This window comes from Tyto alba, unplaced genomic scaffold (genome assembly GCF_018691265.1).
Source record: "Tyto alba isolate M040663 unplaced genomic scaffold, T.alba_DEE_v4.0 Super-Scaffold_1, whole genome shotgun sequence".
NCBI classification, from domain to species: Eukaryota; Metazoa; Chordata; class Aves; order Strigiformes; family Tytonidae; genus Tyto; species Tyto alba.
This window is the reverse complement of record NW_024881261.1, coordinates 19,218,699-19,346,974: the sequence shown is the minus strand read 5'-3', so window position 1 is coordinate 19,346,974 and position 128,276 is coordinate 19,218,699. Positions and strand designations below refer to the sequence as shown.

At 38.8% G+C, this 128,276-nt stretch overlaps 2 protein-coding genes across 5 annotated transcripts; one reads left to right on the top strand and one right to left on the bottom strand.

Annotated features, from left to right (window-relative positions):
• The first annotated feature begins 15,161 nt into the window (after positions 1 to 15,161).
• On the top strand, positions 15,162 to 56,505 carry HECTD2 (HECT domain E3 ubiquitin protein ligase 2). Of its 4 annotated transcripts, none has more exons than XM_042790379.1 (21): positions 15,162 to 15,777; positions 20,988 to 21,117; positions 27,326 to 27,464; positions 29,868 to 29,970; positions 30,900 to 30,989; positions 31,580 to 31,644; positions 32,714 to 32,759; positions 33,858 to 33,967; positions 35,370 to 35,518; positions 37,061 to 37,184; positions 39,475 to 39,571; positions 40,478 to 40,585; positions 42,445 to 42,577; positions 46,118 to 46,206; positions 47,310 to 47,468; positions 47,930 to 48,004; positions 48,979 to 49,066; positions 49,322 to 49,428; positions 49,791 to 49,927; positions 50,625 to 50,740; positions 51,367 to 51,495. In XM_042790379.1, the coding sequence occupies exons 1-21, from the start codon at positions 15,562 to 15,564 to the stop codon at positions 51,381 to 51,383; spliced, it is 2,298 nt and encodes a 765-aa protein (XP_042646313.1). In that variant the 5' UTR covers positions 15,162 to 15,561; the 3' UTR covers positions 51,384 to 51,495. The 4 variants fall into 4 exon arrangements, with proteins under 4 accessions (XP_042646313.1, XP_042646319.1, XP_042646298.1 ...); XM_042790364.1 differs by lacking the exon at positions 49,791 to 49,927 and adding an exon at positions 53,937 to 56,505 and having other exon boundaries at positions 15,163 to 15,777; positions 51,367 to 51,510; XM_042790385.1 differs by lacking the exon at positions 51,367 to 51,495 and having other exon boundaries at positions 49,791 to 49,956; positions 50,625 to 50,724.
• Positions 56,506 to 99,554: 43,049 nt separating this feature from the next.
• PPP1R3C (protein phosphatase 1 regulatory subunit 3C) lies at positions 99,555 to 103,913 on the bottom strand. The gene is made up of 2 exons (XM_032984164.2): positions 103,753 to 103,913; positions 99,555 to 102,097 (listed from the first exon to the last, which is right to left on the bottom strand). Exons 1-2 carry the CDS (start codon positions 103,764 to 103,766, stop codon positions 101,155 to 101,157), a joined length of 957 nt encoding a protein of 318 aa, XP_032840055.1. The 5' UTR covers positions 103,767 to 103,913; the 3' UTR covers positions 99,555 to 101,154.
• Positions 103,914 to 128,276: the final 24,363 nt, after the last annotated feature.

Below are 128,276 nucleotides of genomic sequence, written 5' to 3'. Positions count from 1 at the left end.
CCTGTAGCCCCCTTTCAGTACTGGAAGGCCACTATAAGGTCTACCTGGAGCCTTCTCCAGGCTGAACAACCCCAACTCTCTCAGCCTGTCCTCATAGGAGAGGTGTTCCAGCTCCTTGATCATTTCTGTGGCCCTCCTCTGAACCCTCTCCAACAGGTCCATGTCCTTATGTTGAGGGCCCCAGAGCTGAGCCCAGTACTCCAGGTGGGGTCTCACGAGAGGGGAGTAGAGGCAGAGAATCACATCCCTCAACCTGCTGGCCATGCTTCTCTTGATGCAGCCCAGGATACCGTTGGTACTATAACTCCATCGTAAAAGGCCACCAAATTCGTCAGGCACGATTTGCCCTTAGTGAAGCCGTGTTGGCTGTCACCAATCACATCCTTATTCTCCGTGTGCCCTAGCATAGTTTCCATGAGGATCTGCTTTGTGATCTTGCTGGGCACAGAGGTGAGACTGACTGGCCTGTAGTTCCCTGGGTCTTCCTTTTTTCCCTTTTTAAAAATGGGGGCTATGTTTCCCCTCTTCCAGTCAGCAGGAACTTCACTGGACAGCCACAACTTCTCAAGTATAATGGATAGTGGCTTAGCTACTTCATCTGCCAGTTCCCTCAGGACCCGCAGATACATCTCATCAGGTCCCATGGACTTGTACACCTTCAGGTTCCTTAGATGGTCTCGAACATGATCTTGTCCTACAGTGGACGGTTCTTCCTTCTCCCAGTCCCTGCCTTTGCCTTCTGTGACTTGTGCGGTGTGGCTGGAGCACTTGCTGGTGAAGACTGAGGCAAAAAAGCCCCTGAATACTTCAGCCTTCTCCATATCCCAGATAACCAGGTCTCCCATTTCTTTCTAGAGAGGGACCACATTTTCCCTAGTCTTCCTTTTATCACCACCATACCTATAGAAGCTTTGATGTACTTATAGATACATTTGCCTTGACCAATGGACACTAGCATCAGCCTGGTCTCTGGCTTATTCTCTTGATAAATCTACACCAGAGCCAGAGTTGCTAGATTTCTGGCTGCAGAGCACCAACACTGTGTACAATGATGAACTCTGGTGGGACCAGATTCAGCCTTAGGACAGACCCCTAAAGTTTAGGGGTCCCTCCTTAAACCAGAGATCACAACTTTGTGGCCACCCAAGAAAGATCCACAACAGATCATCAAATATGCATGAAGTTTAAGATAAAACTCTTCAAACTCAGTAAATACCCATCAGTGTCAAGAGGAATTTCCAACTAGACCGTAAAAAGGTACTGAGCAAAATCCTTTTATTTAGAAACAGCCTTTTTGCTAGAAAACAGGAAGTTTTTAACCACCTCACCTTCCCTGCATACCAATTATTCAGATCACTGAGCAGCCTATAACAGAATTATTTCCTTATTTCCATCCATTAGCAGTCATTTATCGTCTGTTGTATCACACACAGATTGCCAGTTTTCTTTGGGCCTGCCTTTTTATTCCAGTTCTGAACAACATTCAGCACAACAGATTTAGGGATTCCAGAAACAGGGATGAAAAATGCCTGTACACAACTCTGCTAGCTTTTCAAGTGTGACTCTTGGAAGTGTGGATAAAAATCCAAATTAATATCATTTTACCTCACTTCTGCCTTTCATAGGGGCAGTAAAGTGAAATCTCTCCCTCCAGAGCTGTTGCACCACTGAGCCAGTCTCCCTCTCAGTGATGCTCCTGAGAAGAATGGGCACAAAGGGAGTCTTCTGGAGTGTCACTTCTCATGGGCAGAATAAAAAACTGACAGCTACTTCCTAAATGTACCATTGCTGAGGAAAGAGATGTTACCTACAACTTCATACAAAATTCTGCCAACACATTTTCACAGAATAAGTATTGTACACACGCATATTAAAGATCATGATTTTTTAGATATCTCTTCTCCTAAATAGGCTGAAGTACTTCGTAAATAGTAGAAAAGAAAATACACAAGCAACTCTTTTAAAGAAAGCTTGCTGCTCTAAGCCAATACATGCACAGTCATATCCTTGTAGAATCAGTATAAACATAAAATATAGAGTATAGAGTATAAATATATATAGTATAGAGTCAGTATAAACATAAAAATGGAAAAAAATAGAAAATATTTTTTAAAAACTTCATAGATGTCACTCAGTATGTTATTAAAATTGTTATTTACAGTGTAAGAAAACGGAGAGTAGCTTTACCAAATTAATTATTAAAGTTACAAATCCTTTATCTTCATACAGGTTTCGGATTGTTAATTTTGAGAGCACACATTTTAGATGCAATTATAAGGCACATCTCTTTTTATAGCAAATAAATGATTACTGTGTGCAAATCTAACCCCACTGGTGTTTGCATGGTATTATGATGTTCAGCAAGACACGCAGTTCTGTGTGCTCAGCATCCCTCTTGCGCATATCAGATGCTGTCAATGTTTTGGCATGGAGTTCACTCAGTCCCACTTTCTGGATCCACACTCATGGCCTCGAGGTGCCGTGTGGCTCCTGTGGGCAGCAGGAGCAGACGGTTGCGTCATCCCACTCATGCACCTGTTCTGGATGTATTTACTTTTCCTCTACCTCTTCTGTGCATGCTATATTGATACTCAGACAGAAAGGGGAGATTGAGCAGTTGAACAGTAATGTGAAGAGTATTTTGCAACATGGGAGTATAAAAGCAGAAGTTTTAATGGTTATGACTAGAATTATTAAAATGCATAACAATAGAGAAGCAAAAGAACAAGTTTAATTGTTTGTATTATAACTAGCAATTTGCTAAGAAGCAGATTGTTGTTAATGAAACTACTCACATGGGTAAAATGGGCAGGAGTTGGCTCTGCAGCTCACTAAGGCTGAAATCTAATCACTTTGGTTAATTTGTTATTTATCCAGAACATTTTGTTTATTACCTTATTGTCCTTCACAAGTAACTCTGTGTATAAATTTCTCCATTCCCTCTCCTCTGATCATATGATTGTAGAGCCTGAATGTATCAATTTAAATAATTCAGCAGATGCTCTTGTCTGTAACTACAATTTCAAACAGGGTCATGGGTACTTTTTCTAAAAAGATTGTCAGAACAACTCTTCTCTTCCGGCTGCTCTATTAAATCGCTGTCATTGTGTGCCACCCAGAGTTGGGATAGCAGAGCCAGGGCACAGAGCTGGCTTGGAGGGGAGGATGAGTCACCATGGTCCTTGCATATCAAGCATCCCCCTCCCATGCTTCCCTAGAGATAAGTGACTTTAAATACAGCTAAAAAATAAATGTATCTCCCCATGACAAAATACAGGGAGGAAAACAACATCTTCAGTAGCTACATAGATATGATGTGTGGTAGAAAACTGATACTTAATATGGTGCAAATGCTTACCTATATATGTTTTATTTACCTATGACTCACTTCTGAAGAGATCATTTCTCATCCTGCAAGGGACAGAAGGGAGTGAGGGATAAAGATGTCAACCCAGTCCCAGCTTATCTTGCTGGCAAAACAAAAAGGCTTACCGTAAAATGTTTAATGCTATGTTTTCCTACTTCTCTGGTGACTTCTACTGGGACTGACATTCCATCTCCTACTCTGCATGCGATAACAGTCTGCATTTCTATGTGCCCAACAGTATTTTTAGAACATGTTGCAATTCCCTAGATGGGAAACAAAACCACAACGTTGTATCTCAGTCCAATGGTATCACTTCAGACCGCTGCCATGAGCTGGTACTTAAGTCATACATCCTTAATTATATCAGATACATACTAGGATCACATTCTTTTCCCTGGAAGGTTACTGTGGTATGTCATGTGTCAAATCACACTACAAGCAAAAAATATTCACTGTACCTTTTTTGGGCAGTTCTTGCAAAATATAACCTATGTGCACATTCCCCTTCCGTGCTGTAGGCAGCTGGGCACCAGAAGTGAATTTGGGCTCTGAATCCCAAGGGTGACCTGTTTGAGTTACCCCCCAGAGGCTGATTTAGTCACCCTTTCCCGTATAGCACCTACATCAGTATGGTGAGTTCCAGCCTTGGAGGTGGTTGCCTGACCTTCAGGCGCTGCATTGAGCCACTGCTGAGCCCAGGCCCTGCTCCAGGCCCTCACCTTCTTTTCATGAAGGATTTACCAACCTTTCTTGGTTTTTCCCTGGTTTAAGCGTAACCAGCTCTCCATGTGACCACCCAAAATGCTCCTGAAAACACCAGGGCAGGGCAGTGGTAGGATAACAGCAAGTAACAAGAGGGTGGGGAAGGGTGGGCAGCTTCCTTCAACACCAGAACTGGTTTGTGCTATCTGAAAGCCACTGCTGACTATCAACAGCCTGAGTAACCTACCAAAAAAATACAGCTTCTATTTGTCTCACTTGGAGAGAGGTACAGAAGAAACTCTTGGGATCTAGAAAGCTCTGGCATCAACCATGATGTTTCCTGAGGGGAAATGTTACAATGTGACCTGGGGTTCGCTGAGGCTGAGAAGACACAAAAAGCTTCTGGCCAAGGTGTGCTCCTCCAGCCCATTCTCTCTGACAGCTTGTCTCCAGAGAGGCGTGGAGCTGCTGCGGCTGCACACCACCTGCAGCACACGCCGCGAGCACAGACGACACACTCAGAGCTCTGGACTGAACCAAGTGACCCCGAGAGAGCCACGCCAACCTCTGAGAACGTGGGTGCTGGGCACCATAGTCATTCTGTTCTCCTCCCTAACCTGTGCCTAGCCTTCCTGAAACCTCCTTCAAAGGACAGTACAGTGCTAAAGAAACACCAGTTTAGCAACAGCAGATGATGTATGATGTAAAGATCCCCACATTCATGCAGCTCCAAGAGGTGGTCTAGGCAGACACTGACACAAACACGGATTCTTCTGCCTGTATCTTTCTGGACTGTCTCATTTTTATGCACATGAGGAAAAAATGTAATCTCTAAATTTTCATAGGTCTTTTCAAAAGCAAAAGTTTGTTAAAGAAGAATCCCTTTGTGTGTTTGGGTTTTAAATTTTTTTATTAGTAGAATTAATTTAACATTTTGAATTTGTTAAAAAATATTCAGATTTGTGTGATGCTAAGTGTTCTTTTTTTAACAAACATGATTTGGTTCAACCTTCAGGTTTGCAGAGTTAAGAAAACGGATCCCTGAGTTTTCTAAATATAAGCTTTTAGAGAAATAATTCACAGAGCACACAATGACCAGAAAACATGTTTGCTATTTTGCAAGGACAGCTGTAGCAGGAGGGGAAGAGACTTCTGACCAGGTTCCCATCAAATGATGATGTGAGATATGTGACCTTCCGAATACCATACTGGAGCATCTGTTTGAAGAGCAAGCTCCTGCTGGCATTATTTCAAAACCTGACCATAAATTAGTTCTCATCCACAGCTGTCTGAAACCCAAGGAAATTAGCTCAGGTTCTTCACATTCCTTCATTCTGACTGTTACAAACAGAAACTTGTGCTGGAGACAGATCTCTGACTATGCAGCACCTCCCTAGCTTTGTTATCTCTCCCATCCTGTCTTTCAGGGTACTTACAAAAGAAAGAAGGGGGTGTATGTCATGTTTACATTGATCTGTCCTCTCCTGCAGCTGTTGGCAGGACATTCTGCAAGAAAGGTCCTGTGTTCTATAATGTCCTGGTTTTATTTTCTAGTCTACCAGAACTCAGGTTTATTAACTTCAGGATATGAAAGAGGGCATTTCTTTGTGCAAAATGGAGCAAATGGATTCACCTTTGGATATATATTTGGGTTGGTTTATTCTATGAGGGGCAGCTTTTACCATTCAAACAGTGCTGTAGATCGCTGCACATGTGACCTATACTATTACAAGTTTTCTGAATTGTGATGCCTCAGACTTTAACACACGTACTCAATACCACGGTGGATGCAGAGCTGTCCTCTGTAATCACTGCAGAGGAGAAGGAGATTGCAGTAATCCATGGGAGGAGGTTCTTCCTTGTCTAAATGGGAGTGTTAGGGAACCTCCACAGTGCTGAAGATTTTGTCTTTCACTGTGCTGTCAAGCAATAGGTCATCATTTTGGGTAACATGTTCACTTCAGGTATCTTCTCAATTTTTTTTCTTTATGGTGATTCCATGAGGATAGTTCTGTTTCATCAAAAATGACTGCTACTTATGCCTGTTTCCAGTGCATACCGTCCTTGGATTATTACTCCAGTGTGATTACTTGTCTTCTTATTCCTCACTGTTCAGGACTGTAATGTTGGAGAATGGAGGAGGGAGAGAGGTGATACAGTAAGCTTTTGTATAGTTGAAACAGCCAGAAAACTAAAGCATCTGCAACCACTGCATAAATAAGCCATTTGACACCTTTAAAAGCTTTAACATACTCTATTTTTGGAATAAAACTAGCATCTGTGCTGACAGCTTACATGCCAAGTTTCAGCCTGATGAAAATTTGAAGAGTCCTGAATAAAAACTGCTAAAACTCAGGAGCATATAAACACTACCTGATCCTAACTGACATTCAGAATAGACAGTAGTTAAGCTGCAGTATTTATATAGTACACTACTTCATACCATGGAAAGATAGAAAGCAATCTCCTTCTTTAGAAGTGCTTTACCAAGTATGTGATTGGGTCACCTGAAATGTTATTATAAATAGAACTAATTGGCTGAATACAAATGACATTATAACTTGGTACCACTGTTTTGGGAAGGAGCTTGTACTCCTGCAATGCTCTCCAGCAAATCAGACACCTCTATAATCAGTAACAGTAAATTCTGCAATATCAGCTGAAAATGTGGGAGCCTGTGCTATAAGCACAGCCAGTTCTCTTGCTCTCCCGCTGCCAGCTCAGCCCCTTGGAGGAAGCAGGGTCATCCTCACCCAGCTGCCGGAGCGGGCATCCCTGCTCTTCCCCATCCAGGCTTTGTGGCACAGGGAGGATCTACTCACATCTCCTTATCGCCTCTTCTGCTGGACAGAGCGTTCACAGGAAGCTCTGCAAGAGATTTCCTCTGCCTCTTTTATTTTTCCAGAGAGGTCAGTTGGAGCGGTGCGGGTTGAAGACTGGGATAAGCCTATTTCATCACTTAGATTGAAAAGGAAAGAGGAAAGTGATGTTCTACTCACTCCACCAGCACTGGCCAACAAATCTAGGAGCTGAAGCCAGTCACAAGAAAAATGCTTCCAGATTTATTTTCAGCTCCTCAGAATGGTTATAATTTATAAAGAGACCTGGTACAGCTGTTTGTTTTAACATCTTTTATTTATGTATGAAAAGTGTTTTGTAACTACAGGATTCTCTTCTGCCTTACTATGTGTCTCAGGGACTCCAGTGAATGTAACCCTATTAGAGATTACATAGAAGTAAAGATGTTTGTGAAAAATATCAGAATATTTCTTTTTTAAGGAGTATAAGTGTAGGAAAAGTACAAAGGGAAACATTTCTTAAAAGATAATTATTCAGGAAGAAGTCAGATATATCAATCCTAATATCTAGACCAATGTTTTGCTTTTATAAAGTTTCTACCATTGGAGTCAAACACTGTGGGTGGGCTTTTTTTTATACAGGGATTCTGTGTGGGGCAAGGGCAGAAAATATGCTTATTAACCACTTGGTGAACCTTTCCTCTGAAGATGACAGAAGCAAAACAGCATTATTTGTTCATTTATTAAGTAAATTCAGTCACCATTACATTAGTTGTGTTTGCATCACTCCTTTTGTTCCACACACACCGAGTTTTTTATGCTTTATGTTGGACAAGGAGTTTTTACTAGAATAGAGACTGTTTAGGAAGGAACAAGTTTTGAGTGAATATGAGCATTTATATAAAAGAAGCTAGCCAGTACCCATAAAACACGTCTAGAACTTATCTAGTAACATTTACACATTCTTTTTCGAAGGCCCCTGGGGAGTATGCTAGCATGCCTTGCACTGGAGTGCCCTGTCTGCAGCCACATGCCAGCCATTCAGGGGGTTCGAATGGTACCCACACTGCACGGCACAGGGATGCCCTTGGCACTTGTGGTGCTCCTGGAAAATTATGAATCATGTCCCTTGGTGCCTCTTGCTAGCATGAAGGGAGTTTCTGATGTCAGAGTCCATGCTGTCTGAGGAGATATCCTGAAGCTGTTGTCTTCCCTGACAGCTGTTGTGAAACCTCAGGTATGCTCCTCAGAGGTATGGTGAACATTTCAGTACGTATGTGTGATGGGCCAACACTGACACTTCAGCACAGTTTAAGGTCTTGTTGGGAGTTTTTCTCTCCCTTCTGTGGTTTTGATCTGTAGCTGCATAGCACAGCACAGTGTTCCTTATCGCCACTCCCTCTCACAGCTACTCCAGGCAAGCTGATGAAAGGCAGACAGCGGGTCTATAGCAGTGTCCAAGGGGAAAATTGCAACTGGTAGCAGTGTGGGAATGTTAAGACAATCTTGTAAAAGGGGAAAAGTTGGGTCTGGAACTGATGGTGTTTATAGGAGGTAGGGGAGAAAGCCCTGGGTCATATTTTGAAACAACTGGCTTTCTCAAATGATTTACCCTGAGCAGGGAAGAAGGGGGAATAAAGCAGCCCTGGAAGGGGAAAGGCTGACCCTAGGAAAGCCAGGTACCTGCCTATTTGGCACAGCACCCAACAGCTACCACTTGGCCAGGTGCTGAGCTGGGGCACATCAGTGCCGCCTGTGCTACAGCTCCACACCCAGCTGCAGGTGAGGAACAGGCTTTGGGGAGAATTGTCCTCAGGGCTTGCTCTGCTGCAGGAGCAGCCCCACTGGTACTGTGGGAGAGGCTCTCCCTCCACTTTAGGTTCCCACAGGCTTGTAGCAACAGATTAAAAGCAGAACTGCTTTATCTTACAGACACAGCCTGAAAAGTGTGGTGGGAAAGGAGGAGACTCATTAGCAAGAACAGCACCATTCAGTGGGTGTGGGCAGTAACTGTCCCAGTTCTCTGATTTCAGTTACTGTTGTATGTCTGCCAGACGCCTTTCCTCCCTGTGAGAGACCTGTAAGTTGTTCAGACATCTCTCCAATTTATAAAAGTTAGCCGTAAATAGGAAACACTATGAGAGTTAGCTAACCAAGGTTTTGGAAGGGGCAGGGACTGCACCCCTCCCATTTAGACATTAGAAAGGGAACACCACATATTGCATTAAAGATGTGAAATTCGCAACAGGCTTAAAGCTTCCAGCTCTTCATCCTGCCAAACTAACATATGAGATTTATTTTGCCTATGTCATTTGCCCTATCAGTTTCCAGGGTACTCATGCAAATTATGGGTATACATGATCTGATCCCACGTTTATTATCTTTAAAGCTCAAAATCTAGGTATTTCTACCATGTCAAACGTGTGTGAGCTAGGAAGAGATTTCCAGAGGCTAGGCTCCGGGAGGGCAGCCGTGTGCGATGCTGTTTGAGCCGAGGCCGGCTCCTTTCCTTTCCTCTTCCCTTCCCTTCCTTTCCCTCCCCTCCCCTCCCCTTCCCGGCGCGACGCCGCGGCTGGAACCGCCGCCGTGCCGGCGCTGGAGGGAGCTGCAGCCCCGGTTACCGCCGCCTTCACCGCCCCGCTCCCCTCGGCGGAGTCCCCTGCAGCGAGGAGGATGAGCATATTGAAAGTATTTGAGTTTTATCTCTCGCTGTCACTTCAGTTCAAGAATGTTCCCTTTTTAAAGAAGTGAGGCTAGTTTGTTAACCTGTAAGCAAAGATTTGCAAAGCCATGCTAAACAGAAATCTCAATTCTAACAGTATTTTACAATTTTCTAGGTCATATGATGACAAATGTACAGAAGCATCTTTCTGAATTAAACATTATATACTGCCTCCTCATTTGAACCTTCTTTAGCATGTCACACTTGTTTCTTACTTCCTGTTTGAATAGTAATTTTATAAAATTCTGTGTCTAATATCTGCCTCTGTATAATTTTAAAATATTTTCCAGATTAGATATGAAAAAGATAGAGGGTTATCTCCTAGCCTTAAATTTTGTCCCTTGTTATACCTTGGGAAAGATGGTGCTACGGTTATATCTTGTAAGAGTTTAACTGAAGTTAACTGAAGTTTAAAGATTGAATAACCAATGGAAATCTTAGTAAAAGCTGTGTGGTCACTAAGTTCATTCTCTTCACTTGGTGAATTTTTCTCTTGCTGTGTGTCTCTTCTAGTGTTTGCATACACTGCATTATCACAGATAACCTCACTCTGGACACCACTAAAATAGCCATAGTGTTTTGAAAACAGAGGCTGATGTTTTCTTTCAACCCAAAGGTCGGATTCCATGCCAAGGGCTAATATAATATTCAGCTTATTCAGGCAGACAAAAAAGAGTTAATCACTAACCTAAAAAATCAGCTGTTTCCTAGGCACCAGCATTCATGAGTTTTTTACAGTTAGCTGATATAGATGTTTTATTATACCAGTCAGTGATGGCAAGGAACCCAAAATGCAAATGTAATGATGCTGACAAGACAGATCTGCTGATTACCTGTTCCTTCTCTGTACTAGGAATGCCCAAGCAGGAAGCACCCCGTCTGATGATATGCCTTCAATCACAAGTTTACCATTTGCCAAAGAGAAAGATATAACTGAGTATCAGCCAAGACAAAACAACAGCTGGGTAACCTGCATGTAAGTGCCTCAGATGAATTAGCTGAGGAGTTCTTTGCACCATTTTCCAAATGTTTATGAACTCTTTTTAAAATGGGGCTTTCTAAGTACTGGAGGACAGCCAAAGGGTAAGTGAGAGCTATAGATTAGTTCATCTAATGTTAGTGATACGGAAAATAATGTGGATTTAGCTAAGCAGAATTTGAGTGCACCTCTCACATGTGCTCCTGGAAAAGTGGGAGCTTTTCTCTCTCACAGATGAAGGCATATGATCCAGGGACTGACAGAGTAAGACAAGCTCAAGTTTTACACAGTTCCCTGCAAGAATAAACATAATTGGACTAGCTTGTCAGCAATGGCAGCTGGATTCCAATCATTTTGATTCTTTAGGACAAAATTCCCCAGATTCATACCTCAGCCCAACTTTAAGGGAAACGGATGACTGCCAAAAGTGGAGGTTGGACAAGACTGGGGTCATACCTCACAAGCTCTGAGGCTGTGCAGTCTCAGAACAGTCATGACTTGTGGGCAGACCTGACCTTCCACCTTCCCTGGTGGGTGACGTGGTCAGGTGGCTCAGAAGGGTAGAGCAGCTCAGGAGTTAGCTGGCTGGCGAGTCCAGAAGTCATGCAGTCTCTGATTTTGATGATTCACATGGCAAGTGTGGTGAGCTCTCCAACTGAGTCGGCAGAGTAACAGGTGGATTTTGGTGGCTTCTTGCCTGAGTTCTGCTAAAAGGTCACTGAAAAAGATGCTTCTTTGTAAAACATTTCTATTTCAATGAATCAGGTCTTTCTGTTGAAACTGAAATGTTTTGCTGAAAACCTGTTGTGTTGGAACACTCCCAACCATTTATGTCTCTCCTTCTCCCATAGAGAGGAAATGGCTTGTCTCCAGCCTTTGCTTCCCCTTTCGATGTTTCACCCATCCTGTGCTTCCCCTTGTGCCCACTCAGGGTCCATCTCACAAAGCACACATCTGTTAAATGGTCCAAATATTTCGTACTGGGAAGTGTATGAGATCTTCAGACAGTATGAAGAGAAAGAAACAGTACTACTCAATAAAAGAGAGAGAGACAGTATAGCTGTGTGGTGAGAGTATATCACCAACCAAATGGGAAATTCAGGCTACGTTTTCTGAAGGACACAGGTCACTTCATTTCCTGAAATCATAGTTTGAGCCAGCAATCTTTGATACTCTTTGACTGCAAACACTAGTAAAGCATCTGAGGGCCAGGGAAAAACCCACAATGGGCCAAACCTGCCCCTGATGTTACTGAATTAAACCAGGGCTGATTCTGGATATGGCTGCATTTTGACTTCTGACTGCAGAGGAACATGTGAGGTACACTCAATTATTTGTCATGAAAATACTAGCCAGGCAATTTAGCCCTTTTTATTTTTTTTTTCATCTGTGCATCACTCCTAAATGCCAGTCTCTGTGAGTGTATCTATTACTTCTAAGCGTTTACTAATCATTTGTGAACAAATGTTAGCATTTGGTTTGTTTCCATCTGTCATTCCCAGCGGCGGTCTGTGCCTGGCCACGTCATTGCACAGAATTGTCCCATTGACTTTTTCCCCTTTCCTGACAGCTCAAACTCTTTGGATAGAAGAAATATATTTGTGAACCATTTTAAAATAAGTTGTCAAGAAGGTCTTCTGGTTGAAAGGATCAACACCCTGCTAAGGCTGGACTGCTCTCCCGTAAGTACAAGAAAATATGTTCAGGGTCACATACTGCCTGTGTCCCCCCCTGTAGTCATTCCGGGGTGTTACCGGGGTGTACGTATGCTTATCTGAGCCAGCAGCGTGGCATGCCAGCATGGGGTCCAGCACAGGCTACAAACTCATCCAGGAACCAGGGTGGTTGTGTAGGCCCAAGCAGCACGTACTCGGCATGAGCAACAGGTTTTGATTGAACTTTACCTTTCCCCCACTCACCAAAAAATAGTGTGAAGTTGCTGGCACCATGCGATCTAAGATTTTTAGGCAGCTCAGAAGAGATTAAAAAAATCAAGGAAAGGGTCCTTGGAGGGATAAAAGAGGAAATATAATAACAGTTGAGGGTGGAAAAGCAACCACTGGGGCAAGCAAAAGCACTATCAGCCACAAAGAACTGGAAATATTATGAAAGGTGATGCAAATAAAAAGCCTGCAAACACTTGCAAAATAAAGGCATTGAGTGCGTGTGGCCCTTTGTCAAGGTTCCCAGGCAATCTGGCCAACAAATTCGTGAAATCTTGTAAAATGGCAGTTGCATACCTCTGTTTATTTTTGCAAAATCTTGTATATTGTATATCCCACAAATCTTGTCTGTTAGAAGACAGACTGTCTTTATCCTGTTTTCTGACTGCTCCATTGCCCGCTACCCTGGTTTATCACTTTGGCAACAACTGATTACAGGTTTTACATGCATTGCATCATTACATGCAGCACTGATGCACACAGCTAGCATCCATCCATGCTAGCAAATTGAGAGCTGGTTTAGACATGCCTTTCCCAGATGTGGTTACATCTTTGACTGCCTTGTAGATCTATGAATTATACTGAAATACTTTTAATTACAAGCCCTAGGCACTAGATGTATGATACCTTTATTAGAAATAGGAAAATGTGTTTGCTTCTTCAGCATGTGGTCCTTTTACTCTGTTATAAAAATAGGAATAGAATATTTTAACAGTACTTTTGGGCCTATTTTCATAATTGTCACGGGTCAAAATATTCACCTGAATTACTTTAGTTCAACAGAACACTTCAGCTTCAGATAGCACAGGACAGTATGGACAGTGAAAATGGATGTCTTTGATATTGCATTAGCTTTTTGTGAAATAACCCTGGTAGAAGGTTATTTCAGTGGGTTTGAAGCTATCAAAAATCAGTCCTTTATAGCTCAATGGAATTGAAAAAAAAAAAAAGCATTGTGAATTCATTTGTATACATGCCTTCCTACGTTTCATCTCTCTGCAGGAATAATGGAGCAGATCCTTCCATGTTTCAAGATGGCACAGCTCCACAAAACAGCTGTGCCAATTACTTCCAGTTGGGGACTGCCACTGGGTGTATAGCCGCTTGTACTGAAGTTGTTGTGATTACTATCATTATGTTATTTCTTGGCATGTAGATGAAAAAGATGAGTGTTCGGGGGGCTTTGTTTAAGTGCAGCAGGTGATTTATTCATGCAAACCACTGAGAGCAACTGGGAAGTAAGCACAGTGAGGAGCGAGCTTCCTGGAAAACCAGCTCTTATATGTAACTTGGTGAAAGCAATTTCTTAATGAAACCTAATAAACTCCAGGTCTGCCAGTTCCTTCGAAAAGGGAAAGCATTTTTCAATGTGTTAGATTAACACTGCATTACCTATTATGCCCTTGAATTTATGCAGTTTATAGATATCTTTACCACAGCTCCAACCTGCAGGAGCTACACGTGTAATGCCAATACTGAGAAAAACTATCACGTGGCTTACCTCCATCTGAAAGACAATTCTGAAGGTTTGTTTCAAGTGGTCTGTAATGCTATTCACACTCCTTTGATCCTGAAGCTGGGAGGGGAACTCTCCTCCAAACTCAAAATTAGAGTGGTCTGAAAGCAACTTGTTTCGTCTGGGAGCTAATGGCTTGAAGGGCTTAAATTTTATGTAGCTTAGTGTACACATACTCAGCACCCCTCACACGCAGGACTCCCATACCTATGGATACCAAGCCGAGTGGCAGGTCAATACCCCACAAATGCTGTATTATACCTAGTCTAGACATTGTATTGCAACCAGTTCAAAATAGCACATCTTCTGAGGATGATTTTTAAAATATAGTATTACAGCAAAGCTTCTGCAAGCCCAGGCTACTGCACAGAGGCTCTGACAGCAGGTATTACCTCAGGCTTTGCAAGATCTGTCCAAACAAAGGGCCAGGACCTGCCATCACCCAGGCCCCAGCACCACACTGCCTTTGACAGTGAAAGACAGAGGGGACTAAGCTTTTACACGTCATTTCTGTATTTTCCTCGTTAGAGCCTGACTTGGGGCTGTGATGAAGGTACCGTGAGGTGACCGGGCGGTGTGAGAGGTGCCACGAACAGCGCAGTCCCTGCCAGCGGTGCAACGCACAGCACCGGCACGGTGTGAAGGAGGAGCGGGAGTGCCGTGCCGCTACCCGCTCCGAGGTCCCTGCACCGCAGTTTTGTATCTATTACTCGTGTGTTTCCTCGCTGCCATGCCCGGCCCGGGCTGCCGCCGCGGCCCCGCAGGAGGCCGTTCCCCGCTCGCGGGGGATGCGGGTGGTACGACTTCGCTAGGAGGCGGGAGAGCCCGGCCGGCGGCAGCATCACTTCACGGGGGCGCTGCCGGTGGGCGCTGCCGGTGGGCGCTGCCGGGCATCCCCGCCACCCCGGGGCCCGGCGGCGCCCCCCCCCCGCAGCGAGCGAAGCCCCTCGCCCGCGCGGCTGCGCAGAGCGCGGGGGACAGCCCAGATTCCCGTACGCCCGGCGCCGCCTGGCCGGCAGCGCGGCTCTCCCGGCGCTACGGCGTTTCCGTAGCCGTGTCCTCCGCTGCCCCCGCGCGGCGCCCCCGGTCGCCAAGCGCGTTTCTATGAGCCGCCTATAAACAACATGGCGGCGGCGGCGGCGGCCCCCCGTCCTGCCCGTGGGCTGTAGGTGGCGCGGTGGCTGAGGGGGCGCAAGGGTAGCGGAGTCCGGCGGCGGCAGCCGCCTCCGCTCCGCCGCGTCCCTCGCTCCCCCTCCTCGCCGGGGCCGCGGCGGGGGCGGCAGGCCTGCGCCCCGCCCCGCCCCGCCGTGCGGGGGTGTCTGAGCGCCCGGGAGCAGCCCGGCTGCTGCTGCATTGCCGCGGCGGCCCCGCGCGGAGCGGAGCGGCGGCACCGGGGGTGCCCGCAGGGGCTCCTTGGGGGCAGGCGGGAGGAGGAGGAGGAGGAGGAGAAGAAAAAAAAGAAGAAGAAGAAGAAGCCGCGGGGGCTGAGGGGCTGCCGTTGGGAGAGAGGCGCGGGGCGGCCGGGAGCGGGGCCATGTCGCTGCAGAGCCCGCCGGCGGCCACGGCTGCCGCCGACCTCCGCCGCGGCGCGGGGATCCCGCCGGGCGCGGAGCTGAGCCAGGGCAGCGCGGCGCCCCCGTCAGCCGAGGAGGGCGGCGAGGATGGGGAAGAAGAGGAGGAAGGAGGAGAGAAAGAAAAGGAGCGAGAGAAACTGCCGCCCATCCCGTCGGCGTCCAGCGCCGCTGCCGGGGTAGGTCTCCTGCGGCCGCCGGCGGGGCCGGGAGACCCCAGCGCCCGGGTGCTGACCGTCCGTGCGGTCCCCGATGTCATTTGCGATGTTTGCTGCTTTCTTCATGGTGGTGGTGGTGGGGGGAGCATCATGTTCATTTTCTTTCATGTTCTTTTCCGTTGAGAGGCTTTCATTCAAGTTTCTTAAAAATAACAAGTGCATCTGTAAGCAGTGACATAATGAAGCTATAAATTCTCTGTCTACTTATAGTTCTTTAACATTTTACAACGGTCTGCTCTTTTGGGTTAGTCATGACTGAAGGTTTGCAGCACTGTGAATGTTCATTAACGGTTTTCGGGGGTGGAGGATTTCAGCTCTTAATACACTTAATAGCAAGAGAGCTAGCTATATTTTTAACTTCCTAAAAGGTCTTTTCCGGTTTTTAGTTTGAGTTGAAGCAAAGATGACAAAACATTTCAATAACTGATGAATGAGTTAACATGGGTAAAAAATTGAGAAGGATATTTGCCAAAATAAAATTTCAGAAACTTCACTTAAGATTTTTAATTTTATTGGAGTTATGGATTTTTTCTGCTGTCCATACAATATTACGAAACATAAAATTTTCCTGGCATGAGTTGAATGTCTTACGTAGCTCAGTGTTAAATCTTGTTGTAAGTTACTTCAGTCCAACAACAGAGCAAAAATTTTACCAATCCTGTAGTAAGTGACACAGTTACAAGATTTAATTCAACAGTTCTGATAAGTATCTGACTTACTAGAAATTATCGTTTTACATAATTTGAGTTTAAAAGATTGAGCATCTAATGTTTATGACTGTCATGAAATAGTTGTAATGTTAAACGAAGTAATCGTAGACAAACTGCAAACTCCTTTGAGCAATTCTGCCAATTTTGTGTTTTGCCTACAACGTTCCAATCTTCTGAAAGGCTTTCAGCTTTGCAAATCTGTCTGAATGTGGAAGAATGTGTTTGTTCTTGTGATTCACATACAGATTTTGTGGGACAAGTCTGTAATGGACAAGTGCCCAGGAGTTATTTTTACCTTTGAAAATCTCCACTTCAGACTTTGAATGGCAAATGCTAGTCCTGTAGAATAAAGATACAAATGCCAGTCTAAAATGTGTCAGGGTTAGCTCAGCTAATGAAAAACGTGTACAGCTGGACAGCCATGTAGAATTTCCACTGTCTTAAGAATCAGTAGAACTTGTTTGTAGCCGACCATCCTTCACGTAGCTCTGAACTGTTGCCCACTGGCATAAATTGTCTAAATTCATCTGCTACAGAGGAGCTGAGATCTGGCTAGGTGTGATTGCTTGTCAAATGCATGTGGGATTTTGATTTTACAAAGAGCTGAATATGGGTTTTAATAGTGTGTTACAGAGGGAGAGTTTTGGGGACAGTTGTAATAGATATTTGCATAGCCCTGGATTTCTCTGTTTGTAGCAGCAGAATGCAGTTTTTGATCCAAATGTACCAAATAGGGAATGTAGGTCTGTTTTTGCAAGACCCTTACGAGTTTCTGTAAAGAAACTATTGGACTGTTGGTCTGCTAAGCCCTAGTTGTGTCCAACCTACACATCTGATTCTAGGGCTTTGTGAAGTATGTCAAGATTTATCAGATATAGCATGATTTTAATACAAGTTCTGATTGAACATCAAAAAAATGAGCGTTACTTAATCAAATCCTCTCAAACACTTTTAAAGAGAGAAATATGTTCTCAGCTTCCCCCTCGTTGAAGTGGGGAAAAGTTTGTAATATGCAGACAAAAGGGGGAAATTACTGTCTCTTAAAAAAAAAAAAATCTTTGCTTATTCATGTTTCTTTCCCATTAAAATTCCCTTCCTTTAAAAATACATGCCTGATACAAATACAGTGATACTCCAGATGACCTTAATTTTCATATTCTGTCTGCCTGTTATTTCTAAATTTATAGCCCTCATGATGACTGTGGTGATATAGATACTATACATTGTTTCTATATGAAGATATTCTTGTCTCAGAACATCTCCCCAGATTTTGTGTAATTGACATTTTCTTCGGTGTGCTAAAGACCCACCATGGATTTGTGCAACTGATGTGGCATGACTAGAGCTTCCTCGAAGGCAGCATGAAGGTGTGACACATCCTTTAAACAGTTTCCATTTTCCAGAATAGCTATGGAAAAGGTCAGAATTTTAGTAAGTCAACAGATAACCGTGATATCCTTTTTCTCCTAAGAGCATGCATGTGAAGGATGTCTCATCTGGAATTTAAGCTAGCTGTAAATTGGAATAAAGGCATTATGTGACTATTGCTATTGTCATTTATATCATAGCTTTTCCTAGCCAAGGGCCATGTGGAGTTATGGAAGAATGGTTAATCTTTTTTTTTTTTTTTTTTTTTTTATTATTATTTTATTTCTGAGAAAAGTTGTGGAGGTTAAATTAGTCTATGAATAAATTCACCTTATCCTTAAAGGAGTTCAGGCTTTTCTTATGGGCCAAAAGGTGATTGGAAATAATGCATAAGGAGTGATGGTTTGGAGGTCTGTATTCACATTCTGAAAAGAAACTTGTGGGAAGCTAAATAACCTGCCACATTGTAAGCAGGAACAAGTAGAAGCATCTGTAAAGCAAAACCAGTCCTGCATTACACATTTCATGATATTAATGGAAGGGGAAAATCCTAATCCTTGTGTAGGCTGCTGCATAGACAGCTGCCTTTAGGTAATCTGAGTGTCCTCCATGTGTTCTTGCACAGGGAAGAAAACCTTTCACTCCTTACTGACCTTTCCTTGCCATGTATGTAAGGGTCTTGAGTGAGTTATGTTAGGGCTAAAGAGTAGGATTTTCAAGAAACTTTTCTAGACGATCTTTTGTCTCTTCGCAGAAAGCACTCTGTATGTGGTCTTTGCAAACAGTTTGACTTATTTTCACCATCTAATTTAACTTAAATAATGAAAAACATAGATCTATAAAGTATAGTGCTAGTACCACTCCAGTCTTATGGAGGGCTTAATGCCTTGGAAAACTTCCACTAAGAAGCCAACAGAGTTGTGGGTTATTAATATGCTCTTTTAAAAAGAGGATTAAAGATTACTTTGATCAACTTACTCCCTCTAAACATACTCATTCTTTATTTGGGGGTTCAGTTTTTTGATGGCAGTATGTGTGTAGAGTCTTAGTCTCTAGAGGCTCACTGACCTCCTACAAAATTTTGTATTACATGGTGCTATACACTTGTCCTAGATTACTCTCCCAGGAGATGTCAGAGATGGGCATGCAGTTTCCAAGTATTCCTCCAGAGCTTTCCAGTAAAGGCTTTGTCCATACATTTGTTTAATATTGTGTTAACTGCACTTGGAGCAGGATGACTGAGTTAAATAGCACGTGCAATTTTTGTTCTTTCTGATTATTGCTGAGGAAGCTGGAATTAAGAAGGTTTTTCAATAACTGTTCAACTATACCATTTCAGTGGTATGACTGGACTAAAACCCAGAAAGCTGAGTCAGTCAAAAAGTCTGCTTCGTAAAAGCTCCTCTTATCAATAATCTATGATAGCTATTCACTATTAATCATAATTAGACTAGTCCAAGCTCCAGAGGTTTTGTACCTAAAGCATAGATTTTGTGACACAGCGGATTAACCTCATATCTGGATTTGTTTAAAAGTCCTTTTTCAGACAATCATGTCTTGTCGTGTTTGTTCAGGGTCTGTTTTTTACCAGTCATGTGCTGGATGATTTTTAAGAAGCATCTTAATGGTATTTCAAAGGTTATAAAATAGAAGAAAAAGTTAATGTGAAAATTATAGTGGTAATTACATTTTATTTTTGAATGTTTGTTACGTACAAGGAATTTGGAGCTAAACATTGAAACTGGGTGTTTTTAAAGCCAAAAGTCCTGCTGATCATTCAGATTTATAATTTGTGGAGTTCTAAGCCATGGTAAAATAGCTGTTTGTGCCACAGTTATTTAATATTCATGACAATGTACCAGCTCACGTATTCTGCAGCATGGCAGGTTTATGGGCTGTGTTATTACCCTCCTGGTGGTATTTCAGGGTGTTGTGGTAGAAGGGAAATGCTTTCCTTGGAACTCTGGCTGTGTGTTTTAGTCCAAATTTACTACTCTTAAGGGGAAAGGGATATGTATGGGTTTAAAAAAATTGATAGGATATTATGTTAATTATTCTAGAATTTTTATTCTCATTTGGGGAATTACAGATTTGATTTGCATGAAAACATTTTTTTTTTCCTGAGATATTAACCTAAACATTCATCTGCTTGATATGAGGCTTAAAATCATGATGTGCAGCAAGAGTGTATATAATTTTTTTGAGCTGATCTACCTTTGCTTGATATCAACTGATGACTTGGAACTGAGGTGGAAATTAAAATCTCCCTTGTGTGACTTCTGTCATCTTGGACAAGCCCCTTAACCCACCTATGCTTTGCAAATCCTTCAGAGTAAATAACTATATCTAATAGCACTTAGTGTTAAAGAGACCAATTGGCACAATCCTTTGGAAGTCTGTTGTGTGATTTCACTTCTGTTCAGTGTTAAAACACTTCTTAGCAAAGGCTTGTGTAGACTCTTTGGTGGCAGCACATACAGGTGCTCAAGCAGGTATTTTTTTAACACTGCATTAACAAATGTTTGTTGGCTAGACTTTCTTCAGTGGCAGCGGGTGCTGATGATTTTGAATCATTAGGGGTTTTTACCCAGGTAGCCAGTATTTAAATTTTGTTAGCAGGTTAGCTCACATAGAATTTTTGACCCCACATTTCAAGTCTTGGGAAATTTGTCTAAACTACTTCAGCATATTAGGGTTATTTGGAAAAGGTAATATGTGATACTTTGATCTGTTTAAACTGAGCTGGATGTAGTGAGGAATATTGAATTAATTAGAACTTAAGATACAGAAAGTTAGGATATTGTTGAAAACATTTTAATCGTATTGTGTTTTCCTCACAGTAATCCAAGGATATCTTCATATCCTGCAAAAGAATACTTGAGTTTTTTAATATAATGAAAGGAATTCCTATGGTATCTCTTCTGATTCAATTTGAAATAAACTTGCAGAATCGTCATTTATGTCTTATTTAGGTATTTCCACTTTGATTTCAAGATAAAAGGTATTTGAATATTCTGTGTAATGCCTCGTGAGTAAAATTACTCTTGCAGTAATGTATTAGCCCTTTATAGCATGCTGTCATCTTAATTACAGGGATTGGAGAGAGGAGCCAAAAATCAGTTTTCCACTTTCAGCAATTTCATCACAACTATCAACCAAAAGAAAGAAGGCATCGGAAACAGAAATTCGCCCACTCAACTTGTTATACCCAACATCAAAAATGGTAAGAGAATAAAAGCCCCGTGTTACTTAGTTACCAATTTAAGAAGGTGCTCAGTGTTCTGCCAATAGTTGTATTGTGGTAGTGCCAGAAAATCTAGAAATCCAGATTTCATTAAATTATTCTGTGCTGTACATTGTACAGGTAGGGATTTGTATGATAGTCTACCCTCTGTAGATGTTATGTCATAGAGACAAGTTAGATAAGAAAAACAAATAGACTTGGAGGATGAAATAATCATCTGAAGTTTTAAAGAAAGTTACAGATTCAGTAGTCCATCTGCAGCTACTATCTGTTTAACTGCAGTCATATGGTAGTTTCACTAGAAATTGTCAGAACTTTATGGAGAAGATTTTCCTATTGCCATCTGAAGGGTGGCAGGGATGAGGCAAGCATAGGGCTCTTAAGGGAGACAGTTGCTGGGAGTTCCTGTTTTTCAGTGAAGATGAAGGCCAGCGATAACACAAAATAAAATGCACAGGCAAAGATCGGTAAGTTCTGAAGATCTTTAAAGGGAAAAAGGAAGGTATTTGTGGTACAATGAGGTAATGATAATTGTTGAGAAGATAGAAAGTGGAGCTGTGTATTCAGTATGATAAGCTAGAATCATGAAGACTGGTGAGATGACATTGCAGTTAGACCTTAAGTTTTTATTAGATTTTGGGGCTAGGAGATGGAATTTCAGTAATTTGGGACTTTTGATAAAACATGGTACAAACATTTGTCAGGTTTGTATTGATCTTGCCCCTGAGCCAGGTCCCTTGGCCTTATTGTTCTGTGGTTCTACAAGTCTTTATAGCACTTGATGAATTTGAGGCAAGAAAGAAAGACTTCATTAGTTAAAAGAACTCAGTAGTGTGAGTTTGACACAAAACTGTGGACAGGTATTATCAGTTTCAAAGTTTCTCAGAAAAAGATGGTTTCTGCCTTGCAGGATTGGATCCTCACTAAAATAATCGTTGTATACTTGCTAGCTATACTGCAAAAGTAAAAGGCAATTGAAGACTTTTTTTTTCAGCAATTTTTGTTACACAGCAAGGAAGTATTTCCTACTTTTTTAAAGAAAAAAAATAAGGGAGGGGGGGCGAGTCACTGACCCACAAAAGGCAATTATATTTAAATGACAGCTTGCACAGGACTTTGTACTTTGCTCAAGTCACTTTGTACTACACAAAGGATACCAAGGTGGCTAGAGATGGCCAGTGAAGAATTCTCCCACTGCTGCATAACTTACTGGAGTTAAGGTAGAAGTGTTGTTCTTGATGGCAATACTTGGGGTGAGGCAAAAAGAAGATGCCGCAAAGCAGGTCAGAGATCTGCTGATTCTTATGATGCATGCTGTAGGGATGAGCCAACAAAACTGGAAAAACAACCTTCAGGTGGCCATTGCTCTCACCTATATATTTTAAAGAATGAATTGCATGTAAACAATTGCAATATTGTTGCAATCAAAAAGTTGGCAGAGAAATAAAACGTTTTGCCTTTCTCAGATAGCATTCTTTTCCTCAGAAGCTAAAAGTGACCTCTTGTCGATATTATCTACTCAGCCGCTAGCCTTTTTAACAGAAACATGCATGCAGTTGATTCATAGACCCCAAGTTACTGTCTTTCATTGTGGAAGGCTCACTTGTTTCCTGTCCAGCTTCTGTCTGAATAGCTGCTTAATACAGTCTTATGTTATGAAAGCCTACTGCTTAATAAAATGTAGGACAAAGTAAAATTAAATCTGGTATTGGGCCAAGCAATGTGACAAATACAGAAATACAGTACCCTTTTGCAGAATTCCTTTCACTAAACAGAAGAAATATGTTGGCGCCCCTCCCCCCCCCCTTTTTTTTTTTTTGTACCTGACAAGAATGGTAAATTCTAAACACCTCTCTCTTCAAGAGCCCTCAGGTTTTGCTGCACATGATACTGTCACAGTTGTATTTACTGCCTCATAAGTACTTAGCTATTAATTTCCACTGCACTAATGCATGGCAATATTTATTATAGTCAAGGACATATTCTTGAAATAGAGCTCAATGTGTAAAATTGAACAGGTATTCTGGTAGTTGCAGCATGCTTATATAAAACCGGATTGTTTTTATGAACAGTCCAAGGTGGACTGAAAATTTTTTGAGGAGGTATGTGTATTCTATGGAAAAAATAACCATCAAAACAAACTTCTCAGTTAAAAATGCTTCTTTTGCTCTTTTGGAATTCAGGAATGATGCGTGGTTGGTGGGGTTTTTTCAGTTTATTTATACACATGCTATCTCTCTGAATGTGTGTGTATATATATGTGCATATACTGGTAGTAATTTAGGCTTAAGTTCAAAGAATGTTATCTTCATTGAAAAACAAAAGTGTGGAAGAGGTAATGCTGGTAAATACAACATGAAAGCTGAGATGATATTTGTTTTCTGTGCAGCTGCCACAGAGATTGAATTTATATAACAAGTCTTCTAATGCAACAATGATCTAGTATGAAATCTATATATGAACTTGATGATTCTACTTCTTTTATATGTTACAAATATAAGTAAGATTTGTTTGCTTTGCCTACTTAGAAAATTTTCATCTGCCAGGAACTGTGTTGGTCACTGAAAATAACTGCTGTTCTAAATTCATTCACCCTAAATTTCTTTGTACTAGTCAATTCTGCTTTCTATCAATGAGATTTTCTTCCTCAAAGTTTTTCATCATTCCCTAGGCCGTCACTCATTGCTGAGTCTTTTTACTTGATGTAACTGGGCAAACAGCCAGAAATTATTGCTTTTTCTTGTCTTGTAATACCGTGTTATTGCTGCTTATCAACTCAATACATAAAGTTTCAAGTTTCTCCTCAATGGAACTCAAGTGACAGATCTTAATTAATATTTTTGAATGTCAGGCAAGCAAAATCTTTTTACAAATAAACTTGAATTATGGCAAAGCATATTGAAGTTGACATTATTTATTAAACATATTATTAAAACTCAGGTTTAGTATATATAATTTAAGCTGCATATATTTGAAAAAAAAATTACATCACTGACAGGGCACAAGTTACTAGCTTAGCACCTGCAGCCTCAATTTAATGAAATGAGAAACGGCTTCTGACAGCAGCTGTCTCTTCTACTGATGTGGAGAGAATATCTTCCTCTTTTCGGTGTATTCAGTTGGTTATAATTCAGTGCTTAATCCATTTAAAGTTGAGAAGACAGAATGAGACCTAAATAAAAATGACTTATCTTCCTTAGATTATAAAAAGAAGACATAGTCTTAGTTTCTTATAAGTCAGTCCCTCCTGCTTTCAGAGAATGATGTGCAATAGCAGAGCATTTGCATGATGGGATTGTTTGGTGCCTTGTCGTAAATTAATTTAGTATCTATGTGTCCACTTTGATTTTTAAATTACTACTCTTCTCTTTAAATAGCTTTAAATTCCAGCTGTGAGCATGGGCAAGGTTCCATATCTATAATCAATGCCATACTCCGGGGATTGAGGGCAGCTCAGATCTATTATCATCTGATGAATGGTGGCCAACTTAAGTCACAATGACAGTGTCTCTGTCATTAGCATGAGTGAAAAGAATCTGCCTCTGGGTTTAGGGGATTTTGTTAGCATCTATTTCCCTGCTGTGATAAATGGAGTAGGCAGCAGAGTAGTGATACTGCTTTGATGTTTAGTTAATTTTAAAAAACAACTCTTGGAAAGGGCTTAGAGGGCTCAGACAATTCATAGAGGATTTTGGTTTAATTTGTTTGACATTTGAGGACACTTTTATCTTATATAGTATCTTTTATCCCAAACGTATGTCATAATTCATATAAATGCTTTTAAAAATGTGCAGTATAAATCAGACTGAAAAAGTATTTTAAGTATATTTGAAAAGACACTGTCAGTAAAATGGGTATTTGTGTATACTGCATTGGAATATTTTTTTCATGTTTTTGGTGGGTTTACTCTGTTGGCTACCAGATGCCCACCAAGCTGCTCTATCACTCCCCCTTCCTCAACAGGATTTGGGGAGAAAATAAAATGAAAAACCTCATGGGTTGAGATTATAAACAAGGAATCCACTTTCCAGTTACCATCACAGGCAAAACAGACTTGACTTGAGGATATTAATTTATTGCCAGCTAAACAAAACAAAAACAAAACTCCAAACACCTTCACCCTGCCCCTCCTTCTTCCCAGGCTCAACTTGATTCCTTTGTTCCCAGTCTTCTACCTCCTTTCCCTGAAGCAGCATGAGGGGTGAGGAATGAGGGGTTGCAGTCAGCTCATAAAACTTCATCTCTCTTCATGCTGATCCCCTGCTCCAGCATGGGGTCTCTCCCACAGGTTACAGTCTTTCACAAACTTGTCCAACATAGATACTTCCTATGAGTTGCAGGACTTCAAGAACTGCTCCAAATGTAGGCCCTTTCCACAGGGTACAGTCCTTTAGGAATGGTCTGCTCCAGCGTGGGTCCCCCATGGGCCACAGTTTCTGCCAGCAGCCTGCCCAGGTGTGGGCTCGCCACAGGCTGCAGGTGGATATCTGCTCCACCACTGTCCTTCGTGGGCTGCAGGGGGACAACCTGCTTCACCATGGTCTTCGTCTTCTCCATGGGCTGCAGGGGAATCTGCTCCAGTGCCTGGAGCACTTCCTCCCTCTGCTTCTCCACTGACCTGGGTGTCTGTAGGGTGGTTTTGCTCTCTTTCTCTCTCTCTTTTTTTTTTTTTTTTTTTGTTAATATATAATCCCTCCCGTGTCTCAGCTGCTGTGCAGTGCTTTTTACCCTTTCTTAAATATATTATCACAGAGGCGCTACCAGCATAACCAATGGGTTCAGCTTTGGCTAGTGGTGGGTCTGTTTTGGAGCCATCTGTGTCTGAGATAGAGGCAGCCCCATCTCTCCTCTCACAGAGGCCACCCCTGCAGCTGCCCTGCTGCCAAAACCTTGCCACATAAACCAAATATAATGTTCTTAGATCAAATAGAAAGTAAGGAGTAGAATAGAAAATCCTTGTTAAAACACTGCTATTTGTACTTGGAATAGGCAGTCAAATTTACTGGGAAGAAATGTTTAAAGATGCTACTGTTTCAGCAATAATTCTCTACAAGACAGAAAACTTGCACTTCTCATTTAATTTATTGGAGAGATTCTTCTAAGAGGCTGTAGGTGATCCACAGTCAGTGCTAGCTAAAATTATGTGTGACAGTGTAGAAAAACTGACTGAAGGCTTGTCCTCATATGTCAGTTGGACTTTGTTGTGGTCATGCTTGAGATTTTTCTTATGTGTAGGGAACAGTAGTGTTACAGTTTGTATATTACAGTATTTTTAATATATATTGTAAATACAATAATGGACAACACTACTATTTGTGACTGTTACCAGTCATGGACTGCTAGATCTGTCTTTCAAACAGCAAATATGACAGGATCACTGAAATTCTATATCATTTGACTTTTTTTTTTTTTTTTTGTAATTATGTTCTAACTTGCTCAGTTTCAGTTCCTCACAGGTTCAGATAGATGTGTTGTTCAGAATAGGTGCTTTCTTTATGCATCTGACTTTAGAAGGCACTTGGCTTAATGTTCAGAAGGTTGAGCATCTACAAATGGATTTAATGAAAATTCTGCAGCACTCATTTCTAAAAATGAAACTATGTATGAATTTGGGGTTTTCTTGTGTGGTATGAATACTGCTGTATGTATATCAGTGTGTGTTACTGATGTCTTATGTAAGTGTAGTATTTTGCTATTCTGTTTTCTCTAGTGACTTGGAACACAGGTCATCAGCATGTCAGCAATTCAGTTGTGAAAATCCGGCATGGTTTTCTTTCTTTGTTTTTGTAATAGGCAAATCATTTGTTTGCAGCTTGGTTCAGGAGTTCATTTATAAAACAGTAGAGACTCCCTTCTTTCAGAAGACCTTCGATAAGAGACAGACTGGCCAATTTTCTCCCTCCATTGGCAGGAGGAAGCACTTTGTTCACAAAGACATAGTTACGAATTCAGGAAACAGTTTTTGCTTCTAGGGTTTTATTTCCCTTCAATTAGTTGAAGTTTCCATCATGTCTGGGATGAGCACGTGGTAAGAAAAGTACTTGGATGAGTTGGGGTTTAAAGATGTAGAATCAATCAATGTGAGTTTTCTTTTTTTTTTCTCCTAGTTCCTATATATCCTATATATATGTTTCTATATACGATTGCATTGTATATTATTATATTTATTGTTCTTTACTTTTCTAAGTGAGAGATCTACCACCCATTTGCCTCGATGTACGACAAAAGCAGCGCATCTCTATAGAGACCCTACCCCAAGAACAGAAAGCACCAATTCCTCCTGAACCTTCCCTTCCTATCCAAACCAAAACTGTGAAAGATTTTCAGTAAGTTACACTGATGTTTCTAAAAATGTGCTTTCTTTCTTTGGACTTTCTTCATTTTTTCCTAGTTCATACATTTGATTTTGTTAATCTCAAATGAGGAACCCGATCCATAAAACTGACAAGTAGTTAGTCTGGTTGTGATGGTGGGATTGATAACTCTGCTACTGTTGAAATTATCAAAATAATTTCTCTACCTTGAAGTGGTGTTCTGTTCAAGAAATGGCAAAGCTTGTATTTCAGAGTTAGAAATTCAGTTTCTGACATTCAGTGGATGTTTAGTTTTGGAAAAAAAAAAAATGTGTGACATTGTAGGCTAGAAAATCCCTTTCAGTCTTAGGTATTTTGTTTGTACAGCCAATTATGGTGTGTCCTGTCCATCAAGGTACGGGGCATTCTCAGTCTGGTGTGAAACATTGCACATCAGACATTTAAAAGTATAACATCATATCTGAGGACCTCGAGTGGCAATTATGTTGACTGCACTACTTCTACCTTTGGCTAAAACTGCAAATGACCTTTCTTCATGCATTATGTTAAAAAGTGTTAATTTTCAATATTAGTTTTCTGGCAAAAACTTATTTATTTTTTTATGTATCCTTGCTGCTTATGTGACTACAATTTTAAGCAGTTTAAGTGTAAGCTATTCTAGCACTTCTTTATGAGAGGCACTATGCTTTAAGTTTGTCTAAGTAAAAAAAGTTTTAAGATTAAAGAGTCTGTGCACAGACGTATTTATGCTGCTGCTCCATAGCACTGATTTAAGTAGAAGTAGAATTGATGTGAAATAGTGTCTTGTGTTACACTTCTATTTTTCCAGATCAGTACAGACCCTCAATCAAAACTGTGTCTGCATTAGACTTCTTCCAGCACTATTACGATACTTGGCACACAATGCTTGATCGGTTTAGCTACACTATCAGAAGTCCCCAGGGAAACCACCTGAATTGTTTTTAACTAGGATAGCCTGTTTTCCTCATGTCAGGTCTACACCACAAAATTTTACTGGCTTTTCTTGGTTCTCTGTGGGCACAAAGCAATAGGCAGAGTTTTTTCTCTACTTAACATAGCTATTTTCCAAAAACTGTGATGTTGACACTGTCATTTGAGGAAATGGCATAACTTTGTTGAAAGACTAATGGCATAAGGTGTATCTACACTAGGCGATTCTGCCTGTAATACATGAACATATATTGGCAGAGTGTTTCTTTAGTGTGGATATGTTTTTAGAGGGGTATTTACTAATTCAATTTTTTTCTTAGCCTTAGCACCCACAGCGCAGCATTATGCTGCTGTAATACCCTTGAGCATTTTACAGTAGGATAATCTTGGTCAGGAAATGGGGAGAAGTATTCCTAGGAAGAAGCCTGATTCTTCTATTTTTCAAACAGATGTAAAAATGAATAAATCACGGTTGCTCCAAGAGACGTATAAGCATATACTCTTCATTGCTCTTTTCCATGTTTGAAATTTTGTGCATTCAGTGAGGAAAATGAATGCTTTTTGATTAGTCAGTGTGTGCATTTGGTGGAAAAGTAAACAGGTGTAAAAGAGAATTTGACAAGAAGTGATCCTTTGTTGGTATTCAGGTGATTTGAAGAGCTGAAATTTTTTCCATATTCAGATTTTTGTATCTATTGACTACTGTCTAACTATGTAATTATCAATAATTTTATACATTCAAGTATAGTATTAAAAAGTCATTAGAATTTTTTGTATGTCCTGCTGATAACTTTTTTTTAAATATCTAGTAAAAAGATATTATCTGTGGAGAGGCAAACTGGGTTTTGTATCCCCAGCACTGTAGACAGTTAAAATAAAACTCTACTTCAAAGGTTGGTTGGTGTTTTTTTGTTTGTTTTAAATGTATGATAGCATACAAAATTTCATATACAGATACTTGCTTTGAGGTCTAATACTTAAAAGGGCTTTAGAATAAATCCATAGATTTTCTTATCCTCTCAGCGAATGTGTACAGTCACATACAAAGTTTATTTGAGAAATTTGAAGAGAAGTAAAATTTTGTACAAATGATAATGAATTTGACTAGTTTAGGAGCCTGCATACTTAAATAAATTAGTCTCAGAAATTTTGTCTTGTCAGTGTATCTTCAGTGTAATTCTGTTCTGCTAATTGTCTTAACATACTGAACTGTGACACCATGAATTAACATTTTGAATAAGAGACATAGCTCAGGTGTATCAAATACAAAATATGCTTTTGTTCTCTTGTAATACCATGATCTTAAAATGACAATGAAGATGTTAGAAAGATACTGGTATTATACTTATCTGTCTTCTAAGTGTGCTTAGTGGGGAAAGCTTAGAGTTACAGTGCAGTCTAAAGTATAAGTGGTTGGAAAGATTGAATCCTTATATTATCAATATCTTAATATATTCTTTCTAGGGATGATGTGGAAAAGGCTAAGTCATCAGGAGATTGGAAAGCTGTACATGATTTTTATTCTACAGCATTTGATTCTTTCCTGGAGATAAATGCTGCATTTAAGGTAGAAAATAATTCATAATACTGTTTAGTACTTTCAGTCCTTTGTATCTTCAAAGTGTTTACAAAAACCCCAGTTAAAGGCTTGCAGCTAGTTACTCAAAGCCACCAAGATCGTATTGTCATGGTTTTACCTGCCTTTGGTACATAATTGGTTATTGCATAGATTTATTAATTCCCATTTAATCAACTATATTTCAAGTGTAGCGGAGCTCTAAAATTCCAGTATGTAGTTCATTTTGTGATGCTATGATGGTGTAGATACTTTCTACACAAACTACAGTTTAAAAATATGCAAGCTAATGCAGCTAGTATGAAGGCCCATGTAAATCTGGAAACAGAAATTCCCTGTCCCTAAAAAAACATGTGATATGTGCTCAAGTAGTATAGCTGTTCTTGTGTTGTGATGGCATACTCAGTTCTCCTTGGGAAAGGTCATATTCATGTGTGAAAACATTCAGAATTCATGCTAAATTAATATTTCCTGCCTATTGCAGAGCAAAATGTGCTTATGACATTTAATATGGACCATAAGGCCTGAACCTTAGACAAAATAACCTGTGAGTTTTAGTTGCTTCACAAACATTGAATGCTTATGATTTTGTTGCTCTTGTCTGATGATAAATCGACAACAAAGATGAAAGATGAAAATTCAATGTAATTCATCATTTGAAACCGTCTTACATTTTTAACATAGAGCAACAAGATAATGGAGTTACATGAATATTGCCAATGTATATATTAGTATTATTTAGCTTCATTTTTCACATATTAATAAAATCAACTTAGATTATTATTTTGAGAAGGAAAATAAACCATTATATCTGTGTGTGTTTTGTTTAAACTTGCTGTTAAACTTTTATTTTTCAAAGATAGCTAAAATATTCAAACCATTTCAAAACTAAAAAGTTTCATGTACTATCTGACTTACAGAAAGATACCAGTTCTCCATTTAATACCATTGAGGACTCTGGAATCAATGCAAAATTTGTGAATATTGTCTATGATGCCTTACTAAACACTGTAAGTAGAAGAAAAGAATTAATGTTTTAAAACATTGTAATGATTATTTCAGCAAAGAAATATGTTAAGAAGCAATTTATACAAAAAGTTTTTCTCAGATAGGCACAATTTCTGGAGAATCTCTCAAAACATACTTAAAATGGTCCCATGAGAATTGTCATAGAATCTAGTAAAAGAGGAGGAAATTTTTGCTACTGGTAATGCACAGTTTATACTGTGAGAGATCTCAAAAACTGCTTGCAAGATATGACATAACTGCAATGGAACACTACATGGTGGGAAAAAAAGGAAAATATGAGGGTGGGGTAGAAAAAAGTAGGTACTGTGCTTAGTAAAGGACAGGAGTAATTTCGAAATTATATTTACAGTTATTAAGTTGTTTAAAGCATTGAACGCCACTGTTGGCACAACTCCAGGCCTCAGCTCAGCTCAGTCTGTGAGGAAATATACTTAGGAGCTCAGCATCGTAGCACAAAGATTTCTTAGCTGGCTTGAATCACAAGCAAAACAAATTTGCTTGTACATACAATATCTTGTATAGAATATGTATGATTACATCAGATATGATTTTTCCTCTCCTTTTTCCATAGCCTCAAGATGTTCAGAAGTCAGTCCTAAAAGGAATAATTAATGGTCTGCTACAAGAATGGAAAGGGTAATTATAACAAATGTTTGCATTAGTGCTGTTCCAGCACTTAGAACTGATACATGTTTTGTCGTTATTGTTTTAGCCAAAGAAAGAAAATGTTCTGATACAACTTATTTGACTCATAAGAACTTGTCTCCTTTTGTCAGGCAAATCTGCTGAAATGTATCTTGAACTCTGTAAGTTGACATTGAACCTCTGAGAGGCAGGCCCATACCCAGCCATATATTCCTCCACAGAATCTCAGCTGCTTGTTGTCAGGACAATCTTTTGGGCATCTGAACTGATATAAATTAAGGAATTTATCTAGAGTAAAACATATTCTCCCTGCCCACCCCCCAACCTCAACTAGGATGTTTTAACCTAGATAATTCCATGATCCAAAGTTTACTTCACAATACGGTCATGTGTGACAACAGCATAGAAAGGGCAGCAGGGGATGCAGAAAGGGGTAGCCCAAAGGCAGGAGATTGGGAGATGACAACATTTTAGCAAGAGGAAATAGAAGTGAAAATACATAGTTTGATTCACAAAAAAGATATAGCAAGAGATAGTGCCTTGTTGTGACTTACCTGTGACCCCACCCTTGGCTATTCCATTCTCCACTTTATACTAACTTCTCCGTGCTGTTGCTGCATGTGTATGTGTGGTATGTAAAAGCTTGAAGTATATAAACAGCAGGAAATGCAGAGGCTGCAGTGGTAGATTTGTATGAAGAATTCTGGCAGGAAATATTAAAGATGGGTCAAATAGACTCTTCTGTGGTATCACCTGAGATAGACAACAGCATGGACTTCCCTCTTTGGAACACTTCTTATTCTTCAATTCTGACTTTTTTTTGCCTTCTCTCTCGTATTATGCCACAAAAGACAGATGCTAAAATAGCCTACTGCCTTTAGAGAGTAGACAAAATCTTTAAGTCTCCTTTTCAATTTCTGAGAGCAGTGAAGATCATTAAATATGGTTTTCTACACATATTAGCAAAGGAAAGTTAAATTGTAAAGTGCATGACTTCGTGACTCTTAATATGTGTAATATGATGTAATATATATGGTTCTGCTTATTATTTCATTCATAGGCCACGAACAAAAGATGATCTTAGAGCATACTGTATACTTCTACAGGTAAGAAAAATACAGTATTTTTATTTAAGTATATGTCTGCTTAATTTATAATCTATAAACCAGTATACCGTGCAAATGATACTTTGTATAGCTGAGATACTTCACATTTAATTTCCTGTTATAAGTATGTATTAAAATATGAAAGAAGTATAGGGTATGCATGATGGGAATGGGAGCTTAATGGAAGATAGTTGATGGGGAAAGGTTGCATATACTAAAACTATGAACTAACAGACATGTAATTGTTTCCTATCATTTTGTGGGTTGAAAGAACAAATGCTTTAACAGGCTCCTTGTTCGTAGTTCTTCCTTATTCCCAGATTTGCTTTACTGGTATGCTGTAACTGATCTTTCCAGAAAGTTTCAGTATATGCACTGTTTGATATTGCTGTAACTTTCTCCAGTGTTGCATTTTATCCAGCAGACTCTCCTCAGTCTACCTGACTGGTTACATTGTCTTGTTTCTGTTTGTGTTAACCTATCACCTTTGCTACTATAGTGGATTTGCATTTGTAGCAAGTTTCCCCTTTAAATTTTGCCAGTGTAGGTAACACCTCTCCACACAACAAGAGGTTTCTGCTGTTATTTGAGAAGATCAGATGGTGATTTAATTTTTTGAGACAATAGTTTTCTTCTCTGGGGTGGTATACCTGTGAATTACAAGGAATATATCCTGCTGAAAAGTGGGAATGTGTGAACTCATACGTAAGAGGGGAAATAAGTTTGTATTGATGTGCAGGAAGACAGGAGCTGTGAAAATCCTTATTACTGAGATGGAAAGCACATGACTCAGAGGAGTGTAATTTATGTGCTACACAGTAAATGCTAACCCAGAAAAATAGTTTGAGTGTTGCCTTTATTACCTGTGGGCTTTTGAAACAAACAAACAAAAATCATACTTTTACAGTACAGAAGTTATGTATTATTTGACTAGAAGTTGCATATTTTTTTTTCATAGTTTTACTACTGTCACAGCAATTTTGTGAATTCCTTTCCTGTGTAATTGTATTGGCAACAACAAACATAAGAAAACATCCTAATGACTTTTCTCCCTTTATGCAGTTTATTAACCTAACACATCTTTTTAATCTTTTTCAGAATCCTCAATTTAGTAACACTTCTACTTATGTCATCTATGCTCACTTGCTAAGACAGATAGCAGCCTTAACAGAAGCTGACCATCATTTCCTAGTGCACTGGTCTAAAAAGTAAAAAAAAATAAAAAATAAAATTAAAAATTCCATTTTTAGGATTACAATTGTTACTGTATTTCCATTGATGTTGACTGTTTTATAAATTATATGAAAGCTAATTTAATTGACTAAAGAGATTGTTTTTGTTGTTTTCAAAGTTACATTTGGACGTAGTCCACTAAGTGATACTGATTTATAGATGCAAACTGTATATAATGTATAAAAATGAACAACTTTATGCAAGAAAGCCTTAATTGCAAAATAACTTCTGTAAGTTATTTTTCTGTAACACATTCAAAATAAATTATGAATGCAAATTTTTAGATACATGTTTAAACAGTATTATTAATAAAAACATCTTTATAATCTTTGTTTAAATAAAGGTTTATCTTGCATAATTTACAAAAGATACTGTAACTTTACTGCATCTTATGAAAACCACAAATGAAATTGAGTCCCTGCAATGTAGTGTAATAGAAGTGGTGAGAGACTGTAGTTAGGGCATTAGATTTTTAATTAATTGAAATAACTCTAATAGTACCTCACTAATAAAGTCATATGGGGGTCACTGCCCAAAGAGTGGCTTTTAAGTTGGTATGCAGGTTGCTTTACTTGTAACAACTGTGCAAAAAGTTCAGTTTGGGGTAAAAAAAAAAAAAAAGTTTTAATGGCCATATTCATAATTCCCTTATCTCCTAGGGAATCTGTTAATAAAGGATTTTCTTCTCTGCAAGGATGGAAATTATATTTCCCTCCACCCATTCTGTAATATGTTTAGATTTGCTTAAAATTGTGGTAATATATGATTTGATTTGAATTGTTTTTTACAAATAAGGTTTACCCTCTTGGTTAAGGATGCAATAGGCATATTGATGTTTTTATTCTTAAAGCATATTGGATATCTAAACCATTAAAATAGGAGAGTTCTTATTTAGAAAAAGATGCTTTAATATATCTACACATATATGTGTATTATGATCTTATGGAAGTGGTGCAGCACATAATTTAAAATGTGCAGTTTTCACAATCACATGAAGTACTTCCTACTCTATTCAATAGGACCAAGTATCTCAAAATAAAAAGATCAGAATTCCTCGATATTCCGACTGTGGAATGAAATGGCTAAGGATTTTTTGTCTACTTTTTGTTTACTAAAAGCCAAGAACAAGTAATGATTCTATTGCCTTTTTTTTTTTTTTTTTTTTTTTCTATAAATCACAGACATTATAAAGCATAGTTAGGTGAACACTGAAGATCCAGTATTTAAAAGCATGCTTCTTCAAACTTTATATTTAGAATTTTGGTTTTATGTATAGGACAAAAGCATGTTTTTTAAAAAATAACATTGAAATCTAATAATATAAACCCTAGTGTGGACAGTGGTCATGTGAGAGTAACTGCATCATGTTTGTTTTAGGATTTCACAGAGGAGGTTCAAGCAGCTGGTGGACAGGTTATTGCAATTTATTTCTTTACGCCTGTTTCCTGCAAAACCCGAAGAGTTTCCACCTATGGTGAAATGTACCTGGTGGATTCCATCAGCAACCAAAGTCCTGGCTCTATTCAGTAGGTATTTTTCTTGAACTGTGTATGCATATGTCTGTATGTGTACATACACATGTTTGTACACATATATACGCATATCTGGACAGGGTAGAGGGGATAGTTTATACCTCTTCTCTTCTGGGGGAGACTGACAATGGTGGTGACACAGTATAAACAACAATAAAATTCCAAAAAGCAGTAAGCAACAAAAACCATCTTCTATTGGCAAGTATTTATACTTGCTTTCCAATAGAGGATAATTGCTATGCATCATTTTCCTGTAACAACTGAAGATCATTCAAACAAAAATCCACAGAATTAACCAGTAGTTCAGGTTTCCCTTGGTTTTATAAAAGAAACTGTTTAAAATGTGTAATTACCACAATTTCTTCTGTAACTGGTTTACCCCCACAGAAGCATTTAGCATCTAAGAGGTTAGGCAGTGCATACACCTCTGAAGTCCAAAACGACAGCTTAAGAAAAGTAGATCCCTGTCCAGCTCAACATAGAGCACAGCAAACTTGGCCAGTGCAAATGCAAACCTTCTCCTCCACTCATCCCCAGTACCTTAGTGATTAGAGCATTCATTATGGAAATGGGAGGCTCGAGTCATTCCCCTTTTCTCAAGGGGTAAAAAACCCTTTCTCCTTTCTAGAAGAAAATGAAACCACCAAGTGACAAGATTGGAATGAGGATGTTTTCATTTCACTGTCAACTTAAAACTTTTACTTAAAAGCATTCTGCACAGTCCTGCTTGTCCAAAGCAACAGTTTAGACACATTAAGTCAACCATATCTAAAAATCTAAAAAAAGCTGTGTTTTGTCTGTGATCTATGAAAGAGTTGCTAATTCCTTAATTCTGGGAAAAGAGATATTTAGTAATTCAAAATACACTACTTTGTCTGACTGATCAACATTAAATTATGTTTAAGTGGAAACAGAGAAAACTTATTAGCTATTTGACATTATATGAATGTTACATAATAAGATAGGCAACTTAAATGTGAATTGGTTTTCTTCATTTGTTGAAGTACTTAATTTTTGGACTGCTGAGTCTAGATGGTGTAGTAGTTATCTGAAGAAATAAGCGTATCCTTGCATACTATGTTTTGTGCCCCTCCCTTTCCATTTCTTTTGGAAACAGACTTCAAACTCAAACACATCATTGTTAACTGGAAAGCATGTATCCATAGCTGTGTTTGAAATTAAATGAAGGTGTTTAAGAAATCCATCTATCGAAGTGCTTTTTCACTGATTTCAGCAGAAAATAGTATTCTTTATCCATGAAACCTTAACTTAGTATATGTCATTAAGTGAGCTAGAGTCAAATGAAGGTTCTTTTATCATAAATGGGCTGAACTGGGGATTTACTATTTTCTACAGCAGTTAATGTGATGTCATATAGTGTTATGTTCTAGTTGTAATTCTGTAGCTAAAGCTGAGACAAAGTTATTAGTAGGTGATTTGGTTTAAAGTTTCTGAGGTTGCTGGTGCTCAGGATGCCTAGAAAACAGATGTGCCAGATCCAGGCAGTGTTTTAAGACTTTTGTGTTTTCTTTGTAGATGCTGCGAATAGTCTGATTAGTCCTCCTATTATTTCATATACGGATTTCTATAATTCTACACTTGATCATATTGATCTTATGGAAGAATATCATAACTGGCAGTGTTATGGAAATTCTCACAGGTAAGAGGAATTAACTGGGTGTTTCTTTTTAAGTAGTATTTCCAAGCACTGTATCTACACTATGTATAGCTATCTTATATACAGTGCATATATACTGTGTATACATACCTTTTATGTGTATATAGCCAGAGTAAAAACTGTATCTTAATGGAAAAACATATTTACATAGTTATAGCTACTACCTCCTACACTTACTACTGTATGGATGTGAGGTTGACTATAATAAATCTCATTCTTCATTTGCAAACTGGAGAAAATATGTAAAATATAGATGATAATATGAATTTATTATTTATTGGCATAGACTTCTGATGTGTCTTACTACAAACATACTTTAACCTCCAATACATTCATAGAAAGTGATGTTGTGCACATACTTACCACTTAGTGATGAAAGTGTGTCTAATTACCTGTATATATATGGCTCCAATCATATTTGTTCCAGTGAAATCAATTGTTCTATTTCTGTTACATGAAAATAAACACACAAGTGAAATCCTTACAGACTCAAAGCTTGCAAAAGTATTTTCTTCTTGTAAGAGGCAGCCAGCAGTATGATTTAGAAACATCTAGCGAAACAGGCATTTAATCTTTCTGCTACAGTCTAAAATCTTAATAATGTTTTCTTAATAAAAACTGTTATTTTGTATAGCTGTATTTTTCAGCATATCATTATGTATCAGTCTTTACAGCTTGAATAACAGGATCAATTAAAATTTCCCCATATTTAAAGACTTTTCAGTAAGCTAATTTAAGACATCAGCTATCCAAATGTAGCTTTTTGTTTATTGCATGTGCAAATTTCCTTGACTTTAGCAACAATTCAGGAAAACTTGAAGAGCATCATTTGCTCCACCAAACGAGGTATTTTAAGCTAGGTTTCTGTCTGATACCTGATATTCTGCTTAGGAAGGAAGAAAATAAAAGAAATTAAAACAAAAACATTACACATGATAGCAATAAATGTACAGTAGGCTTTACATAGGCTCAGTCAGAGCATTGAAGCCTGAATAGTGCTGAGCTTAAAAAAATTTTTTTCATTGGCACCATCTGGCTGTTTTGTCACCCACATCCAAACTTATAAAAGGGCTGCAAGATCTCCACCTGCTCCAGTTCTTTTCAGTTAGCTGAGACACTAGGAATTCAATATATAACAAAACAAATTTTGCTTGATACATAATTTCTGGAGTAGCTGAAGTGCAGGATATGTATATTATTTTTAAAGTAACTTTAATTCTTTTACTTTGTTACAACCACACTTTTTTCCAATTTTACATCTTTTAACTCTGTGTTGTTCCACTTAAAAAAAAAATAATGAAACAATGGTGACAAAACAAAACCAATAAAAGAATAGCAATCGAGTCTATATGCTTAGAACTAAGAAGGCCAAGTAGGAGCAAGTCCTGGCTTACCTCCCGTATAAAATATTCTGAAATACATAATTCTTCGAACTAAGTCAACACTCCTTGGTAAAACATTTTGGATTAGGTTTTCCAGGAGACCAAGTGAGAATATTTTTCCTCATTTTTCTTTCTTTCCTGAAGACATTAGAATGCAGAGCTTCTCACAGGCGGGATTCAGGGTGCAGATGCAGTCTGGATACACACATTGAGTCTGAAGCTTTGGGTATTTCAGTATGAACTTCTGCTAGGTGATGCATGAGCTAAATCAACAAAAAACTTACCAAAATAATCAGTAACAAAAAATCTTTTACCTTGGTGATTTCTGAAGTTTTTAAAAATTAATTGTATCATTTGATTGCAGTAGAATGTGGCTGTGATATGATATTTTAGAAGTTCTAAGCATTTGTAACCTGAGGTTAAATCTGGACGACCTGTGGAAAATCAGTTCCTTTGAAAATCAGTTCTGCAGCAAATAAACCAAACAAGAAATATTTTTACTGTGTACCTGATAATGCTGCACTGAGCTGTTTTTCTTGTATTTAAGAAGAAGGTATTATAATTTTCTTTAATTCAGAGTAGCAATTAAAATTTAATATTTAAAGTAGATTACTTTTTATTCGGTCTATTGATAATGATAAACAATAAAAAAGAGCTTTATTGAGGATAGGTATTATTACTAATGACAATTTCTAGTGGTATTTCCAAATAACAGTTTGTTCTACTAGATTGAGTATCTATGTATACAACACAAAAACCAGCAGCTATTTGCAAATTACTATCAGTGGAGGGAAGGTAGTTATTGCAACGATTCACTCCTGTATTCTTAAAAATAAAATAATATGCTAGATGCTAGAAAGGAAATATTTTATCTTCTTTTCTCTTGTTAGGTTTTCTTTCTGTCAATACCCGTTTATTATTTCTATAGCGGCAAAAAAAGTTATTATTCAAAGGGACTCAGAACAACAGATGATAAGTATTGCACGGGTAAGTTATTTAGCGATAAAAGTTTGTGTCTTATCTACTGGTATTTTATAAGTTTTTGTTGGATTGACATTACATACAGCCTTTCATCACAACTTCTAGTATTTTGGACTACCCTGAAAAAGTACTCAAGCCATTTTATTATTGCTAGTCTACAAATGTCCATGCTGGATTCTCTCAATATTTTTATTTATTTTTATGTTCTTAGTATCAGGATGCTTATAAATACCAATATTGTGGAGAAAGAGTTACAGTAACTTTTATTATTTTTCTTTTTTGAGAAACCAGCATAATGTCCTAGCATGTTAAATTAACAAGATAATTAAGAAAGAAAAATTCCATGAGAATTTTGGACTGTTTCCTATTTTACTGTGTGAAGATATGCTGTCATGGAAGACCAACACGCAACTGTATGTTCCCAAGCCACAAAAGGTGTACTGCTTTTGGGCAGCCTCTTCTGTTTTGGAAGAGGCAATGTCTGCCTCCTTCAGTGGTAGTTTGCTTCAGGTGTTAGGTGATACTGGCTTCCTCGGTGCTCAGCATGGCAGGACCACCACCTATCCATTCCTGTCTTGCTGAATGTGTCTTGTCAATAGCTAAGTAAAGCATAAGTCAGCCTCCAGAATCATGTGAGTATGTTTTTAACTATTTGGGGAGTTTAAAAGGTTGCTGCACAATTGCTGCCTTCTTGTTAAATTTCCTGATAAGTTAGTTGGAATATCATGTAAACGCTATCTGCATTAGAAAAGAAATTGCTCTCCATCTCGTAGAAGATATTGAAGCAGCTATCATATTAGGGTAATGTCTATAATGCAAGATACTAAGGACTTTTTACATTTAACAAGTGTGGTGCTTTCTTTCTTTAAATAAAGATACTGCATGTATGATGTTTCTTTTTCATTCAAATAGCAAAGCCTTGTGGATAAAGTCTCTCGCAGACAGAAACCTGACATGAATATGTTATTCCTAAATGTGAAAGTGAGGAGGACGCATCTTGTTAGTGATTCACTAGATGAGGTAACAAAAAATGTAATTAAATGGTGTGTTGCTGTGGAATAGCTATTGCACTTAGATTTCAGTTTGATAAGTCATATTTAGATCTTTCTGTGCTAAGAGATTGGGAATATAACTGTATAATATTAAATAAAAAGAACTGAATTACTGTCACAATAGCAGTGGTGCAGAATAGATTGGGTTAGACATTCTGAACTTTATTTTCATCCTTATACTGCTCCATAGCTAAGCCCATAATAAATATACACATTTGCATGCCACATGGTATGTATTTGTGTTTGCAATTTTTGTTTTAAGAATACAGTGCATAATTATCAGCTTATGTAGGAATTGGTTCCATGATAGTAGCATGAATAGTAAGTGACTAATCACTAATGAGTTTGTTCTGTTCTAGTTCTTGGAATATTTTTATTATTTTCCTCCATTACCTTCTCTATCCTATAAGAATTATTTTAGGCTTTCTTTTCTTAAGTTCTTATCTTGATTTTTAACTAATTCCTCACATTATTGAATGTAATTTTTCCTTTTTTAGAAATGAAACAAATGTGTTCATTAAAGTAGGCAATTCTTCAGTAGTCACTGAACCTTGCTAATTAATATTATTTAATGGAATCTAGTTCCCTATTCTTTCTCAACACTAAAAACAGTCCGATGGTATTGAAAAATAAGTCCAAGTGGTGAAAACAAGACCAAAAAAATTCTGATTATTCACGTTTGGAAAACATAAGTTTAAACTTTTTTTCCTAGATTAAAGCCTGTCTATTTTGGCCCTCTCTCCTAAAACAGAAGAAATACACGTGGTAATACTGATTTCTCTCAGTCATTGTAGGAGATTTTTACCACACTGAAATAACCAAGAGCAACTTCAAGAGTTCTGATGGGAGAACATTTTGTCTATTTATTTCTGATGTTTTCTTCTGCCCATCTCAGGGATGAAAAAGAATGTATTATATTATCCATATTCTTACAAGTGTGGGGAAAAGATGTCTTATTTGTATTTGCAAATTATTTTTTAAAATATGAAAGGAAAATCACTTCAGCTAATAAATAGATTGTGTCAAGTAATACAAATACCTACAGTTATAAAATCTGTGCAGCAGGAATTTACTTGAGCAGCTAACAATGTAGAAATTATTGTAGCACATGCATCTTCCTGACTGGTTTAAACACTTCCTCCAGATCTGGCCAGTAATTAATGATTTAAATAAAAATTGTATAGGGACTTGATCTGAAAGATCACTGCTGATTGTGAAAGTCTGTAATCTAATTCTTTGCAGTTCTTTTGCATACCTGGATGAAATGCTGTCTCTTAGGACAAAGGAATGAAACGAACTCGTTAGCATTGCCTAAAAAAACAGTTCTACAAAACAGCTGATACTTGCTGGCAGGTAGCTCATGCTGAACCTAACAGTGTCCAAATGTTGAAAGTTTTATCTACCTCCTTATTTCTAAATATCTTCAAAGGATGTCTAATTATTTTTTTAAATGTAATATTTCTTCCTGGTAGAATGCTTTCGGTGTATGTAAAAAATTATATAAGTCCGAAATATTCCAGATGGACTCAATTCATTGTATCTAGTAGCTTATTAAAAGTCTGTTTGCATACCACCTAACTTCTTCTCAAGCCTAGAGACTGGCACGTTCTGCAAGATAGTTGATGATGTCAAGTAGTCGTGATTGTCTTGCTTCTGCAATTCAATCCTTGCTGTAACATAGTTTTGACCTATTAGTAGGAGCTGATGCCAATTGCTAGTTTAAACAAAGCAAGAGAGGTAGAAACAGAGAGATGTGTTCTCTGTGGCTAGAGGTAGTGATAATATGTTAAATCTCCTTTTTCTTCTTCCCTACCTATTTTTCAATAGCTAGCAAGGAAGAGGGCAGATCTGAAAAAGAAGTTGAAAGTCACATTTGTAGGGGAAGCTGGTCTTGATATGGGTGGCCTGACAAAAGAATGGTTTCTTCTTCTGATTCGCCAGATTTTTCACCCAGATTATGGTGAGTCCTCATAAATGTTCTTAAGTACAATGTGAAAATGTGTTCATTTTAAATTATCAGGCTAATTACTAATTGGTGTAAAACCAAAAGTGGGCAAGTTAGAATAGTATACAGATGAGAAGTTTTGACATAGAGGAAAGTAGAAGTACTTGAAGAGCTTTGAATATCTTGGATTTTGACAAGGAAGTTCAAGCATTGCTGAAAAGCTGAGATTTTGATTCAGTGTTATGGCAAAATTAGAGGATGAACAAATTTCTGATTAATGGAAAGGTTTAGAATTAAAATTATGATTCAGCTGTTTAAGACTTTAGTCATGCTAAACCTTGTTTCAGAAACCAGAGGCTTAATGTTTACAGTTTGTCAGTATCCCTAGCAAGTGAGCATATTTGGATACGAAGCAGGGGGATTCAAGACTAGCAGTAGATTTTCCTTGAAGTTCTTCCTCTGTTATATCTCTGTTACAGTGTTTCCATCTCTATCCAGAGACAAAAATCTTAATTTAGCTCTGGGCAGATGGGAGAAGGCCGTCAACTATTTTATGGGGTAGGACAAGGATAATTTAAATCTGTTATAACTCAAATAGAATGAGTGTTAATGAATTGCTAGACCTACTAACAAGTTAAAAAGAATAAGCAAAAGCTATGCAAGCCATTGAAACACTGACACTTGTCTGCCCTTGGAAATTTTTGTATATTTGGATTTAAGAATAAGTTGCTTCTTCCATTTAGCTTAATATGTTGTTTGGTTGCAACTGGAATATAATATTCCTGTTCCAAAATAGGAAGAGACCTATAGCAACTTCTGAAGTTTATGGTTTAGCAAATATTCAAGTGGAGATAGGGCCAAGTGTATTTGTTTGCCACCTGCCATCCTTGCTTCTTTCTTCTCATGCAGCATTTTCTCGTTTTACACTGTCTTCAGCTGTCTTCATGTTGCTAGTTTAGGGAGTTTTCTAGGTTTTCCTAAGTAGCTACAGTTGGATGCTGTTACTGTGCTCAGTTCTGTCAAACTGCTGATTCTGGCCTCCCATGTATCAATGGTTTCCATTTGCACTGATAGTTGCACTGATAGTGTCTGCAAGTTCTAGCACTATTTCTGTGATTAGTATAGGTAGAGGTTAGTTCTTACTTGAATCTTTGTCATCATATGTTCTGTTTGGGGCATCTTTGTGGCCAGTATTCTTAAAGTGGTCCAAGATGCTCTCAGGAGAGAACACTCCTTCAGTCAAGTGCAGAGACAGCGTAGGCAGATGTGAGACTGAAATAAATAGCCTGCCTCTCCTGTCACAGGGACCTGTGAGCCCACAATGGTATTTGCAGACCCAAGGGGTGAAAAAAAAAGGAATATTTTTTTGAGTAAATAGGAGATTGGAAGACATGAATGAGCATTCATAAACAAGCAGTTCAATCTACTTGTTTTACATTGCTGTAGAATGATCTGGATGGAATTTTTTCCCCCACTCTAGTATTTCTCAAATGAGTTGGCTTTCCTCAGCTGTGCCTGGATACATTACTGATGTTATAATGGGTTAAAGTGTTCCCAGGCTGGCTCTTAAATTAGAAAAATTGATTTTCAGGAACTTCAGCATAACACCTGATAGTCATTGGTAGAATGCAACAATTCGTCTGTCTTTGCCTGGAAGTGTTCATGTCCCTTAAATGCATGGTCCTCTGTTGTTTATAGGACTCCTTCTAAAGGTCCAGCATTTTAAGTCATAAATATGTCCTCAGATCTGCTGAGAAAATGATTTGCCTATAGTCCTTTTTCTAGTAAAGAGTCTGTGTGGAGAGATGGCATTTGGTGATAACAACCTTAATAGGAAACAATTTATCCTGGAGAAAGCGTTCTGTAAGTTTGACAGTTCTGTTAATAAAAATGTTGTGTCAGCAGAGCTTAGTAACTGATGAGTTTGGAAACAATCGAGAGTAATTTTTTTTCCCCAGGTCTGGCAGGCTTTCTTACTTTAAAGTGTAAATTCTTTCATTGATATGACTATCAGCCAAGTGTGGGAGGAGTTCAGAAATGTTCTCGTCCCTTGGAAAGGGACTGTGTGCTCTGCTGTCTTCAATGTTTAAGTTATAAATAATGTATGTCAAAAGCTTGGAAGGAAAAACATAGGAAAACATCACTGTTATTACTCTTCCCAGAACAGCTGATCCTGCAGATTTTCCCCTGAAATTAAAGAACTCCCAATTAACTCTGTTGTCTACCCTCCTATGTGTGTTATAATGCCTTTTTCATCTTGGTGTAGACAATTAATAAATGGAATTTGAGACCTATTTTTTCCAGTAATACTGCCATCTTTCAGTATGTGGACCTTGCTGTGCCTTACATGCAACAGTTCTGTTGCTTCTGGTAAAGGCACTGTCTAAACCTTTTGTGATGAGCTCCTGTTTGAGCTAAAGTTCAAAAGATAAAGTTAGATTGTTCAGGAGAGTGGAGGGGGAAATATGAAGATAGAGTTTTACCTATACATTTTCATAAGAACTAGATGTCCCCGAGGCTTTTTTTTTCCAATATTATTTCAATATTATTTTTCCCCAACTTCATCTTCAAACACAGATGTGGTGAATATACAAGATGTCCTTAGAACTATTCAGTGCTTTGGTTTGCACACTGACTGTAGAAACAGTAACAAACTGTTGGCCCATTAGATCCCAACAAATTAAAACCAGTCATCACATTTTATCTGATTTACTTCTGCATTGCTGAAATTAATTTCACTCTTAGTGCATGCTTAACTAGAGTATGTCTTGCTTCTCTGAGCAATACTTCCTAGGCATCTTAGAACTACTATGTGGTTTCACTACATAGGTTTTTACTTTTGCTTTTAAAACAGAATGATCCTTCTCTGACATAAATAACAGTTAAACTAGTCTGTAGTCATGATTTCTGTAGGATCTTGCTTGTCATTTAGACCAGTGAGTGGCTTTTTTAGGGTATTTGTGGTTTGAAGGTTTTTTAACTTCTCTGATACAATTTTTTGACAGAAAATATGAAACATACCCCTTTGCTGCTAGTGTGTGTATAAGATAAACATTTTACAGCTTTGTATTCTAAGAAGGTAAAGCTTATGGTGTTTGTATCGTGGGATTCGGGTCAGCATTTCTGAAAACTGTCATCTGCAATTGACCCAGGAAGGGAGGAAGAAATAAATGGGTTTACATTGCAGCAAGAAAATTTTTGGTTAGACAATTAATGTTTCTGGTTGTACAGATGATGAAGTACAGTGAAGAAACAGATTGTACAGAGACAGTGCAGAATATCCATGGCCAGAGGCACTGAAGAACACGTTGCACCAGCACCCAACATGGCTAGTGGGCTTGGGCCCGCTTTGGGCTTGGCACTGCCCTTGGTGGTCCTTGCTGAAGCCCCTGTGGGCTCCTGCTGTGGGTGGGAAGGTGGGGTTGAGAACAAGCATGGAGATATGGGCGCTCCTAGGAGCACTTTTAAGGGTGCATGTGTGAGAAAGATGAGGTTTTGTACAACTTTTTATTGAAGTTCAGGCTTTGTAAAGGCCACCCCATTGCTGTTCTGCAGGCATGTTCACCTACCACAAGGACTCACACTGCCATTGGTTCAGCAGTTTTAAGTGCGATAACTATTCTGAATTCCGATTGGTTGGAGCTGTATCCTTTTATGTCCACTAGACAGTGCTAAACGAACAGCCATTCAATGAGTTGGTATGTGAATGAAATAAGACATTGATTAAAGTTAATTCAGATGTTGTGTATACAAGTGTGTTCCATTTTAAATGTATAAAAAGAATGTTATTCAAGCAAGTGAACTATAAACATGAAGAAAATAGTGATATGTATGTGGTACATTTTACAGTTAGAAGATACTAGAATTAAGACTAAACATGCAACTGCTTTGTGTATAAATTGTAAATTTTTTATGTTTTTACACCTCTGAGTTTCAATCAGTAAACATAAATGAGCCCATATGCATTAATATTCTGTCTAAGTCCCTATTGATCAGTATATGGATTTTTTTTTTTTTTTTTTTTTACTGATTGGAAGCCAAATGCTATTTTGAGCATAATTTTTATTTCCTAGATTTTCTGTTGTGCTCCTTTATGAAGTCCTCAGACAAATTATTAATATATGCTTATAATTCCACTGAAATTAGATAATGATGTCCCCATTTTACTGATTGAAGTTGGACCACATGTTCATTGTAAATCTCTTCCAACTGAACTATTAAATTTTAGTAAGAAGCTGAATTGTGAACTGGATTCTTCTAATTTTTGGTATAATTTCAAATTTTTTTCACAAGATACACTTAAATATGCTAGCTGATGAGCTGTAGTGCCAGTGCAGGGGTTTTTTTCTGCTTTTAGATTTATTCAAAAGAAAAATTGTTATATTGAGCACTCTCTAGAATCTTGAGATTAAAAATATGTATCTACAGTTCTCTTTAAAAAATTTTTTCATAACAATAATTTGGAACAATTTATTCTAGAAATGCTTATATAAAATATTATGATAAAGATTCTCAAGCGTTCTGTCAATGTGTATCATTTGACTATTTTAACTACTACTTAATTGTAATACAAAACTGCATTTAAAATCATCAGTCCAAAAAAATTAAATAATTTTCATTCCTTCTGTTTGTTTAGCATGTATTAGAGTATGCTGAATAAAATCTTAAAATATTTTTTTCAGGTTACTTAAAATATTAACTATAATAAGGATGTGTGGGGTTTGCCCTTAACATTTGACATGTATAGCTTATGGGACTTGCTGTATATAACAGCATCACTTTGGATATTCGTTTCCCACCTTGCTGTTATAAGAAATTATTGAGTCCTCCCATTGTTCCCTGTGATCATAACACACTTGTAGGCATCTGTGATGTCACATTAGATGACCTGTTTCAGATTATGCCCGTAAGTATTATGTTTTTAAGGAGTCTAAATTACTGATTTAAAATTCGTTTTATTAATATTCAATGCTTGAATTATAAACTGTTTGAAAACAGCCTTTGTTTCAGCACAGGCTGATAAAGTCTTCTTTTCTTCGATTGAAAACAGAAATTCTCAATGTTTTCTACCATAGCAGAATTGTTGTTTATCTACTTGAAGTTAGAATACCAAAATCTGATATGAGCTTTCCAGGCACATTTTCAATAATAAAAAGAAAAATTGAATGGTTTATGCTGAAATAAGAATAAATAAATATATACACACACACTTATTACTTAAGCAGTGAGTTTTTATTTGTGTACACATTTTGAATATACAGTGTTTTCCAAGATACCTTGTGTATAAAGTAATGATTCTAGCATGTCCTTGCAAAGTACATCACTTAGTTTTGTAGATTTACTGAAGAGTTTTTACTCACATTGTAGGAACTGGCCCATGGACTAAGTGAACTTCTAGCCTATGAAGGCAATGTCGAAGAGGATTTTTACTCAACCTTTCAGGTCATTAAATACACAATTATAAGTGATTCTCAAACTCGTTCAGTAATTTTTACCAGTGTTTCTGCAATGGAGTGGCCTACTACTGTGTGATTGCTGATTGTTTGGCATATAACTGCATGGTCATTAAAGCTTGCTTCAAGACCAATCTAGAGCTGTGTCCTTGGGGCATACAGAGGCTGGCTCCCTTACGGCTTTCAGCTGTTGTCCTCTGGCAGTGTCGATGGATCTGAGCACTGCTTGCCAGGGCCGCGTGGCCAGCTGCTGGTGCATTCCCAGCCACTGGCTTGCTCTGACACCATCACCTTGCAATCAGTGACCTGGTTTGTGGAATTCATTTGGCTGCAAAACAATCCCTTTTCTGTCTAACCTGGATGCTAGTCAAAGCTTACTCTGGTTATTTTATACACTTTGTCCAGGAAATCTCACTTGAACAGTATGTTGTTCAAGTTACAATAGTTTTGCTTGACCTGTATGTCTAACTGCTACTTCAAGAAAGCCTTTTTCATTTCTTCATTGTTTTAGAACACATACTAGTTAGTAAAATTTCATGCTGGTTTGTGGATGTGTATTGGACTAGTATTGACCTTTTTTTTAACTTAGCTTTGAATTACGTTATTGTCAGACTATATGAGAATTTTTGTAAAGTGGGTACTTTTGAGTTCCTAGGTGAGCTACAGTGGAACAAATATGTTCTTAACTGTATTTGATGCTCCTAGATTGTTCTTTTGTATGAAAAACACTGTGGCTCCAGATCCTGCAGATCAGTTTGATATGCCACTGTGTAACAGGGTTAATTTTTCTACTTTGAATACCAATTTCTTGTACAATTACTTGAAAACTGTAACACTTAACTTTTAAAAACCCCACAACCCTCAGAATTACAGCATGTACTAAAGAGAGATACAGGGGCTTTGTAATTTGTGAGTATATTAATGTATTTTCCAGTAATGACCTTGTCTCTTCTTTTTCTCCAGGTGTTTCAGGAAGAATTTGGTGTTATAAAATCTTACAACTTAAAACCAAATGGAGATAAAATTCCAGTCACAAATCAGAATAGGAAAGGTACTTCAATACATATTAACTACATATATTTGGCAGATTTAAGTTTGTCCCTTTTTCCTTCTTGTAAGTCTAGGTTTTCTCTAATGAAGTGTGAAAATTAAATAACTGTAGTCCTTTCTGATATACCTTCCAATTTAATAGTATCTAACATTAAATGCATTTATTTTTCTTAATTCAGTACAATTTGAGAGAGCAGAACAAATTATTATATAGAATTATTATGATGTAACAAAATAAAGTGTTTTTATTTTTTAGAATATGTGCAGCTCTATGTCGATTTCCTTCTCAACAAATCAATCTACAAACAATTTGCAGCTTTCTATTATGGATTTCATAGTGTCTGTTCTTCATATGCATTACTGGTAAGAATAAAATGAAATATAACTCTTCTGTTTCAAGTATGTGTCAATGACTTACCTAAATTGAACAAATTACACTGGATGATTTTAGGAATCATGAAGAATCTTGATTAATCAATGTAGTCGATTAATCCAACATAAGCAGAAGAAATTAAGCAGGTAATCAACTGTTCTCTGTAGTGTTCCACTGAAAACAGATAAAGCTCCATAAGTTAGGTTTATCAGTATGCATTCACAGACAACTCACGGGCTCTCCTGTGAATGGTTTACAAAGATTCTCTGTATTCCCTACAGTTATGGGCAGCAGAACAACTATGTCTGTGTGCTCGAGTGACTCCTCTGAAAACACCTATTACTTTTTGCAGGAAGAACACTCAATGAGGTTGAGATTAAACATTCTTCCGTATTCAGTCCTGTTTGGCTGTTGGAATGCCTTTTGTAATTTACATCATCCCTTGTGCAGTAAGAAGAGAAAAGAAGAGGCAATTACAATTTGCATGAGGTTTTCTTCATTCCTGTGAAATTAGCCAAGTATGACACGCTTGCAGCAAAGTGAGATGTGACTGCAGGGAAGGTTCTGGAAGGAGAATGAAAATCCATTGAAATGCCATGACATACTTTCATGAAATTTGACTATGTTGTTGTAAATGAATAAGTAGTTTCTGCAGGTGTAAGTTTAGTGGTTGTTAAACATGGTTTACTGTTACATGTGCTTGCACAGCAGTGTGTACAACTAAGAGTCAAGTTCTGTCAGCCACTGCTACTTATCAACATTGGGACTTTTCAGTGTAAATGAAATGGAAGTTGTAACCAAAATTGAGATCAAGACCCTCCTTCTGAATTCCATATGTACAAACTTAATTTTCTTCCTGACCCATTTGTAATCTAATTAGATGACAAGCAAGTCAGTGTAATAAATGTAAGAATGAAAAAAAAAAAGTGAGGAACAAAAGAAATACGCTAAAATATGTTATCCAGTAATTTGCTTTTTAGTATATATAGTGGTAAGAGATTTTTCATAGTACTGAGGGATTCATTTTTCTATAAAATAATATATATCTAAGTTAGAGATTCATATTGAATAGTATTCTGTTAATTTTTCTATAATGCCAAAAGAAAACTCTAATCTGAATCTAGTAGCATCATTTTTTAGCTTTAAAAAAAAAAAAAAGAAATAATTTATCATTAATTTCTGGCAGCTACTTCGTCCAGAGGAGGTTGAAATTCTTGTCTGTGGCAGTCCTGAATTGGATATGTCTGCTTTACAGCGAAGTACCCAATATGAGGGCTACCAAAAAACTGATCTTACTATACGGTATGCTTAATTTTTTTCATTCTAATTACTGAGTTTAAAAACATCATAGAATGGTAGACTGTTGGGAATAAAATCAAGGATAATCTGAGAATGATTGAAGTTTTAAAAATCTGTTTTCAGATAAGACAAAGATTCTATTAAATTATCTATAAGTAGGAAGAGTTAGATCCTTAATGGCATAATGTGTTACTGAATACCTTTAAAAGGTTATGATCAAATCGAAATAGAGATAGTTTAAAAAGATTATCTTCAAATCCTGCATAGAAAAATCTGAGTCTTTATTATCCATTCTTCTAAAAATGCTTTTTACCTTACAATTCTATTTGATACTGAGGACATTCATATTAATGAATTGAAGGCATTATATTTTTATAGAAAAGTGGATTTGGGCATCATTTGACAAGACATTATTCCAAAATTCATAAAACATTGTACTTGTCAAGTTCTTAGGAATTTATTTAACCTTGCATATTAGTATAGCACTGATGTCCTATATATTACATTCATCAAATTCACTATAAGTGACATTTATCATGTAATACTTGCAGTTGTATTATTATGCTCGTACTGTTTGGTCATTATGTTGCATCTTACACCATTATCTTCTCCCTTGGCCCTGAACATAGATACTTTTGGGATGTAGTACTTGGATTTTCTCTTGACCTTCAAAAGAAGCTGCTACATTTTGCTACAGGAAGTGATAGAGTACCTGTGGGAGGAATGGCTGATTTGAATTTCAAGATTTCAAAGAGTGACACATCCACCAATTGGTAAGTAGTTTTCTGGATTTTTAAAATATTTTGTTAAATTATTTTTTGAGAGCCTTTATCGCTCTTGAATGTCTTTTTAAAGAAGAGAACACTAATGTATAAAGAAGAAACCACATGGACCCCTATATTTTTTCTTCAGAATGTTATTATACCCATTTATTGATTGCATAAATTTTGCAGGTGAGCATCTGATACAAAATTGATTCTCCAGTCAATGTTCATGTTTGAGGCCAGGAAGTCTTTATTTATAGAGATTCCTTACATGTTTTCAATTCAGATAAATTATTTGTTTAAATTGTTCTTAACATGACAGATGAGCTAGTGAAAATATACTGTGAGTCACCACAAATTTTTCTGAATTCATTGAGTCTGTTTGTCATTATGTATAGCAGTCCCTGCAGTTACAGAAAATGCTTGCATTCTTTCTTGATGGTCTAAATAAGAATTTTAACATGTATGGCTGAAGATGTAGCATTCCTTTAGGCTCTCTGGTGACTAAGTGTGTGGCTGATACAGAGTTTGCTCAGATGAAATAGGAACAAAACAGCCTTGTGATTTCATTGTGAAGGTTAAATTGTTCATGCCAAATTCTTATGTTTCTGGTAGTGTTTTATTTTGTATTGAATTGACTTGAGAAATTCCACATACATTCCAGCTCGTATTTTCCTTCTCAAGATCGGAGAAAGTCAGTTTAAATAATTTGGAAAGCTATATAGAAAAGCTTACTGCTCTGAAGCTCACTGCTAAGCAATAATTGCTGCTAAGCAGTAATTACTGGATTGACCTAGATTTCTCAAGCATTTAGGGTAATCAAAATACTGAAATGGAACTATATTTTTTAAGTCAAAATTTTGGTGGGTTTTCTGTGGAGAGGTGAATTAAATGCATAAAAAAAAGAAACTTTGAACTTGTTTTTAAATTTTATTTATCTCATTACCATGGTATTTCTAATGCTAATAACTGGTTCTAGTAACATATTGAAGAAACATGAGGATCTGATGAAAAATGAAGAAAAGTAAATCAATTTTGAATCTCTGTTTAAGTTCATTCTCCTGTAAATTTTTCTTTTTCTTAAAAATGAGAAAATGTATTTTGAAATAGTGTGAACTTTAAAATTATGTAGGTCTGTGTTTTGCAAGATAATTGTTGCAGTCAGATTGCCTGCACAGGGATGAATGTAGACATGTTGGCATTGCATTGCTCACACAAAAGGATCAAAGAATATAATAGCAATAAGAGTTTCCAAATTACTATCCAGTTTCCCAACTTTCCAAATTCTGAAGCACGATTCCAGTCTCATTAACAGATCTTTGCTTGCTTGTTTAAAGGATGGGAAGAGAGAAGTAGCATGGGTTTCCACATCTCGGGAGATGCCATCCCTTTTCAAGAATGTTTGCTAATGACCAAGCCAAGCTGTTGCCATTCAGAACACTAAGGGCTTCAGTGAAAACCAAAGTAGAGAGTTTTTGAGTCATATACTAACATTTAACTTTTAAGAGTCCAAGTCTTAAAAATTTTTCAATGTGTTGGATTAATTCCAAAAGTCGGGTTGAGCTTCAGCTCATTATCTTTCTCCTCTCTCCCTCCAAGCAAACAGTTGTAGGACAAGTCTGTATCCTCAGTTCCTCAGTGCTGTCCTGCATGTCACGTGAGAATAGGAAGGGCAGGAAGATCCTGTAGGTTCTTATTGCCTGTGGCTACAAGGCAGATTGTTAGTGGCATCTCATACTGATGGCAAAACATCCTTCTGCTACTGAAGAGCAGTTCTCATCAAACTAATCCATTCCAGTGAGGAGCAGAGTTTCCAGTGTTTCAGTCAGTCAATCCTATGAGGTATCTGCAATATTCGAACAGCTCTCAGAAGAAACTTGCTACTGAAAGTGTTGGTATGACTAAGACCAAAGTTTGTGAACTGTTGGTTTTCCAGAGCTTCGGTCAGTTCCTCAGTGCTCTGCACTGAGGCATATGTCTGTAAAGATATATTTTACCAAGCTGAACTTTGAGTTCTGTATCGTTACAGTAACTGTGGTTCATCTAGGTGTCTCTATACCTGTTGCAGGACCCACCCTCCTTCAGGTTGTGGATTCTGTTTATACCCAGATTTTGTATTTAGAGAAAAACTGATTTTGAAGTCACGTGGTACCTGAAGTTTCCAAAATCTGGAATGAGATGTTCCAACTTGACAAAAAATGAAAGGTGGGGAGGGAGTTGCAGGCAAACAAATTCACCTGAGGTGCATATGTCCAACAGTGGTGTTACCTGTGTTCAGGAGAACGTGGACCAACAACATTAGGATAAACATGCCTTTTACAGGGTTTCTTATTTAAGTAATGTTTGACTGAAAACATGTAGGCAGTTGGCAGTGTTCTGCTTGTATTGTGTTATTATTAAATGTGTTTTGCTGGGGTTTTTAAAAATTATTTTAGGTTACCTGTGGCCCATACCTGCTTCAATCAGCTCTGTCTCCCTCCTTACAAGAACAAGAAGGAACTGAAGCAGAAGTTGATCATTGGAATTTCAAATGCAGAGGGTTTTGGTCTAGAATAAAGTGAAATACTTCAAGAACAGCATTTTTATGTAGCATTCACTCTCTTCTAATTGTGCCTTTAAGCTTTTTGTTGTTATGTGTCTTGATACTGTGCCAGTCTTACCCAACTTAGATTTTTTTTTTTTAATTAAATATGAAGTGTATATTTTTTTCCTGAATGGCAATACATTTACTGCTTGCTTTGTCACAGAAAGTAGCTTTCTTCATACAAAAAGATAGTCTATTTGATAAACAAAACCCAACTAAGACAATTTATAAGTTATAGTTTGTTTTTGTTTTTTCTTAATAGCACTTTATCATTAATCGTAATTCCTTTACACCGCAGGTATCTCACTGGGAGAAAACATACAGATTATTTATTTATTAGCTGATCCCAGTGGTAGAATGTTTTCAATTAACATGAACAATAGAAAAAAAAAATATACAGCATGTAGCCATATTTTCACAAAGGCAAATAGGCATTTTAGTCTTTATAAAATGTACGCAGTTTTAATATTCTGGTTTTCCTTCTCAATGAAACAGGCTGTCTAAGAAGCATGTAAATAACTGCCTGTGAACAAATAGGGTTTTGATAGTGCCATTTACTGCTAAAAATTTATTTTTTATGAATTAAGAGGTTTTAGATGTTCTATATTCAGCTTTTACACTTGACTGTACAGGAGTGTTAAAAGGTACTTTTTTCAGTTTGAGGGGATTCAAGTTAAACCTACAGGTATTAAGCAACTTGTATGTTCCTTCTTTGACAGCAAACTAACCAGATCTACTGTTGTGTTATACTAAACAAAAGTAGATATTTAACATAAATTCCACATATGGTGAAATATTTCAGGAAATAATTATATCCACAATACACGGAAAAACTGATATAGTATATCATGCTATCATTTTTTTCAGCAACTTTGTTGAAAGTCCTAAGTAAGCTGTGACAAAAGTGAATACAATAACATTTCAGAAGAAAATTGAAGCTTTCATTAACTTGAAGGCCAGCATTTAAAGACAATGTTTTGAGGATTTCACTGCACAAACTACATTAAAAGAATTCTTGGTATGCCTGCTCTGAGTTAGTAGATTAGGAGCTGGAAAAAAAAAACTGGTTCTAAAATGCAGATGTGATTATAAGTCTGGGTTTTATTCATTAAATGGAAAGAATTTATCTGCATGCAGTATAGTATTTTTTTAATATTAAAAGCTACTGTGTGTTCTATAGATTTTTCTTTCAGCTGAATGAGGCCCAGATCATTCAAGACACTTTGGCATCTAATTTGTAAGCTTTCCCCATTGACTTTTGCTGGGGCATGGATGCTTAAATATCTTGTAGTGTCTGTACTCAATTACTTATTTGCAATAAGAGTAAAATATTATATTATTCTTGTTTTCCCTCTCTGTATTATTTACATACAACTGATTTACACATGATAAATTAATCTGTCTAATCCATAGTTTCAAAACTGTTGTGGATTTTCTTCAATAGCTAAGTGTAAATTTTATTTTATTCTCTTTCTACAGAAGGTACTGGCGATTTAACTGTTTTATTAAAGCAGAGATATTTATAATATTTGGCACTGTATTCATTGTGCTCTCCTTGAAACCAGTAATAAAATTTTTACTGACTTAAGCCTGCAACAAAACTTAGGTTAGCGTGGAGAGCGTAAAAATCAGCACTTCAGACTTGTGCATTTTATGTTGTTTGTCCCAAGCGGAGATTTTAAAATAAAATTTAATTTACAGGATTTCAGATTTTAAGAGATAAATGAATCTTTCACCATTACACTGAATGACCTAGATAGCTTCAAGCAATGTTAAATTTTTAAAGGCTGAATGTGGATGTAGGTAAGACATCTGGAAACAAACACCTCCCTCCTTCCCCCTCTCTGTAGAATTGGATTCATGAAAGGTTGGCTTATGAATAAATAGCTATACAGTTTACCTGAAAACACGGCAAATTAGCCAAAATATTTTTTTATGGCTTAAGCCTACTTTTAATAACTATTTATCTATTATTGTTAAAATAAAAGCTTTATCTTATTTTCACTGAATTGCACTTTGTCTTGGGTTTAGTTTTATTTATTGAAGCTTTTTTGATTTACTGTGTAATATTACCTCAGAATTATAAAAAGGCTATTGTATTTGCATCAGTTTTTAAATAAGATTGTCATTCAATAACATTTTATATATTTCCGGATGTTGATAAATTAAATAGCAAATTTTGTATTTGTTAAATGAAAGCATTGCACTGTATTTATGAAATAAGCCTCTGGTCACTTTAAAACTTTTCCTCTATGACGTTTTGTTGTTCTTTTGTCTTGCCCTGTAATCCAGCAAATCTTTTTTAATCTCCATCATTGTTTTGTACCGTACAAAGGAAACTGGTTTGTATAAACTTGTTCATTACTAAGTATCTATTTTTATGTATTAAAATTGTGCAGTCATTAAATCAAATATTTCAATTTCTGGCCTCACTTGTCTAATTTCAGATTGTCGAAACTGATCATAGTGGGTTTAAAAAATATGATCAGACTATCTGTTTTTGTCTTTTCTTTTGAAAAGTTTTCTTTACAGTAACAGTTTTGCTAAAACATTGCATGGCTCACTGATAAAGAAACTGAGTTTCAGCTACCAGACAGACACCCAAAGTATGTTCCATATTTATAGTCAAAATTACAGGTATTCCAGTGCATACCATGGTGTAATAATGCTGTAAAATAGCATGGATCCTCAACTTAATTTTCCTTATTTATTTTATTCCCTCAGTTGCAAGATTACTTTGAGGTACAAGAAGAGACAAAGCCAAGATGTTGTATGTTTTATCTTTTTCTGACTAATTTTAACATTAAAATCAGCAGGGCAGTTAACAAGAACATCATGATTTCTCATGGACACAGGCCCTGATCACAGGACTAATATCTGACCAGATTCAAACTTAATTCTTGTCTCCTTTGTACTACTCAAGTTACCTACAGGTGGCAGCAAAGATGAGGATTGAAAACACTTAATTAGATGACAGACTTTCCTCTTAACTAACAATAGATCTTATAAATAATGAAAAGTCATATGTTATAATTGTATATCACAAATAATTTCAGATTTGCAAAATCGGCAAATATAAATTGGCTTCTAGCAAACAGACATGGAGAAGGGAGAAGCAGTTGCTTCTATCTAGTATTGGGTTTTGAAAATGTCTTTCCATGCCTTTTCCACTCTCCAGAGAGTTTTGAAAAACTTTCCATGAAGAGTTCCCTAATGTGTTACTGGGATCAGTGAGAGACTCTGCCAAAGCCTCAAAGAGAGGAGATTGATTGTTACTGATTTCTGAACAGTCAGTAACTTCAAGACGGATTTAGAAAGAAGCTAGAAAACATAGCTTGCCTTGTCCTGTTCCAGCTAGGATCGGATAGCTAGTGCTGGGGCTTAAAATTGAAATGCATTATTGCCTTTTGATTTTTTTGGCCAAAAGTAGTGAGGTTCCTTCTCTGCAGTTGTAGTTGGTAGTGATACTGGTTGACTTTCTTCAAAAGCAAATGTTATATCTGGTTTTATTTTTCATAGTTATGATATTTTTTATTATTCTAGAATCCTTCCCTGAAAAAATTGAAATATCTTCAAGGACACTCAAGGCCTCTGTTTTCATGTACTGGTTGGCAGACTGTAAGAGAATGTGTTTTTCCTTCTAGATCATCTAGTTATCTTTCAAGAAAATTTCTTTTTTCTTTGGGTCAAGTAATTTTCCATTCTATTTGGATTTTTTTTTTGTTGTTGTATGTGGTGCTGAAGTTGCTTGAACTTTTAAATATTTATAGTGTCTAGGTAAATAATAATGGGATGGCTTGGACTGACACAACTCTTTCACTTGTGTTAGAAAAGTTCTAATTCACAGTCAGGTGGGTTTTGTTTTAAATTAATGATCAAGAGTGGGCCCCCTGAGATCTACACCTTTCAAATTGTTAATTAAATTATTATTAAAGTCTTTAAACCCCACTGGTTTTATGTAAAATATAATGGGGAACAGATATTGCAAGGGTTATTACAGTTTGATATGGTGCATTCATAACTGTAGAATGGGTATTTCATTCAAAAATAACTTGTTCTGCAAACTACATTTAGGAAAGAACTCTGAGGTCAAGGAAGATGTAGAGATTTTGTCTTTGAGGGTCTGGTAGCTCATTAAAATCAGAAAGGGTAGGAGAAGTTCATGAAAGTTGGGCAGCACCTAACGTAAGTTCAGTTCTGGACTCTTCTGCAGTGCTAATGTTAAATAATACCTATATGCATAAGAATAGGGTATATACATTAATGGTTTTGTTGCATGTTTCAGGAGTGTTATGTTCTACCACTGCAAGCCTTCATTTACCATTTTCTTTTTGGTGTCAATTTTTATAATGTGATATTTGCAGTGAGTGATGAATAGACTTTTACTTTCTGTTGCAGTATTTTCTTCCCATGAGAGTTGTCCTAGATTATGCAGAAGTATGATGGTCAGGTGTAATTTATGGGCTTCTTGTTTATATGGTGCTTTAACTCTATAGCATGCTTTCATATTAACCAGGAGAAGTGCATCTGTTCTCACAGATCCTTTGTATCTTTACAGTAGCATCTCTGGCTGCTACCACACTATGGATAACAACGACCCAGCCTCTGCTGGTCTCTGTAGGCATTATCAAAACAGAACTATTTTCAAACTATGTCTAAGTTATTCAAACCATCTTGTCAATGAGTGAGTTTACTCGATGAACATTCAATCTCTTTGCTCTAGCAGAGAGCTAGAATATTCATTTCTTTTGCTATTAATTTTGTGTCAGTAGCAATAATGTGGAGGGCAGGAACTGTGTTTTGTCCCCTGGAAAATGAATCCAGCTGGATGTAAAGTAGCCAAAGCACAATCATTTTGAAAACAATGTGGTTTAAACTCAAACATGTGGGTCTTGGTTTCACTTGTTTTCTAGTGATTTTATGTAATTTCACACACCTTATTTTCAAGGACTGTGGTGGCAGCATGTATACTGCTTGGGGGCTTTTAATAGTTGGCCTTGATTAGTAGGAAGGAATGGGTACATGGGTCTGGTAACATGCTACAGTGAGCGGAGAAGGCACTTAATTTTGTCATCTCAGTCATTTACTCTACAGAAGGACCTTTTCCCAAATCTTTCTGGATTCCAAGATAGAAAAGTATCCTGCTCAGATTTTAAAATTCCCTGACAAGACTTGTTCTGTGATACTAAATGCACTATATTCAATCTTAAACATTTCACTTCATTAATAGAAAAGTTAACTAATTATGGCAGATAAATGTGACCTATGTAAAACAGAGATGAGCACAGGAAAAATTTGGTTAGTAGTGGAAGAGAAAAATTTACTTTCTTGTAAGTAGTTCTATAGAATTGCTTTTGAGTTGCAGAAATCTATTTTTTTTTCCCTTAACTGTTGAGGTTTGATTTTTCTAGTGATTAATATTATAGTTTAAGAATGGAAATATTTTTTCTTTAATTCAATCACTATGTTAGATAAAGCTAAAACTTGAGTAAACTCTAATATTTTCCCATGTGCTGTATAGTGCTTACTGTATTGTCTAATTGTACTGAAATCAATAAAATGTTCTGCATCACTTTTCTTTCAGAATTCTAACTTTTATGGTAATTTTTACAGTGAACAAAAAGTCTTCCCAAGCATGAAAAGCATTTGGTATTCATTCAAACTGAAGCTTTTAATGTAATAACGTACATTTGTTCCTGTTGCATATAAACAACCTCATTGCATTTTGCTTTGGGTGGTTTTGTTTTAGGATTCTGAATCTATTCAATATTGCATTTCTGCATATTGATGGAAATGCATTAAGCTGTTATCTGAAATGGCACATTCTGGAAGGTGGAAACTCTCTTTCCAGCCTATGCTACGGGAGGATTCCAAGTTAATAATTTCTTAGTTTGCTCAGTTAATTTCCAGATAGGGGCTGAAATCTCCTGGGATATCTACAACCAAGCTGTGTTTAAATTATCTAGGGGATGTTTGCTTTTGTCCTATTGATCATCTCCCAGCTCATGCTTGTCCAGTTTCTACTGGTGATGGGTTTCACATGCTTACAGATTTTTTAAAATGTATTTCTTAACCTAATAGTCAATACCTTTGAATTCTACCTTTTAAAACGTGAATTCAGGTTCTTTAATAGTATATGATGTTGGCCAATAACTTACAGGTACAGAACTAAAATCTCAATTAAATTAGTTTAGAAGACCCAGTTTTAATTTCCTATACTTGATTTTAAGGGTTAAACATTGTCCTATAGTCAGAGCTGTTCAGGCAGCATCAACTCAGCTGTGCTGAGACCTGTGTTTTCTGTTCCTCATTCCCTGTTTTTTGCATAAACTACTGTAGGCACGTAATCAAAATGTGAGAGATGCAATAGGAGCTAGTTTTTGTATTAAAGTGATAGCGTAGGAATTTTTTGAGCTCTTTGCTTGATTTCCCACCCCCATGTGCTAGTTGTAGTTATGTGTATTTTTCATTTTTAACTGTTTGCAACAGGTACACTTCAACTGTGAATCTGAAGGTGTAATTGCTTGCATAGTTTTTCATATCATTAGTTGTTCAAAAGAAAAAATGGACTCCTGGGTTTCCCTTCCTTGTCTCTGGGGCACCAACTGATGCATCAAGGCTTTTATATTTTATGGTGCAAAAGTATTCTCAGTTTATCTTTTGCCTTCAATTTTTTCTTAATTGATTTGTTGCTGACTTTATTAGTAGAGCTTATTAATTATATATGACATAAGCATGGATGCTATGCTTAATCATGCATTCAGTTAGTATTTTCATACTTGTAGGTGTACAATGAAGAAGAAATTACTACTTTCATGGAGCACAACCAATCCCTGGCTAATTTCTCCAGTTATTACTTACAGCAACAATCTGCATTCTTTGCATAGTGATGCTGCCTTTAACTATGTTCAGGATCTATTGTCATTCATAATAAAACAGACAGGCAATTGGAGAATGCTAAAGAAATTGAAGCTTTCACTTTGAATTTCTCTAGATAAGGAACTCACCCCTTTATCTGTGACAATTTTTTTTCCTCTTTTTTTTTTTTTTTCACTAGACCTCAGGTTTTATTTTGTATTTTCTCAAGGCATAGGGTAACTTCAGGGAATTTAACACATTTTAGAACTGCGTTGTCACTTACATAGATGAATGATTTGGCTAGCTCTCTTGTCAGTCCTTATCCTAGCTACATGTAATGTCAATCCTCTATTTGCAGCACATTTTCATAAATCGGAGTGATTCCAATATTAAGGAAAAACACATAGATAAAGCTGCTGAGAAAGGATAATGAGTTGTTATATGTCTAGGCTGCAATTTGTAAATGCGTCTTTGCCTCTTAAAAAACAAAACAAACAAACAAAAAACCTAACTGATTCAAAACAATGGTTCAAGGTGGTGGTGGGGAAGCTTACAGAGTCTCTATGCTTCATCTCTCATTTCTGAGGAGCAAAACAGGTTACATATTGATAACAACCTGTCTGGGAGCAGAATCCATGTGGGATAACACCACAAGTTTTGGATCAGACATCATAATTTGATTTCCATTTTTTTTTTTCTTGCAATTAGCTTATTTGGATTACCTTGGGGATGTTTGCTTTTTTCCCTATTGATCTTGTCGTAGTCCATGCTTACCTGATTTCTACTAGTGATGGATGGGTTCCCCATGATTTCAGATTGTCAGAATTCAGATTAAAACAGAATAATTGAGCTCCACTTATGAGAAGGAGGCCAAGAACTGTCTTGGACCATATGAAATCCTACCCTATTTGACCATATTTAGAAAGCTGAAGAGTTAACAGTATCTATCTCAAGGCTGTCTAGGCGAACCCATTTTTAACCCAGCCTGATTTGAACACTACTGGGAGCTCCTGGTGTTTGCTCAGCTCGCACCACAGACTGCTGCTGCAGCAGAGCCAGCGCAGCAGCCGCCAGCTGAGCCTTGGCAGCACACTCCAGCTCACAGCGCTGTGCCAGGGGCGTAGCAAGCTGGCTGCCTCTTCCCAGAGGCTGCAGCCCTTTGCTTCAGCTCTCTAAATGCTTCTTGGTTTTTCATTCGGAGTCTTTACCACTTGTTAAATTGAGCCAGTCAATGAAGGCTAGGTCACAGCTGAAGCTTGCTGAGTATCTTGCCTCTGTACTCCATGGCTGATTTCCTAACCTTGTGCAAATAGGTTTTGCTAGAAATTGAGAAGTGGAGGTGAGCAAAGAAATTTGAAACATAGGTTTCTTACCACATTTGTAGGATTAGCAGGTCAAATAACCATCATTTCTTTTGAAGAAAATAATTATGGGGGAAAAAAAAATAATCTACTGTCTTTTTTAGGTTTCACTTGTTCATGCTCTTTAGTATGTGGACATACAGCTGTCCTGAGAATTTCATAAATGCAAAATCCAGATATGCTACATTTCTGCAATTAGCATTCTTCTTTAATCAGGTGCATGTAGGTATCTCTGTGATGACTTCACTCAATTTGCACCCCAGTGTCTTTTCAACTTGGGGGTCGAAGGAGAAAACCAAGAAGGAGGAGATTCTTATGTTTTGTACGGATCAGATACTACTACCGGATTTTCAGCTGGTTGGTTGGTGACTTTTTTTTTAAGCTTCTTAAATCAAGGTAGTTTTGGAAACATGCAATGTTGATATTGTAGCTTCATTTGTCTTAATCATAGCAGATTAAAAGACAAAACGTCTGCATCAAACACTATCTTAGAGCTTTTTATTAGTCAGTAATAGCAAAGAATTTTTCACATAGATTATCAAACCTAAAAGTGATGATATAAAAAGAATATGAAAATGTATTGCTTAGATCAGAGCTTCATCACAATTATTGTATATTACTAATCCAAAGCAGTTAAATAAAGATGTCACATATTATATTAGCATACAGTACATGCTTGGCATTATATGTCCATTATATCTTGTAAAACTGAGTAACAGCCTTACAAGTCTCTCAACTACTTTTTTTAGCATAGGCGGATTGTGAAGACAGAACCATGGAAAATACTGAACCACACATTGGCAACTTGCATATAATGGAAAAAGATTTATTTATTTTTGTGTATTGAAGAGTGAGGTTTTTTGGATTTGTTTTGTTTTAATGGTTTCATTGGTGAGGTTCCCAGACTGCCCACAAGCAGAGCACAGGATGGCTTTGGCTGAAGGGAATTAAAAAACAAGAGGTAACTTTAGGGCAATGCACTAGTTTGCAACTACTCCCTACCTTCACTATTAAATCTAGCCAGTAGTGTAAGTGCTTATTTCAATGATGACTTAGTTTTATAGCAAATGTGCTTGATTTTTGCAGTGAGATAAACTAATGTACATCAGAAATGACAGTTGAGAAAGAGAGCATCCATAAAATATAGCTACAGGGTTTGCATACTTACAGCTATTCAGACCTATAGGAATCCTTCCTTGTGCCTTCAGAACCTAAATGAGGTTTTGTTTGATCCTAAATTGCTGTTAAAATTTAATGGTTAATTTCAGCTCATGAGCTTTGTAGGGAGATTTACAAAGCGAGGGAAGTGCATTGCCTTTCCATCCTTTCTATTCAACACTCAGGTGGTCGAGATCATTTACTGGCAACGGGGGGAATTAGCATTCAAGTCTTCTCAGGGGAGGATTTCAACTTGGGTTGCCTGAAGCCCGTGAGCTCCTAAATCTGTGGTTTGCATCAGGCAGAGGGAGCCTGGCCCTCTCCTACTCAAGGTGAGCACACGAAGTCCCTCAGAGAGCGCTGTGTTCTCCCACCATCGTGAATGCTGTATGAGCTCTAGCTTTTCACTTCTGTGGTTGCTCTTGTTACACATCTCCAAGTGGAATAAAAGCTTTGTTTCTGATTCAGTGTGAACTGGGGCCTTCTGCTTCCTCACCTCAGGAAAATAAAATAGCTTCCACTTAGCTTTTATCTTGATTTGATCTCAATTTTTGTTTTCTGAAAATGTTTCCATTTGGTGGCTAAACCAAAATATTAATAATGGTCAAGAGTTGTGCCTAAAATACTCTCTCCTGCTCACAAGGCAGGCATGACCTAAGAGGAGGACAGAAGGGGCTGAGAATGGGAAAGCATTCTGCAAAGTGTGGTAAGTCTAGTAACCAAACTACCATCATTCTTGATGCCTCAGTATGAAATTCTCCTGAGCAATGTGCAAAAATAACAAGCCAGAAAGACCTTGCTGCATGAAAAGACAGAGAATACTGTGAAAGCCATCAATGTAAATTGTTCAGTTATTATATAGCACTAACTTCTTTTTTATTACTGAACTCAGAAAATTACATGTTTTGTTGTAATATCAACACTATATTCTTTGGACTGCATTTAGTTTTTAATATAACATCATAAACCTTCAAACAAGGCCTTGCCTGGCCTCTGAACCATCAAAGAGATTATTTTCTCTGTGCCTTCTCTCCGGGAGGACTGGTGCAGAGTCAGGCTTTGAGCTGGATAGCCACTAAGTGTATCGCTCAGGGAACCTCTGGGTCCCAGATTCAATTGCCATTCACATCAGGTGTGGGGTTCAATTCCTGGTGCCAGTTTATTTGCAAACATTTTCTTGTGTGAGAGCAAGAGACCTTATCACCACTTCTTACTCCTACTTTTCAGTATTCCAGTCTGCATCCCACACTGTGTATGGTAGTTCCTTGTGAACAAGTGTCATTTCAGGCATCCTAAAATTTCTGCTTCCATGGCATGTGGAGAGATTTGTAAATGTAATTTTTTAGTGGGTGTTTGCAGAAGTCATACCAGCTAATGGGTGCTTTTGAATGCTTTCTAGGTCGTTTCTTCTGCAAAACTCTGTTCTGCATGTCAGATAATTAAAGAAATAAGTTTAATTGTTCAGTTTGATATGATATATGTTTTTTTCAGATTTTGTTAGTAGAAAAACCTTTGCACTTCAGGTGGTGGAGGAGAGCATGCCTATGGCATTTTGAAATTATTTTCATCATAGAAGAACAGAGCATTTTGCACAAAATCACATATAAGATTATACCTAACCTGGATTTCCTGACTTCTGATTCTCTATTCTATTTATTAGCTGTTTTTTATTCATGTAGATAACTGAAATAAAGATAGTTTTGAAGAATACTGTGTTGAAAAATATGCATTTGGAGTCTTCATGAAACTTTGAATTTTTAACATGCTTTCTAAGATGGAAATAATCCATTTTAAATTATAAAGCTTCAAGCAGTTTTGCAGAGATAGGTGTTGAGAATGCTGTGTCATTTGCATTAAGAAGCATATCGTGTTAAAGTCCTTATTCAAGCCCATGAAAATGCTCACTGATTTCAGCAGGCTTTGGATGAATCCCATATCTGCCAACTTGTAAAAATGCTGTCAATATAGAAGTCGAGTTTTGTCTGTAGAAATTTCAGTTTAACAGCATGATTGGCAAAGACTTTCATACAACTATTTATATGCTCACTAGTTTACAAAATATGTTCCCCAAACTTAACAACTTGATCTTTCATTCTTTCCTTATTTAGGAAAATCATAACTTTGTGTATAGAATTGTAATCTCCACAATGAACAGGCATTTTTAAAGCTTTAATTTCCAATATTTTCCCTCTTTATTAAGCTTGGATAGTTTGTGAGTGTTTATACCCCAAGCACAAAGCACACTAGAAACACATAAAGCTGTTTTCCCCTCTAATATTCCTAAATTGCCTTATTATTAAGTTACTTCTTACAATTCCCTTGAAACAGAAATACCTTTAGTTTTAATTGAGGACATGTTTGTTTTCAGGTATCAGCAGGTAAATAGTGTTCCTGTAGGTTTTCCCCCCTGCCCTGAAGTACTACTACATCAAATATTATGCATCTTTTTCAAGGGACCTCTCATTCTTTAATGAACTGATTTTTGTCAAGACATGTAAAATAGATTTAAATGCTCTTTTAACTCTTCAATCTGAGGGGAGGGATCATGATCAGCTACAAGAACACTGTGGTTCTGAATATACTAAAGAGAAAAATCATCAAAACAGAAAAAAGAAAAACAGCATGAGCAATTGTGCAGCTGTTTCCCATGGGCATTTATGCAACTTATATTTAAACTTTTTTACACACATCCTATCCACTAAGAATTAATAGTATCATAAGTTAGCTGCTCTAGTCCTATGTTTGGACTCCATTGTGCCTAATCACTTTCTGATATAATTCCCCTAGCTCCAGATGAAATTCTGCCTGAGGTGAGTTTGACAATTTCCTAACACGACCTCTGCGTCGCTGCCATCTGTGCAATTACCCTGAGGATGCAGAGTGCACAGACCCAGTCACTAATCTGCAGGTAGCAGCTTCCCTACGAACGCTGTCTTCCAAAACTGTTGACTACCTTTGAATGTTTAAAGTTTTGAATGATCAGGCTGAATTAGTAAAGTAAATCAATGTCCAGAATGTGTAACCTTTGCAGCTTCTGCAGGAGCATATGTGTACTGGTATCTCGGCATAGGCTTATATAACTCATCACCTTTAACGTCATCAAAATCCTATTTTGTAAATACTTCTAATATAAAAAAAAAAAAAAAAAAGACACTTCTCCAGTCTAATTTGGTTTTATTTATTCTGAAATAGTTATCTTTTTGTCCACTCATCACTATCTGTTGCTCTTTTCCCCTCTTTTTTAATAAGAGATTAGGAGTTTGCCAGTTGTCCTCTAAACTCATTGAAGAACTTTGACTCTGTCCAAGACAAGAAATTCTGTTGATATGTTGACACGGAGTTCGTGTAGGGAGCTTGCTCAGGTTATGTATATTGTCAGCACCAAAAGCTGTGATTCACAGTGTTAGTAGACAGGCAGCTTTTTATACAAGCAGAGTCATTCTCCATCCTAAAGGTGAGCTTTCATGCTGGGCAAGAATCCGCCCTAAGCTTTTATCTCTACGTTAAATCCTAATTCTAATGTGAAGGAGTGTTTGCTGAGAAGAGTGTTGACAGTTAAGATGGAAAAAAAAAAATATATCTGTGCTTAGAAACTCCTGAAAGGTTTTAATCTAAAGAAACATATTCAGTCTTGCATTATAAATTTTTAAATCGCTGTTAAATGTCTTCTTTTCCATTATCTAAGACCAATTCACCATGTAATTACCTCACCATTTCAATGTAATTAATGCATTCTTGAAACACAGTAGAGAAATTGGGATTTGTGCATTACAGACATCAGACTGCTTATAGTACAGAGTACCCTGGTTTTCTGGCACCCAAAACATTTGAACACTCAGCAAAAAGTTGGGTTCATGGGCTCTGTCCCCTCTAGCCCCACAGGTGGTCTGGTCCAGCAGCAGGAGCTTTCTCCTGGCAGAGGGTTTTGCCTTCGGTCCCTGTCCCACGGGTCTCTCCCTTGGCAGTGCTGCTGTGCTCCCCCGAGTCTTCTGGCAACAATCTGCCGGGGAAGAGGCTGAGGTGACCCACCATCGCTGCTCCAGGAAGGAGCTAAAGCCTGTTGGTGAGCAGGATTGGATTTGCAGCTGAAGGAACAACCTCTTGAGCCAAGGCTTTCAGCCTGCCCTCTAGGTAACCAGGGTCTGCGAGGAGTGTGTTAGTGTGACTTGGCAATTCCCAGGCACACTTCAGGCAAATGAAAATGCTATTTCAGACTTTTCTTGAAGCACCTCTCCAATATTCTCACTGTCACAATTAATTGCATACACTAGCACAACAGCTTACAAAGAGATGGGAAATTAAGTGAAACAAACCAGATTTTATGTTCTTTTTACCTAAATTTTTTTACTCTGGATTTGGATTCACTTTAGGGTTTGGGTCTGAGAGCCTCTATTTATTTAAAATCCACTTAGTAGGCTATTGAATTCACTGGCATTTTGGGACAGACAATTGGTTGCTAATGTCTCCAATACTTCCACTGCAGCTGGCATTTATATGAATAAAGACATAAATTTAGATCTGAATTTAACTCATTTCATGTTATGAGCAAAAAAATATATCTGTGGGAACTTAGTATGGCAATGTGCATTGACGTTACATGACATATCATTTATGCGAGTATCCTGGGGGAAAAAAAATGTCTTAAGGTGTGTTTAATAGGCAAACATCTAGAGATACAAAGGTAATAATCTTTGTCATTTTGCAGTACTTCACTGAAGAGCATTTATAAGGTAGCAAAAGAATATGTTTCATATAACTGTTCAATTATAACAATAATAGTGAATTCTGTTAAAGGTGAACTCTCTCTCATTCAAGTATGAAATTGCTGATTTGCAGAAGGAAATAATTTCCCTGGCAATCCTTTATGTAAGGTCCAAATGATAATTTAATGTTTTTTAACTGGACTTTTCAGGCTTGTTGCAAAACTCTCTAGCAGGAATACAGGATGAAAAGAACAGGTAATAATTCTTGATAAAATTCTGCAAACTTGTTATTATCATTTCTGTGAGTTTCTATAAAATTCTGTCTTCTTTTCTGTATTCTGTGAGATTTTTCCATAGAGTAATTACAGTTTTTAAGTTTCTTTTTGCTTTTTCCCGTTCACAGACATGCATATACCTTTGAGATTAAGTGTGAGCAATCTGATGGGAAATGAAGGGGTTTCATGATGAAGGCACCAGCCTGAAGCTCCAGAGATCTGGACTCAGCACCTGGCTCTGTACCAGGGCTTTTGTGTGACCTGGAGCAGGCAGCCGCTGGCACCCAGGCAAAGTCCTGCAGGGCCTGGAGAGCAGGCAGGACGTGGTGGACATGGAGCATGGCTCGGGGTAGGGCTCCGTGGCTCCACACCACCCCTCCCTGCTAGCCAGAAGAGGTAGCAGCAGCCCACCCAAGGCCAGGGACACTGAGCTGCACCCAGCTGATGCTAAGCCAGGTTTAGGCAGCCTCACCAGCATCCCACTGACCTGCCCCAGGTCCTGTTTAGCTGCTGAGCAGACCCACAGCTCCTAGCGCAGGTGTCACCCATAGCACCCACGGACCCCACACAGCAGCACCTACCCACCCTCGCTAGAGCATGGGGGCCCCTTTTGCTCTGTCCCTCCCCCAGAGGTTCATCCCAACCACAGCAATATGTCAGTCGCTCTCCCGTATCCTTTCCCAAAGTTCCAGCAATGCTCTTCTCATCTCAAAGTCTGTCTCATTGCAGCTCCCACAAAACACCTCCAGATAACACCAGTGTAAATGGAGGCAGCCACGGATCTCTCTTTCTAATAAGGTAAACGTTATTATTTTGCTTTTGGGTTTAGTACAGCCAACTCATTCTCTGAGCTACATAGTTTGTGTGTGACGTTACTTTTGTAAACATCAGTATGCTTCACTATTGCTCTGTTTTGAAAGCCAGTAGCCTCTATCTGGGAATTATGGTACGTTTTAAATTTTCTCAAATGAGGCTGCAACAAGACTGGAAGTTATTGACCCTACAGTAAATCAGATAATCTCCCTAGGCTTCTGTTTCCCCATGTGAAAAAGTGGGAGCAATGCAGGGTTTTACTAAGAGCTCTGGATACTGAAGGACACTAGGCAGTGGAGAACTGCAAAAGGTGACCTGTTGCTTGCTGAATGACCTCACCAGAATTAACCTTCCTCAAAAACATTACCTCTGGATGAAAACTATTATTTAAGAATGTGTATGTATCGGAAAAGAATGATAATACAATGAGTAAAATTAAGATAATTCTGGACTTAGAACCAACATAGCTGAGCTTTCAGCTCGAGTAAGAGTGTCTTGATGCCAGAATAAACACACTTTAGTTTTTCTTTGGTCTTCCTTTGGAAAAGCTAGCTGTGCACACATAGCTGCCAACTTCTGTCAGCTGAGTTGACACACGTCATACAAATACAAATTTCACTCAGCCAGTGATTACAACAGACTTTCTTTGCCTTTATGTGGTTGTTTCATTTCTATCTCAGCCCACACCCAATTATGTCTTCATAAATTAAGAAATTAGTTTTGTGTTTCTGGGCATCCTTTGCAATTTCTTAAAATAGTGTGGCACTGACATTTTTATGCTTAAGGGGTGCTAAGCCCACAACTTCTAGTCAGTTGTTGAAACCTGATAGCGTCAATAAAGAATGATGCTGAATAAGTATTAGAGCAGCCCCCTTTTCACCCAAAGAAATATGTTCTTCTTGATTATTCTCCCCTAAGATTGATCCATATTCAGCTTTTTCAAAAGTGTCCTTAAATAAGCAGCAGACTTTGTTTACACATGGAATGATTCTTTGTCCAAATCTTCACCACATTTAAGCAGGAGAGTGTTCATATTCCCCAAAGAAAGACTTTTCTCCAGAACATATTCTAATAGCATTGCATTAGCAGAGCAACTCTGAAAGCTGGAATGCATACCTCTGTGCTACTGACTTCTCTCTTGAGAAGGATGAATAGATGCGCAAAATGGTATGTGACTATTAAGCCATATGCAACAACTCCCAATGACCCTTGATTTCCCCTCTGCAATGACAAGTACCACTTAACATCGGGGGTTTTTCTACCAGGTTAGGCCTGTCAGCAGTTCAGTGATTATCCCCTTTTTAGCAGATGCAATAGATAGCAGGGGAAGTACAGTCAAGCAGAAGAGACAACAAAAACAGGTGAGAAAAAGTATTGGGAAATGTTAATATAATGTAAGCAGTACCAGTATTTGTCACCAGTGTATTCAGTTTGCAATAAAAGATTGTTACTTTTTCCATCCTGATAATATCAGTGTGGTCCCAGCCCAGTGTCCATGAAAAGACTTTTTTCAGTGCACTTTGAATGAATCCAAACCAGGGTAACACAAGGAAGACACGTATCACGATATACTATGCATATTTGTCTGGCATGTGTCAGGTTTTCTTTTTATCAGTTCTAAAGACTGCAGTGCTTTCAAAAAATTCTTTTTGTGGTATTTCCCTGGTTCAGGTATATTTTATACAATATTATCTATGCTGAAGGTCATTGAAAACCTGGATGCATTCTTGTAACTCACAGATACTTTTAAAATCCAAGACAAACTAGTCAGGAAGTAAGAGCAAAATAATATATTGGCCAAAGATTTAAAATCATCTGGATTGGAAATACTTCCATAGCAAGCACTGTCCTTCCCTCTTTCATTTTAGAGGTCAGTACAAGCAAGTACATAGTTTGTATATTGAGAAACTGCAGCCAGTCTCTCTATATTTAATGGCGGGTTTCTGCTATAAACCAACATTATCTCAGGAGACCTTCTTGTTTCTTTATGGGAAGCTTTATGGAGAGCAGATAGGATAATGTCTTGAGTCTGCAAGAGTCAGCATAATAATACCAAAAATTTCCAGCCAGCCTTAACATTTGTTGTTCGTGGGTCAAAGCAAAGTGCTGGGATGCCAGGAATGTTTCTCTCATTCCTTTTTACCAAGCTACTTTTTGTCTGCCACCACTTCCTTACCACAACAGCCCTTATTTCTCTTTAATAACAACTGGTGAGGTGCGGTCAAGTTTGCACTGACTGGCATCGCACTTGCTGCAGCTCCCGCACTGCTGCTAAGATCACCAACACCGCTGAAATTTCTTCTTTGTAGTCACAAAATTCCCTAGAAGTGGTTTAATGGAACCAGAAAACAATGCTGGCAAAGACAGGAAAGGTATGGCATAGGTACTCCCAGCTGGATTTTCTTTGCCTGAAATGGCTGAACATTTGCCCTAGCTCTGTCTTTTCCTTTCTTTCAGCACAATCCCTTTACCTGCCATTAAAGTATACAAAGTACCTCATTTAGATAACATAAGCCTTATCAACATGTTACTTTTTCAACACAGTCAATTAATGCCAGTCAGAACGACATTAGCCCACTACTGGAATAAGACACAGTAATTTCTAGCCATACAAATTATGCGGAATGAAGATTTGGGCCACTGAAACAAAAATGCCTCACACAGTTTTCTTATTCCTAACACTTCAGAATCAAGTAAGGCATTTGCTGTTGGATGGCGAACAGCTGCCTCTCTTCACTTAACCAGGAGGACTAACAGCTCTGATCAAACTCAGAGTCAACAGAGAGATTCTGACTGGCATCTTTCAAAATTCAGGGGTGCATGGTCAGGCTGCATTTGGAAGAGTCATATCACTCTTAACTTCTGTGTTTTGTGTTTTCAGTGGTGTGTGGATCCTCTCTGTGTCTGAGTTCATATCACAGCTGTGTACCTCTGGGATATAAATATTCATTCATAAAACATAAGTGAAAATTTACTATGTAGCATAACTGCCCGGGATTGGCTTCGGTTCCGGTGTTGGTGGATGAGACCTGTGTGGTTGCATCACATGAATGGGGTTGTATGCAACTCCAGGCAGCACTTCAGCTGTTTGCAGGTGAGTTTGTGTTTTCTGTACCCAGAAAGTGCATCTATTTCTTCACATACCAGCTTTCTGGAAAACTCTGGCCACCTGACCCCATGGCTCTTAGCAAAATAATTTTAATATATCAGCCAAGATGATTATATATCTTCCTACATTTGCTATGAATGTTTTAAACAGCATGCAGACATTTTTGCTAACCAAATCTGTATCTTTTTTTTTTTTTTACTGTTCCTTGAGACTGTGAAAACTAAACAGATTCTTGTGGGACTGGAATGACAGTGACAGTATGACTGCCTGTCAGTTCATGAGTCCCAGGATATTTCCATATTTAATAGCTAGTAAGTATGAAAATGGAATGAAAGCCACATTGATTTAATTTTTGGCAATATTGCCTTTAAAGAAGTTTAAATACTGGCTTAGAGATCAGTTGAAATGCTTGCTTGGGGAGGTAGGAGAGAAAGGTAAGACCTCTAGTTCATGACATGGTTTAGTTTGTTAAACTGCAGAGTGTTTACATTTCTGTTTGCTAAATGTAGAAACAGCCCACCTCTTTCAGCTGAGAGTGGCATCTGGGAAAGTGTGTTGAAATACAAAAAGCACAGAGCAAACAAATGGTTTATTAAGCTGCAGCAGGGTTGTCTTGTATGTTTCTAGAAGACATTAGTGGGAGAATGTGTTCTAAAATATATTATAAAACAGAAGAATCTCACATTTCATGTTTTGTGCTGTTCATGTATGGCGCACAATTTTGTCAAGAGTTGTATTTCTCCCATAACCAAAGAAGTCCTCTCTGCTGCCTGCTGCAGTAACATTAATGCTGCAGAGGCCACAACAAAGGCTTATGGCTTTATTACTATTTGCTTGCATGCCTACATTAGTTGTTTAAATGTCGTATCACAAAATCCAGTTTTTACACATGCTGCTGAACAGGGCAGACGGAATTGAAGTACTGTGCATGTGCTGACACATTTTGGTGGCTAGGGACCATTTTACTGAAAGCAGAGGCTCTTCGGCCTGCTGGAAGATTGTTTCATGGCACCTCCAACATGGAGCAGAGGCTGAAATTCACTTCAGGGCTTCAGAGGTCCCTGTAACATTTTGGTGATGCCTAGGGGCCCTGTACCTGAGCTACAGAGGAGGGTTCATCCTTTCAGGCCTGGGAATTAAGTCAGCGCTTAATTATTATAAAAAGAAACATAGAGTTGAACCTGTGATACTTCAGCCTCTAAAAACATAGAAAAGCTATCCACTGCTGGCTCTCTTCTGAATTAATGACAATTGGATTTAAACATGGTAAGATTTCACTAATAAGATAGCAGGAGAAATCTGTCATACGGAAGATGTATAGATGGGGTGAATACTGATATTAATACTGGCAAACAAGTTACATCTTAAAATACTGACATTAAGGCAAAACTATCAGGGGTTTCCATTTTTTGAAAGAACAATCTGAGGTGGTGTTTTTTAAAAAAACAAAGCACAAGCCAGTGGTGAAATGCCTTGTGGTTATCCAAGGTGGGCCAAGGGAGGGGAGGAACCATCATCCTTGCTCCTTTTCCTGAAGCAGGAGGAGCAGCTTTCAGAAGTTTAGGAACTCCTGCTGCAAATAAAGGAAAATGGTTGTCCTGAGCATCCAGATGAAACTTTCTCAAATCTATGCACTGGCACAAGCTACACAGAGAAAAATGGACAGAAAAAATGTATCTAGTGTTTTTCTTCACCTTCCCAGCTGCAGAGGTACGTACCATGCACGTTCAGGCTCCCTTTTGACAAAGTACTATCTAAACCAGACATTTTTAAAGCTCAATGTGGACTAAAATTCTCTAGGTCATAGTTGTAGCTGTCTACATCTGGTCTCTATGGTACTTTCAGCATAAGCTGCAGACCTAAAAAATGGTGCCATTGGGGAAGCAAGGAGAAAAAGGGGGAATGAAAATACGAGTGCTTTTACATCCCAGCTCCAACAGGAAAATCTAATTATTTTTGCAAACATTCATTGCTCTAAACTCATCATAAGAGAAATGAAGCAGAGATCTAAAAGACTGATTTCAGCAGCAACTGCAGACTAAATGAGAAAAGATTCTGCTTTTGATTGTTCGCTCCCATCCTGACCTCCAAATTAGCCCATCAGTTATTAATTAACATCACACTAGAGTAAATATCTTTATTTAGTAAAACATAAAAAGTGCTTGGGCAGTCCCAATTTTAGGTCAACAATCTAGACTTATCATTGAGGTAAACTTTTCACTAAAATTCTGTGATTGATTTTTTTTTTTTTTTTAACTTGAAAGGTGCTCAAAGAGGACAGAAATGTTTAGTGAATTGGATCCAAGAGACATTTCACCATGCTCAAGGCAGACGTTATCAAGAACCATCATTTGTATTGGCAGTCATTCAAAGGTTACCCTCTAACCATCCTCAAATCAGGTTAGTCCCACAGAGAACTCCTACTTCATTCTGGGCATGGCTTCAAAGTCTGCAGCCACACAAACTAGAAGATGACTATTAAATTTTAACTGACATTACAGTTTCTTTCTGATCTATTAAACTGGAGTAACCTGTGATTTGTAAGTACATATTTTTAGACATCTGCATGTTAGTAAACACATGGAGGCTGATCAAGAAAGTTCCTCTCCCCTGGGTTTTGAATGCAGATATTTTAGTAAAAAATTTGAATAATTTCTTCTTTAATGGATTGTAAGAATTCTTTCTCCACTACTAGCTAAGCATTATACTGGTGCATTTTAGAAAATTGTCAAACTTTAAAAGTTAGCAATGTTTTTTACCCTCTTTTCTTCTATTTGCCCATAAATGGGAGGAATTAAAAAAGAAAAAAAAAAAGTTCTTGTTCACAAGTTTGGAACTACTCTTTTAACTCAGTGTTCAACAGGTCACCCACCATTCAGCAGCCTGAGAAGCTGGTACAGACCTCTGCCAGTCATCAGACTCGAATTTAAAAAAAGAAATGGTGGTGCTTGTTTGCATTTCTTTTAGAAAATGAATTTTGCGGGTGTATCACATAAACAAAACATCAGTCCCTACAAATCATGTTGGCATTTAATTTACCCTCACTGGGTATTTAGAAATTTGCTTATGTGAGAGAGTGAATTGTACCCTTTCTGTACTCTCATACCAGGGTTTCTGCAGCCTCCCCAGTTATTTTTTTGGGGGGCTGGTGAGTCTGGGGGTGGGGAAGAGGGCACTTTCATTGCAATTGTAACAGTGAGAAATGTTCTCTATATTCCTCTTCTTGTGTGTGTGTGTGTGACATTTTTGTTTGGTTTTCTGTTAATGAAAGTTGAGTGAAAGTTTGAGGCAGGGGCTGGTAAGATGTACCGGCCATTTCTGAGCTCTGATTCTTGCAGATTCAAAGGTTTATTCCAGGGTGCTCCAAAGCATTAGCAGTGCAGAAATTTGCTTCTGTGGGGAGGTGGATCTGTCATGCAGTCCTGTCTAGGGCATGTCGATTACAGTGAAAGGCTGGAATCATGTATATTACAAGCATCATCTTCCCCATCTCCAGAAAGAAATAATGTACCAGAGGGAACAAGTTTTTTATTCTTTTCACATGAGGGACACCTCAGCTCAAGTCTAAGATTTTGCTTATAGGGAAAAAAAGATCAAACATACCTGGTGGGTTTAGCCAACTTAGTTTTCTTTTCTTTCTGGAAAGATTTAGCATGTATTTGACATGGCTCTGTAAATCTGAGAATCCTCTTTCCCTGATATCTCCAGTCTTCCTTCCTGAGCAGTAATTTTCTGAAACACATCACTTTCACATCGCCTGTCACCAACTGAACATTAGTTATTCTAAAAATGTCCTCTTTGTGTCTAAAGGGATTTGGTCTGCCTGACAGAAGGCTGCAAAAAAACAGCCCCCAGTGCTCTCTCGGTCTGCCGCATGCCAGTGTGGATCCCAAGATGTCACTACCCAGGTGCCCCATGGAAGATGCTGACTAGCTGCACCACCTTCACTTCCAAGAATTTCCAGAGTCAAAGGAAGGGTCGGGAACAATATTCTGCTCTTCATAGAAACAGGACGCACGGCAAACTGAGTATTGTAACCTGAATCCTTGCAGTACACTATAGATGAAAAAGAGGCTGCATAGACCTAATCAATGTACAATCTACAGAATAAATATTTGGACAAAAACAGGCCTCTTAAGACACTTTGTTCATGTGCAATACACTACATACACTGACTGCTGTCCCAGTGACACAGTGAACTAGATAGTGAACGCTTGGATGCACGTGCCCTCGTGTTTTGAGCTGGCTTAAAATTCAAAAGGTCTTTGTAGGCTTCAGTTCTGTGCCCATGACACGTGATCACCCTCTGTAATCAAAAGGAGGTGAGCACATTTACCATAAATTTACAACTATTACTGAAGTTTAGCATCATGATTACAGTTGTACTTTAGGAGATTCTTCATGCTTAAAAGCTTCTTAAAACCATAGCCTAAAAGACGCATGAATACTTTTATCCCTGTGAAGACCAATACTGCAGGGCACCCCAGGGAGAAATATGACTTGTACAGGGCTCTCTTGTGCTATATTTTATTTTTCAAGGGTATTTTTTTTTTCTTCAAAGACATATTTATGGAGTTAAAAAAAATACATCAGCTAGTATTCTCACTGTAACTTTTTTCCTACATGGTGACAATGCTATGCAAAAATTATCTTTTGCATTTTTTCAATTTTCTGAGGTCAAAATAATGTAATGACAATCATGAGCTAAAAGATGCACCAAGATACTTAAGTTCAGTGGAACATAGGCCTCATTCAGCAATGTGCTTTTATAAAGTGTAAGAATGTAATTTATATAGAAGAGACCATTAATAAAAAGACCATTATTAAAAAGAATCTAACATAAACACATTACATCTTAGACCAGAGATTTTATTGAATTAGTTCCTAGTTGAATAAAATGGTGGTGTTTGGAATAATGCCTAATTTAACTTCAAAATCGGCACTGATGAAGTACACATCATAGTCCTTAGAAAATTGCTCCAGCAAGTCAGATGGTCAAAACTTTGCAGTTTACTTAAATTATTTAGTATCATTGAATCTTGTCACAGGAGTAAGTTGCCGATCCTTCTATTCTCATATCTGCAATCTCCATGTAGGTACTGAAAAGCCACAGTCAACTTCTCACAGAATCACAGAGGGGTGGATGATGGCAGGGACGTCTGGAGGTCATCCTGTCCAAGCCCCCTGCTCAAAGCAGTGCCACCTAGAGCTGCTTTCCCAGGGCTCTGTCCAGTCCTACTTTGAATATCTCCAAGGATGGAGACTCCAAAACCTCTCCAGGCAACCCCAGAGTGAAAAAGTTTTTTCTTATGTTTGAGGGAAATTTCCTGTGTTTCAGGTTTTGCCCACTGCCTCCTGTCCTGTCACAGTCATGTGACTGTAAAGAAGAGCCTGGCTCATTCCTCTTTACTCCTCACCACAACCATCAGGTATTTATAAACAACAATGCGATGTTCAATTAATTACTCCCTGTGATCTCAAATTCTTTTTAGAAACCATTTCTTCCCCCTTCAGTGACTATCTCTCAGTTTCTTCCATTTTGGACAAATTAATTCCTAATTGCAAATGTACATTAATCATTCAGCTTGTCAGCTCATGCAGAGCGGACTGTAGCCACTTTACAGTTTGCCAGCTCTCTATCTTCATGGTAAATTGTCATACATGAATTTAAATTGTTTCTGTGTTTGAAACTTGCTAAAGTGGTTCAAGTGGAGGATCATTGCCAACTTGCTTTTGCTATTGCTCTAAAGTCCATGTTCCTATGCACTGTAATGAGGGAGGAGAGCGGAAATGGAAAAGATGCAGAGGAAGAAGGGACACTGTTTGGATGACCTATTTTGATCAGGGATTTGGAAGTTCATAATAATTTGCAGTTGTTTACTACTCTCATTTGGTATTTCTACACTAAGAGTAGATTTTACTTGCAGGATCTGGCAAAGGGATGGTTACTGCTTATTAATATAGCTTTGTTATTCAAAAGAGAGATTAAGATAGAAATTAATTGACAGTCTACCCACAATTGCACTTTACAATTCATAATGCAGTACATGAACAGTAACAGTCTATTCTATAAATTTGCTCAGGTTCCACAGACCTACAGATCTTGAATAGACAGGCCAGTGACTCAAGTCAATCCTGCTGAAAGATGCTGTAGTCATGGCTCACAGAAGCCCACTAAAGGCACGACCAAAAAGTGTGAGTCACTTCAGTGTGAGCACTGTGCCCTTCATCCATACACTGGGCTTTTATCCTACTGCTTTCCTGTTAGTGGGAACTCAAAAAGTGCCTCATCTCCCAGGAAAACTGTGAGTTACTGATATGCAACCTTAGGTTGTTGAACTCAGACTGAACCCTATTTATTTTTACTTCTGCAGAGAGGACACGAATCATCCTTCTGACACCAGATCTGAGTAAGTAGGTGCATTCCATGTGATCACATTCTTTCTATTGCAGGAGACAGCAGCAGACTCCAGTGCTTCCTCTCAGTACTCTGTTCCTATATATATTGCTGTGTGGCATGGATACCCCAGAGCACACGGTCATGTGGGAAAAGGATCGTGTAGCTTGAGAAAGAGTGAGTAGGAGTGAATTATTCTCAGAGAGAGGAGAGTCCACAGGAGTTCACAGTTGAGCAAAGCTGGCAGGTCTTAGCTGAAAAAAAATTGCATGAATAACATACGGTCTTTTATACTACCTGCACAAACAGCAAAAAGCATATTAGGTCCCAAAAATGCCCAATGTTTTAATTCAGACATAAATGAAAGGCAGATTTTACAGATAGGAGTCTCACTCTCACACAGAAATAGTGGATTAATAGTGTTTCCAGCCCTTCTCCAGACTTGAGCAAGACTCTGATCTCAGTTCCCCAAGTCCAGGGGCTTCTCTCTCCCCATGTTTCCTTCATGCCAAGGAGGATCCACTGGCAGCGGGGGAGCCTGCGCTCTGGGATTTGGGCTGGTGCTGAGTAGCTGGTGCCTTGGCTTTCATTCCACAGCAGAATCTGAAGGGAAGAGGGAACTCTTTCTCCCCTCATGAAAACAGCAGTGTGAGACTTGTTTCTGTCATGGTCACTATACCTTGAGCAAATGAAAGAACTGAAACCTTCTTGGAAGTCATTATAAAGCCTAATACAAAGTGCTGCAATGATGCTCATTTAGTCAGTTGTTATGAAAGCCCGACTGTCACATGTGATGCACTTCAACTAGAAACTCAGCTTAGTAATCAGAGTGCTCTTTAGACTGCAGGCCTGGTTCCTATGACTTATCTTTTGGCTAGGTTTTACCCAGGCATGCAAGAAGTAATATAAACTATTGCTTTACAGGCTAATACTGTAATAATAGCAACTCAGAAGGTAAGGAAAGTAGTGTAATAGTGGGGAAGGATGTTTCAGGTCTTACAATTCAGGCCTGGAACAGGGGCAGAAGTCCTAGGTGCTCTTAGGAGATGCTAAATATTCTTCATCTTACATCCCTGATTTCTTTCCCTAGAGCTTGCAGAACCACTGATCTGTAATTTCCTGAGGTAACCTCCCCAGTGGCATTCAGTAACAGGGATAAAATGAAAGAATGGCAAAGGGGAAGTGCACGGCATCCAGGATCATTCAATGGTAGTAACTGGACACAACCAGGTGTGAGAGCTGCTTCTAAAAAGCAAGAGCTGATCTCCAAAAAAACAGAAGTGTTTTGTTCAAGCCTAAATGACTTCTATGTCTTTCTTACCATCTCTCTGAGTAGCTGCTACCTTTTCTTTCACAGTTTCTTTTGTGATCTCCCAGAAGGGAGATTTCAATTCTGCTCTCCGTTCCAGCCATTTCTCAAGATGCTGGTCAACAGTCAATCGTCATCTAGTCAAATCAGTAAAAGCTAATTCTCAAATGGGCTTTCTCCGTACTTGCATAATTTTTTGCTGTTGTTCATAAGAGGTTTCCTGATGTTTGTGTCATTTTGAGAAAATAATCTGAGCCAGTTTATGAAAACAAACTCCAGAAATCTCCATGTCTTCTGATGGCCTTGAGACTCAATTCTTTTAGTTCTGCTGTGGGCTGCAGCAAAATAAATTGATCTCTGAAAGGAAGGGAAATGAAGCTTGATTTATTTGGTCAGGGTTCAACCTTACCTGTAGCACAATGCAGCCCTTCTCTCCAGGGCTGACTAATAGCCACATAATAACAAGTAGACTTTGCAGAGCGAGCTGAACAGCAGCACAGTGGCAACAGCAAGTCTTGACAGGGCTTATTAACAAGCAAAGGGAGAGAAACATTGGAAATGCAGCTCATGGCGAAAGAGCTGCAAGAGATCGGAGGGGAAAGGGATGAAGATGAGTATGATCAGAAACACTTGAAAATTGTACAGATGTTATTAAAAGGAGAAAGAGCTTTAATAAGGAAGACAAGGAAGGGAAAATGCAGCATGAAAAAATCAGCAAGTTAGCAAAGGGTGTATTGAATTAGCTGTGTACACACAGCTAATCTGCCAGAGGAGGAAATGAGCAGAATGCAATGTTCTTTCTGGTCTGAGTCAGTCCAGCATGGTATTGCAGCAGCACACATGGATAAAAAAATCTGGACTAGATCCAGTAGCTGCAAAGAGAATACAAGGCCATGAGAGCAGGAATTCATTTTATAGCCGAGCTTCCATAAGCTCAGCAACTTTCCTGTATGATCTAGTAATTGCTATCTGCAGAAAATGGCCCAAGATGAATCTCAATTACCCGAAGCATAAGTGAATCATTTGGTTTTGGGAAAGATGGTCAGTTGCTGAGATCAGACTGGGAAACTGTGAGGTGTTTTATTTATAGTCAAATAATTTGATTTACAATGTTTGGATTATAATTAAAGATAAATTTTTCTCATGACTCCAGCAAAGCTCACAACTAATTTCGTAGTCTGTTACAGGCAGTTTGGCAAGCATTTATCAGTTCCTTGCAAACATCCTGGAACAAAATTTATTCAGCAATAATGAGAAAAGTACTAAGAAATGGACTTGTGAAAACCAGTTGTACATGTCACCAGTAAAATTTCAAGCGAAATTATGAACTACAGTTACTTTTCCATTGCTAATGTGATGAACGTAAGAATGTAAATGTCAACAGTAATTTAATTTGGGAAAAAAAAAAATAAAAACACCTCCAGGCTGAAAGACAAGAAAAAAATTTGCACTACTATTTTTAGCAATCCTGCATTACTTTTTAAGAACCAGGCACTCTGGCCATGACTGAACATTAGAGCAAGGTATGTTCTCTATTGCAGCAAACTGAAACCCGATCCTGGTACCGTACAGTCAATGATAACAGCTGCTTCTCAGCACATTTGAAATATGGCTGTCGACTTTGGCAGTAGCAACTATAAAGCTTATGTTACCTGGAAGCATCCTACCCACCACAGCTTGTCAGGAGTTACATATACTTTCAAGTAATTATAAGGTGCTTTATGAATGTATAGTTAATAAAAAGAGAATAAAGAAGGGCCTGTTTTTCAAATAGTGAAACCTATGAGCCTGCAAATGGTGTATTTACACATAGGTGACACTATTAAACAGAAGAGACAGGTGAAATTTCAGTATAATTTTACCACACAAGTGCTGAATTGTACAGTCTGCAAGTGCCACGTATATATGGAAGCAAATTCCATGTTTCTGGGGTTTGATAGATTTTTAGATGTACCTTCAGATTTGTACATAAGGGCATGTAAGCTACTGCTGTCAGAGTATTTCAAGTGTGTTTTTACCAAGACATATAAAAACAAACTAGAAAGAAAAACAAACTACAGTGCTCATTTCAGACAGCCTGTAGCTCACTAAACAGTGAAGACTGCTATCCAAAAAGAAAATTTGTAAAGATCCAGAACTATACAAAGCAGCAATGTAGTAAAGCAGACAGAGGTGCAAAATGAGCTCCATATTTCAAAATCCTTCAGAGAAAAACTGTGTCCCTCTTGTCCTTGTTAAGAGAGCTGCTACTGTTCACTTTGCATTATATGGTCATGAAAAAGATTTGAGAAGCAAAGTATAGTATACAGTGCTGGAAGGAAAGAGCCTGTGTCAAGGGGGTGTTTGCTGCAGTGCATTCTGTAGACATATTACACAGAAACTTTTTAATTCTGAGGGAAATGGAATATCTTCATTGTTTTATCCCAAGGATGCTGATGTCAGGACACTGGACTGCCAGAATTGAGAATGCCCAGGGAAAATCCCAACTGCCCCTGCAGAAGCACCTACCCTGCCAGCACACCTATTAACATTAAAGCCCATCCTAAATGGTGTTAAGAGCTGTCTTAGGCAGACCAGTTTTAACCATCACACCACAGAATGATTACTTTTAAGATTTTTTAATTTTTTTTTTTAAACTGATCACTCAGCCTACAGGGTTCCATGCAGGAAAGCTGTTTCTGTGCAAGTGTATTATTTAGTTTATTTATCTGTATTTTCATACACAGTTATGACATAACAGCAGGTCTTTAACTAGAATATGTCACAAAGAAATTTATAGTTTCCCCAAGCATTTTGGAGCACTTACTATATACAAGATCAAGTCTTCCCAGTTGTGGTTGAATGTAAATAGACTGCACTCAAGAACCAGGCTTAGTATTAAATGAGAACAACCATTCATTGACTAGCCACCATTATGGCACTGTTTACAGTGGGAATTTCTATATTGCCTCTGTTCTCTCTTAAAAAACAAAATTGCATATTTACCATAGAAACTGTCATGAACTATTATTAAACAAAAGCACACTTTAGAAAAATCACTCATTTTTAGAATAGATATTTATACCAGACAGACCATAAACATCACCTTAGAGACTACACTCCATTTATACAATTCCCTCTTAATTTAGAAAATATTGATTTGATAGACTGAGGCAGCCATAGCGAAAAAACTTAGATTTGAGAAAGCTACTATACAGTCTCCCGTCACTGAAGTTTCCCCATTTGTATAGCATTCAGCTTTTGTTTCTCATTAAAACTACTCATAAGAGTTGCCTGCTATATTTTTTTAATATCTGTCTAGTCATCCTGAGTTCTCATGCTGGAAAGTCTTCTCAGGCCTAGACATTATAGCTAGAAGCATATAGACAGGTCCTTTCAGCCCTGCCCCAGTCGTGCAGAGGGCTTCTGCACAAGACCCAGAGTCCGTCAGTGGCTGCAGGGCGTCAGGCTGCAAGCTGTGGGCAACAGGGACCATGCATGGTTGTATGGGTAGCACACTGGAGCTCCCATCCTCCTGAGCTGCTGCTGCAATATAAACCAAATTATTTATTTACAGCCGTAAAAAAAGTAGTTGAATTGTACATGGCTCAAAGTATTTTTGTTATTAAGACTGCTGGTCTGGGTTTATCCTAATTTGGACTGCTGAAAATTGAAGCCAGCAAAGAATGAGTCTGTTTTGCAGATGGATGAGTGTCCTGCTTCTATCACTGTCTGGTCGCACAGGCCCAAGAGAAGGGAGGAAACATACAGGTGAAGGAGGAAGGCAAAGTGTTTTTAAAATTTTATCTTGGTTTCAGGCCATGTAAGTCTCATTTTCTGCCCAGAATAGATGATTATCTCTGAAAATACGTCTGCCATCCATGGATTATAATTGCAGTTGGAGCCTATTTTCAGATGTTCTTAACCCAAAATGAAATAATTAAATGTTAGTTCTGTACACAGGCTGTATATACAAGAAAACCATGCTGCTGAAAATGTTCTATTTCATTTGCAGATTGCAATGGATTGTGCAACAGTGTTGTCCACTTAAAATAGTTTTTTATTATCCACAGAGTAGAGCCTGTGACTGTTTTTTTCTGATCAAATGAGGGGTTACCCACTTCTCTCATCTGTGAGCAGGTTCAAAGTTGGGGTGTGGGAAATGAGGGAGAAGCTGAGTTTCAGAATCTGTGCTCAAGCCACTAGCAGTAATGGCACTGGATTCCCCAGTTATAATGAGGCCACATTCCCCAAAACAAAACTATTATTTATCTAACATTTCCTATCCTGCAGCAGAAAATGGGAACCAAGTTGACCAAAAATCATGCTAATGAGAAGTTATTTGCCAAGCTGCCATGTCCCATTAAGATGGCACAATATTTTATACACTTGTGTTACTGTACTTTTTTTCCCAAGTTTGAGCCCAGTTTCATGAAATTAAAGTAATTTCATATGAAATGTGAAGGCATGATGGGAGGAACAGCAGCTGAGTGCTCTGGGTGCATGAATACCATTGCTTCATCTAGTTTTAGTGACACAGATTGTGGAAAAGGGCAGCTCTTCTAGGATTTTTAAGCTTGCATGATGGGGACGAAGCGTAACTGAGCTACATTAAGATCTGCATTTTCTCTCTGATATTCTGATATCCAGATTATGCTGTACTGTCGTTGGTCATGTTCTGTGCATTAGTATTATAATAGTTTAACAACATTCTTAGAAAATTTACTTAGTTAACCCAAATAAAGCCAAACTCCCAAGAACACGTTGGGTTTGGAGGTTTGCTGATCTGTGTTTTTATCAGAATGTTTGTTTTGGTGCTTTGCCCATCTGCTAGATCTCTCATTACTTTTTAACTTTATTGCTCATTTGCTGCTGCTTTGCACGTAAATCAGTGATGGAATCATAAGGTTTTGACTGCAACTTTTTCTAAATATATCTGGTTTACATGGGATAAATTCAAGTCACTGGGTGGAATAATTAATTCTTCAGAGAACTACCCAGACAGAAGTTTCTCAAGAAGCGATGAGGCTAGCACAGGGTCCTACAAAAGTACTTCTCTGAATACTGCTGTCTCACTGGCCCTTTCTTGATTTTCTCTAGAGAGAATGAATGTTTCTTATAGCTTAGCACTTGGCCTTCACATTAATTTATTTCCTTATTAAAAGCAAGAAAACCCCCAGAACTCAAAAAAAAAAAGTGCATCTGGGGTTCAAAGGATGGGGGGAGGGATTGGACTTGTGTGCACTGACCTTAGGGATACATAGGGAAGTTTTTCAGAAGGGGAAAGGAGCATAAGAGAGAACCAGGACTCACTCACTGTCTACAATGGATTTCAAAATTAATCATAGAATCGTTTAGGTTGGAAAAGACCTTTAGATCATCAAGTCCAACTGTTACCCTAACACTGCCAAGTTCACCACTAAACCATGTCCCTTAGCACCACATTTACACACCTTTTAAATACCTTCAGCGATGGTGACAACCACTTCTCTGGGTAGCCTGTTCCAGAGTTTCACCATCCTCATTATAAGAAATTTCTTCCTTATATCTAGTCTAAATCTACCCTCTTTTAGTTTAAAACCATTACTCCTTGTCTTATCGCAGCAGGCCCTACTAAAAAGTTTGTTCCCATCTTTTTTATAACCCCCCTTTAAATACTGAAAGGCTGCAATAAGGTCTCCCTGGAGCCTTCTCTTCTCCAGACTGAACAACCCCAACTCTCTCAGCCTGTCCTCATAGGAGAGGTGTTTTATCCCTCTAATAATTTTTGTGGCCCTACATCCCCACATCGAATCCTCTTAACTGACAGTCCTTGCATGTCAGCTCTGCAACCCTAACTCATGGTGAGATGAGTACATAGCTTGCTGCCGTGAAGAAAGATTGCAGCCTAGAGCGTTAGTGCCAGCTGTCCTCTGCTTGAGGTCCTCTAAGCAGCATTGTCCCAAGAAACACAGAGAACATGGGACTCCATGTGTACAAATTATGCTTTCCTTCCTTTTTTTTTTTTTTTTTTTCTTGAGAGGATCCTGGCCTCTCTGTGATTTACATATCGAAATCAAGTTGTAATGAGCATAAAAGAGTACCTTCTGGCAGTAGGAATGTGAGCTTGGGATCAAGCTCTGACATGGGCGTGTGGAATCCTTCTGCTCATGGAAATCAGGCCCAGGACAGAGTGTTTTTAATGCAGCTCCAGCAAAGAAAACCTCCCACTGAGCACAGCTGGTGGGCTGGGGGTAAGGAAGGATGCCTACCACTGATGCTTCTGGCATTTCTCCTAGGCTCTTAAATTGCCTTTTTTTTTTGATAAAAGCTCATTTAGTAGTTCTGAGAGATATGATATGACCACTAGATCCCAGAAACACCCAGAGTATAAAGAGCAGACTGTGATGCCTCATACTGTTAGTTTTCCAGAGATTTAAGGCTAGAAATGCATCTGTCTTCTGAGCCTGCAAGAAATTAAAATTGCAGCTCCTTCTCATCCATTTCATATCTGTTCTTTCAAACCACAACCTGTCCCTGCATATTTTGGGGACTCGGTAGTCTTTGTGTTATAAAGGAGCCTGGCAGAAGATCCACACTCCCGCTTTCTTCCTCTGTTTGTGAAGCCTTATATAGCCATGGTGCCCAATAGTCTGTCCGTCTGCGTTGCCCCTGTATTCCCACATGTAAGGCTGTGACTCAGCCTGACCTCAGGAAAGGTCTGGAGGACAAGCTGGATAGCCAGAAATGTGGCCAAAGTGTTCTGTGGAACAACTCTCTAATTTCAGAGCAGCCCATTCTGCTGCTCAAAGCCACAATTAACGAGAGCAGCTCCTCTTCTGAGTTCTTACACTGGGGCCAGATTCAGAAGGTATGAACCTGATTTAGTGCACTTCATCCTCCCTTCATCCTCCCTGAAAGTCCCTGGGAGGCTACCCAGGGTACAGTCTCTGCCTGCGATAATTTCTTCTTCATTACCCGATTCTGCTGCATGCTCACTGCTCAGTTATCCAGGATAAGGATGAGGTGGGACAACCAAGACTCATGATATAAAACATATGTAAATGAGGCTATAAGAACATACTGAGTGTGTTCACCTTTGCCATCAGCTTTCTAAAGAAAAGAGCTTTAACTAAAAGTAGTTGAAGCTGTGTCTGAGGTGAGCATAAAATATTTTCTGTTATGAGCTCTGTAATAGAGGCATCAGCTGAAGGCAGGGCCTGATTAATCCACAGCTTGGGTAAGTGTATGTACATTTCAGACGATGTCTCATTTTTAAATTACAGAGAAAACCCTGTTCATTGATAATGAAGCTGGAATATTGTTTACTATGGGATCTGTTGTGGGATCTCCTTGGAAATGTGATAGTTGTGTCCTTATGGTACTGTCTGGTAAAGTGAATTTATGAATGCGTATTTTGCTATATCAGCATAGCTGAAATTAGAATAACACATGACTATACTTTATTTCTTACTAGGGAAAATATTTTGTGGCATCTGGACTACATTTATAACAAGGTATTTATCAACAGAGTTTGGACAAATGTTTCAATGTAGACTGTGTTTCTAGCCATTGTTAAATTTTCAATAAATTGATACACACTTGGAAAAAATGTAACCTTTCACACAGAATAACTGTTTAAGAACTCTGTAAAATAATGTAAAGAAATTAGCTATATTTTATTCTGGAAAAGGAAAATACTGTATACCTTTCAGAGAGAGATTCTGCCACTTTTCCATGAAAATCAATTTCCTCTGAGTACATACAAGTTATCCATGAATCCCCTTTATCTCTTTAACTGCTACTTCAGGTATTATCAGGAGTATATGGTAATCTTGTTATGCATCCAACTTTCTTTCAAAAGTAAAGGGAGGACCAGAGGTCAAACAACAGACTCCTTTTTGAAATCCAATGAAAGCTTCATTGCACTAAGTTCCACACCCAGAAAGGAACTTTGGCAGCTAAATCCCTCTGCTCCTCTAACTCCATTTAGCTGCTACTTAAGCCCACAAGCAGATGCCCACAGCTACAGCAGCTAAATTGCTAATATTTCCCAGTTGCCTAGTTCTGGGACTGTGTGCCCCAAATGTACCTCCATTGTTAGAAACCCCAGCAACTGAGCACCTACTTCCAACTCATTCCTATTGCAAATAAGTGGATGAATATAGTCCCCCCAGTTGGCTTCAGGAATTGCTTCTTCATTTTATCCAATGGCAATTTAAAAATATTTAAGTATTCATAGAGCAAGGCAAGCCAGGTTAATACTTTAAACAGTAGGCTGTTAAAATATATCCATTTTTTAATTACATGTGAAGAAACTTTATGTCTATGGTGCACAGTGGAATACCTTGAAAAAGATGTTTCCAAGCATTTCCTCTCAGATCACTCTCCTAGAATACACTATTTTTTTCTCAGATGTGAAAGGGAATCAAATTGGATGTCCTCCACTGTGGTTGAGGTAGCTAGTAACAAACTAGCACAGAAACGAGGGTCTAAGACACCAGTGGCCACGAGAGCTCCCACAGCCTGTGCTCCACCTGTCAAATTTGTCATCTGAATTATTCACTCTTCTATGTGGCCTCAGTGAAGTGCTAACACTGAACTGGCGATGAGGGCATTGATTAGGTCTGTGCACCACAGATGCTTCTTACAGTATGTGATGCCTGCAGTTTTGTCAGAGTCTTGGAGGAAGGAGATGTACCTAAAAGAAAACTCAGTAACTCTGTGTGCTTGGAGATGGACACCTTGATGGCTTCACCATTTGCAGTTCAGCCCTTGAGAGGCAAAGAGGGAGGAAATGGTAGAGCTATCACAGCCAGGCTACCAAAATCTTATTTTTATTTAATCTTAGTCTCTCTCTGCTGTCTTTATATCCCTCCTTATGATTCTTTTATTTAACAGAAATGGGAATTTAAAGGAGATAGGTTGGTTTTAATTCCAACTTTTAAGAAAGTAATAAAAAGGAGAAAAACAAAAGCATCGAGGTGTTTGGCAGTGCTGAATTAAGAGAAATTTTAAAAGTACAATTAAGTAAAATGAAAAATAAGTTATTGAGAAGAGCAAGGCTTGACACACACTTTCATGTTGGCTAACTTGAATGGTTTCCATAACCATGTAGCTTTCACAGATATATTTTTGAAATGCTTTGTTTCCCCTTAGGAAGAGCACAATCAGTCTCAATTCTGAACTTAGGAAAAGTTGTTGCATGGTCAAGACCCAACTACAGGCTTAGGAGTCTTCACATCTGCTCTTGGATGTGACTTCCCCTGCATGGTTACAGCACTCTCATTCCACTCTCATTTTTCCCCACTTGGCATTCAGATGGTTTCTTCTGCTTACATTAAAAACCCAGCACTTTCATTCTGACATGCCTTCAAAATATTGTCAGCATTAAAGAAAATATTTGCAGAAAGTAACATCCTTATACTAGGTAACCAAATAATGAAATGCGATTTTGTAAAATTAGAACATCGATAAAAAAAATACAGTCTCTATTAGCAGCTGCAAAAGCTGTTCAGGGTATTATGCAAAACATATTTAGGACATAAGGAAAGATTATCCACTTGGCCTTATAAAGCACTGGGAGGACAGCATGTCATTGCTGTAAAATACTTCTAGGCAAAACACATTAAGCATTGCATTCCTTAAGCCACAAACTAGGAGTTTCTTGGTCTCACGCTGACCCTTTACTGATTCATCTCATACAAAATATCACATAATTAGTAGGCTTTGTTTGGAAAGGTAGACCAGAAGGGGAAGAGATCAACAGACAGTGTCAGTGTGCTGGTAGGGCTGTAGAGGCAGCCTGCAGACTTACACGTTCTGCAGAACAGTCTACTCTGTGCAGTTAAGTCCAGTGATTGTTCACCCTCAGCCTCATAAATAGCCACCCCCAGCCATACAGTTTTAAAAAGAAATTAGAAATAGTTAAATTTTGGAAGAAATGCCTTTGACTTTTGTTTACATTGCTAGTTACTGTCATTTATAATAAACATTAACTAAGCTAATCACACAACTGCTAGTTCCTTTTATGATATTGGTATGCAGTGCTGTATTGCTCTCGTTTTAGTGGATGCTGCAATGTAACCCCATGGTGGATTCACTAGACAAATCCAATCTTTTTTTCATCAGACAGTAGATTTAAACTCTGCAGTTAGACTGACATCAGTATGGCACGTTTCTGCTATACCTGATTGGCCATCTGCCTCCTAACTCCTTCAGAGCAAGTAATAAGCCAGAAACACATGAGACCTGGCAGTGATTAAAAAGGCAGAACAACTGGAGAATAAGGTTTAATTGCTAGTGCCTCAATTGTGCCAGGATAATACCATGAGCACTGACTCATACAAATAAACTGATTTCTAACTACAGTGCTGTATTTTGTGAGAATAAAGAGAAGAACGTTTGACAGGGTAGACAAATGTGAAATTGTTCATTGCGTTTAGGCACCATCCCTGCCCTTCCATAGCACTTTAATTTGCAGTCTATAAGTATAATGGGATAGCATATTTCAGTCTACTACAGAAAGTCTTTAGAATAACTATCTATTACACAACTGTCTGTGATTGTGAAGCTCGGACCTGATGACTCAGGTGTGATGACTTCCAGTGTGATATTGCTAATAAAGTGTTTTGCTGAATCACCTTCAACTCCTTCACCACTGTCTTTCCTAAAGATGAAGTGTAATTGCTGCTGACTCACACTAGCACATAGAGCCTGTGGATTTCAAGCAGTGCGTAAAATGAGAATAGCTCCACTGCAAGTCTGGGAATTGGGGATGCATGAAGGGAAAAACTGCAGGGAGCCCAAGAAGGAAGGCAAGCACGATGGCAGAATTACTGTGACACCTGACCAACAAAACTGAGGGCTATATGAAAGAAGTTGTAATTATTTGCAGCATGTTCAGCATAGGGAGGAAAATCTAACTGGATATCAAAACCAGCTCCTTCTACTCCAGAAGCAGTCTTTGCACTAAGAATATATTTGTTAATTGTGTTTGAAATACTCAGCAGGCCTGCAGAAACATGAAAACGGGTGAAATGGTTTAGATTAGACATACCTTCACACCTCCATCTTCTACTCCATTCCTTGCTAAACAAAATTCAAATCTGATTTGTAGCTCTGGCCTTTGCTGAATGAAAAGAGTAAAACCCCTGTGAAAATAACATAGGATAAAAATATATGTATTTCTCAGTTATGTTTCCAAATCAGTGAACTTAGCTGGAGGCTCTCAGCACTCATCTCCCCATCACTGGTCCATCTGTCAAATGTAGGAGTAAAATAGATGTTTAAGAGGAAGCAGAAGCTGGCAGTACGACTATTTCAGCATCTTCTTAGAGCAGAGGAATATTTCCTTTAGCAACGCTGAGCTGCAGCCGAGCTTTCACTGACCCAGCTGTCCCCTTAACCCTGTGTCTGGAGCTGGCTGGGCTTTGCTTGGCAGCCAGCGTGGGAAGAGAGAAGCTACGGCAAGCATTAAGGACCGGATGGTGGAAAATATCCAGGGACTCCAGTCCACGTTCTGTCCTTTTTCACTTTTGTGCTGCTTGCCAGTTTGAGAGGCAGTCACACACGTCCCAGATTTATTGAAGGACGGAGACACTTAATTTGCACCATTATGTGAAGGGAAATCCACACTGTCTGGGAAACTGTGTGGGCTCATGGTGTAGAAAAGGAATGCCCTTTGGAGAGCAAAAGATGCTTGAACACAATGGGCCAAAGTCACTCCAGCAGGACTGGCATTAGTTCAAGAGGAATTGCCCTACAGATACTTCTCCCTCACCAGCAATGTCAGACCATGTCTGTCATGTCACAAAACCAGCAAATTCATAGTAACACCAAAGATTATTTGTGGGAGGTGAAATTTAAAATCAATTGGAAAAAAATACATTACAAGCTACTGTGCAGATTTGTCTCTATAAAGGTGCACAAATAAACCCTTACTGCAGGGACTCCCATGCTGTTCTGCACCAACTTGCAACTCAGAGCCAAAAAAGCAAGAAGTTGCTCTGAGAAAAATTGAAACCACAGATGGAAAAAAAAGCCCACCACTGCCTCAAGATTATTTTAAACCTGTTGCAAATGTCCCTGTGGCACCTAAACCACCGGTTACGTGACTATGAATTACACTGCTCTATTTACAAAAAAAAAAAAACAGTATAAAAATAAAGCTAAAATATTGGGAATTTATTCTGGTTTTTAGTCGTGCCAGTGTGGTGGTAACCCTAATGTCTGAGAAGATCCTTCAAAAATGTTATGAGAGATCACTTTTCTAAGTACTGCTTTAATATCTATGTCTTGAGGGTTTAAAAAATACGCAGTAAACAATACAAATTGGAAAAAAGGTAGAATGGGGACTGGAAAATGTCCGTAGGCTGCTTCAGAAAGCAAAGATTGTTAATAATGTTCCATTAAGAGTAGAGAAAATGCACTTCCCATTCTCTTTACTGTTTAAAGATTTTTAGTTTTGTACAACAGGACCATCCAGTGAAAAATCAGGTTTTTTACTGTCTTTTGCCAAACCACTCTGCTAACAACTGCAGATATCGATTAAGCTATAACCAGTCCTTTTCCTGGCTAAAGGGCTAAACATTCTCCTCATCTCCTAAAATAACACTTCCAACAGGTTTCTGAGCAGATTACATACAGCGATGAGTGTTTGACAGGGCTTTTGTCCACAGCTTCCCTCTCCTCCGGTTGCTCCTGTAGCTCCAGATGGAGTTTTGGTTCCCTCCCTCTGGGCTGCCCTGCGATGGGCTCTCCTCCCCCCTCCGTTTGCATGCAGCTGCATCCCTTGGGCCCTTCTGGCTTCATGTGCAGGCCAAGGACTATTTTCTATGTTGCTAATCTAAAAACAGAAGGTGGCAAATATGCTTTACATTTTTAATTCTGCACGTCATTGATGCCAGGCATTAAATCCCAGAGCTGAGAACACTTTGAAAAGGCTCCCAAGAGGGATAAGCAAATGCCAGAGGGGCAAATGTAATTCATACAGAAAAGGAAGGGAGTGCAGTATTTTGTATTTGGAATTCCCTTTGCTCTGCTCTTGCTTCCCTAACATGATATTAACTACAAATATATGTATCTGCCTAATTGGTCCTTGTAAAGGCATTGCTACCATATGTTCACCAGTGGCTGAGGAAGGCATTAGTACATGTCTATAAACTGTAGATCCTGAAGGGTAAAACTTTGCCTTCTCTAAGGAGCTTTTAATCCAGGGAAGGTGACTGGTTATTTAAAATGTCTGTACAGGCCTCTCTTCCCCCATCACTGCCACGCCGACAGAAATTATTTCCCATACTACCACAAGAGACAAGAAAGACTATACTTGTTGGGGCTAATGGTTTCACAGCCAGTGTGACCCTGAACTCAGCTCAGGTGTATGGCCCGGGCAACTTTCTGGAGCCAGCAGGAGTAAGATGTGAGCTCTTAATAGCCAGCTGGCTAGATGTCATGTCTGAAATAGACTTTATATCTCTTTTTTTCCCCTCTCTAAATAATGACTGAAGCGTGAGAAGGAGAAATACAGCACAACCTCCCCTGTCACTTAGCTGCTAGAGGCTATGACTACATGACACCTTAACCTGCATTTGTCCTGAATGTACACTTGCAGCATTTGTATGACAGTTTATTCTTAAGAAGTAGCATACTTTTCACTAGAGTAAAACACAATATTATTTATGTAACCAATGCTGAGAATAAGAATATAATATTTGACATTTGCAGTCCACTGAAAATATTAAAATACTATGTTTTTCTAGTTACTAGCTAGAACGAATATGAATCAAGTTCTTCAGTATTCAGCTACTCATGGATTTTGAAACAGAGGAGCAGAGTCTTCACTCATACTCATCACAGAGTGTATTGCCCCATCACTCTCTCTTCCAGCTGAGTAGAAACACCTTGTACCCACACCTCTCACTCTAGCAGTGTCCACACTGCATTCAGCACAGGCCCAGGTATTTTTTCAGTGTTGCCTTGGCATTATGCTTTCACATAAGCCAATGCAAAAAGTTCAGTAACTGGTCCCAGTACAACTAGGATGCTGAGATAGGGGACTGTGAAATGCCCCTTTTTCCTTTTCTCCAGCATGCTAAAGGTTTGATTTTGAGAGGAATTAATGTCATTCAGTTATTTAGCAAATAATCACCATGTGTGCCATACAATCAGCATCTGCTACTCCCATTTTCTCAGCTGCTGCTAATGCAGCACTCAGCAACAACCCACCACTCCCAGGCTGACATCAGGCCTGGAGAAGATTTATTTCAGCAATAACACCTATCTGTAAAACATTATTTTCATCTTCTACTGGTGGGAGTGGTTCTTAGACCTTGTCTTGAGGGCCTATAAGTGGTCCTAAGTCTTCCTGTCTCAGTTTCTGGGATCTCCTTTCCGCCAGCAGACTGTTCCTGTGTACTGGGATTATATACTGTCCTGGTGTCCTCTCAACAAAAATGATGATAGATCTCTGAAAGTTAGGTTGTTCAGCAATTCTGACACCCGTGGTTTTTCAGAAGATTATGCCAGGTAAGAAAAGGAGGATCTTATACCCTGATAGCAAAAAGAAGCTTTAGGGGCAGCGGGAATGGTTGGAAGTTAACATTTCTTGAATTCCCAATGCAAACTTAGAGCAAAGGGTAAATGCTTTTGCTGATGCAGCTGCTGAGGTGATAGTTACAGTCACAGAGACTATTTACTAGTCTTGACTAGGTACTTTTGAGGACAAAAGGGAGGGTGGGACTCTTCCACAATGAAGTGGAACAGAAAACGTTAGGAGCTCTTCCATTACTCACCTTTGCTAGATGGAGAGTTTGAAGAATATTAATATTTGACATACAATTGTCACATGAACACAAAATCAGCTTTAACTGTACCCACCCAACCCTGTAGCTCCTGCCTGTTTCTGCACTGTATCAGTGTGTGGCCTGAGCTTTTTATGGGTAGAGGAGGGGAGAACAGTAATGGCTGTGGCTGTACTCTGACTCTATGGACGGATCTATCTTCCTGGGGGTCAGTGGACTTGTTGTGGTGCTCAGAGCCAGGTCAAATGCTGTACCATAACATTCTTGACCTGACTTGATGAACCTGCAGTATGTAACTAGCTTTAAACTGAGGAATAGAATTAGGGGGTTTTCCTTGTTTGCTTTCTGGTCTGGTGTATTGTGGTTTTGTGTTTTAAGGTTTTTTTTGTAAATCTTCATAAATTATATTGTAACTCTTGGGTTGAAGTAAGGCAGCTGGATGCTTTCAAACCTATCTGTGTCCTGGTTAGATGTTGAATTAGCTCTGGGTATGGGAAACTAGAGTGCGAAGGCAGGAGACAAAAGCAAAGCCTTGCAAAGAAAAGCCTTTTTAAAAAAAAAAAAAAAAAAAGACAAACAAAACACAAGAGCATATGCACACAAAACCACCACAACCTGATTTCAGTTAATGATACTTGTTGCATATTATGAGCTTGTCTTTTAAAATTACCTTTTCTCAAAGTAATATCAGTAAGACACATGCTTTCAAAAAAAAAAAAATCAGGTATCCGCTTTTGATATTACAATTTCACAGATTTGACTTCATAGTTAACTACAGTTGTGTGGCTGAAGGAGGAGGGGACTATTTAGGGCAAGAGTTGTTCTGTGTGAAGCTTTTTGTTTTGTTTTACCATCTCTGCAAGAGAGGGAAATTGCCATACCAGTCCCATTGCCACCTAGTTAAGTGTGTAGTGGCAGCCACTTTCATGTTGTTCCTAAAAGTAAAATGAAAGATGCTGTGAGTCCAAAAGCATATAAAATACTATGATGACCTGAAATATGAATAGATAGCAGGGGTATTTCCCCAATAACACCTGTGAACCAAATAATTTTTATTTTATTCTTCCCCGTTTATTTCTTTTACATCACGGTAAACTGTACACCAGCTTCTCTTGCAGTCCAGTTTCTTGTATACTATACTTGATTGCTTATTTGATACATACTCCCTTCTGAATCGGTTCTGGTTTCTAACTTACTGTAACAGTAATCTTACTGACAGTCACTCCTGTCAGCTCAGCCTTTAGCTGTTGAGCAGCCTTACTTTATTCCCTGTGCTCAAAGCAAGCTGAGGATGTAACGCATGTATGTGACTGCTGTATGCCCAGTGCACTGCAATGCCCAGAGCATCTTACAAAATTATCAGCAACCGAGCAGGCCCACAGTGCTGGTATACCCTGGTATTTTCTCCTTACTGTTTGCAAGATGCACTTAACCGAGATAAACACTTGGCCACCTGCAGTGAACACTACAAAACAAAAGTCAATCTGTCTTTTCTGCACGAATCCTATCAAGCTCACATGAATTTTGTCACTGAAGCAGAAAACGCTATTCTTCGCATGAAAGAAATGAAAGCTGACCAACTTAATGACTAGTCCAGAAAGGAGAAAAACAAAGGCTGGAGCACTAGAAGTGGTTTACAGCACAGGGAGGAGGAGCAGGAAAAAGATGAATGTTTTTAATGGAGGAAATGTCATCATCAGAATAAATTGTCAGTGAAGTGCATCACTGATTCAATCTGCCTAGCTGTCATAAGCTCCACAGACAGTCTATCGAGCACTACAGAAATGATACATACATTCTCAAGGTCTTATTGTATGAGACGGATGAAGTCAGCTGAGCAGTAAAATATGGGTACTGAGCTGTGTTAACTTCACTGGTGAAGCTGAGAGCCACACCACAAGTCTCTTACCAGAGCTAGCAGTGTGGTATTTCTGCCTTAATGAAAATCCAGAGGTCTAACAGGTTCCTTTCCAAAGAAGAATGAAAAGGCAAAATACCCATTTTTCATGAAATGAAGTATTACATAGCCTAGAGAAGGGATGTGGCGAGTGGAAGGAAAGCTGTTCTTTGCTCTCAAGCACTTACAAGCTATTGCAAAAAGTAAGTAATACTTTCTTCTTGTGTCTGTGCAGAATAAAACAAGTAATTAGGAGCTTAATTTTAATTAGGCTAAGACCTCAGGAGCCTCTTTTAAGTTAAGAAGAGGAAAGAATAATTGGAAAGTTTATGGAGCCTCCATCACTGGAGGGCTGTAAGAACAGGTTAAGCAAATGCCAGTCGGGAATGGCTGAAGTACAGGTGATTCTTGAAATGGGAGGAAAAGCCTCTTGAGACAATTTAGCACAACCTTACTTTCTTTTTATGTCAGCCTTGCTGAAACATTTTATTCTTGATTACATTTCATTTTAAAGCTCAGAAGTGTTTGAGAGGGATGGAAGTTGTTTCTTTATGTATATGTAAATACCGTATCATCTACCATATTACCATTAATTTACCAGATTTACCATATAAATTGTGGTAATTAGTTTAGATATCTATAATTACAGAAAAAGACATTTACTAATTGCCTGTTCTAATTATGTTCTCAGGAAGTGTTCAGATGCTGATCTTCCAGGGTGGCAGATCTTTGTTAATATGAAACACCAGTCAATTTCAACTTAATTTTGCATGGCAAGACTAGGCCTAGCTTCACAAAAGTGAGTAGTTATTAGGAACCCAACCTGAAGTGCTTATGTTTGAAGAATGAAGTTGCTAAGTACTGTGCCACCCATAGGCTAATAACTGAAAGTTAGACACCTTTGACCTACAGATCTAGAGGAGTGAATCCAGTCATCCACTCTGTCACCTTAATGGTGGAATCTACAGTGGAGCTGGAAAAGTGACTTCCCAATGGAATGAGATGATGTCATAGGTTTGCAAGCTCTGTTTCTAGGACTGCATCTGCTTTAAACCTTCAGTTTTTGAATAGGATGTGTTGGAAAGAGGATCATTTAAGATACATGTTTGAACTACTTGGCTATGACAGTTTTCCAAGGGTGATACTGTTTTTCTCAGTGTCTCATAAATACATTTGTAAAACTAATTTTTTTTTCAGTAAATGTATCTTAGTGTTGTTAATACCCTCCTCTAGGAGCCTATTACTTCTTGATGGATGTGAGCTTTATTGTTAAATACAAACTCTGTTTTAAGAGAAAGGAGTGAAACTGCATTGCTTTGGTAGGGAGTGGAGAAAGGAGAAATCCTTTGCTCTCTCAACTGATGGAGGGCTTTGGAGCTGCTGAGTGACACTGCAGCACCACTTTGCCTCTCTGCTGGGCAAATAAGATCTTGCAAGGCATCTTGGCAAAGAAGCTGGCTTAAAGCCGAAGCTTGATCAAAGAACCTGTCTTCTGGTATTTTTAAGTGATTTATGTCTCACTCAAGAGGAGGACAAGTAAGCATTTTCAGTTGTGATGGCTGGTCACAAAACTTGGCTGGAAGATAAGAAATGCTACTTTTCCTCATGCTAGAAGGTTTCTGCTCTACCCAGTAGCCTTGCATCTGGTTTTCCAAAGCAAAGTCCCACACTGAGGCAGTGTAGCCTTCAAGCCACTTAAGTTACAAATCTCTCTTCAGTTTACTATTTTTCTAGAGCAGGGAGCTGGTGGTGCAGTATACATCACAAGAGCTCCTGCACAGTAAGAGAGTGTAGTACTAACTATGAGTTTGAGACTGGTAGATGCCACTGCAGAAAGGAGGGCTCTGTGCCCAGTGCATGTTTTGCAGTGTGGAAGCTCTAAATTCATTCCCCAGGTCAGAAACATGCTGTTAGTGCCATGCTGCCTTTTGGGAAATGCTTTTTCATAATTAAAACTAGGTTTCTTGCTGAGAAACCCTTGACTTTTTGTACAGTGGATTGAACTAAACTTCATCTTGTCACTGAGTTAATGTATTAAGAAATCCCATGTAAAGTATCTGGTGTGCAACTGGTGCTGGCCAGCCTGTTCTTACTCTGTGCTGGTCTAAATTGCCACACAGGAGAAGCAGAGGTGTAACAAAACCCTCTGCCCCCTAGGGACTAGGGCCCTTGGGAAACAGCACATAATTTTCTCCATTCTAAGTAACTGCAAAGGTAGGTCCACACTATATTGTCAAAGGTGAATGGCAGGCTCAAAGATGGACACTGTATTTTGCAAGAAGATGGCTGTTCAGCTGGGTTCCTGGGTATGAGGGGGGGGGGAAAAAACCCACCTCCCAGTACCCCAAACAGCTTTATAGCACAGGAGGCAGTGTAATGAGTCAAGTACCAGCTGAAAGTGAGCCAGGAGACATTAAGTGCTGTTGTCTAGATGCACCCATGCAAGCATCACATACTATAGCTCAGCAGGTAAATCTATCAGATTAACACAGACTCATGCATGGCACAGCAAGATCCCTGACAGAATCTGTCAAATTCCAGTTAAATTTGGTGAGATACAGGGATTTTTTTATATGTGGGTTGTTTTTTTTTTTTTTTTTAATGACGCAACTCCTAAGGCAAATATTTTTGAGGACCTCTTTTTTTTAGTGAAAAGCTTGGATTTCATCTTCAGGCTAATGCCAGCTGCTGACCTGAGATACCATACCACAGCCAGATTTAGTAACATCTCATGGCACAGAAAGGTCTGGTTGTACCTTATATCACAACTGAAGTTGTTTTAAAGAAGTTGAGAAAATATATGGATTGAGTTGAAACAGTAAGAACCAGATGTATCAAAACACAATTTATTCTTAAGATGGCTTCTTTACATATAACAGCAAGGGTTATGTAAGGAAAAAGTGCAGTTAGTGGAGAAGGCTTATTTCACCTTAGTATTTATCATCTCGCTGCATTGCAAGTAGCTTCAGACTCAAGATATTGTACTTCTTAGCAATGGGCAAAAATGTGATTTAGGTTTTGATGTTAACACCATTTCTGTACAGCTAAAAGGTGTGCCAGTATTCACGCCTGCCAAGTATGTACTGGACAATTTCTCACACAAATCTTGAATGAAACACAGATCAGCTTTACAGTTTGACAGCTCAGCTAAATTATAAGCATACAGATACAAAATATACATTAGTTTACTGAAGTCTAAAAAAAACTTCAGAAAATGAGGTACAATAAAACAGAGCAGTTTTCTACTTATGTGCAAGCCTATATTCAGTCTAGAAAAAACTAGCAATCCTGCTCTTTTAAAGAAAACAGCTTTCACAAAGTGCAGCCAATTCACTGTCTTCAATATGAAGGACCTTGCCTCTGGTAGACACTTGTGAAACATCATTGCTAACGGCAGTAGGGAGCAGGATACTCAACCATCGGATGCTGTAAGATTAGACCAGGTGATGAGTCAAATCATCTAATGCTGCTATGGACTAGGAAGTTTACAAATCACTTAGTCTCTTTTGTCATTTAACCCTATTTTTGGTGTGGAGAGTGGTTTTACTTTTTTTTTTTTTTTACAAGGCACGTCTTTCTTTTAACATTAAAAGGTAACCATCTGCCTGTTAAGTGAGTAGGATGAAGAAGTCAAGGTTAGATTTGTCTTCAAATGCAAGACATTCATTATTCACAAAGCCAACGAGGACAGAAATGTCTTCCCAAAGCAGTCGCTGCTTCTGATACTCTCTGCACTCTTTTCTGTATTCTCCTTTTTATCCCATGAAACTTTCTCTGGGATTTGGAAGATCATCTTTGGAAAGAAAAAATTAGAACACTCTACATCTCCAAGTTACACAGCACATCCTACTACTTCCCCTTCTCCCACTTTTCCATTATCCTCTCTGAGTTTAACCTGTATTGAAGCCACAAATCCTACCTGCCTCTGCTACAAGCACACAGAGGGTCATAGCAAGCCTCTGTCCTGACAGCATCACTTCACCTCTACTGCACTCCTAATGGGTGCAAAGTGAATTGTGATGTTCTGTTCATGTAATGTTCCTGTGCACACACACGCACTCACACATGCAGTTACTACAGCTTGCTAAGATACAAATTGCTTTCCATACTTCCTCACAAGAATGTCTCTCATACTGACTCAGGAGAGCCAATAGCAGAAAGCAAGCAGCATATACTTTAGATATAGCCATGCTATTTCTATAGTGGATGGCATATACATGGGTTTTATCTTGGTTTTCTTTCTTTCCAAGGATAAGTTCTGGCTAAGAACTTCAGTAGCATAATATGGTTTAACAAGTCCCATGGACTAGTGAATCTGGATTTGTTCAGCCAGCCAACAAAACCTGTCTGGTGGTTTTGTGTAGTATGTGAACCAGAAAACTAACACTGTTCTGTTGCCAAATGGAAGAATGCTTCCTTGCTAGTATTGATCACCAATATGGTGATGAATTTTCAATCTGACCCAAGCTTTGCCACCGGGGAAAGAGACCACTGGACAGCCTCGGACTGCCTAGTTGATCAGGCTCTCTTTCTTGTCCTCTCCTTGAAGTCTGAAGATCTACACAGTCTTTCCTGGCAGGTGGTATCTGAACACCATCAGGTTTCCACTCTGTGTGGAGAATCTTGTAATTCTGACCCTCATTATTGTCCCAGAAGGTATGTTCTCCACTTTGGTAAGAAATGCAAAACTCTATCTTCTCTTCAGAGGAAATGGAAGGAGGAAAGTCAATGGTAAATGAGAAGGTATCATTTTCGGAATCGCTGTAAACATTGTTCATGTACACACACTCAACGTCTGTGTAGGTCTTCCATGTATCAAAGGTAATTCGAACCTGAACCTTTTTCTCAAAGCTCACGTTTTTTACTTTCACAGTGCCTGACAGCACTTTCTCTTGCAAGGTACAGTTCTCCAGACAGACCAAGGTCTTCTGCAGGCGGTTCCTGAAGTCCAGGTAGTCAGCTGAGGGCCGAGGGAAACCCAGAATCAAGTTTTTCTCCTCATGTAGCTTTAAGCCAGATGTTATGTTTTCAAGGCCTAAGAGGTCAAACTGAAGATCCCACCCAGGGTGCTCCTGGAACTCAGAGAAGGTGTGTATCGCTGTCAGGGACAGCCCCTTCGAGTCTGCAAACACAACTCGCTTCTTGGCTCGGGCCGAGTGGTTCCAGTCGCCGTTCTGAACTTCAGAGTCGCGTTTCACATGAAGACATGGTCTGAGAGGTTTGAATCTGTTCACAAAGTTGTTTCTTTGACAGTCCTCAAGGGGGCTGAGAAAACTCTTCAGCGGTGGAGAATGGGCTAAGCAAATTCTCATGGCCATGTCCACGGGCATGATGGTGCTTGGCAAGGGCCTTGGGTCTAAGATCTGTATCATTCTGAAAGGAGCAGAAAGACAGGACGTTATTTGTTACATCAGGTAAGAAGCTTCTTAAGAATGCATATTTGCTTCGTTCGCTGTCTTAATTATTCATGGCCTCCTCTTTGCATGGCTTTAAATAATGCAGCCTAAATTAAAACTGACAGTTCAAGCTAAGGAACTAGGATGAAACCATTCAGTCATTTCCTGCTAATTCTGAACTCTTTCAATTCAAACATAGTCTCATTTGCTTTTTCTGAACCTCTGAAAAATAGATTTTAGTGACAGTTAATTAAACACATTTCATTGAAAATACATAGAAGATCATCCCAGTAACCAGTAAAATGGATCCAGTTACAGTGGATGTGCTCATCCACTTCAGCTTCCCTTTCAGAGACGCTGAGCCAGGTCTTAAAATTCCAGCAAGCCTGATCAGCTGCTCCATCTCTGAGTAGACACAGCACTATATTAAGCAAGTCATCTATCCCATCAGAGCATCAAATGGGATACTATGTACCTTGATGCAGAACCATCATGCTGTGGCTCTGAACAACCATAAGTGCATTTGTTAGGCACTCTGGCCTTGTTAATTCAGATAAATAAAAATGCTAAAGCACCTTTGGAAATGTTTTCTATGAGCTATTAACCCATGTCTAGGTAATGGAGCTCTTTTGCACTGTCAATGTTATCTGCTGAGTGAAGAGGAAAAAAAAAGGGGGGGGGGGGGGGGAGAGGGACACACTTTATTTCTTTATTTTTTTCCACCTCATCATGCTTATAAACATCATCTAATAACCTCCAAAGTCCAGGCCAAAACTCTACTGCAAGTATTCAATAAAAATCATACAGCTTTATTTTAAAGACTTATTCATAACCCTACCTCAGATGATGAAAATCACAATTACTATGCAAGAAAAAGGCCCATTCAATGCCAGTTAGCTTGAATATTTGTAAAATGGGGCTTCAACTGCTGCACAGATCTTTTGAGAAGGATGCAGTCCTTGCTCAAAATGTGGATTTTTGTTGAGTCATGGGAAACCAAAGCATTTGCTTTGTCACTTAGATAAATGGTTTTCTCCTTCCCAGGGTTCTCACTGCTATTCCAGAGCCCTGCCAAAAAAAGCAGAATCTGTGCTGGCCTCTTAATTCTTCTCCTTTTCTTTTTTTTTTATTGTGGCAGTACTTGCCATAATAAGTAGGACAAGGAGAGTACCAGCATCAAATCAATCAAGTTTTGCTTTGCTTTAATAGGAAAAGAACGAAGGCTTCAAATAATGCTCTCTCAGTAACTTCTGTGACCAGCTTCTGAGGCAAAGGCTCCTAAGCTTTCGCAGTACCACAAAAAGGGGGACCCCAAGCATCAAAAAACAACCAACCAGGAAAAAAAAAAAAAAAAAAAAAAAAAGAAAAAAAATCGGCAACACGGCAACACAACCTGAAAAAGGCAGGCTGCTAGAAGAGGCAAAAATTAACTGCCAGCAAAAGACGTGGTGGGTTCAGCACTACACAAGCATAAGGACGCGTTTGCAGGACCTATAAAACCGGAGGAGGGGAGGCGAGCCGTGCGAGCTGGAGCTTTCTGTCCCCCCGTGGCTGCTGTTCCCGCGGGGGCGGAGGAGGGCGCCCAGGAAGCAGGCAGACCCAGCGGGGCAGGGCGCGGGCTCGGGCGCTTACCTGCTGCAGTGCATGGGGCCGCGCAGCCGCCTCCTGCTCCCGGGGCCGCTCCGCGCCGCGCCCGCGCCGCCGCCGCCTTTATGGGCCCTTCCCGCGGCGGGCGGCCAAGGGGCGGCCCCGCTCCGGCGGGGGGGCGGCGGCCGCCGCCGCTTCACGTGTCCCGGTCGTGCGGCGGCGGCTGGCCCGGCTGCGGAGCCGCCCCCCGCCCGGGGGCACCGCGGGTTCCTTTTTCCTTTTTTTTTTTTTTTTTTTTTTTTTTTTTCTCCGCTTTTTCCTCCCCCCCTCTCCCCCTGTTTTGCTGCAAGTGTTTCGAAGTGGGAGCCAAGCAGCCCTATCCCTGGCAGGAATTAGCCTGCCTGACCAGGGTAGCAGGGAGCTACGGTGTTGCAGGAGCCTGCTCCAAAACTGCGCCTTGCTTTCCTGTCCTCCTTTGGAGAGGCCGGAGACAAGCCCCTACCAGAGCAGCGGGGAAGGCAGGCAGGCGTTTCAAACTGGGTTTGCTCAAACCCCCGCCTTTTCAAGCAGCCAGGCAGGGATTTGCTATATGGGATTCCCGTGTGAAGTGGATATTGGTTCAAATGTCAAAGAAGGGGTTCTTTAGTGCTAAAGAATGTTACCTAGCGGAATGAAAGAAATACCCAGTTGTAATTATAGACTGACAGCTTCTTTGAACAGAAGCAGGAGCCCTACATTGTAAGATAATGTTGCCAGGGCCAGAAATCTGTAGTCCTGGAATATAACTGTCCTTGTCCTCCGTGGAAAAGTACTTTTGGATGTTTAATTTGAATGGTGCTGTTGGCTTTTCACCTCCCACACATAGTGATGTGTGCACTGTCTGAGGATGTGATAGGCCTTGCGATAGTTCCCACGTTGTATCTATTGCCTGTTTCTAGAGCAAAGGGGGAAAAACTGGTATAACAGCCTCCACAGCATCGGCCATAGCAATGTCTTGTGTCCTGCCTCCCAGAAGGCCCCACGCTCGGGATCCACAGGGCTGACAAGCCCCTGCAGATGCTGGAGGGGTGGACAGCCCATGGGTAGCAGTGTGCTGTCTTCTCTAGGCTGTGAGTTGTCCAGAGAAGGTCCACTCCCAAGTTACTGCTCTTCAAAGAGTATGCCCTGGCTGCTAACTGGCTTATGTGGGTTTTCTGTGGATCTACAGTTTCACTGTCACCTTCTTGCTGGCCCATCTGCACTTTCCCAAGGGCAACAGATGACTTGCAGTCACCCCATAACATGTGACAGGGAGACTCTGGACTGTAATTTTCTGAGTTCGTAGTTTTTACCAGTAGATGAGACCATGAACAAATGAATAGCAGGGGGTCCTGTGCTCTACATGAAGCAAAGGGAGGCTTACAGTGATTAACAGATAATATAGGATTTTTCTGGCTCACACAGATTATTTTTCTGTTCTTGGTTTGGGAGAAAAAAAAAAAATTAGAAGCTCCACTGCTCTGTGTGACAGTTTATTAGGAGATAGTGTGTGAGCATGGCAGGTGGTGACAAGAACACCTCCGTTTTGGATTCAAGCTTACATAGAAGTGGAGAGAAAAAAGAGTCATGAAAGGGCTGGAGAGGGAAGGCTTCTACTGACTGACACGTGGCACATGGATCAGTACACTGTCTCTGTACGTATAATGAGAGTATTCATAGGACAGTAAGACTTCAGTTTCTTAGCTCAGGCCCTTGGTGACTGAAGTTCCTGCCTTTCCTGCTAGTATGTGACACTTAGTTTCACACAGATGAAGCCTGAAGCACTAACTGGCAGTGCAGTCAAGGTTTTGGAAAGTACTGCTCTGTTCCCTGGCATCAGTTATTCAGGATGACCTTCCCCGATCTTCCGCTTCTCAAGTCGCATCCCTGCTGCTCACATCCTCTTCCTCTCCTTTCCCTTCTCAGTCTTTCTTATCTCTTGGTGACTGCCAGCTCCCTCTCAAAAGTAGATGTTATTTTCTCATCGTTTGCCTAGGGAAAGTGCTAGAAAACTGTACCAGTGCTCTGGAAGCATTGATAGTTGCAAGGCGTTCATTTCTGTTTAGGAAGAGCTACAAATACTTTCAGCCCTAGCTGCCTGCCTGGCAGCAGTAAGCAGGGCCCGCTATCCCCCACAGGTATAAGGGAGGATTGGGCACATGGTTGGCACTTACCAAATCTCTATTTACCCATTATAAAACATGAGTGAATAACTCTGACAAGCCTGTGCCACTGGAATCTTTATCCATGCAGCTTTCCCCCCAGCTCCTCTTAGCTGAGCTGCTGCGTTATCGGGGAACACATGCAGCATCTGGGGCTGCTGTATCACCCTACCTATATGCAGGCATTGAGTAAGACCTGGGAAATTATTTTATTCCATGCTCAAAGCCTGCACAAAAGGAGTCACCTCAAGGCTTTGCTACATATTTCTGCTACTATGTAGTAGCTCATTGCACTTTTGCTGCTATAAAACATTTTGTTCCTGTTGTGTTAAAATGTTTTGCCCAACTTAGAAAACATCCTGAAAGATTATTTAAGGTGATAGGCTTAACAAAAAACAGTAGTGAGATACAGAGCCTTTCACGGGCAGAGCATTGCCCAAGTCAGTAAATATGGACTGAATACAGCAACTTCATGCCTACTTGGTAACCTGGAGAACGTTCATGGCCGTGGACTGGTGTCCCAGCTTCCGGTTGCCAATACAAGCAGAGCGCATTGTGCAGAGCCAGGGTAACTCTTTCCTCACGCAAGGAGATGTCTCTGCATGAGGGCAAACCAGTAGGGTTATCTGAGGTAGCACAGCAGTTTGCACTGTCAATGATGGTTCCCTAGCTAAGCTTTTTACAGGACTCAGGTTTCCAGTTATTTTGGTTTGACAGCTCTCCTGTCATCAGCAGCTTAAAATGTAGATCTGTCTGTCTTACCTTTCAACTAGGGCTGCTAAAATGGGAGCACTGGAGAAAAAAAAAGAATCATTGTCTTACCATGCATTTGACAGCACTTTGTGGCATATCAGCTTTCTTGACATTTGTAGGTGCACATCGAAGCAATGGCAGAAATGTGCGTCTGGAAGGGGCAGGGTTCTTTATAAAATCAAGCCCTGTCACTGGGGGTTGTACCTCCAACTGCTTCTGTAACAGGGAAACCCAAATTGACCACCTAGACTAGTTCTTTTTTTGAAAACACTGCACTTTACGTGTAAGAAGCTAATTGTAACAAGTTCGCTATAGTAAATACAGTTTTAGTATAGTCACCATAGTTTGGTAAACTTTAAATGCATATTTTTAAAGATAGTTTGCAGCCTAGATGATCTGGAGGCAATGTAAGGCACAGGCTCACTTTGCAAGGAGTTCACTGAGGTTGCTCGGTGACAAGCAGGCAATTGGGTTCACGCTGTTCTGTTCAAAGACAAATATATGGTACTAGCTCCACAGTGAATGCTTTTATATGTGGACAGCCCTCCAAGTCTCTCTGTTCTTCACCTGTCTGAACTAACCAATCCTTTTCAATCAGCAGCTCTGTGAGCAGATAATGAGTGATTGTGCCTTTCTGTCAACTATTGGGCAGCTTTGGTCATTTGTTGGCTCTGGTCATTTTATGGCAGAGTAGAATGAAAGAGCTTCTTTTTTCAGTCTGTGTTCTGAAATTGAGTAATTAAGCAAGGTTTCTGTGGTTTACTCTGACTTTATTACTTTCAGGTCACTGTGCTTCTCTGCTGTCCTCCCCCCACAGCTCCAGGAGGGAAGAAAGGCATTATGTTGCAGTTCAGGATACAGAAAGAGTTGAGTGGCCTTTGGCATTTAATTGAAGCCTTTCGAAGCAAAGATAAGCAAGCATTTCCTTAGAGCAAAGTGAAGTCATGACCACATTTAGGAAAAAAAGACCAGAGAGAAAAAAATACAAATCTCCATTTCACTTGCATAGTAATGCATTCCCTGAAAAATTGTTGCTGTTTGCACAGTGGGAGAGCAATGCTAGCTCAATGCAGTTATAGTATGCAATCTAACAGAGAAGTTTTTTATTTGGGCTTGACGCTAGACTCAATTGCTAGGCCAAAGGCAAAACACTGGGGTTACTAGAAAACAGAAAATATCCACCTTCTTTCAGCTGTCACATATTTGGTTCCTGCAGCATCACTCAACACCTGTGAATGAAGCAGAGATTTCATGAAAGAATATCTGTGATATTAGACAGACATGGCCCATTAGGTCAGGGGACAGTGCTGTCACACAAGGATTACAACAGCTTTTTTATTTTTTTTTTTTCTTGAATTGAGTTGTTCTGTTCAATATTTGCTCTCTGCTACTAAGACTAGTCTTTGTAAACATCTATTATCTATGAAGCTGGACAGCAGGTTTCTACGAGTGTGACTGTGATGCAAATAGTGTAGGTACATAGCAAGGCTAGTGAAGTCCAAACTGAGTTGAGCCTGTAAGCCTTTGAAAATTTAAAATCGGTGATTTATCCAATAAAATACAGTGAGCAGAAGTCTTACTTAGTCTTAAGAGAAGGTTATTTTCTTTACTTGCTTCTCAGAGCCCTTCAGTGAACTTCGAAAATTCCTAGTGGTTACAAACATATACTAAGGAAACTTGTCCTAGGAAACTCTGTTGTTTAAGTGATTTCTTCAGGACTAGCACTGTCCATGTGAGGAATAAATAAGTTTTTGATCTTTTTTTTTGAATTTTTATTATCCTATTCCTCATGGTTCAATCAGACCTAACACGCTCCAGCTTTTGGGACCCCCTCACCAAGACGACATCAGTAACTTGTGACCACTTTTTAACAGGCAAATCACAGAAAGTCTGGAAAAAAGTATGCCAAGCCCCACAAAACTCTTTATCCTGACGATACTGATATGTTTTGGAAGACTTCGAGAGCATTTTTTGTTGGTATCATTCAGGATGAAATTGCTGCTAAACCACGTTTGTTTGGAATATGTTGATTTTGGAATAAACTTTAAATTTTGAAAGAAAGAAAGTAAAAATAAACATTTCAAAAAGACAAAATGACATAAAGTTGGGGATGGGAATAGAGATGTTTCAGAAATGTTTAACTTTTCTAGGTATCGCATTATTGGACAATGTTAGAAAACTCAGATTTTGACAGGACAGTAAATCTGTTTCCTACCCAGTTGCAGCTTGCTTGCAGAAATCAGGCCTTTTTGCAGATCTGCCCGACAGAATGCACCCATCCCCTAGAGAAAGGGGTGAGCAGCATGCAGCCAAACTCACCAAGAAATTATGCAAAGATGGATGGGATTTATGATCTCTTACAGCAACTAAAAGGATAATCAGTCTCACCAGGATCTGATGTAGGCCTAACTCTTTAAGCACTGGCAGGGGGTCTAGGTCCGTTTCTTTTCAAGTCAGTAGCAAAAGTACTTGCCAGTACTGGGTCTCAGAACTTTGTAAGGTTAAATTCAAAAGCATTTAAGGCATTTAAATTGTTAGAAACTGAAAGCTTTGGTCTGAATTAGAAACTAGAAATTGATTTAAAATATCTAATCTTATTAAGACTGGTTAATGACAGATTAGTCAATGGTAAATGAGTCATTGCTTTGGAAATGCATAGTGCAAGAGAAGTGCATAGCTTTCTGAAACAACTGACATACAAAAAGCAAGAAAATGTATCTCAGGCTGCTCAAATATTTTGTGTAATGTGATTATATTAAATTCAGGATATTTAAAGCAAGATTCCCTTAAACAGCTTTTATGCAAAATGCAGCCTTTTAAAAGTATAATTGCTTTGGTTATATGTAAGCAACAGATGAAATAAAGGCAATGCCATGTTACTTATAAATTGCTGCTACTTATAGTAAAAAGGGAAAGAAAAACTGAAAGAAGGAAGAACGTGAATGTAGGTATTCATTCTTGGAATAATTTGAACTTCCAATGAAGGATTCACAAGAGTGCAGAAAACAAAACACATAAATATATCTTATACATTAGTATAAAGCTGGCTTATGAATACAAACCAATTTTTGAGAATGCACAGTACCTCCTCAACGTCTAAAAGAAATGTGGTGTTTCCATATTTTTTGCAACTACATTTCGTTTCTCTTTTTTTTTTTTTTATTTTAAACCACACACTCAAGAAGGTTGAACCTTGAGATTCTATCGCCAAAGGTTTCATAACTATAAATCATATTGCTGTGTATAGATAATCAGTGTTTATTCTCTATTCTTTTTCCTAGGTCCAGGTGGAGGAATTATCACTGCTGATCAGCAGCCTTTTCCAAATAAAACAGTAAGTCAAATGCTGCTTTGTGAAATTGGGTTTATGTGTAATTCTGTGTGATCAAGCAAATGTTGGTTGAGTAGACACTTCTGTCAGCTATGTGGGAAGTATTCTCATTCTTTGCAATCTTTCAAGCAAAAACATGATTTCTTTATCCACGTGTGAACAATTCCTTACAGCCCTGCAGGAGCCACATGATTTTTCAATATGATTGCCATCCCCATAAGACTTACGTTGAATGAAAACCTTTGCCCTGAATGAGCATTGCTATATCTGACAGTGGCCCCACTAACATCTGCAGTATGTCCACCAAGGGTGTTTTGAAGCCTTTGAAGGGTCTGAATAATGTTCCTTTTCTTGTTCTGCCACCCAGGAGACATGATCCATTCCTACATCTTAGGTTCTCTTACAAGGTTCTTTTTGTCTTGTATATCACAAGGGAAGAACAGGGCTTGGAAATCAGTACAGTGAAATTCTGTGTTGAGTTTTTCTTGGATTTGCTATATGGGGGGAAAAAGCTCCCCTATGGGATAGGTCTAAGGGATGAATGAACCTTTTCTCTTTCAAATTTAGTCTAATTTCTAATAATTTCAGCTGTAAAATTGGAGTTTCCTAGGATCCGATCTAGTTACCTGTTTCGGAGTCACAACATTATATATATATATATGGATGAATATTTCTCCAGTCTCACAGGGGTCAAATTTCATGCAGAGATTAATTTCATTTTTAGATTTGCTGGAAAGATTTAAGATCTTAAATCCAAGTGCTGTAACAGCATCACTCTTGTTTCATCCTGCAATGGCAGGGGAAGTAGTTTGGGCCTCGTGAGTGTAGAAAGGTCTGTGGCTTACATAACATATTTGCAATAAATTGGTTTCCTTGGGTTATTCTTGGATGCTGCTTCCCAGAACACGGAGAGTTTACTGTCAAAATGTGCTTGCTCCATATATGCAACAATGCTTACAGTAAGTTTTGCAATCTTTAAAATTTATTTAATCAGTGAGAAAAATCTTGCATGCTTCTCTGGAGAATTGCAGTCATAGAATAACAGAGGTTGCAAAGGACCTTTTGAGGTAATCTAATCCAGTCTCCTCCTCAAAGCAGGAGTAGCTTCAAAGTTAGATCTGGCTGCTCAGGTTGCTTGTCCAGCTGAGCTTTTAATACCTCCAAGGTCAGAGAGTCCACAGCTGCTCTAGGCAACCTGTGCAAATGCTTAACCACTCCTGTAATTTTTTTTCATTTATCTATCTGGAATTCCTTTGCTGCAACATGTAGCTGCTGCCTCTTTTCCTTTGGCTGTGCATCTCAGGTGAAAGTCTGGCTCCATCTTCTCTCCCTCTTTCAGCAGTGGGAGGCTGCACTCTGCCCCACTGTTACTTAGCCCCTTCTTCTGCAAGTTCAGCAAAGTCAGCTCCCTCAGCCACACCTTGTGCAGCTATTTCCACTCCTCTGTCTTGGTGACCCTCCATTGCTTTCATCCAAGTTAGTCCACGAGGCTGTCTTTTATTGAGGGACCCAAACCTGGAAACAATTCTCTGGGTGCAACTTCACAAATGCTCCATGGAGGCAAATACTTGCTTCCCGTGGCCTTTATTTGAGGCTTCTAAACAAGATCAGTGTTGTTCTCTGAGCGGAACACAAGGAGACTGTCTTTGTTTGCTGTGGCAAAGCCTCTGTATGGGTTGGTACATAGAAATTTGTGCAATTTCTTCAGGGCTATTTAGTTTATTTGGGAAACGGTGGTTATCTCATCTGTATCTTGGCATACAATAAGTTACATTTTATTTGTGGGTTGGTGGATTCTGTTTTTATCACTCTTTGTTCCAAATACAGCAGTTTTGGAAATCATTCTCTCTCTTCTATATTATTTCAGTCATCTATGGAAGGGATATTGCACTTCTGTAAACAGACTATTGCAGTGTTTCTCTCAGGCCTTTAGGACTTTTGATTTAACATCTGCCCACATTTCCAAATGACACCTGTTCACACTTACCAGTAAAACTGGCAAAAAGTTTTCCCCAAAATGCTGATACACAAACAATTTGCTTTGCTTGCTGTCATGGATAGGCCAACTTCAAACCTCTGTGGGGGCTTTGCTCTGACACCGTATCTTAGGATCTTCCACATCTTTATTTCCATACACGTTGCTGCTCCCATCTTCCTATCTCTTCTAATTCATTTTGGTTGTGTGACTTCTCATGCTGTTGATTTACATTTCACCTTCTCATTCTTTCTGGCTCCAAGTTTACTAAACTGGTTCATCACACTTTCACTTTATCTCCTTTAATCCATTACCTAAGACTTGTTGCCCTGATAGTTTAACAAAAGCCACTAAGATTTTCCTTACTACTTTACCCCGTCTCAGTTAAGCATTCAGGCTGTCAACCTTTCAGTTTTTCTTTCTGAAGCCCACTAAAAAGGTATCTAATGCAAGAAATCACAGCTGCTCTTTCACCTTGCTGTTCCTATACCACACCAACAAAAATTTGCTTCAAACCCCTTAAGGTTGCTCAAATGCTAATCTAACCCACACACATCCTTCCTGGCTAGTTCTTTTTAGCCACTTTGTGTTAACCAGGCAACTGGATGAACTTTGTTCATTGAGCAAAACACAGCTCATGCATTAACTTCATCTAACTTGCACTCTACTGCAAAAGCATAGATCTTGCCTCGGTGACACTGACATACATTTACTAGTCATAATGTATGAGTAGTTATTTGAGGACTTTTCTCTGAAGGAGAAAGTACTAAGTGTGTTGAAAAAGAAAAGGAATTCTATTTTTATTCCTAGACTAGTAGAAAGGAAAAAGCTTCTCTTAACCAGGGTAGTTAGACATTTGTGTTACAAAATTTGAATGTTTAGAGGAATAAATGTTCATCACAGTAATTCCTGTAAGCAGGTTTTTAAAACAAAACAAAACACCTTTCTCTTTGCCTGTAGCAAGCAGTTCTACCAGGGACTCCTTCCCAGAGAAGGATATGGGACACAAAATAACACACGGCATGGGTGGCATGGCATTGATGTCTTCCTCCTGAGTTAGGGAAAACCCATGCTAAAGTTCTTGATCCTTTTTCGGATGCCTATGTATTTCTCTGCAGTACATTTATATATGCAAAGCTCCATAGCTCTAACAGGAAAGGCTGAGAGATGTATTCCAGTAAAGGCAGTTTGCAGCCTACTGTCAGGGCAGGAGCAGGCAATCTCCTGAGCCAGTGAGTGCCCAACCATATCAACTGGCTGTTATGGGAGAGGAAGTTGTGATTCTGTCCTTGGGGAACAAGGGAGGAAATGGAGGGAATTAAAATATTTACAAAATAAAGCTTAATGAATCTGTTTCCATTCAACCCAGAATGCTAACTTTTTTAAACTCTCTGTCCCCCAAGGGAAGGAAAAGTTGCTCCATTTGTAGCTTTTTTCTCAGGGTAGTCATAAAGACAGCGAGCATGAGAGAAAATAAATTCTAGCTCTGTATAAAAAATGGTAGCATAGAAATGATGTATCCATTTTATTACTGCCATCATGCATTACACATTTGGCTTCTCCAGATAATAGCTTTATTCTTAATTCATACAGTCTGTACTTGAATATCCCATGAAGAAGTTATTTAAGTTGAAACTTCCCTGCTAGTCATAGCACAGCAATGTTGAAAGCAGGATGGGGTGTTGGTCAATGAAATGTCTCTGTTTTAGAAATTATACCTTATTATCAGGGCTGCTAGCTCCAAAATCTGATTATGAATGCCCTGAAGGTATAATACCAGAAAATAAAATAGTGTACCTGGCCCTTTCACATAACATGATAAAAGTACAGATAGAAGAAGAGAAGAAGTGATGATTCATTACCTGTTCATCCAAAAACCAAGATTGCTGATTCACATGCTACATCCTCAAGCCTCACAAGTCTAAACATATTCTTGACTATTGTCAAATCTCTATAAAAACACACTGTGCACAGAAGCATGCCCATGCTTTTTGTCATTGATCTTGTTCTAAATCATAAGGTCTAGATCAGGCTTAGACTCATTGGTATGTAATGTCTCCTCTAGTATGCCCTACTTCTAGCATGCCTTGTTAGAATCTTTACAGGTAATATAACAGTAGTTTTGTCCTTTGTGTTTTAAAATGGCATGTAGAACTTAAAAAGTACATAATATAGTCTATAGCACACTACAGCTTTTGTAAATTGCATTCCAGGCTCATGCTTGTGCCCTGTTTTTTTATAGTAACCATATACAAAAATGAAGGCAAATCAATCCCTCTTACAGGTAAAGGTCATTCTGTCAGAGTCAGGGAGCTTCCTGGACTCAGACTTTTTTTTATTTTTTTTTTTTTACATGTCAGTTTGTTGAAATTAGCATAACCCTATTCTACCATTTTTAACAAAATAAGACATTGATCTCTATTTTGTTTAAACTGTATAAACCTACTAGAGTTGGATGCAATGTTGATTAAAAACAATTATGCCTAACGAAACTACAGATTTTCTGAAAAACATGAGACTTACTCCAGTGTAAGCACATCAAACTAGTGGGAAGTGATGAATAACTTGTTACCATGTAAATATAGAATGTCCTTGCTATGATTCTCCAGCTGACATTTCTAATGATAGGTTCTCAGCTAAGTCAACAGAGATATTCCTCTTGCTTTTGTGGGTCTTTGAGGTCTTCTGTTCTTAGGATCATTTCCTTTCTTTAATCATATGAATTTGAAAGAGTAATTATACTCTTGAAGATCTTTCTCTGAAGATTGTTACCACACTCGGTGTGTAACCCTTACAATGCAAGTAATAACAAGGGTGGAAACTCCCACTTGAAACTCCTACTACCAGTCTTTTCTTGATGGGGCAAGGAGATCCTTAAAAAGACATTCAGTGGAATGCTCTCCAAGTTTTGAGACAATTCTACTTTCACTGTGCATCATCCCCACAGCCACGATATTTTGCACAAATTTAACAGAGTGAAAGGTTCTTCTGACTAGATGGGTTTCTGTACTTCAGTGCCAATGTAATTCAACCAGCTAGAATGGCAATAATCAACACCACTCTGTTGCAATGCTGAAAAGAAACACTGTAAAAAATTTATGATAGTTTCAAGAAGGGTTGCCTAATATTTATTTCATCTGTCTGTATTGTTTATGGAAGAAGTGGTTCAGCAGACCGGCTGAGCAAATCTGCTACTTTCCCTGATTAATATTGGTTTAAGTTAAACAGCATGTTTTCATGAGTTATCGAAAGTCATGTGACAAGGAACTAGAGCAAGACTTTCCAGCAGGAGGGAAAAGAGACTTACAGATATACTGTGCTATATACCCTCCAGCAACCTATAGTCAAACTACTGTAGAATTCTTGGAGCCACTGTTATGTTGTACAATGTTTTAACTGCTGAGTCAGCATACTTTTAGCAGGGTAAGACTACCAAAACGTATTATGACTCCATTGCTGATACACAGCATCATATCTAAGACCAGTTTTCTCCCTTTTTAAGTCTTATGAGTAGATGAGCTCAATTACCCACTGAGACTTCATTCTTGCAGATAATTGACTACTCATCCACCTTAAACTTGTCTTTGGTAGCCTGGCTCAGAAGGCAGGTGATAGGACAGCTGATGCAAAAAGTATATGCATGGATTTAGAGTGGGTAAGAGAGATATGAGCATACATTCTGAGAAAATGCTTAGTTTGCCTTTTTTTTTTTTTCCTCAACTGAAAAATGGGGCACTTTTGAATAGGAATGTCTGGAATTATCTATTAAACTGGGTCTAACCTGGAGTAGGAGGCAGAGAGCAGGAGGAAATGATAATAGAAAAAAAGGATTCCAGGCTAGGAAATTAGTTGAGTTAGAGGCTCCATATCTCAGAGGCTTTGTTCTGTCTCTGAGCAGTGTCCCAGAATGGGTACTGACAAAGCACTTTGCTATCATGCCCTATACTTTCTTTAAAGGGGAACCAGAAGAGAGCACTGCCAGTTCACATTTTCTCCCATCATATATGTCATAATTTAAATGTAACATACACCAAGAAAGAACTAAGCAAAAATATTTTTATTTAGATACATTGTCTAAATATGAAGGGAAATTTTAAGTCTTCATAAATTCTGTATTTTCACTGCAGTTAAGTGTTTTGTTGGCACATCTGATTTTAGCCAAACATCATTACTCCAGCAGAAATCCCTTCTTGGGTTTTATTTTTAAAAATACTTTTAATGTCCTTAAGCCCTAATTCAGAGGTGATGTTGGCCACTGCCCTTCCTTCTATTCCCTTCACCTTATGCCTCAAGTGATGCAACACAAACGTTAGGAAAAGGGGAGAGCTAAAATGGTGTGTGACATTTTAAGAGGCACATTTTCCTGCCATCCCATTCCTCCTCCTACTGCTCTTTTTTTTGTCCCTGCAGTTAGAGGAGCTGTGCCAGTCTCGAGTGTGTCTAGCTGCTGTGTGTGCCAGCCTCAGGGCTGGGCTCGCACATCCACACAACAAATGCTCCCCAGTGGAAAACTCATCACTGAATTGAGGCAAGGCAGGTTTCTGGAGGGAACATAGCAGGAGACTTAACCTGCCATTATTGCCTCAAGGACATGAGGGGAAGGAATTGGATCCATCCGTGCTGCCTCTCACCTTTAGCTAACCTAAGACAGCCAAGAATTGATTCAGTGAGCCTTTCTAATTCATTTTGGGTCATGTCAAAGAGGTCTGCTGAAGCCACAGCAGGACTTCAGATGAACTTCTTTGCCCTGAAGAACGACTAAGAGAAGTCATGTTCTCAGTTAGAGCTGAGAGGCAGCTTAAAAAGTTAGCAGCCTGTCAGCTCCAAAGTGGTGCCTCAGTGTAACTGTGCTATTAGACTTGCCATATGCTAAGATGTCAGATGCAAAAACAAGGTTTGCATGTCAGTGGGTATACTGCAAACAAGCTCTAATTCAGCAGCTCAAAGGCACAACCATAAACATATCTTTTAAAGGAAAGGGTCTAGATCAAATTCAGAAGCAAATTAAAAATAGTAGGGTGTTTGTTTCATATAGATAAATGTAAGAGACTGATATAAGGTGGTAAAAGGCACATAGCAAAGGAAAAGAACATCCAAATAAGTCCCTCCAGGTCACTGGCTGCTTTGATTTCTTTCTGAATATAGCCTGAAATGTCAATGCCCATGTCAAGTCTCTGTTTGAACACAGCACAACACAACCTGTCCAAGCTAAGCTGCAATCACAGAACCGAGTTCCACTATCTCTGGCATATTTTTACCTGTTAATCACTTGATGATTTAAAGTCTTCCAATAGCTGATGGAAAAATTACTATTTAGTTAGATGTTTAGAGATCCTTGAATTGAAAGGCAGAATGTAAAATAAACACCAGTCAGCATACCAAGAAATTATGGAAGGTCTTTCTCTTCTCTGTGATCAAGCCATGGAAAAGTTATTACTGTTTGTCTTTTTAGATTCATACTTTTTTCCTATAAGACAAGCAATGGAAACTTTCCTATTAAGCAGACACAAAGTGCAGATAATTGTCACACACTGGTGAAAATATTCCTCCCTGTTCCAAAATTCTGAAACTTTTAAAATATATTTACTGTTTTTTGTTGTCTGGGATTCTTGGTTAACATTTATGCTAATGTTTCCATCCATTTATTTTAAGTGCCCCAGTGTTTTGCAGAAGATTAAGGTACAAAATAGCCTGTGTGCAGAATCACAAGGTAATTTCTTAGCCATATTTCTAAGGCCATTGTTATCAAAATGAAAGCACCATTTTAGCCTGAAAAATCAAGGTGTTTCACTGATTTTAAATTTCTGGCTTGAAACATTTTGACAAATAGTGCGCATCATGTTTGTGTTGGTTTCTCTTCCCTCAACTTCTTTTTCCCTGAACAGTGGGCAGAAGGCAGGGTTTCCAAATGGCACTGACTGTGTTCCAAGATGTATCGGAATGCTTGGCATCAGAAGTAAAAAAAGCAGCAGAATTTGCCAGTACTCACAATAACCACATATCTAGCTGCTTTACACAACTCCTTCCAATATAGATACAGAGGTGCTATATCAAGCTTTTACAGAATATAAGTTTGGAGGCTCTGTCCAGGGAGTATGAAGTCAGCTAAGCCTTCACATTTGTGCTGGGATCAGCTGGAGCAGAAGCAGGGGTTTAAAAGAGGACACTGGCAGTTTGCCTAAGAAAAAATAACTGCCAATAAATCCTCTGTCTAAAGTATTTGGACAAAGTGTAACTCAGAAATTTAAAAAATCAGTAACTGGGCAATTTCAAAATACAAACATAGATAATCTTGGATTCCTTGTTTCTTTGTAAAGAAGAAATACGTTTCTGAAGTAGTTCAGTAACTAAAGGTCACATCTGGTTCCTTAGGCTTCTCTTTCCTAAAGGATGAGTTTCAGTGTCATCCCAAGCTGACTTCTGGCCATACATACAGATCTCTATCTTGAGTAACACTATGAGCTTGGCCTGTGTGGGAGCATAGTTTGGAGTTCATGCATTTCTGATGCTCAGAGCAGTAATAATAGCAAGGTTATGACTACTCCATCCTGCCAGTGTAACTATTTGGGTGGTTCTAATATCACTTTGCAGCACGTCTGCTTTTACTTAACTCCTGTTTCATTCCTGAGTTAGCTCTTTTACCATATCTAGAGTGATCTCTTCTACCATCTCTAGAGGTGAATTACCTCCATAAAAAAGACAAAACAGCTATATATATGCTGCTTTGAAAGAGTCTGCACAGCAGTGCCATACTACCTGTCCATCTTCCATCCATCCTGCTGCCTCAAAAGTTGCTTGCAGCCTGCAGCCTTGGTGGCCTCAGGTGCTGGAGTCTCAGCACTGTGAGGGACCAGCTCACACCATTTCCTAGCTGCACTTCCAAGTCAGCATCTGACTGACAAGATTGTTGCTTTAGAGAGTGGTTTCAGGGCAGCCATTAATGCATACTTCAGGTTTAGCCAAGCATGGTTTCCAATAGCTTTTTTCAGCAAAGTAAGTAGCATAAATACTTGTTTAATTTCTTACTGTACTGAAACATCATGTCTGATTTCACGTAAGAACTGGTTCTTCTCTTCAGGGGCTTATTAAATATTCCTTTTAAGAATGTTATGAGCTCAGCATCAAAGCATTATAAATCCATCCATAGATAAATAAAACAGTAATGAAGAATGTCAGCTAAGGGAATCCATGGTAAGATTCATTTATTTCTCTATCTCATCTGCCAGTGCAAAACTTCAGGCCTCCCCCAGCAGAACTGCCTGGCCCAGAAGCAAACCCTTTGGTTTCCTTTTCAATCATAAAGGGACTGGCAACTGGCCAGCTGATTTAGCAAAGCATGTAGGTAGGTTACTGAACTTCCCATATGCAGGGGTCTCTATGTAAGTCAACATGACTACTCAAAATATTATAATACTTTCCTAGCCAGGGCTAAGCTACCTGGGGAAAAAAATTACTGATTCTGTTCTTAGCCAAGGTGGGCTATATCTACAGGACTCTCTGAGATCCCCACTAAAAGCAAAGCAATTTTCCTCTGGAAGCTGGTCTTGTTGTGCTGTTAGATGCAAGGGACAGTTTCTGCTTCATATCCTCTGTAAGGTGAATCCAACTTTCCAGAGCTGCCCTCTCCATGTTACCTGAGCAAATGCCAAGTGAGAATAGCTCAGAAAAACTATGATTTTATTTGGTTCCGAGTTCATTTTGCTAAAAGCTATTTTGGCTAAATTAGAGGATTCCTAAGACGTCTGGATGTTTCCTTACTGTGATCGTTCTATCTCTGAAAAAATGGTAGTAGCACGAGGGCAGGAATTTGTTCTGATAAAAAAAGTCTTCATTTTGGTCACTCAGATCTCTGCTACAGCAAACAGACTGCTTTCGGATCACTCGATCTAGCTATAGAATGGGAAACTGGTATTTCTAATAAAATTATTAGATACTGTTATAGTCTAAAGTGTCTGAATAGAGAAGAAAGTCCCTGAGCCATTTGTGTACTCACCTGCATATGCTACCATAAGCTCTGCACAACTCTGAATACATGCCTGACACTAGGGACTTTGCTGGTTGCATCAAACTAACTCAAATGATAAAAATAATTTGTTTGCCTACAATTAAAAATCCCTAATAACTATCATGCATTCCGTATTTTTTTTTTCAAGGAATATAATTTATCTTGGAACAAATACAAATGAGGCCAACTTCTGTCCAGGGCTTATCTGTTGCATAGGATTTTTGTTTACAAGCTCAGAGGGCCACAAAAACAGTTGGGTGCTATGTCCTCCCCTACACTTCAGGGGTTATTCTGGTCCACACTGAAAGGTTCCCCATTGTCCTGGTTTCAGCTGGGATAGAGTTAATTTTCTTCCTAGTAGCTGGTACAGTTCTGTGTTTTGGATTTCATACCAGAATAATATTAATAGCACACTGATGTTTTAATTGTTGGTAAGTAGTGGTTATCCTAAGTGGAGGATTTTTTTCAGTTTCCCTGCTCTGCCAGCAAGCAGGTGCACGAGGAGCTGGGAGGGAGCGTGGCCAGGACAGCAGACCCAAACTAGCCAAAGGGATATTCCATACCACAGGATGTCATGCTCAGTATATAGACTGGGGGGAGTTGGCTGGGAGGGGCTGATCGCTGCTTCAGGACTGGCTGGGCATCAGTCAGTGGGTGGTGAGCAGTTGCACTGGGCATCCTTTGTCTTTCTTGGGTTTTATTTCTCTCTATCTTCCTTTTGATATTTTTTTCCCCAATTATTAAACTTTTTATCTCAATCCATGAGTTTTACTTTTTTTTTTTTTTTATTTTCCTCCCCATCCCACCAGGGTGGGGAGGAGTGAGCAACAGCTGTGTGGTGCTTAGTTGCCAGCTGGGGTTAAACCACGACACCGTACATGGACGGTATCAAGAAAGACAGAAGTAGCTCTGCTGCATGCGTTGTCCAGACAACAAAGAAAGGATTATCAGTTAAATGATTTCTGAAGAAAAACAGTTACTAACCTACTGGGAGAAACCTATTTCACTGTTATAGGCCCATGGGGCATTTATTTTGTGTCCACATATATTGTGTGCAGTGATAGCATTTCAAATGTAAGATCTTAATCATGATCCACACCAAACTAATCTTTGATTCAGCTCTTCTGATTCCAGTTTTGAAAATGTTTGGGTTATGAGGTAGGTCTGGAAAGTAAAATAGGCTCCCCCTGTGCATGTACTGGTAAAGTGAACTAGGAGACTTCTTCAGCTAAGTACTTTGAGATCCCATCTTGAAGACCAAAGGGCCTGGCCAGATGAGGCAAGAAAGTGAAAAGGAGAGGGAGAAGGGTGGTCACTCATTCCCCAGGAGAGACTCGAAAGTGATGGAACCTGAGTTATATTTAGTTTTAACCCCAAGTAACCTTGCTGTTGAAATGACATCCTGTGTAATTTAATCTTAACAGCAATAGTTATCATTTATGTAGCTCTGTAAAGTAAAAAGGGTCTAGTTTTTAATTTTATAGGAATGTATTCAGTCACCTCTAAAATGCAAAAAGGTTAACTTTTAAATATATTTCCCAGATAGCTAAAAAAACCCCACAACATAGGATTACCCTACACACTCAAAAATGTTGCCATCTAAAGAGGAATTTATCATGTGTTAGGCACTGGCTGTACTGGCCAAGTACACAGTGGATACATGCTATGCCAAATAATCACAGTCCAGGTGAAATACAAGCACTCATATTTACTATTTTTAGGCAGCTCAATTATATCACTGTGTAACCATGATCTTGAGAGTGACCATCAGGCAACATTTCAACAATCAATGTATGTTTGATAGAAGAAGAAAATCAGTAATTTTCTGGAGTGAATGGAAAAATTATTTTTCATGGATCAATAAAGACCTGTTACTGTTATAAGGCTTTCTATAACTGGAGCAGAAGAAACATCTCAGTTGCTCATAAAGAATTACAGAAATAAGTGGATCACAGAAATAATCCTAGAATAAACTGTTTGGATAAAGCGCTTAAAATTTTCACTCTCTTGCTCAAAAATACAAAATCCAGAACAAGGTTTTGTATGTACCTAAATGAATGGTGCATTGCCATTTACATCACTCAAACATGATACAAAGCAACAATACTTAATTTGCTAATATTCTCCCATCCTTTAAATGTATAATATTGGCAGTAAACAAAGCCTCCCAATACACTAACTCTTCTTTCATTACGAAATCAATTTAAAAATTGCTTTCCACATGGTATTTGTGTGTGTGGCACTGATGACCAAGACATTTTACTTTAAAAATGTTTTAATAGCTATTTCTAGCTAGCAGTTGAAAGGAGAGTAATTCACTTGTCTATTTGATAATTCTGTGAACCATGTAAAAGGTAATCCAAGTGAAAACATAAAAATCACAACAGTTAAAGAGTTTGAACTTTGGTAATGTATCGGCATTTGTAGCTGGTAAGGTCTTCTTGAATGTAACATTAATAATCTATCAATGAATTAATGGAAAATAAGGATGATTCTTTTCTTCTAGCCTATGTATACATAATACAAAAAAACCCTGTTATAGATAAGGAGTTATTCTGCTGCCGTGTTCCATGCCCATCCTTGTGTTAAATACTCACTGAATCATTATAGTAATATACTCTAGTATAAAATCCAGTAAACTCTTTGGATGGCACCAGTGAAACTGTGGAAGGTTTTTTTCCTTGCACACGCTTAGTCAGGTAATACATACAGAAATAGGACCTACATGGCAGAGTCCCAAAATGAAGCCAATTTAATGACTTCTAATTCAGTTTTGCAATTTAGTTTGCTCTTAAGACAGTTCAAACATACAATTATTTTAGAACTTTTTGACCACCCAGGGTATTCTAAGTTTTGTTAGGCCCAATTCTACATTAAATTTAAGGTACAATCAGCTGTTGTGTTGCTTTGGTTTGATTTGAGAGGTCTGATAAATAGATTCTGTCTTCAATTTACTCATGGAACAAATACATGAAATAGAAGATGTCCTTTAAGTGAAGATTAGTCCCTTAAATGCACTGTGGCTGCCTACTCTTAATTCGGGTAGGAATGCAAATATGCTTACCTGGTAAATGTTTGATTATTTTGAGATTTATCTGTTATAGGCAAAGATATCTTTGGATGGATGTTTTAAACCTTGCTTTCAGGAACATAAGAATTGTTTTAATGGATCACAAAACTTTTTTTCTGCAAGAATATCCCTCACAAAATATACTCTACCCTTCTTGAGACATTATTACTGGTTACAGTGAATTGTAAGATATTGGAAAAATCATCTCAAAGGAGAATTTTCTAGTTGTCGTGTTTGTTTAGCTCCATGATAACTTACACTTAGCAGGACATATACATAACTGCGTTCATTTCTCAGAATCCTCCTTTTTAAAAAAAAATACTATTTATTTTCACTGGTTTTTACCAACAGTTTGTGACCATTAGAGTGTGATTCCAATAACCTTTTGAATCTGTTTCCTACTTTCCATCACTCACATTAAAAATCTGCATAAATACATTCTTCATGGTAAGTCTTAGGATTTTAATGTTTTCATATCTGATTTTAATACCACTGTAATGACATTCCTTCTTTTCATCACAATTCTTCTTCTGACTCAGTGCCATGGACTACTTTTCAGTAGGAGTCTTCCACTAGAAATATTGACATTCATTGGACTGATGATCACTACTTCATGGTGAAACTATAATTATTCCTTGAACCAAGTAACTCTGTTGCTTAGGCTTAAGTCAAGAATAGTCTCTTCTTTTTTTTTTTTTCTTCTCCCAGACTGTGGAACTAGCTGTTCCAAGAAGCCATCACTGGAATTGTTAAGAAATTGCCTCTCAAAGACCTGTTCTGAAATAACATCTTGCCAATCTATGTGCAAGTAGTTGGAGTGGTTCACTACCACTTGTTAAAAAAACATTACATTTAGTTGCTTCTTTGCTTTCCATCACACGACATACTCTGTATGGTATTTACAATGACATACTATAGGCAACCAATGTAGCTATCCAAATTAAAAGTATAGGCTTCTTATGCCATCAATGGAAAGAGGTAAAGTGCTTCAGAGTGCAATTAAGATTACACCAGTGAGAAACCTGCCTGCTTTTTTAATCACTCGGAAGACCTGGATGCTTCTGTTAAATGCCCAGGATAGATTGTGAAGACGCCTGAACCTCCCCAAAGCCTTTTTTTTTTTTCAGCTGCGAAAGGAAACTAACATTGAAATTTGTTAAAATAATGTCACTTGAATTGCAATTTAAATGCATGGAGAGTCTTTCACTAGTTCTTGCTTCTCTGAAATTTTCTCCAAGATGATTTTTCCAGGATAATTACTATTTCCCACCTCAGCCAGTTCTAGACATATTATAACCTCAGGACCCCACTATTTTTTTTCTTTTAGTCAGCTTCAGAAAAGTTGAATATGTCATGTTTGGACAGATCTTGTTTGCCTTTATTTGCTTTTAGCTTTTTCATGTTATTGCACCTATTCAAGATACAAATGAATCTGTTTTGCTGGCATTCTTAGTCAATGCCAATCATCGGCCCTACTGCTCCTCTGCTGCTTGTGGCTTTCTTCCTAATAACAATTTCCCAGGTCCCTGCCATGTTCCCATGCTGTCAGCCCAAGAAATTCTGCTTTGCATGTGTGGAGTCTCTGCTTTTAAAAAACCTCCCTGTCCTCCCAGACATGTTCCAAGCACTACAGAAATACAAACAAAAGCTCACTTTAAGCCCTCTAGACTTGCTTCTGTCTAGCAGTCATTGACAGGGGAACTGGAATAATTTTAAAGAAATCACAAGGGCCCTGGACTAAAGGGTTTTTTTCTGTGTAATCTAGTTTCCATGAGCTCTCATATACTTATCTGTGCTTCTGATGTCAGGATCACAAGCTTCTCCCTACCACTAGTAAGAATCTTCTCAAAATGTGTCATGTGAACCGCCATCTCCACAGCTGGTCACCAAGCTGCTGAACAGTTATCTTCATTGCTGCATACATGGATACAGTATTTTGATAACTAAATCACCTACCGTTGCAGCTTGTCAACAATTCACAGTGTATCCCTGTTTCCTAGAGGGACCACTTGGCTCTGTGTTTGTTCCCCTCTGCAGTGCTCAGTCTTTCAGTGTTTCACTATTTCCAAGTATCCTTTCATTTATTTTTTTTTTTTAATCCCTTCATTATTTCAGAACATTTTATATTTATTCCACTTTACCCCCATCTGCTGGTAAAACAAAGCTGGCACATCTAATATGCCACTAACTACAGATTAGTGACCGGCAGGGAAAAGGAACAAGCTCCTGCTTGTTTAAGATGAGTACCCAAAGTACTTGATATATGGGATGAGAAGGGGAAGGGAGAAAGTAAGTTCCTTTAAAGATCCAGCTGTACCCATATTCACTGCTGTACAACCTGTATTGCTTTGATTTTGTAGTGAGCTCTTATTTCTTAAATTGATCAGCCTCTCTTTTCATTTAGAAAAAGTAGCTTGCACTGAAAAAGTTTCTATTTATGGTTTTAAAATGTTAGTCACTAAACAACAGACTATTTCTGTTTCTCTCCAAAATTAACTCTTTCCTTTATAAGCATGGTTTATTATTCCCTGACGTACAACATTAATTATTGTTGGTTGGGGGTTTTTATCCAAGTCTCACCTGGAAATACTCCAAACGGAATAAATTTTAAATCATTTTCCTTTTGGAGTATACTGTATTTCTGAACACTTGAAATGACCAATTAATTCTAGCATTTTACTTTGCTTCTATGAGCGAGGCCAACCACTGCAAGGATCAATTAGAAAGAGCTGAGAAATCTTCACAAAATGAAGGGCTGACAGTTGAAAATCCTAAATCTGATGGACTGCCTTGTAGATTGCCATAGATGATGTCTCTGTCCATAAGCAAACTTTTATCTCATAAGCAGAAAGGAAAAGGGTTTATTTTTCAGGCTGCCTTAGTCTGTCTGTACCCAACAGTCCCTCTTGCTCTTTTTAAATTATTTTTCTTTTTCTTCTTTTTCGTTCTCTTTTACTTTTTATTTCTCATTTTCTCATTTTCTTTTCTTTTTTTTTTTTTTTTTTGTTTTTTTTTTTTTGTTTTTTTTTTTTGTTTCCTTTTCTGCCCTCTAGCGACCAGACAAGCATGTTTCTAAATAAACTGTAAGCACACTTCAAAAATACTTTCATTTATCTATTAGGCCAGGTCATGCCACTAACATAAATGCCCTGCAAAGGTAGAGGCTATTGGTATATCACAAATTACACTAAAAAACAATACCAGTCAAATGTTTCCGAGCTGTTAACAGCTGAGGCTCTCGGGTGGTGCTAATAACAGGTGGGTTATAACACACCCCCCCGCTTCCTCCAGAAGAATCCCTATCACATATATTGAGTGGGATTTGGCATGTATTTCAGCTGTGGTTTTCTAACCATACTATTGTACAGACGACTGAAGAAAAGCACTGGATTTTACAGATTATTTTCTCATAAAAGAAATAAACATATAAATAGAAGTAAATTTATTTTACATGATGTGAAGCTCAGAAGTCAGTGTGGAAGGCTATTAATACATCAATGCTAAAATATGCTAAGAGTCTTTGGCTCACTGAATTTAAGGCTAGTTGAATCCTGCTCTTACAGTAAAGTATTTTTTTAAATTGTTTTCCATTCACAAAGACCTGCCATAGTTTTACACTCAAGCTTCAAGAAAGCCATACTGGAAAAGGAAGTCAGGCTGTAGGTAATTTAGAATAATAATATGGTTTTGGTATAACGATGTGGAAAGAATAGGGAATTTGTTTATATTAGATCATGCTCTTTGGAATCCTGCTCTTTTTCTAACTCAATTTTTTTTTTCCATAAGCATTTGAAAATTGCTTTTGCTAAGGAAAGAAACATAGATAGAGTTTATAGTAAACTAGTGAAAAATTTTTCTAAACTTCTTTAGAAGACTTGGGGAGCAGGGTGTGTTTGTATTTACATACGTATTCACACTTCCACGGACTTTTAGATACGCAGTCCCTTCTTCAGTTTTGAAATGGAAACAGCCAAGTTAATTCATTTGCTACTTCTGCTGTAGGCCTGAAGAAGAAGAGTTTATGAACTCAAAAGCTTGTGTATTTTTTCCAGCTATGCTAATGGAACTAATAAAAGATACAAATGGCAGCACCACAGGTCTTGTTTTCCGTCTGTGGAGCCTGCACATAGAAAGGACAGTTTTCTTCATGTGTACTTTGGAGAAGTTGGGAAGGTCTGAGATGGCTGCAGGCCTATGAGCCACACTTGATGACAGTTTATAGCAGAACATTATGGCCACGTGCAAAACGGTGGATGAATTATGTCTGTGTGACAAAGCTGATAAAGGGACTCTGGTCATAGTCTAACTTTTCCCTGCCTAGTGAGCACATCTTGTAATTTAAGCAGTGATGGGAAGAAAAGCCAGGGGGGGATGTAGTGATAGGTCAAGAGGTAACGGTTTTAAACTGAAAGAAGGTAAATTGAGATTAGATATAATAAATAAATTATTTTCTGTGAGGGTGGTGGGACACTGGCACAGGTTGCCTAGAGAAGCTGTGGCTACCCCCTCCCTGGAAGTGTTCAAGGCCAGGCTGGACAGGGCTTTGAGCAACCTGGTCCAGTGGAAGGTGTCCCTGCCCATGGCAGGGGGGTTGGAACTAGGTGGTCTTTAAGGTCCCTTCCAACCCAAACCATTCTACGATTCTATGATTACAGAAAATACACATGACCAAGCCATCACGTGTTTGTCAAAGCACATAGCTTCTGCGCCTGTGCTGGCTGCATCATCCTGTCACACTACTGTGACTATGTGTAAATTAGTAAACTAAACAGTGCCAGGACACAGACACAGACATTGGATCTTGACCTGGTACTGTAGCATGGTTTTGGCCCGGTACAGCTAGTAGTCTACCCCAAAAAATTCCTGGGCACAGTTTAGGAATTAGTGTGCACCAGGGACAGGCAACTTGGATGTAACCGCCTTGTTTCAGAGTCAAGGATGTTTAGCAGAATGGGAGTGACTAAACTGTACAAATTAGCAGCCAGATCTCTTTCCTGGTTCTTAAGTCATTTAATTTACGAGTGTAACAATAGTCTTAAAGTTCAATTGAGTTTGGAGGCACTTACCTTTCCAGCCTTTGGAACAGGAATCTACTGACCCTATTCAACTATTTTTTCCAAAGTAAGTGTTTTATTATGGCATGAATGGAAAAATAAATTTCAAAATTACCTAATGAGTCCTATTCTAGTTAGTCCCATCTACGTTCAAGCTTCCCTGTCAGGCTTGTTAGGCTTAGAAGGAAAGACATGCTCTCT

Coding starts and splice junctions, on each gene's coding strand:
- HECTD2 (XM_042790364.1), top strand. CDS start 15,562: ATGTCGCTGCAGAGCCCGCCGGCGGCCACGGCTGCCGCCGACCTCCGC. Junction 30,990..31,579: donor ATGATGCCTTACTAAACACT/GTAAGTAGAAGA, acceptor CTTTTTCCATAG/CCTCAAGATGTTCAGAAGTC. Junction 48,005..48,978: donor ATTTTTACTCAACCTTTCAG/GTCATTAAATAC, acceptor CTTTTTCTCCAG/GTGTTTCAGGAAGAATTTGG.